This window comes from Bos taurus, chromosome 14 (assembly GCF_002263795.3).
Source record: "Bos taurus isolate L1 Dominette 01449 registration number 42190680 breed Hereford chromosome 14, ARS-UCD2.0, whole genome shotgun sequence".
Classification (NCBI taxonomy): domain Eukaryota; kingdom Metazoa; phylum Chordata; class Mammalia; order Artiodactyla; family Bovidae; genus Bos; species Bos taurus.
The window spans coordinates 16,202,069-16,305,709 of record NC_037341.1 but is presented as its reverse complement, the minus strand read 5'-3'; the positions used below and the strand labels follow the sequence as shown (position 1 = coordinate 16,305,709).

General features: G+C 45.2%; 1 protein-coding gene, 1 long non-coding RNA gene and 1 pseudogene across 3 annotated transcripts; 1 reads left to right on the top strand and 2 right to left on the bottom strand.

Moving 5' to 3' along the window:
• The first annotated feature begins 11,762 nt into the window (after nucleotides 1–11,762).
• On the top strand, nucleotides 11,763–44,946 carry LOC100848930 (uncharacterized). Of its 2 annotated transcripts, none has more exons than XR_009490466.1 (4): nucleotides 11,763–12,033; nucleotides 24,164–24,409; nucleotides 24,680–24,778; nucleotides 44,348–44,946. It is a non-coding gene; the product is annotated as an uncharacterized lncRNA (long non-coding RNA). The 2 variants fall into 2 exon arrangements; XR_009490465.1 differs by lacking the exon at nucleotides 44,348–44,946 and adding an exon at nucleotides 29,519–36,240 and having other exon boundaries at nucleotides 11,764–12,033.
• Nucleotides 44,947–49,373: 4,427 nt separating this feature from the next.
• On the bottom strand, nucleotides 49,374–52,471 carry LOC132342189 (ribonuclease H2 subunit C-like; annotated as a pseudogene).
• An 11,962-nt stretch (nucleotides 52,472–64,433) lies between these two features.
• Nucleotides 64,434–76,662, bottom strand: KLHL38 (kelch like family member 38). The gene is made up of 4 exons (XM_002692637.7): nucleotides 76,479–76,662; nucleotides 74,422–76,011; nucleotides 66,899–67,004; nucleotides 64,434–65,756 (listed from the first exon to the last, which is right to left on the bottom strand). Exons 2-4 carry the CDS (start codon nucleotides 75,847–75,849, stop codon nucleotides 65,458–65,460), a joined length of 1,833 nt encoding a protein of 610 aa, XP_002692683.2. The 5' UTR covers nucleotides 75,850–76,011; nucleotides 76,479–76,662; the 3' UTR covers nucleotides 64,434–65,457.
• Between the last annotated feature and the right edge of the window lie 26,979 nt (nucleotides 76,663–103,641).

Sequence of the window (103,641 nt, the reverse complement as noted above, 5' to 3'; positions counted from 1 at the left end):
TAGCCATTGGCCCCTCCCAGCTTCCATTGTCCTCTGAGTTGATTATCTGAGAAAAAAAAAAAAGAGCATCATTCCTCAAATTCCAGTCTAAGTACCAGCAATGACACGATTGACCTGGCTTGGGTCACCTGCCCATTTCCTGAAGCAACGCTCCACCTAGGAGCATTCTGATCAGCACTGTCTGAAGCTCAGAGGCTGGGAGCCAGCCCATGTGAACCACCCGGCTGCTCGTAGGGGAGGGGTATCCTTCAGAGATGCTGGGCAGACAAGAAGGCTTACCTCCTCCACAGTGGGCACCTCCCCTGCCATCAGCATCTTAGTGAGCACCCATGATCCAGTCTGGCCCCAAGGAACTCATCTTTACCCTGGCTCACTTCCCTCCGCCCCCCACTACCCCCCTCCTACCCACATGGAGGTAATAAGAATGCAAGTTTTAATTAGCATTGAAGAGCTTGTCTCTAGGTGTCTGTGTGTGACTTCAGGGAAAATCGTATGTACAGTAATTAACGTTTATTGAGCACTTACCATGGGACAGAAAGTTGATTACGTGCTTCATATTTAAACTGCATTGAATCCTCAGAACGACGCTGGTGGGTAGACACTGGTGCTCACTTTACAGGTAGGTAAAGGAACTGAAGCTGATCTGCCAGAGAAGTTTAAAAATTTGTCTGAGGCCACTCAGTGTATAAAGAAGGCTGTTGGATTTCAGAGCCCATGCTGTGATACATTAGGTGGCTGCCTCCCAGATCCAGCTATGCTGTATTCTGCATAGCACTTCACTGCAAATGTTTACATGATTGTGAGTAATGGCTCAGGGCCTCAGGCAGGGCTGCCATGTAAGGTTGTGTGGACTGTGCACTGCACAACTCAGGAGGGGCCATACATGTTGTCATCTATGTAACTGTGAACACTGGAGTTGTGCAGTGGACAGCCTGCACAAATATATGTGGCTACTCTGAGGCCTTGGGGCCTGCATAAACTGAGAGCCAGAGGTCACATGGAAATGCCAGGAGCTCAGTTGGGGAGCTATTAAAAACTGTGCTTGGGAGTTGGTGTTGAGATTAGGAATCAGGGAAACAAGCCAAGGTAATGGGAGAAGGAACGCGGAGGACTCTGGCTGGGGCAATCTGACAGAATCTGATGGATGGTTTCTTTCATACCCAGACCTGCACTAAGTGACTTTTTAAAAAGAGGGGAGGGACTAGTTTCATTGCATCATAGAAATATATATGCTAATTGATGAACATTTGGAAAATATAGAAAAGTTTAAGAATGAAAATAGTAGTCCCACATTATCCACGACCCAGAGAAAACCACTGCTAATAATTTATTGGATTTTTTCTAGGCTCTCCTCTCTCTGTTTCTTGATGGGTGATTTAGATAGATAAATAAATAGATATAGATGTCTGAAAGTGAAAGTGTTAGTTGCTCAGTCGTGTCCAACTCTTTTCGACCCCATGGACTATAGCCTGCCAGGCTCCTCTGTTCATGGAATTCTTCAGGCAAGAATACTGGAGTGAGTTGCCATTCACTTCTCCAGTGGATCTTCCTGACCCAGGGATTGAACCTGGGTCTTCTGCATTGCAGACAGATTCTTTACCATCTGAGCCACCAGGGAAACTCTGTATATAAACATATATATATTAGTTATCTATATATCTGTAATATATAGATATATCTGCATATGTAGGTAGATATAGATACAGAAATTGATTTGTACATGGTTGATCATGTTAAGGGCTTCCCTTGTGGCTCAGCTGGTAAAGAATCTGTTTGCAATGCGGGAGACCTGGGTTCGATCCCTGGGTTGGGACCATCCCTTGGAGAAGGGAAAGACTACCCATTCCAGTATAAAGTACTAGCTCATACTGTTTGCATAGTTTTCCCCAGCTCCTCTAGAAATGGTTCAGATGGGATAGAACTGACTCTCGCTGATCCTGGTGCTTCAGGGCCCCACCTGACTACTAACATAAGCTTCTGAGCAATTTCTTCAAGAACTAGTGGGCCATAGAATAGAGAGGCCGTTAATAGAACTGATCATTAAGCTGGTGGCTCAGATGGTAAAGAATCTGCCTGCAATGAAGGAGACCAGGGTTCAATCCCTGGGTTGGGAAGATCATCTGGAGAAGGAAATGGCAACCCACTCCAGTATTCTTGCCTGGGAAATCCCACGGACAGAGGAGCCTGGCAGGCTACAGTCCATGGGGTTGAAAAGAGTCGGATATGACAGTGACTTTCCCTATACCACACTAATAGAACTGAAGGCAATAGGAATGGTCATTGGAATGAAGAAGAATATGTCACAGTCCAAACCCAGGGGTGCTGAGTGTTGAGAGGTCTCTGGAACCTGTGGGCCAATACTCAGAGTCATGAGCCAGCTAGTACACCAGAGAGCTTGGTGACCCTGCATATCATGAACTGGTCCTGCTGAAAGGGACCTTTGAGGTGATGTGATCCAGCTTCCCCTCTCCTCCTCATCACCTTCCTGCCCCATCTTGAACACACAGACACATTTTCTGGATGAGGAATCTAAGATCTAGGGAGGTACCCTGCCCTGCTTGAGACCACAGAGTGAGTCAGTGGCAGAATTCAGGGCTCCTGACTGCTTTCCAAGAATCCAGAGTGTCTGAAAATGTTTGTCGGGAAAGGTCAGACTTACCCTGGAATAAAGAAGTGTTTCATGGTCAAAGCAGCGCTTTGGTCAAAGGCTGCATACTATAATCCTCAGCTTACTAAAGGCTCTGATAAAGCCTGCAGCTAAGAAACCTGTTGAACTTGGTTCAAGGCATTGTTTCCTGAACTTGTGAAGACAAAAAGCTCTTTTCTCGTGGATCATCTAGTCATGTCTTGAGGTACATACTGGGGGGAAGAGAGGCTATGTCATACTCACTATGCGGCCTGTCCACTTAGGCCAGCAGAAAGGATACCCGAGGATATAAGAAATGTCACACTGGGTCAGAGTCATAGTTCTTCCAGCCTGGGAATGTGCTCTGTGATAGGGCCACCACGAAGAGTGTCGCAAGAGCCCTTTGCTGAGGCCAAGTGTGGAGGCTGGACACTGGATATTCCTTAATGGCCTAATAGCTCAATAGGTTACTGTGGTCCCCAAATAGATTTAAACTTTATAAAATTTCAAATAGCTGACAGTAAATAAGTTCCATGGGAGCAAGTTCTTGTGTGTCTCGTTCTTTTCTGTGTCCTTGATACCTGTGCTCAATACATAGTCAGCATATTCAGCAAGCAAAGACTTGCAGAATAAATGGAATTAAATTTCCAATGTCCTTTTTTAAAGAAAGGGTTTGGTTTTTTTTTTGATGTAGACCACTTTTTAAAAAGCCTTTATTGCATTTGTTACAATATTGCTTATGTTTTATGTTTTGGCTTATTGGCCCTGAGGCATGTGGGATCTTAGGTCCCTGTACCCCCTGCACTGGAAGACGGAGTCTAAACCACTGGACCTCCAGGGAAATCCCTCCATTGGCTTTTGAGGGCTGCAGAATTCTGTAATCATTTTCCCCTGAGTGACATACAATCTTTAACTTTCCTCTTTCAGGCTTGGAGACTTACAACTTATGATTGAGATTTAACAAATACTTATTGAGTGCTTAATGTATGTGACTCCTGGGCTAGATCTGTTCCCATGTAAGTAAAATCTTAATATTGTCAACGACCCTGTAAAGTACTCTAATCCATTTTTCAGGTGAGGAGGCTGAGGCTTGGAGGTGTCAAGCGGTGTTTTTAATAAGTGGCAGAGCTGGAATTTCAACCCAGGTGTTCTTAATAAACGGCAAAGCTGAGATTCATGACCAGCACCAGGGGTAGCTTATTCATGGACTTCACGTGGGATGATCAAGATTGACATGAGATGAGTCAGCAAGAGGTAGGTCCCGGATGAAGGCTCCTCCGGATTATAAAGGAAGGCACTTCCTCTTCTGAAAAGTTGTTTGCGGCAAGGCCTGGTCTCCATGGGTTTCCTGGGGGCTATGTGGGGACCCGAGGCCACCTGTTATGTGTCTTTGTGGAAAGTAATTCTGCCTGAGGCAGGGTGGCTCTGAGAGTTGAGAAACATGAACAGGTCACAGCTGATGGGACAGCTGAAGCCCTAAGCCTCCCACCCCTGGTTACAGGAACACAAACTGTAACATGCCAGCCTACCTCCCATTGGCCTGTCCACTCAGCAGGTTGATATTTTCCATCCAACCCGCTGAATGCCCAGGCATTGATCTTATTAGCACTAGAGTAGCTTTTTTTTGTTTGTTTTCAGTTTAATTTAAAAATTGAAGAAAGACAAGTGTTGTTAACTCCTGGCCGCTCTCTGAAAATTGCCTGCTCCTCTGAGCTGGGGCACTGCTAAATCACTTCAGTCGTGTCCGACTCTGTGCAACCCCATAGACGGCAGCCCACCAGGCTCCCCCATCCCTGGGATTCTCCAAGCAAGAACACTGGAGTGGGTTGTCATTTCCTTCTCCAATGCATGAAAGTGAAAAGTGAAAAGTGAAAGAAGTCGCTCAGTCGTGTCCGACTCTTAGTGACCCCATGGACTGCAGCCCACCAGGCTCCACCGTCCATGGGATTTTCCAGGCAAGAGTACTGGAGTGGGGTGCCATTGCCTTCTCCGGAGCTGGGGCACAGGGTGGCTAATTAAACTGCCTTCAAGACAAAGTGTGTATGTGGATGGGAAGCCTTGGCGGATGGAGGGTTATGTCTCAGTAGATTCATGGGATGTCCGAGCTGGGTGCACCGAGGATGTCCCTGGGTTCTCATCTTACAGAGGAGAAAACCGAGACCCTGAGGTCGCCCGAAGGCACGTAGCTCTTGACTGGGAAAGCTGGATTTCAAACTCAAGTCTCTTGATTTTTGGTGCAGTTTTCTTTAATCTGCAACATGCTGCTATCGTGAATACGGTCTTGGCTTCATCATTACACAACTATTTAGCCTCTCTGATCTTTACCCATCTGTTAAGTACAGGCAATCATAGTTAGCTACCTCGTGGATTTATAGTAAAACATAAAAGGGATTTTAGCTGTAAAGTGCTTTCCCCATGGGCCTGGTACACGTAATTGCTTAGTAAATTAGAGCTTTAAAATTTTAACTATAGTATCAATATTGTTCTGTATTCTAGAATAGCATCATCTCCCTAGGTGGGGGAACTGGCTTGTGAGGAGGAAGGGGTACCTCTGTCTGCCTACTCTCTGCAGCCTGGGAATGAGGCAAGGACACTGCAAGATGTTGTATTTGTGGGGCATCTTGCATGCTAATTTCTGTGCTCTACCATACATGCAGTTCAGTTCAGTTCAGTCGCTCAGTCGTGTCCAACTCTTTGCGACCCCATGGACTGCAGCACGCCCAGCTTCCCTGTCTATCGCCAACTTCTGGAGCTTGTTCAAACTCATACATACAGGGTTCTTGTGAAACGGGGCTTTTCTCGCCACTGAGAAAAGCGATCTGATAAACCCACTCATATGAAGGGTCAATGATATTGTTTTACTCATCCTAGAATGGCTCGGAGCTGATACTCAATGCAGAGGAATTCATTTCTGAGGAGGGGATCACAGGCAGTGGTGCCAGGTGAATAGGAAAGAGAAGCGGCCTTTGGGGCTTGAGCTTCCTGGAGCCCCTCCGGTTAAACTAGAGAGGGTGGTGGTTTGCTTGGCCCATGCCTGGGGCTCAGCCTACAAGCATGTCCCTGTCATCCTGACTATGATATATCCTCACATGGTACTTTCTGTTGGGGAAGCTGGTTCTGGGTGGTGGGAGGGCAAGGGCTGACCTCTCATTGAGTCAAGGTGCCCGGAATGCGAGCTGCACTGCAGAGGCTTGAATGTGCAGCTTGTCCACGGTCATCTCCTAAACTCTGCCTGAGCTCTGGGTTCAAAATCAAAAGCTTCCCACAAGTGAGATTAGCTAAGTGCAAACCTGGTGCGCTTTCTAGAACTATTAAAAAACGCAAACAGAGAAAGTATTATGTTAGCACTATTAGGAACAACCCATTTATTTATTTATTTTGAAAGCTTTTTGTTTCATATTGGGGTACAGCTGATTAACAATGTTGTGATACTTTCAGGTGGACAGCAGAGGGACTCAATCATACATACACATGTACCCATTCTCCCCAAACTCCCCTCCCATCCAGGCTTCCATATGACTTTGAGCAGAGTTCTCTGCTATACAGTAGGACCTTGTTGGCTGCCCATTTTAAATACAGCAGCAGTGTACAAGTTGATCCCCAGCTCCCTAACTATCCCCTCCCCTCATCCTTTCCCCTGGCAACCATAAGTTCACTCTCAAAGTCTATGAGTATTTGTTTTGTAAATAATGAATACCTCATTTAAGTAATGTGAATAAGTTTCAGTTTTATGACACTGTGCTAATTTAATTCAACATTTGAATCAATATACATTTTTGTACAAGGTACAACTCTGTGCTAGACAGAAACCCAGAAGTGCTTCTGTGTCCTGCTCCATCCCAGTTTTAATCTGGCATTGATATACTTGTAAATATCTCTTGAATCCATCTTTATCCCTCCATTATTGCCATTGTCACCCCATCCTCACTCCATTCCATACTGAAGTGGCCTCCTCTATGTCCTTACTGGATCCTTCTTGTCTAGTCTTTATTGCAGAGTCTCCAAAACTTTGCGTACCATGTGATCCATTGGGGTGCAGGCAGAAAATACTAGAACTTTTCTTTTTATTAGTATTAGGAATAAAATTTTACTTATATTCAACAAGTGGCTTTACCCAGGCTCCTTGCCCCAATCCTTGTACCAGATAGTCTTGTGATTTTGGTTTGACAGGCATACTGGAGGCTCCAGAACATGGCAGGGCTCAAGGATGCCCTCATGGTTTTCTGCTTGTTGGGTTTTTTTCCCCAGATTTATTGATGATTACAAGTTGTACATATTTAATGTGTACAGTTTGATGATTTTATGTACATATACATTGTGAATATTCACAACAATCAGCTAATTAACATATCCATCATCTCGTTGGGCTACCCTTTTTTTGTGGTGAGAACCCTTAAAATGTACCCTCTTAGCAATTTCAAGTATACTGTATAATGTTTTATAGTCACATTGTTGTATAGATGGGATCTCTAGAACTGATTCATCTTGTGTCACTGAAACTTTGTATCCTTGACCAACCTCTCCCTGTTCTCTAGCTCCTGGTAAACACCATTCAACTGTTTCTATGACTGACTATTTAGATTCCATATATAAGTGAGATCATGCGATATTTGTCTTTCTGCATCTGGTTTATTTCACTTAACATAATTCTTCTAGGTCCATTAATGTTGTTGCAAATGGCAGGATTTCCTCCTTTTTAAGAAAAAGACTGAATGATATGCCACTGTAATAAGGGTGCCACACTTTCCGCATCCATTCATCCGTCAGTGGACGTTTGTCTCCATATCTCGGTTATAGGGAATACTGCTGCAGTGAGCATGGGGGTGCGGATACCTCTTTGAGATCCTGAATTCATTTCATTTGGATATACTTCTGGATATATTCCAGAGGTAGAATTGCTGGATCACATGGTAGTTTTTTAATTCATTGAGGAACCTCCATACTGTTTTTCATAGTGACTGTCCAAAGCATTCCCACAAGTGGTGTATGAGGGTTTCCTTTTCTCCGCATCCTCACCAACCCTTGTTACTTTCATTTTTCTGATCATAGCCATCCTAACAGGTGTGAGGTGACCTCTCCCTGTGGTTTTGACTTGCGTTTCCTCATTTGTGAAGCTGAGCATCTGTTCATGTCCCGGTTGGCATCTGTATGCCATCTTTGGCAAAGTCTATTCAAGTTCCCTTGCCCATTTGTCCTCAGTGTCTTAGAATGTGCTGCATCTTGTATCTTCTCCAGGAGAAGCCGTTTATGGATTCCATTAAGCTCATTTAATTAAATGAGCTTTCAGAAAATGGACAAGCAACTTAAAAGGCTTCCTGCTTCATAGCTGTAGATTGAATACTTAAAGCAAGCAAGAGGGAGTGAAAGGCTAGTGGCCGAGCCAGTACATCTTGAATCCGTAACGACAATGATCAAGTCTTTGGATCTAATCAAGTCAGACACCAAGTTGGCCCCCGAATTCAGAGTGGTCAAAAATATCACATGAAGGGACTTCCCTGGCAGCCCAGAGGTTAAGACTCTGTGCTTCCAATGCAAGGGGCAAAGTTTTGCTCCTTATTAGGGGAACTAAGATCTCACCTACCCAACAGCATGGCCCCAAAAATATATCACATGAAATACGGGCAACATCTATTGTTGTTGGTAACAAACCTCACCCTAAGTGTACATTGTGCTTTGAGATATTAATTAATGATAATATATAGTCATCATCATAATTTTCAAGAAAATCTTTTCTTCGTGCTCATTTTCAAGCATACACTGAAAAAAATATAGTAATGAAACTCCATGTACCTACTACTCCGCTTCAACAGTTACCAGCATTTTGCCAAGACTTTGAAAATTATTTCTTAGTTCCCTTTAAAAACTTCTATATCTGTATGTTTGATAATGTACACAAACTATACAATATATATGAATATACAAATAATACAACACACAAAATTACATAAAACATTTTTACTCTTAAGGATGTATAATCCAGTATTTAGAGAAGGCTGCTCCACCTAGCAGGTAGGAGACCTTTTTGATGTGCAAACCCTATGACACAGCATACACCTCAAGGGCTTCTCCTTGCCTTTAAGGGAAGTTCTGCAAAGATCCATCCAAGTCTCTCGCCTTGCTCCCTTCTAGCTCCTAGTCCTGTCTCTGCTGTGGTCCCAGTTTGTCGACCACGCAAACTTTGGCACGGTGCACGTGTTGACTTGCTGCTCCTCCCACCCAGGGCCTCCCTGCCTTCTGCCTCCGCTCTCCTTCTCAGCTCCAGTGCCACTTCCATAGGGAATCACTTCCCTTCCCTCCAGTCCAGATCATATTTCCTAAATGTGATCCATTATCATTGGGTTGAATTCTTTCCCTTCCTTTTGCTTGTTCAGTCTGTAATATCTAACTATAGATTCATTTGGGTGATGGCTAGAGTTTGTCTCTATCGACTAACATCTCCCAGAAGTCTACCCTCCCCAGTGTCTAATGCAGTGCCCAGCACATAGCAGGAATTTGACACATTGTGGACTACATGAAGGCTATATTATAGTGCAAGGTTAAAACAGCACAAGGGTGAGAGGTGCATGCTCAGTCGCTTCAGTCATGTCTGACTCTGCCACCCCATGGACTGTAGCCCGCCAGGCTCCTCTGCCCATGGGATTCTCCAGGCAGGAATATTGGGGTGCCCTTCTCCAGGGGATCTTCCTGACCCAGGAATTGAACTTGGGTCTGCCTGCGTCTCCTGCATTGCACTGAGCCACCTGGGAAGCCCCAAGGGTGAGAGGTGATCCCTATAAATCCCAGCTGGTAGATGAATCACCATTGCATGAGAAGTCCAACCCTGGAAGAGATTATGAACAATTTAAGACAGCTGTTCAAGTTCATGGACAGTGTGTGGTTAATTGCCAAACAAGCACAGTGGGTGTCAAATGCCCCACTGTATGGGGTGGGCTTGGCTACTTTCTGAAGGTATTATCTTTTGAAATATAAAAGTCACATGTGAACAAACACATATGGACATCCTGGAAGCTGAAGGCTTTCTGTGTGATACTGTAAGCGAATAATTTAATTTTGATATACAAGAGTCTCCAATTCGACCCTGAAGACATAACGATAATGTCATCTTCCCAGATCATTCCAGCGTGAATGAATCTGCCCTTTTCTCAGGCTTCACATCTATTCCTGCCTTGAAGATGAGGCTGTGGTTTATCAGCAGCTACATCTTTCCTTGGGTCTTGCAGCTGTCTTTCCCAGTTTGACTTTTGACCAGGGCTCTCATATGGTGTTTTCTGTGGTTTTGTAATAAGGGGACTTATTTTTATAGGATCTGGTAAATAGAGAACCAACTTGGTATTAATTTAGAAGATTGGAGGCTGATTTGTGAAACTCAGCCTGACATTCATATGATCTGAGCTTGTTTTTGTCCAAGAGAAGCTCTCTTTGCGTCTGTTTTTCTTTTGGCACGCACTTGTTTATTTTCTTGGTTTCTTACTTGTCCCTTGCCATTAGAATCTAATCTTCATGAGTTGTTGTTCAGTCAGTAAGTCATGTCAGACTCTTTGCAACACCATGGTTGCAGCACGCCAGGCTTCCCTGTTCTTCACTACCTCCCGGAGTTTGCTAAAACTCGTGTCCACTGAGTCAGTGATGCCATTCAACTATCTCATTCTCTGTTGCCTCCTCCCCTCTTCAATCTTTCCCAGCATCAGGGTCTTTTCTGACAAGTCGGGTCTTCTCATCAGGTGGCAAAAGTATTGGAGCTTCAGCTTCAGCATCAGTCCTTTCAATGAATCTTCAGGGTTGATTTCTTTTATGATTGACTGGCTTGATTTCTTTGCTCTCCAAGTGACTCTCAAGAGTCTTCTGAAGCACCACAGTTTGAAAGCATCAATTCTTTGCCACTAAGCCTTCTTTATGGTCCACCTCTCACATCCATATAGAGCAATGGCCTTAACTGTCCCCATTGTAACCTCAGCACCTAGGAAGGGCCTGGCACAGAGCAAGTACCCAATAAACATTTATTGAATGAGTGACTGTAGAGTGAAGTTCTGAAGGAGAGGTCGTGTTTGAAAGCACATTGGCCAGAAGGCTCTACATTATTTCAAAATCTCTCAGCCTTGTAACTTGAGGGAAGAGGACAATTCTCTATACCCTCATTTCTATATTTCCTATGACACTGTCTACTACCAGGTACTGGTTCATAGTAGATCTGAGGACATCAACTAAATAGAATCTATAGAAATTCTAAGTAGTCATTATAGTAATGGAGAAGGAGGAGAAGGTGGGAGCTCTTGAATGAGAAGAGCTGGAGTGAAGCCCCAATTTCCTTTCTCACTCACTGAACAAACTTGGGTGAATCACTGGATTGCTCAGCCTCAATTTATTAATCTGTACAATGGGTATATTAATAGCAGTAGTCTTTGTCACAGGGCCATGGGGAGGCTGTCTATCTGGGAAGGGCTCTGTAAACACTGAAATGTCCAGAGATATAAGTTGCAGTGGACTCTGGCCAAGGCAATTAGGAAATGCTGGAGATGCCCATAGGACTGTTGGCAGTGCCCTTGGCCTTCAGATGGACACTGGGCTCAGAAGCTGAACTTGCTGGGTCCAGATTTCCAGGTCTTCGCTTCTATAAGCTCCTCTTGTCATCACCTTCTTTACCCTGCTCTCCCCCATGGCTTTTTCCTCCCTCCTCCACCTCTGGTCTCTTTTTATGCTGGCTCATCCAGCCGGTCTGGACTGCCAGATGAAATGTAATTTGATAGATAGCCTGAGTTATCTAGAATTACATTCCAAAAACATCTCTGTGTTTCCTCGGCAGGGGGAGGGAGTGGAAGGAAAACAGGGACCAGGGCACAAGAGGGTAGAGAGGACACTCTGTAGCCATGGTCTGCCTTTTCTTCTATGAAATCTGGCTGTTGGTTTCCTAAAGCAATTTCCCCAAACAGTGCCAGCCCTGTAGGTAGAATAGAGAGTCTCCTATTGGCTATGATTTGAAAGGAATTAGAAGACCCTGCCCTGGTCTCTCTTAGTGGTCTGACATTCTCCCATTTCCTGCACTTTTGATTCTGAAGCTAATATTTTCCCAGTTGAAGATCATAATTTTTATGATCTCTTATTATCACCTGGGCTCCAGTTAGGGATATCTCAGACTGCAAGGGCCTGGAACACAGAAGATAGGAAAGACATGATTTTTTGATAGAAAAGACACAATCAGGAAAGTGCAACCTGGAGAGGACCAGAGGGAAGGAATTCAGAGTTGTGGGGCTTTAAGATCTGAACTGGGGGAAGGATGGAAAAATTGAGAGGGAGGAGCAGGGGAAAGGGCTGGAGGTACTTAGATACTGACCTGCACACAGTAACTCTGCGCTGCCTTGGAAATTTTAAGCCTCGACCAGCTGGTTCATTATTCATCATCATGAGTTAAGGTTAGTGAAGTATTATTATGTTTCATTCTGTTTTAAGGTGCTCTTTATTTGGTCAGGATGAACATAGTCCTTTTAGGCTTTCATGATAACTTTAACCTCTTCACCTCATATTTAAATTATAAAATCATGTGGAGAGGGACTTCCTTGGTGGTCTAGTGGTTAGGACTCTGAGTTTCTGAGTTTCCAAGGCAGGGAGTGAGAGTTTGATCCCTGGTTGGGGAGCTAAGATACCACATGCTGAGTGGCACAGCCAAAAAACAACAACAAAAAAATTAAGAACATTTCAATTAAAAGATAATAATAACGTGGAGAAGACTGTGAACTCCGGAGAACAGCATCTGATTTCGGTGCCTGAAGCTTCCTCCTCAGGCTCATGGTCCCACTCTTTCCCTTGTCTGCGCCACCTCTGCACTTTTCGGGCTCCCCCCCCACCCTCCCTGGAACTCCCTCACTCTCCCTTCACCTGTACCCTACTGGAATCCCTCGAAGACGAGCCCTGACTTTATCATCCTATGAAGTTTCTCATGATGCCTGTGTCACGTGCTGAGCCTCACTCACTTAGCTGCCCCGCACGCACACACGTCCCTCTCCCGTCACAGAGGTGAGGGTGTGCCTGCTTCTCCACTCCGCTCCTGGCCCCGCCCCTCTGGCTGGGTGCGATGCACAGAGTAGCCCTCAAAGGGTGCTTAATAATGTCTGTTGAATTGAATTGGATGCAGCTGGTGCACAATGCATTTCTGCAGTGATTTCAGGAGCCTCAGAGAGATGGTATCCAGAGCTGTGATTGATGACTGAAACCCCCTCTCTCCCTTACAGTCCATGTAAAGGTCTCATTTTCTCTTCAAAGGAATGCTTACCAAAAGGTACATTAGGTTTCTAGCTTTCCTGGGAATATATATATATATATATATATATATATATATTTTTTTTTTTTTTTTCTTTTAATTTGGCTGTGCTGGCAACATTAGTTGTGGCACATGGGACCCTTGATCTTCACTACAGCATGTGGGATATTTAATAGCAGCATGTGAACTCTTGGTTGTGGCATGTGGAATCCAGGTCCCTGACCAGGGATTGAACCCAGACCCCCAGCATTGGGAGCACAGAGTCTCAGCCACTGGACCACCAGAGAAGTCCCTCTCCTGGGAATATCTGTTCAAATATCCTAACCACAGAGCTCTAAGGGGTTCTGTATTGAAATATAGACAATTTCTCTAAAAAGATACACTGTATGGCATATAGTCAATATTTTATAATAACTTTAAATGGAGTATAATCTACAAAATATTGAGCCACTATGTTGTACACCTGAAACTAATATAATACTGTAAATAAACTATTCTTCAGTAAAAAAGTGTTCAGTTCAGTCACTCAGTCGTGTCCAGCTCTTTGCAATCCCATGGACTGCAGCACACCAGGCTTCCCTGACCATCACCAACTCCTGGAGTTTGCTCAAACTCTTGTTCATTGAGTTGGTGATGCCATCCAGCCATCTCATCCTCTGTCGTCCCCTTCTCCTCCTGCCCCCAATCCCTCCCAGCATCAAGGTCTTTTCCAGTGAATCAGTTCTTCGCATCAGGTGGCCAAAGTATTGGAGCTTCAGTTTCAGTATCAGTCCTTCCAATGAATATTCAAGGTAGATTTCTTTTAGGATTGACTGGTTTGATCTCCTTGCAGTCCAAGGGACTCTCAAGAATATTCTCTAACACCACAGTTCAAAAGCATCAATTCTTTGGTGCTCAGCTTTCTTTGTGGTCCAACTTTCATATCCATACATGACTACTGGAAAAACCATAGCTTTGACTAGATGAACCTTTGTTGGCAAAGTAACGTCTCTGCTTTTTAATATGCTGACTAGTTTTGTCATAGCTTTTCTTCCAAGCAGCAAGTATCTTTTAATTTCATGACTGCAGTCACCATCTGCAGTGATTTTGGAGCTCAAGAAAATGAAGTCTGTCCCTGTTTCCACTGTTTCCCTATCTATTTGCCATGAAATGATGGGACCAGATGCCATAATCTTAGGTTTTTGAATGTTGAGTTTTAAGCCAACTTTTTCAGTCTCCTCTTTCCCTTTCATCAGGAGGCTCTTTAGTTCCTCTTCTCTTTCTGCATTAAGGGTGGTGTCATCTGCATATCTGAGGTTATTAGTATTTCTCCTGTTCTAAAAAAGAGTAGAATGAATAAAAAGATTAAAATATACACTGTATTCCATATACTACCCAGAGAGGTAGTATAATAATCAGTTGAGCTTGGGCTTTGCTACCAGCCTGTTTGGGCTCAAACCAGTTGCTGATCTGTAGAGTTCCTACCACACAGGGATGTTGTGAGATGAAATATGTTAATATTCATAACGCAAGTGGAGCAGAACCAGACATGTGGTTGGTGCTCAGCAAGCAGTGTTGGTATTATTATGTTATTGTTATGTGCTACTACTGTTATTTTCCATCTGCTCTTAATGTGACTGGGCCCCTTTGCGCAGCCCCTTCTCTCACCCTATACCCACCTTGAGACCAAACTCAGCACCTTACTGGATCCTTCCTCAGATCAAATTGAATTCCAAAAGTTTTAGTGAAAAAAAAAATGCCGACTTTACTCAAGATTACTTGGGGGAAATCTGGAGGATGATAATGCATACTACAAAGCAAAACTTAAAAAGAATTCCCCTTTTAAGCATCTTTGTTCTTTTTCCAAAGTTCCACTGTCAACACGAGCAACCTCATCTCTCCTCCCTGCCCAAATATTCTCCATGACTTTTGGTAGCTTCTCCAGCCGTCCAGACACATCCTCTTTGGGATTCACGTTCCTGGGGAGGCAGGGAGGGTAGAGTACAAATGACCGCCCCCCACCCCCCACATGTAGAATGTTAATTCACAGATAGTGCTATTAATTATTATTAATATATATGGCAAAGATTAAGTGTGAATGTTAAGCACCTAGGGTTCCTGGATGCCCCAGACTGCAAAACCCACTCAGGTTACCTGGCTGGCCAGGGGTATGTTAGGGCTGGTTCAAGAGTGCAAGTTGTGAGCATTTCTTCCCAGCTCTGCTACTGGTAACTCGAAATCAGCCATGGTGGGAGTATTTACACTCCAGAAATGGGCACGCGCTAGCGACCAGGGCTTTCCCCCGAGAGTGGTTGTTAAGCGTTGGTCAGCACACCACTGCTGGATCCACTGGCGCACATCTTTCTCTGGCTTTCATGCAAGACTTTGGGGGTACCCTTGTTCGGCTTTCTGCCTCCTATGTTCCTGGTATTCTATGTCAGAATACATGGCCGAAGAGAATTGTTCTTAGTTCTACCCCCATCTAGCTGTCTTCACTCCTTCTCTTTCTTAGGCTTACCTCTATTTATTTCCCCTGATATTTGAACTCTTCTCTCTGTGTTAATGAATCTAGGTCATGCTTCAGACTGTTCAGGTCACTGTCCATTTTTTGGGGGTGGGGAGAGGTGTGAGTTTTCAGCACGCCTCATAACAGTGTGTGTGTGCTCAGTTGCTCAGTTGTGTCCGACTCTTTGTGACCTCATGGACTGTAGCCCACCAGGCTCCTCTGTCCACGGGATTTCCCAGGCAAGCATACTGGAGTAAGTTGCCATTTCCTACTCCAGGGGATCTTTCTGACCCAGGGATTGAATCTGGTTCTCCTGCATTGGAGGCAGATTCTTTACCTTCTGAGCTTAAGGAGTCATATAAACTAAGCATGTGTGCATGCTAAGTCGCTTCAGTCATTTCCAACTCTTTGAGACCCTGTGGATTATAGCCTGTCAGGGTCCCCTGTCCAAGGGATTCTCCAGGCAAGAATACTGGAGTGGGTTGCTATTTCCTTCTCCAGGGGATCTTCCTGACCCAGCAGACACCCCAAAAGGCGCACTATAGCCTATACATAGACTTGCCACAAAAAATAGAAGTTAATCTACAAATGGTGATAAGACTGGGAGAATGAGAGAGAGAGAAACTAGTGGGTCCAGGTAGCTAAATGAATGCAAGGAGTTCCCGCCAATCAATAGGGGAAACGGTGGTTAGCTTGTCTCCCTGGACCAGAGTTTTGTACTCTAATCCCAAGGGCCCGGAAAGGCCAAATATTCCCAAGGCTGATTTTCCTGGCTGCCTTTGGGCCTCTCATGCCAGTGCAGGGGAGAAAATCTGATGGACTGGTGCCCAGTCTGCAGCGAGGAGCTGGCTGGCTCCAGAGCGGGTTGGCATTATCCAGATCCCATCTGACTAACATGGAGTTGTTGACAATGAGGGAGGGTAGAGATTCCTAAAAGAGGGAGCAAGACAGCCATAAGAGGCCTGGGGCTCTCAGGGTGCGTGTGCTGTGGAATAGACATCCTGGGCTGTGAGTGTCCACACTGTGAGCCCTGAGAGGGCAGGGCTCTGCTCTTGTTCATGGTTCTGTAGATGACCACCGGTCAAGTGCATGTCGAGGCCAGGGGATATACCAGCAAATACCACATAGCCTGTGCCATCATGGAATGTAGTGTAACATAATGCAACAGAAACACAAGCAAGCCATTGCACGACAGTGTGGTTGGTGAGTGCTCTCAGAGGCGTCTGGTACCAGGGAGGCACATGGATGGGGGACCAACCATAAGTGTCAGAGAAGACCTCCTGGTTGCTTGTGGTTGTGTTAATTGCTCAGTCGTGTCTGACTCTTTGCGACCCCATGAACTGTAGCCTGCCAGGCTCCTCTGTCCATGGGGATTCTCCAGGCAAGAATACTGGAGTGGGTTGCCATTCCTTTTTCCCGGGGGTCTTCCCAACCTGGGAATTGAACCCAGGTCCCATTGTAGATGGATTCTTTATAGTCTGAGCTATCAGGGAAGCCTGAAGACTTCCTGGAGGAGGTGATATTTACGTTGTGACAAAATAAATAAGATTTAGCCAGGAAAATGAGGTTCATGTTGGGGAGAGACAGGAGGAATAGGATTTCAGGCAAAGGAAAGAGTATTTACAAAGTCTGCAGATGAAAAGTGCATGGTGTCATCCAGGAAGTATAAGTGGTTCAGAAGTCCAGAGCCCTGACCAGCAGGTCCTCTTGGGGTGGGCCTGTGTGTGTGGTGCTGTTGCCTCATGGTTTCATGGATGGGAACTTTGTGTTCCTCATCCATGGAAGGCGTACTCCAGTATCATGGGCTTTGACTTCATGAGAGCAGGGCATGGGGGATCACAACATCTGAGTTAACTTCCTTGGTCTGTGGTTGTCTCCTCTGTAAGCCATCTGGGTGGGACAAGAAAGCGGTTTTCAAATGGAAGGGGATGTCACTATTGCTCTTGCTTTCTGTAGTTCCGTGTTTTTGTTCTTTAATTTTTAAATTTTGGCTGCACCGGGTCTTCATTGTGGTGCCGGCTCATCGTTGCAGGGCACGGGCTTCTCTTGTTTTGATGCCTGGGCTTAGTTGCCCTGCTGCATGTGGGATCTTAGTTCCCCAACCAGGGTTCGAACCTGCCTTCTCTGTATTGGAAGGTGGATTCTTAACCACTGGACCACCATGGAAGTCCCTGCAGCTCTGTGTTTCAGGTGGTACCATTAATACTCTTTGGATGATTGAATTGTTCCTTTGACCAGATCTGTTTTCTACTGCTGGTCCCCACCGTCCTGCCCTGCTATGTACATGGCCTGCTCAACCAGTACCCTCAATGTTGATAATACCATAATGGTATTATCAACCATTATGATAAAGGTTGATAATGGTATCATGGTCTCACCATCCCCATGACCTGCCATAAGATTCTTCTCACAGTTCTGAAAACTAGGTGCCCTGGAGCTTCATTCTCTGGGTGTGGGGGATAGTTCACTGTGGCACCAGTGACCTCATGGATAACCAGGGTTGGTTGGCTGGGCAGGTGACCCCCCTATCCCTGCTGCTCTGTTCATGCCATCCCTTGAGCTACAGGACAGACACAGGGAGAGCCAAGGTGGAAAAAGACAACCTCCTTGACTGAGGGAGGCACAAGCTGGAGTCAAGTTTGAGAGAGGAGCTGTGATTCCCATTAGTGTCTTATCACCTCCCTGGGCCCCAGCTTCCTTATCTATAAAACAGATTAGGCGGATGCTGTCTGACTTGTTTGCCCACCTCCTGTCCAAGTGTCCAGACCAGATGGGACAGAGGCCTCCCAGGTATAGGAGGGGAGCTGCATGGGTAGGGTGAGCTGAGAGTCCTGCTGTGTGCAGACCAGAAGGATGAGTCACAGGGATGAGGGCAACTGAGGGAAGTGGAGTGTGCCCAGCTGCCCCTTCTGGATGGGGCTGAGCTCTGTAGTTAGTCCTGGTGCCCTTCACAGGCCTCCCCTGACTCCTTTGTTCCATCTGGCCTGCATGGCTGAGGATACACCGTCAACCCTTTGGCTTCAGTTTCCTCCCTGATGCCCTTGTCATTCCCTCACCCAGCTTCCTCATGCCCCGACTCGGGGAATTTCCCCAAGGCCTCTGAATCATAATGGTTGCCTCCGTCTGTTGAGTAACTTCCATTTGTTGTGTCTGGTGCTGCACTAAGATTTTCCACACTTTATCTCATTGAGTCCTTATGGAATGCCCTCTGAAAGCAGGTTCTGCCTGAACGTGCTTCTCCTCATCTTCACGTGGCTGGTTTGTTTCCATCCTTCACCCATCAGCCACCTGTTTGTTCTAATGTTTCACTACCCTCTTTCTCCCACCGATTTCTGTCACATCATCCTGTTTGGTTTTCTTTATAGCATTTGTTACAGAAATCATCCTCTGTTGTTCTGTGTTCTCATCACTCCTCCCTGGGATGTAAATTCCCCAAGAGCAGTGATCATGAACGGTTTACCCTCCATTGTCCCCTCCCCACTTCCCAGCATCGAGAAGGGTGCCTGATGTATACTAGGTATTCATTAACACTTGTTGAATGAAGCAATGCTTTTGCCCCCATTTCACATGTAAGGAATTAAAGCAGAGAGAGCCTAAGTCACTTGTAGTTAATACAGTGGCACAGCTGGTTCAAACCCAAGTTGCCCGTGTCCAAAACAGACATCCTTAATCCTCATGTGTTTCTGGCTCCATCCTGGTATGACCTTTTTTTTAAGACTTGTTTTTGATGTGGACCATTTTTTTAAAAAAGTCTTTGTTGAATTTATTACAATATTGCTTCTGTTTTATGTTTTGGCTTTTTGGCCAGGAGGCATGTGAGATCTTAGCTCTCTAGCCAAGGATCAAACCTGCACCCCTGGGAAATCTCAGTGTGGCCTTCTTTCGGTCTGATTTCTCCTTCTAGGCTGAAGTGGACTGGGTTGCTTTTCTGCTCTGACATACAGCCTAATTCATGCTGGTCTTTACTTTTCTTAACATGAAACCCCTTTTTGCAGAACTATGCTTCTCATTTCTCTCTGCCTCCAGCCTGTGTAAATAGTCCCTGGTGTGGCTTTTTTTTTTTCCATGGGCCTAGAAATTGCAGGAATCAATGCCTTGCTTATCTCTCCACCAAGCTAACTTTCAAGAGGGTTTCCAATTACTGACGAGAATACGAGGATGGATATTTGAGTCTTTGAAAAATATTCTGAAGGGAAGAAAAGGTGAAGATCCATAGCCCATTTCTCTTAGTCATTTTTCAGAGAAATTGTAAAAACAGAAAATCTTGTTCTACCAAGAAACAATTCATGATGAAAGTACATCAAAATCACATATAGAATTGGCAAGGGAGGCAACAGCAAGACATGAAACTCCATCCCAGTTCTGGGAAGAATCAGAGGAAACGGATGTGACTAGTTCTGTCCTTTCTCAGACTCTGTATTTATGGCATATAAATAAAGAAGGGATTGGATGAGGAGAGATGGGAACACGAAAACAAAAATGTAGGCTTCCAAATGATATTAAAGTGAGGTTGATGAAGTCATGACTGAAACCTCCAAAGTGTTTGTCTCAGAACATCTTAGACCTGTCCCAGACTGCAGGGTCCAACTCTGTGACCTGAGAACAGACGGAAGGAGCTCAGCATTTCCTGAGCAGCTCCCCTGCTGTGGTTTTTCTTCAACCATGAGTGCTCTATCCCCTGCAAAAGTCAGTCTTGACACATGCTTTAAATGAGCCATGATTGAAATATACTATATTTAACCTGCCCTCTGACCCTACATTAAAACACAAAATCCCTCAGATAAGAGAAAATAAAATTCCAAGGAAGTCTGGTTTAGAAATAGAGTCTCCCATGTACCAACCTCCCCACCCCAATTTCTTTCTTGCTAAGAGAAATTTCTACCAAAAAAACAAAACAAAACAAAACAAAACAAAAAACTCAAGAAGCAGTATTGCTTAAAATGAGTCACTTGGTTGTATTTTTTTTTAATTGGTTTATAACATTTTATATGTTTGATGTGTACAATATTATATTTTAACTTCTATATAGACTATAGCGTGCTCATCAAAGGTTTAGTTTCTGTCACCATACAATTGACCCTCTTTAACCATTTTTCTCTTCCCCCATCCCTGTTCCCCTCTGATAACCACTGCTCTGTTCTTCGTATCTATGTGTTCATTTTTGTATGGTTTGGTTTGTTCATTTAGCTTTTAAATGCTTTATTTAAAAAATTTTAAATGAGTGAATGAAATCATACAGCATTTGTCTTAACTAGAATTCTACTGGAGACAGAGAAAGCTTAGCACGTCATTTTCTTGTCTGTGTTGCTGTTGGAGCTCAGCTGCTGCAGAGGCTGTGAGCTACTCAGTACAGGTGACCGTGAAAGGGCTTTCCTTGGACCCGGGAGTGTAAACAGTACACTTGTGGAGGTCAGATAGATGCACAAGGTGCCCTCAAGAAAGAAGATTCCCCAAGCAACTTTGAACCTTTTTCAAGCTCATGGAAATATTCTCCTTGGATGAGATGAGGAAACAGCAGGAAGTTGTCTATACTTTATACCTTGGCAGGTGCCTGGGAAAGCATGAAGCCACAGGAGAAACTTGTGTAGTTTCCCAAAGTTTGTTGTTGTTGTTCGGTCACTATGTTGAGTGATTCTGCAACCCATGAACTGCAGCGTGCTAGGCTTCTCTGTCCTTCACTATCTCCCAGAGTTTGCTGAAGCTCATGTCCATTACATCGGTGATGCCATCCAACCGTCTCATCCTCTGATGCTCCCTTCTCCTCCTGCTCTCAATCTTTCCCAGCTTCAGGGTCTTTCCCAATGTCAGCTCTTTGTATCAAGTAGCCAAAGTATTGGAGCTTCAACATCAGTCCTTCCAGTAAATATTCAGGGTTGATTTCCTTTAGGATTGAGTGGTTTGATCTCCTTGCAGTCCAAGGGACTCTCAAGAGTCTTCTCCACTACCACAGTTTGAAAGCATCAATTCTTTTGTGTTCAGGCTTTTTTATGGTTCAACTCTCACATCTGTACACGACTACTGGAAAAACCGTAGTTTTGACTATATTGACCTTCGTCGGCAACATGATGTCCCAAAGTTTACTATTTAGGATTTGGGAAATGTATTTGCTTTTTGTTAAAATAAAAACATGCATATAAGGCAGAGCAGAAGGCAAAGTCACATAGAGTTTTTTTTTTTCAGATTCTTACCTAGATTTATGTTTTTAATTGTAGTTGCAAACTCACATAGTTTTAAGATGAAACAGTTTCAAAGCAAGGATGCGATTGTGGTGGAGCATTTGGAGCTCTGTTGCCCTCAGAGGTCACCTGCTTCTATGGGTTTACACACCTGTGTCATTCAAGGTCATGGGTCTGTTTAAGGAGTGTTCACACAATGGACCACATTGGTTCTCTGAGGGGATAAAAGTGCTGATCAAAGGGGAACCATTAGTTAGTGTGGGTCAGAGGGGAAAGAGCTTGCAGTGCCCAACCAAGGTCACTGTCCAGAGACAGAGATTCCTCTGGAGAGTGTGAGGCTGTCCTAGGTCAAAGTCATCAGATATTTAAATCATATTTTCTTATTTTTTTTTTTTAACTGCCTTTGTCCTGACTTCCTGCTCTCCTAGCGACCTTCCGTTGTAGTTCGGTTGCTCTTGTCATTTTCCTGCAGAGCAGCATCTGGCTTTCCTGGCAGTTACATTTCTCGCTGTAAATCAGTGGCTCTCAGCTGGGGACGATTCTGGCAACACCCCCACAGGGGACATTTGGCACCATCTAGAGACATTTTTGGTTGTCACAGTTGGGGGAGAGATGTGATACTGGCATCTGGAGTATAGAGGCCAGGAATGCTGCTACACGTGTCATGATGTCACCGCCACACACAACAGTCACCCAGCCCCCAAAGTCAACAGTGCGGAGGTTGAGACACCTCGCTGTAGGTGATAAGTCCATATTTCTCCATCAGTCACCACTAAGCTTAGCTACTTTGAATTTGCTGCTGGGAGGTTAAACCACTCAGGTCTGGTATGGCAAAGTCTGCTTAGCCTGTTGGGCTGAAGACAAATACCTGAACTGTGCTGAATTCACCACTTAGAGTTCTGGGCAGCCCACTGGTCTCCCCTGACTTAAAAATTCTTGGGACTTCCCCAGCAGTTCAGTGGTTAAGACTCCACACTCCCAATGCAGGGGGAACAATCCCTGGTCAGGGGAGATCCCATATGCCACATGGCACAGCAAAAGAGAGAGAAAAAAATTATTTCCACTTTCTCTTGTCACATTTTAAAATACTCTTTCTTTTGCTTTAAAAAATTCAATAAGTGAAATAGGAATTTTAAAATATTCTTATTTTTCTTTCACTATAAAAATTCAGTAAGTGAAATATGAATACATGTAATAAAATTTTAGACAACAAGGGACACTTTCTCTGACACTTGAATTCACACAAACACATCTATTTTTAAAAATACAGGTCAGATCACACCCTGTACCTCTATGACACTTGCATCCTTTGCTTGTCATCCTACCTGTGACAAGACAAGGAGATCTGCCTTATTGTTTTTAATTGTTGCACTTGGTATTCCCTAAGGTAGATATGTTGCCATCAATTTAACTGTATCTTCATTGATTGTCATTTCAGTGGTTTACAATGTTCTGCTATTACAAGCATCCACGTTAGCGTTTTGTCCATATATCTTTCTGCAAAGATGTCCTTGTGGGGTTGTCAGTTGTGGGTTTGCATGTGAACTTAATGGAGTTGCTTCCACCTGCCCTTCCAAGAGGTTAAGCCAGTTTCTACCCCAACCGGCAATGAGTGGGTGTGTCCTTTATCTTGCACCCTCAACAACATAAATTTGCCCAGTCTTTGAAAATTCTGCCAATCTGATGAGCAGACAATGGAAGCACCAGATTGTGCATCACTGGTTACTAGGGAGGGTTCCACAACTTCTCATAAGCAAGGGGTGGTCTGTATGCCTCTTGTTTTCAGAGGCCCTCAGTTCCTGGAAAAGAATAAGATTCACATGTCAGCCCAGAGTTCTGGGGATCTAGGCTCTAGGGAGACTCAGAAAGTCTTCTAGTTTCCTGTCTCCTAAGATAAACCGGCTGTAGAGTGGCAGAGGGAGGGAAAGGATTTCTTTGTGTCTGGATCCTGGCCTCTGCTTTGGCCTAGAGTTGGCTGGAACAGGATGACAAATGGGGAGAACTGAGGTGGGTGTCTTTCAGCTCCCAAACTTCAGGACAAGTGAAAGTAACTGCAAACTCTCTGCCTTCCAGACACTTCCCCTCTCCACCAAGGAAGAGCTCACACCTGTGATTGATGCTCTTTTTGCCATCATCTGGAGTTCTTGAGCTCTTTTCTTCAGTTTTACCACTTACTGTATTTGTATTATCATCATGGTTAGCCATTTGCACTTTTTACCCTCATCTTAATCAGAAACCCTTGGAGTTATTCATCCCTGCATCTCGACGCCTAGCACCTTGCCTTCTAGTAATCGTAGCTTCTCTGTGAATGTCAGTGGAAAGGGTGTTTTTATTTCTTTATCTAAATAGAAGGATCTTTGACTAAAAGTTTTGGTTCTCTCATTTTTTTTGGAAAGCATACAGAAGTTGATGAGGTGAAAATAGGTACCCACATGAGCTTTACAAACCACCCTAAGGAAAAAAGAATATTTGAGAAGATGTATGTGTATACATACATGTGCATATATTCATGGCAGGCATGTTTCCATGTATATATGCACATGTATACACATATATAGATAGATATATATTATATGTATATATACATTATTGTAATTTTTGACCATTTTATTTTTCTATTATAGCAACAACAAAAGACCCTGATGCTGGGAAAAATTGACGGCAAGAGAAGGGAGCAACAGAGGATGAGATGGTTGGACAGCATTATCAACTCAACAGACATGAGTCTGAGCAAACTCTGGGAGATAGGGAAGGACAGGGAAGACTGGCGTGCTGCAGTCCATGGGGTGGCAAAGAGTTGGACACAACTGAGCGACTGAAGAACAATAGCAATACCTATTCCTTGTTTAAGATTTCAGATAGTATAGAAGGTATATGTGAGATAAAAAAGCTTTTTGCTCTCTCCTGACCTCACCACCCCACTTCCTAGAGGTGCACATTCACCCATCTTCAAATGTTAATTTTTATAAATTAACATTATGGTTACAAGCATAAACCTAAATGTTGTCACATGTTTATTTTTTGACTTATGATATCTTATCAGTTGGACAATAGTTCTTGGCATCTTGCAATTGTAGTTGACATTTAGCAGTCACATGACCTACTACCTCTCTTTTCCTGTCTCATTCTTCTCTTTTCAGAGTCACTTCTTGATGGTTGCCACTTTTATCACAGCCAGACCTCGGAGGACAACCCTTTGAAAGCAGACAGGGTGAATTCCTGGCCGGTCAAATCATCAGGTAGAAATTTCCATGGGTTCCCATTTCCCGAGCCTGAAAAAGTGGCAAGAGCACTAGTTTCTGTTTTGATTTGTTTTGCTTTCCCTGGAAGATAACTCAGAAATATCTTCTTTAGTAGACTGCTGCCAACAAACCAAATTCCACCATGCATATTCTTGGCTTCATTAATTTTTTTCCCATTTATTAAAATAATATTTACTTGACCATGTACCCAGCTCCTAGAATGATTCTAGTCTGCTTCCTCTAGGTAGGCTTTTTAAAATGTAAAAATATGTTAAGAGAGGGGATTCAGCTCTTAGAAAACTTTCTAAAAATGCTAAAAACAATGCATAAGAATAACATTAGAAAATGAGATGGATACTTAAGTTGAAAAAATAAAAACACCGGAGACATGAAGGTGTGAGGTTTTAGAACAGTTAATTTTGAGTTGCAAAACAGAGAGAATCTTAGGATACCAAAAGCAGAAGTTCAAGAGTGCTGTTTGTTGGGGATAAGAACTATTTCTCTTTTGGAGACACAGTTGGGATGATGGGATAGAACCCGTGAAAGGGGAAGGGGGTACATAGGGTGCTCTGAGAAAGCCTGCCCAGCTCCACTGTTTTTAGTTGTGTGATGTGGGGCAAGGTATTCAGCCTCTCTGTGGCTCAGTTTCTGTATGGGTTCTTGTGAACATTAAAGGGTATTATGAGTCTGGTACGGTGCTTGGCACATAATGAGCCATTGCTATTATATTATAAATATTATTTTTACTGAGGCGATTAACACTAACAGTCTATTTTATGTACAATTTCAGAACAAGCTGGAGCAGACCTGATGAGTAGTTGATCTTGGCTGTATAATAGTTTAGTGACAAGGGTATTTAATTATATGGGCTTTGTTCTAACATTTATTGCAAGAAGAATATGTTGTTGCAAGAAGAATATGTTGTTGCAAGGAGAAACTGAGATTAATACAAAGGTTGTGATATTATACTGAGTAAAGAGCAACTGTGTATTTGATGAGGAAATATATTAATTCTGTGACAGGATGTGCATAACTGTTTCTCCACGTTAGATGGGCTAAGGTGCTGGACCTATGAGTGAATAAACCTGTAGCAACTCCTCAGAGTTCAGACAGAGGGTCTAGGAGGAACTGATGAGTCTTGCTAAATTATGGGTTGTCATCCCAAAGTTTTCAAGTGGTGGATGGTTGTGACACATGCCACACGTCCTAGTCACTGAAAATGGGTTATTTTGTCGCATCCTTGTAGAGACACACCTACCTGAGAGAGTAGCTCCTTAGAAGACGCGTCACCCATGGGCCAGGTTAATGAATCCAAACTAAAGATCTGAGAAGGTAGGGGTGAAGTTTCGGTGAGAGAAACAGGCTAGAATCATAAGGGGAAAGGAGGGGCCTATGTGCCAGGAGATGGCAGAAACTTCCCTTCAAACTTCACCTGAGAGGAAGGTGGCAGGTGGCAGGTAAGGGGATTGGGCAGAAGGTAGGGCTTCTTTAGCCTCAGAATCAACCCAAAAGCTCTGAATTAAATGCAAAATATGAGGACTTCCCTGGGGGATCCAGTGGTTGGGAATCCACCTGCCAACTCGGGGGACATGGGTTTGATCCTTGGTCCAGAAAGATCCCACATGCCACAGGGCAACTGAGCCCATGTACCACAACTGCTGAGCCTGTGTTCCAGAGCTTGTGCTCAGCAACAAGAGAAGCCATAGTGAGAAGCCCACGCACCACAACTAGAGAGGAGCTCCTGCTCGCTGCAACCAGAGAAAGCCCGTGCACAGCAACAGAGACCCAGGGCAGCCACACATACAATTAAAATAAAGAAATAAATAGATAAAATAATGAAAAACCTGAAAACAAAATATAGCATTGGTGATCTAATTTTCATTTTTAACTCCAGGATTTTACTGTATGTCCTTTTTCTTGATCAACAAATTAATATTGACCCATTATAGAGAACTATAGAAAGTTACATAATTCCATTATGTAGAGACAACCCCTGATAACATTTTGATCATTTCTTCTCAGTCTTTGTTCCCATGTAGGTATTTTTCTTTGTTTGTGACCATGCTCTATTCATTATTTTACATGCATCTTTTCTTTATTAAATTGTATTTTATTACTTTTGAAGTTGAGACATAATTGACATACAACATTATATTAGTTTCAGGTGTACAATGTGATGATTAGACATTTGTGTATATTGTGAAATGATGAACACAATTAGTCTAGTTAACATCCATCACCATACATGGTTACAATTTTTTTTAATACAATGAGAACTTTTAAGATCTGTATTCTTAGCAGCTTTCAAATATGCAACACAATATTACTATAGTCAGCATGCTGCACATTAATTTTATAACTAAAAGTTTGTACTTTTTGACAGCCTTCGTTCATTTTGCTCCCCACCCTCATCTCTGGTAACTACCAATCTCTTCCCTGTTGATGAGTTCAGTTTTTTTTTTTCTAATTTCACGTATAAGTAAGACCATATGGTATCAGTCTGTTTCTGTCTCACTTATTTCACTTAGCACAATGTCCTCAAGTTTCATCCACAGTGTTGCAAACGGCAAGATTTCCTTCTTTTTATGGCTGAATAATATTCCATTATAAACATATAGCACATTTTCTTTATCTATTCATCCAATGATAAACACTTTGGTGGCTTCCATGTCTTGGTGTTGTAAATAATGCTGCGGTGAATAGGGGGGTGCGTTTATCTTTTTGAGTTACTGTTTTTGTTTGCCTTGGATAAACACTCAGAAATGGAATTATTGGATCATATAGTAGTTCTGTTTTTAGTTTTTTTGAGGAATCTCCATAGTGTTTTCCACAGCGGCTTCACCAATTTACATTCCCACCAGCAGTGCACAAGTGATTTCTTTACTCCAAATCCTTGCCAACGCTTGTTATTTCTTGTCTTTTTGATAATGGCCATTCCGGTAGATGTGAAGTGATCTCAATGTTGTTTTGCCTTGCATTTCTCCAATAATTAGTGACATTGAGCACCTTTTCATGTGTCTATTGGCCATCTATATGTCTTTGTAAAATGTCTATTCTCTTCCCATTTTAAAATGGGATTGTTTGTTTTTGCTGTTGAGTTGTATGAGTTCTTTATATATTTTGAATCAGTTCAGTTCAGTCCAGTTGCTCAGTTGTGTTCGACTTTCTGCGACCACATGGACTGCAGCATGCCAGACTTTCCTGTCCATCACCACCTCCCAGAGCTTGCTCAAACTCATGTCCATTGAGTCAGTGACATCATCCAACCATCTCATCCTCTGTCGTCCCCTGCTCCTGCCTTCAATCTTTCCCAGCATCGGGGACTTTTCCAGTGAGTCAGTTCTTCACATCAGGTGACCTAAGTATTGGAGCTTCAGCTTCAGCATCAGTCCTTCCAATGAATATTCAGGACTTCCTTTAGGATGGACTGGTTGGATCTCCTTGCAGTCCAACGGACTCTCGAGAGTCTTCTACAGCACCACAGTTCAAAAGTATGAATTCTTCGGTGCTCAGCTTTCTTTATGGTCCAACTCTCACATCTATACATGACTACTGGAAAAACCATAGTTTTGACCAGATGGACCTTTGTCAGCAAAGAAATGTCTCTGGTTCTTAATATGCTGTCTAGATTGGTCATAACTTCTCTGCCAAGGAGTAGGCATCTTTTATTAACCCCTTATCAGATATATGACTTGCAAATATCTTCTCCCATTTGATAGCTTGCCTTTTCATTTTGTTAATGGCTTCTTTGCTGTGCAGAAGCTTGTACTTTAAGGAAGTGCTACTTGTTTATTTTTGCTTTTGTTGCCTGGGCTTTCAGTATCAAATCCAAAAAATCATCACCAAGATTGATATCAAGGAGATTGTCATTTATGTTTTCTTCTCTTAGTTTTATGATTTCAGGTATTACATTCAAGTCTTTAATCCATTTTAATTTTGTGTATGGTATGAGATGGTGGTCTAATTTTATTCTTTTGCACATGGATGTCTAGTTTTACTAACACCATTTACTGAAGAGATGCTCCTTTCCCATGTCTTTTCCATATAACATTATGTCACCACATTTTCTTGTAACTTTTAAGACCCCTTTGTGAACATTATTTTTAATGCCTGCCTAATGTTCCATTGTATCAAAGAGACATGTATTACTCAGCTATTTTCTTAATGTCGTTTTTCTAGTTATAAATAATATTAACGTGATGATTCTTATACATAAAATCTTCCCATATTTCTTTTTATTTTTTGGCCATGTGGCATGTGGGATCTTAGTTCTCAGACAGGAATTAAACTCATGCCCCCTGCGTTGAAAGCATGGAGTCTTAACCACTGGACCACCAGAGAATTCCCTGTTGTCCATATTTCGTTTTTATTTTATTTATTTATGGATGCTCTGGGCCATGGTGCTGCTCTTGGGCTTTCTCCAGTTGCTGCTGGAGGGGATTATTCCCTAGTTGCGGTGCACGGGCTCTCACTGCGGTGGCTTCTCTTGTTGCAGAAAGCACAGACTTCTGGTGCTTGGGCTTCAGTAGTTGTGATACACGTGTCCATATCTCTGATTGCTTCATTAAGATAGGTGCTTAGATGTGTAATTACTGTGTCCAAGGGAATGGCAGAATGGTTTTTGGAAAAGTTATTTATACTCTCAGCTGGTTTTCATAAAGCATGGGCATTTTACAAGCTCTATTTATGTGCCTTCCCAGAATCTCAGTTTCCTATTCTCTCTCCACAATCGCACAGGTTCTACTCCTTCCTCGCCTTGCTTTCCCGGCTCAGGGAGTCATACTGGAGTCACTGTTGTACTTGGCTGTCAACTTATTGCCTGATTGCTAGTGATTTCTCAGAATTTGGGATGGTACATTTTCTCACACTTCCTAAGGACTTCCAGATACAGCCAGTGAAGAGGGAGGAGAATTCTAGTGCTGAAAAACAAAACAAAACATAACCCAACAAAATAAAACCACAAAACAAACAAGCAGCATGCATCCCACTGAAGCTCATATACTTGGAGTGGTCCACAGTGTCCCAGCCTTTCTCTCCCTACTCCCAAGCTCACCTGAGAAGTTGCCAAAGGGCAAAAATGAATAAGAATGGTTGTCTTTCCTTCCTCTCTCTCCCCTCCTTCCCTTGCTTCCTTTCTTCCTCCTTTAATTCATCCCTAATCCATTATCTTTTCATATTGTACATCATGTACATCATGAGAAATGCTGGGCTGGAAGAAGCACAAGCTGGAATCAAGATTGCCGGGAGAAATATCAATAACCTCAGATATGCAGATGACACCACCCTTATGGCAGAAAGTGAAGAACTAAAGAGCCTCTTGATGAAAGTGAAAGAGCAGAGTGAAAAAGTTGGCTTAAAGCTCAACATTCAGAAAACTAAGATCATGGCATCCGGTCCCATCACTTCATGGCAAATAGATGGAGAAACAGTGGAAACAGTGTCAGACTTTATTTTTCTGGGCTCCAAAATCACTGCAGATGGTGATTGCAGCCATGAAATTAAAAGACACTTACTCCTTGGAAGGAAAGTTATAACCAACCTAGATAGCATATTCAAAAGCAGAGACGTTACTTTGCCAACAAAGGTCCGTCTAGTCAAGGCTATGGTTTTTCCAGTGGTCATGTATGGATGTGAGAGTTGGACTGTGAAGAAAGCTGAGCGCTGAAGAATTGATGCTTTTGAACTGTGGTGTTGGATAAGACTCTTGAGAGTCCCTTGGACTGCAAGGAGATCCAACCAGTCCATTCTAAAGGAGATCAGTCCTGGGTGTTCTTGGAAGGACTGATGCTGAGGCTGAAACTCCAATACTTTGGCCACCTCATGTGAAGAGTTGACTCATTGGAAAAGACTCTGATGCTGGGAGGGATTGGGGGCAGTAGGAGAAGAGGATGACAGAGGATGAGATAGCTGGATGGCATCACCAACTTGATGGACATGAGTTTGGGTAAACTCCGGGAGTTAGTGATGGACAGGGAGGCCTAGCATGCTGTGATTCATGGGGTCACAAAGAGTTGGACACGACTGAGCGACTGAACTAAACTGAACTGAACACATTACCTGTTAGCTGCCAGGCACTCTGGGCCTCCCTGGTGGCTTGGTGGTAAAGAATCCACCTTCCAATGAAGGAGACATGGGTCCCATCCCTGGGTAGGGAAGATCCCCTGGAGAAGGAAATAGCAACCCATTCCAGTATTCTTGCTTGGGAAATAGCATGGACAGAGGAGCCTGGTGGGATATAGTCCATGCGGTCACAAACAGTTGGACACGACTGAGCCACTAAACAACAGCAACAACAACCAAGCACTCTGTTAGATGCTGGAGTTTAGGACAGGCAACACGAGGTTTGGCCGTCAGAGTTCTTAGCTATAGCCCAGAAACTGATTCTAATAAACTTATGAATAAGAGGGATGTGTCAGAAGACTACTGCTCACTTCTCAGAGTGATGGAGAGCAGGAATTGGGCAGCAGGCAGGGCCAAGGGAGCCAGGCTGCAGAGAACACAGCCCAGGGCCTACCCCAGGGGCAGTCTGCTGGTTAGGACTCACTGCCAGCGCCACCCTGCTGGGACAGCCCCCACGAAGGCTGGAGCATGGAAAAGTTCTGAGTGAACCTCCCTCTTTGCTTTCCTCCCCCCAGATTTTTATTCCTGGGGAGGAGGCCTCTGTTTGGTTGGGGCCAAGTCATGTGATCATGACTGCAGGGAGAGTACGATGGCTCCCTTGACTTCTGTTGGGGAAGTCAGAGGCCTGGCTTTTCACTGTCTCTCACTTAGTGGAGGATTTTCTGCAAATAAGAAGGGAGTATTCGGATTCTGGGAACTACCTCCTCTACCACCACCCCGTCACGCATACAGATAAATGTCAGAACTTTAGGGCTTTGCTGTCACATGGCTGATTGCTAAAGCAGAAAGGTCAACAGATGACTATACTACAAAAGGAATGATGGTGCCTCCTTCCTCATTCTAGGTGAAGGAAGAGAAAACTGAACACCTAAGAAATATTAAGAAGATTAGAACTTGGAGACTCATTGAAATTGGGAGGTGATAAGAGAGCAAAGGAGATCAGGGTGATGCCCAGATGTCAGGTCTTAGCAAGAAAATGGGTGGTGGAGAGACGATCCCAGGTTTTGAGGGAAAATCAAGTGTTTGGTTTTATACACGCTCAGTCCAGGAGAGCCCAAGTGGAGATGTCTACACGTGGCTGTGTGCAGTTCATTCATCAATTCATAGATTAATAAACAGATTTATTAATCACTGATTATGGTCCAGAAGCTGTTCCAGGTGCTGGGGGCATAGCAGAGAACAGGAGGTGACCGTCTTTGCTCTCATGATGCTTGCATTCTCTGGGAGCTCTGCTCAGGAGCACAGCAGAACAGGAGGGGTGAAGTTTTGGGACAACATAGAAGGGTGTAGAATGGAAGAGAAGAGGGCCTTGGATGGAGCACAGGACACACAGGACTTGAGGAGGAAGAAGAGACTGCAGTGGAGCTTGAGAGTGAGCTGCCATCTCCCACCTGTGGCCTCTCCAGTTCTGAAAGCCGTGGCTGGGATCTGCCTGGAGTTGTTAAATAGCCTTGAAACAGTCCCAGAGCATCCAGATGACAGCTGGTGTGGGGCAGGTGCTTCTGATGCTGTGGTCTTCAGATGGGTTTCAGTATCAGTCTGCTCTCCCTCCCTCTTCCTTCCCCCAGTTCTGTCTCGCAGAGGCAGGCTCTTTGTCTACTCTGCAGCAGACACTGCTGTACAGCAACACCTCATCCATCACACACACACACACAAAAACACCAAAAAACCTTTCTTCCTGCCTCTGAGGTAACAGCGTCTTAATGCAATGAGTATCTGGGGAGGTCCTGACAGTGGATGGCAAACCCGGTGGGCTGCCTAACATCCTACCTTGGATTCCTCTTGGCTGGATTCATATCAATTTATCTCTGTCTGTACCCCACAGTACATAGTGTCCCAGTTCTGGAACTGCTGGCATTTATTGCTGTGCCGAGGAGGCCCATTGCATAAGTCCTCCTGAAAGAGGACATTGTCCTGATCATTTTGACATCCCTGCCCTGGGGAGCCACAGCCTGAGAAATAGGCCCCCACCTTCCCCTCTGCCACCAGTCAGACTCCAGCATCTTAGAACTAGAAAAGAGTTTGGGGGAGTGTATTAGTTACGATTCTCTAGAGAAACAACCAACAAACAACCACACATTCATACATATACATATTATATCTAACATAGACACACACATATATACATATATACTTAAAAAAAAAGGAATTGGCTCTTATAATTATGGGCTCAGAAAGAGTATAAAATAAATCTACAGGGTAAGCTGGCAGGCTGGAGACCTAGGAAGAGATGAGTTTGAGTCCAAAGGCCATTTGCTCGCAGAATTCCCTCTTGCTTGGGGAAGTGAATCTGCTTTACTCGAAGTCCATTGTGCCACCTGGGAAGCCCTATTTTATACATAACAGTATATATAGGTCACTCCCAATCTCTTCCCAATCCATTCCATACTCCCCTTCCCATCTTGGTATCCATACGTTTGTTTTTTTATCAAAGTCCACAGATTAAAGCTTAGTCTCACCCAAAACACCCTCACATAAACATCTAGAATAATGTTTGACCACATACCTGGGCACCATGGCCTAGCCACATTGACATGTGAAAATAACCATCACAGAAGTCATTGATTTCAGCCCCTTCACTTGGCACTTAGGGAGATGGGCGATGGCGGTCCAGGGAGGCTCTGTGATCCGCCTGTACTTGTGCAGCAACTCAGTGGTGGAGGTGGTGGGGTGGTTTGCCAATGGAGATGCAGGAGTCCTGGCTGTGGTCCTGCCCTCTTGCACTACTTCAGGCACTGTGGTGTTTCCCCACCGGGGCAGAGCAGAGACCAGAGCACAAGGAGGTTGCTTATTGCTTTGGCCCCAAATAAAGGGGAGTCCCACCACATCATCATTTAGTTGCCTTGGACTGGCTTGTTTATAGAGGTGCAGTGTATGTGTTAGAGGAGAGCACATTGGAAGCTTGCTGTGTATCTTTGGGGATCTTCCAGCTTAGTACCTCAGTTAGAATTCCGGGAAAGTGAATGGCCGAGACCTGAGGATGTTTTCCTGGAATGAATGCCTTTAATCAAGCCATAAACCCCCTCTGCAGGATATATCTCACTGTCTCCCTTGTTTTCTAGGGGAATTTTACAGTACAATTTTGAGCACTTGCCATGTACCTCAATAAATACTTGTTGGGTGATGAATAATGCAAAATTCATCTTGACTTTCAGCCCAGGTTGGGAAGATAGGGTGTGATTCTTCACCATGGCTCTGACTCATCTTCTGAATGGTCAGTCTAAGTCCCGCCTCTTTCTTCATGTAACCTATCAGGTACCTGCTCACTTACCAGCACCTGGGATTCCCCTCCTGCCCTGGGAACACACCACCTCAGAAGTCCTGATCTTTAAGTCACAGAGGGTGGGTGGACTTGGAAGGACAGGGCTTTCCTTCCTTTGTGGAGGAGCTGACTTTAGAATTGACATCCACTGTGTTATAGACTGGTAATGGTCATGACCGTGGTTATAACAGTGGCCTTTCATTGAGAGACCACTATGACCAGCCTTTGTGCTAAGTAAGCACTGTGTTAAGTTTCTGTGTGTTTGCTCACATGTTCACATCTCTCTGCCCTTGTGGGCAATTGTGGAACCTGGTTCTCAGAATTACAAGTTTTTCTATTGAAAAACTTTCTATTTTGAAAATATTATGAAAAATTTTCTATTTTCTTTTGAAGCAGACTAGAATACCCAGGAAATGACCCAGAATAGTGAGAAGAGTGTTAATATGATATGAGACACATGAAACTTGGGATTGGTCCAGGGGGACTGCAAATATGGTATCATAAGGAGGAATCTCTGAGAAGCATTTTTGAGTCATGCAGGGCTAAGAGCCCCTCATTTGCTGATCGTGTTGGTGAGAGAGTTCATCCTTAGGTAGGTTGATAAGGAGTCCGGGGCCCTTGAGAAAGAGACAGGGGTCTGGGGCTCTCAAGCAGAAGAAAAAGACAAACTTTTTTCTACATTGCTTTGTCTTTGTCAATATAACAATAGAATCTTCTGACTAATGTTGTTATCTTAAGATGTATGTTGTGGGAGTGGGTCTGGTAAAAGTATATAAGGCCTTGCTAAGACTAGCAACTGGGGCACCCTCCGTCCCCCTTCTGATGTCTATGTCAGAAGCTTTCTCTGTCCCTTTTATACTTTAATAAAACTCTGCTACTCAAAAGCTCTTGAGTGATCAAGCCTGGTCCCTGGTCCCGAAGCTAAATCTTCTTTGGAGATCACGAATCTGACATCATTTACTGGAGCCTTTGTAGAGGAGGACTTTATGGAAAATAATAGGGGAGCTCAACATTACTGTGGATGACCTGGTTTAAGTACTGCCTCTCATAATGCCCAGTTGGTGCTCAGAGATGTGACTCCCTGCCCCAAGTCAAAAAAGGAACAATGATGGGAGCTTGGAATAAATCCTAATAGACAATATTATTGAATCAATTAGGGATGCTTTAGGCTGTGAGTGACGATTGATTTTTTATTTTATTTAATTAATTAATTTAGTATTATTATTTTTTTTTTACTTTACAATATCGTATTGGTTTTGCCATACATTGACATGAATCCACCATGGGGGTACATGTGATTTTTTAATTCTTTAAAAATATTTATTTGGCTGTGCTGGGTCTTAGTTGCAGCACGCGAGATCTTTGATCTTTGTTGCTGCATTTGGTATCTTTAGTTGTGGCATGCGGATTCCTAGTTGCAGCATGCAAACTCTTAGTTACAGCATGTGGGATCTAGGTCCCTGACCAGGGATGGAACTTTCCCCCTGCATTGGGAGTTCAGAGTCTGAGCCATGGACCATCAGGGAAGTCCTGTGGCAATTAATTAATAGTGGCTTAAATACTCAAGCATTTATTATTTCACTTAAAAACTCTGAAGAGCATTCTGAGGTTGGTTCATCAGCTCTGGGTCTTATCAAGGATCTAGGGTCAATTCTTCATTTCAGCTTTTCTGTCTTTAGCTTTTGACTGTTGCCTTCATGTTTATCACAAAATAGCTACCACAACTCCAAGCATTTCATCTCAATTCAAGGAAGAAAGATGAAAGAAAGTGTGTGTGTGTGTGTGTGTGTGTGTGTGTGTGTGTGCATATGCAGGTTGGGGACTCTTATGTGTATTATATCATGTCTGCCTCCTTTATAGGAAACCAAAAAAAAAAAAATTCAGAAGCCTCTCAGATGACTTCTCTTAATCTCTCATAAGCCATAACAAGGTCATTTAGACATTCTTGGGCACAAGGGAGACTGGGAAAGTCAGTATCTAATAGAAGAATAGGATTATCTTTTACTGAATGTTTGGTATATACCAGGCACTTTGCTAGGCACTTTACATGGATTTTCTTACTTAATCCTTATTGCCATTCTAGGAGGTACATGCTACTGTTTCCTGATTACATGACTGAGAAGACTGGGGTGAAAAAGTGAAGGAACCTGGCTAGAGTCAGTCAGTGATGGAAAGTGGCTTGGAGGCCAGATCTGCCTCCCACCGCTACCTGAGTTGTTCATCAGCAGAGCACATGGTTTCTCAGAAACTGACCCTTATGTGGGTGAAGACTGCATGAGAAAGTTGTTCCCAGGCTTCCCTATGTCTTATCTGTACTCTGTAAAAATAAAAAAAAAAAAAAACAAAAAACCCGGGAGCCTATCATGACAGATTAAAAAAAATCCAGTTTTCCCAAGGTCTTTCATATCTTTATAGATATAAAAAATAAGTTTTAAAAGCAAATAAAATGCTATGTCTTGTAGTAAATTCTATTTCGTAGCTTTAAAACACAAGTGAAAGTAACAACTGCTCCAGCAGTCGAAGACGGCGGTGATGGTGAATGTGACGTGTGCTTATCTACACGTACTTTCCTGCTCAGCCTAGAATCCGTGATCGCTGTGTCAATCAGCCCTTGCCCTCTCTCCCTCTCTTCTTGACTTGTACACCAAGTGAGCTGAATAAGGCTGGAGAAGAGCACTCAGTAATGTTGAGTAACCTCACTTCAAATTGGGGACCATCGTTTTTAAGAGGGCTCTCAGACACACACAGCCTTTCAACTCTATTTCTCTGGTCAATTTTTGTCCCATTCTCCAAAAGGGTGATTTCACCACCTGTCTTCTCCAATCTCTCCCATCTCCGCCCTCATTCTCACTTTCATGGAGAAAACAGAAATAATTAGAGGAGAACTTCCTCTTCTTTCACTGCCAAGTCTACAAAGCTCCCAACAATTGTTCCCCTCTGCTCCAACCCTCTGTGGTCCTTGCTCCCTGGCAAGACCCAGACACACTGAGTCCAGCTCCCACCACTCTCTCTAGCACTTAGCCTTCCTAATTATTTCCTCTTCCTTCTGCACCGTCACATTTTCTTCTTCATTCTGGATGATTCCCTTCATAGCACATATTCGTTGTCATATATATCTATGTGCATGCTCAGTTGTGTCAGACTCTCTGTGACCCTATGGACTGTGGCCCACCAGGCTACTCTGTCCATGGAATTCTCCAGGCAAGAATACTGGAGTGGGTAGCCATGCCCTTCGCCAGGGGATCTTCCAGACCCAGGGATTGAGCCTGTGTCTCCTGCCTTGGCAGGCGGGTTCTTTACCACTGAGTCACCTGGGAAGCCCCCTTCCTATATGTACCATCTTAAAAAAACACAAGAGGAGGGACTTACTTGGTGGTCCAGTGGTTAAGAATCCAGTGCAGGGAGGCACTGGTACAATTGCTGTTTGGGCGAACTAAGATCTCACATGCTGTGGGACAACTAAACCCTTGCCACAACTAGAGAGAAGCTTGGAAAGAGCCCACATGTCTTCAAGATACATCCTGCACCTGGATTCTGAAGCCTGATACTTTTATGTGTTTGCCCAACAGGCCTCCTCTTCCCATCTTATAGATTCCCTTGTGGGAATGCCAGGCATTTGACACTCATAATAATCCCGTGAAATGGGTTTTATTACTCTTACAAATGACAAAACTAAGACTCACAGATTAGGTAACTGATTCAAACTTGAAGTGTCTGACATCAGAACCACATTCCTTCACAACCCCCTTCGTTTAGTCTACAAGATCAATGTCTCAACAATTATCCGAATTACCTGCCCCAGAATCACCTGGACTGTTGTTTGGAAGAACCACTGAGTCAGACCTCTGGAATCAGAGTCTCTGACAGTGGAACTCACCCCTTGTCTATGTAACAAGTTCTGCCGGTGATTCTGAGGTCATTCACACTTAACCTCCTCACCCCCACCTCCCCACCCCATGCCTTGTGGCTGATTAAGCATGCATGCATGCTTAATTGCTCAGTCTGACTCTTTGCAACCCCATGGACTGTAGCCCACCAGGCTCCTCTGTCCATGGAATTTTCCAGGCAAGAAAACTGGAGTGGGTTGCCATTTTCTTCTCCCAGGAATCTTCCCAACTCAGGAATTGAACCTACATCTCTTGGGTCTCCTGCATTGCAGGAGGATTCTTCACCTGCTGAGCCATCAGGGAAACCCAGCATCTATGAGACTGGTCCAATTTCTAGGATTAATCTCAAACATTTTTGCCACTTGCTCTGTACTCCCTTACAGGGGAAGAATGAAAGAGATGAGCCATGGATTGGCACTTCCTGGGTAGCTGTTTTAAACTGAAAATTGTCAGAGCCCAAGCTGCAGAGTCACCCAGAGAGGACACCGGCGCTAGGCATTGTACCATCTGGAGACCGTTTTTGCGGTTGTCCTTGTTTAGAGAAGACGCTACACACACTCAAGTTGGGCTTTAAGGATCATTTCAGAGCAAACTTTGGTCTGTAGATGTGACTACTGAAATCATTCATCGAAACATTCATTGAGTGTTTTCTATCTGCCAGACACTTTGGTGGCTCCAGTGGTAAAGAACCTGCCTGCTGATGCAAGAGATGTGGGTTTGATCCCTGGATCAGGAAGGTCCCCTGGAGAAAGAAACAGCAACCCACTCCAGTATTCTTGCTTGGAGAATCCCATGGACAGAGGAGCCTGGTGGATTATGGTCATGGGGTTGCAAAGAGTCAGACACGACTGAAGCAACTTAGCATGCATGTAATTGCAAAGTACTTTATTGTAGTATTATCTAACAATGCTATGATGTGGGTAGTAATACGTAACAGCAAAATCAGACTGTAACACAATTTATGAACTTTGCGTGATAATCATGTGTCAAAAATTAATTAATTATTATGAATGTACTACTTTGTTGGGAAACATTCATAATTGGGGAGTTTGTGGGGAGGAGAGAACTATCTATGTTTTTGGGAACTGTCCATGTTTTCTAATCAATTTTGCTGTGAGTCCAAAGCTACTCTAAAAAATTATTGTCATTTAGTTGCTAAGTCATGTCCAACTCTTTGTGACCCCATGGACTGTAGCCTACCAGGCTCCTCTATCCATGGGATTTCCCAGCCAAGAGTGGATTACCATTCTTGTTGTCATTTGGCTGCTACAGAAGCTGAGGCCTAGAGAACAGGTTGAGCTGAAGGCCACAGAGTTCATAAGCATTGGAGCCAAAACACAAACCCAGGCTAGGGTATGGAATATTCAGTAGCCGTGTGAGTCTACTTCAGGATACCAAGTCTGGGGCTCAAGGAGGTGAATTGTCCACTGATAGTTTTGGCTAAAGGGATCAGTGGACCCTTTGGACATTTAGCACTTAAAGTTCCTGGAGCCTGGGACTCTGCTAGATGCTGTGGGGACCCTCACAGGGTGAGAAGACACAGTTACTTCCGGAAGCTCACAGTGTAGTTAAGAGAACAACTCACATGCAAGAGCCTCTTATGACTCACATGGACTTGCTGAGAGGTTTGTTCTCTGGGTCCCTGTGTGTGAGAGTCTGTGTTACTGTGAGTGTTTATGAGTGTGCGTATATGCGTACATGTGTGTAACAGGAGCAGGAGTGTGAGAAGAGACAGCAGTGCTAAGGGGATGGCTGTAGGAGAAATGATGAGACTGCAGAGCCATTGAGGGGGCTGGGAGCCCAGGGTCCTGCCTGGATGGTGAGGCAAGAGGATTCCTTGTGGAGGTGACACTCAAAGTCAAGTGGCAGCACCCTAGACTATCTGGGGAGCTTTAAAAAATATCAGTGCTGAGAATTCCCTAGTGGTCCAGCAGTTGGGACTCCTCGCTCTCACTGCTGAGGGCTTGGGTTCGATCCCTAATTGGGGAACTAAAATCCCACAAACTGCCTGCAAGTTGCATAGTACAACCAAAAAAAAAAAAAAACAAAAACCAACCCTGAAATTCCCCAAATACCAGTGTCTGAGCCCTACCCACATGCTAAGTCACTTCAGTCGTGTCCAACTCTTTGCAAACCCTATGAACCTCCCAGGCTCCTCTGCCAATGGGATTGTCCAGGCAAGAATACTGGAGTGGGTTGCCATTTCCTTCTCCAAGGGAATCTTCCCGACCCAGGGATCGAACCCATGTCTCTTGTGTCTCCTGCATTGGCAGGGAGATTCTTTACCACTAGCGCCACGTAGGATAGCCTACCTATAGAGACTCATTTAATTGGACCAAGCCAGGGACAGGAGAGAGACAAGTCATTTTTAGAAGCCCTCTTCATAATTCTGCAAATATCTGGACTGAAAACTGTACAAGTACATACTTTCCCAGCATCTTCCAGACCCCTCTGTTTTGAATCCAAACTGCAGATCTTTTAACAGACTCCCTGGTGCTGGACCTTCTTGTTCTCTCTTTCCTGTGACTGAGAGGTCGGATGACCATGTAGACGCCTGCTAGGCAGGGCCACCACCTGCTGCTGTAAATCTGATGCACTTGCATCATCGCTCTGCCCCACGTACCATCAGTATCTTGTATCTACATCTGGACGGACTGTCTGTTGTTTTCTGCCTTGTGGCAGTTTGTGCAGTCACAAGGGGACGTGTGCTGTGTGCTGTTCCACCGCTGGGGGTTTTGTCCTGTAAATATATGCTGGGGTGAGTTTATTTATAGGAAATGATGATGGTTCCTTTTGATTGTTATTGACCAGAGCAGGTTTTCATGTGTCTCATCTTTCTTTAATTCATTGTTGTGGAAAGATTTTCAAAGAAAGGCCAAGTGAATTCTAACCACTTCAGGGAAGTTCCCCCTATGTGGGAGCTTCAGTGAGGCCTGAGGAAATGATCAGAAATCACCCCAGAGTAATCAGAAGGGTGGGAAGTCTGGGAGAGAAGAGCTTTGACAGTGCATTAAGGTAGTGGTTCTCAATCTTGGCTGAGACCTTAGAATCTTCTAGGGAACTTAAAAAATCAAAAGAAACACAACAAAAGCCCTAAACCTCAGACCTCATCTTGGAACAATTGAATAAGAATTTCTGGGACACAGTATCCCGCATCGGTATGTTTTAAAGCTCCTCAGATGATTCTACTGGTAGCAAAGTTTAGGAACCAGTGGGTGAAGGGATAAGAGTGCGGCCCTCTGGACTGTACCCACCAGGCTCCCCTGTCCATGGGATTCTCTAGGCAAGAATACTGGAGTGGGTTGCCATGCCCTCCTACAGGGGATCTTCCGGATCCAGGGATGGAACCCAGGTCTCCTGCATTGCAGGCAGATCCTTTTTACCATCTGAGCTACCAGGGAAACCCTAATAAAGAAGAGGGGGCCACAATATGTTGCATGAGAGAAGAAGAAGAAGGTAAGATGAGGAAACAGTCATCTACAGCAGCTTTGGAAGATAATAGTTAAGTTCAGCCAGTTCCAAGAACTCAGTTTAAGAAATTGATGGCCAATCTCCAAACATCCTTGCAATCCTTAGTTCACGAGCCATTTGCATCACGAGCCCCAGGGTCTGTGAGGGCTGACAATGAGAAGAGTATCTTGCTGCTTCTGTGCCCCATGGCCCAGGGAAGAAGGGACTCCAAGATCACTCTGGTTCTCCATGCAGCCAGTGATCCAAACAGATAAATGCCAGAGAGGGTTAGGAAAGTGTGGGTGTGGGGACGATGGGATTGCTCTTCAGGGGTGGGTTCGAGAGAGCCTCTGGCTTCTGCCTTTGTGGTTGTGTAAGGGGAGAACCACAGACAAGACATAAGTCCATCATCTATTGAACAGGTGTGGTCTGTCTGCTCAGTATAAGCAATTAGCTGGGGACACTTCAAAAAAAATTCTTTTATTTGGAGATAATTACAAACTTAGAAAAGAGTTGCAAGGAGATTACAAAGAAGTTTCTCGCCATTCATCCAGATTTACTAATCGTTAATTTGCAACCACATTTGCTTTATCACTCTCTCTCTATATATATGTATATGAATTTTCCTGAATCATTCAGAAAACCTTTTACTCCTAAACTCTTCATTGATATTTCCCATGAGTAAGGACATTCTCTCATGTAATTGCAGAACTGTGGAAATAAACCAAGACCCACCAAATGAAAAATATCAAAGGCTATTTATGCTGAGCTTACTATAGCAAGAGAGTTGGTTAACATCACTTGAATTTTGGCAGAGGTGCAAAGACAAGCAGAGGAGTGGGAAAGCTTTATAGTGGGGAAAAAGGAAGGCTTCAAGTATACCCTGATTGGAGGCTGTTGACAAGGGGATGCTGGAGGTGGGCTAACTAGAAGTGGGGGATCCACATGATTGGTTAGGGGTGCATGATTGAATTTCTCTAGTTGATCCTAAGTTGGGAGCAGGAACAAGCATTAGGAAGGTGTCCCTTATTAATCAAGTCCTGGCCATTTGGGACCAATTGTTACTGAATTATTGTTTGGCATCCTGCATTGTTACTAGAGAGAGCAATCTGGCTTTCTACAAGTCTGACTTATAACAGGCTGCTACCTGGGCTGTTTATTGTAGATAAAAGGTTGGTTTCCTGGGCAAGTGGCTACAAGTTGTGGGTCAAAAAAAATTTTTTAACAGTATCTGGCCTAATCAGATTTAGCTTTAGGGTAAAACACTGTTAGCTAACACACACTTCATATTCAAATATTGTCAGTTGGTCCAATTTTATCCTTTATGGTAATATCCATCCCTCCCCCTGCTCTGGTCCAAAATGCAATGGAGGATCATAGTCGTCATGCTTCTTTTATCTCCTCTAATCAAGAGCAGTTCCTCAACCTTTTTTCACCTTTCATGACACTGACTTTTCTGAAGCATACAGAAAACTCTTGAAGACACACGTAGCTCAGCTGACGGTGAACCTGTGTGGACAACCTGGCTCCAGGCCTTGTTCCTTGACTCCTGTCCTAGAGACTCTGAGAATTGTTTGGGTTGAGGCAGCTCAGGTAACCAGACAACCAGACCTTCAGTGAGGACACGGAAAGTCACGTCTCCATGCAGGGTGGAGGAGCTTTGTAAACAGAGTGTGGTACCCGCAGTTGTGGCCTTTAGCAGCTAATCCTTCGTCAGGCCGAGAGAGTGTGTGAAACGTGTTTGGGTTCCATTTGTGGAAATACGTTCTCTCATTCGTCCAGCTTCTCTCTGCGTTTTACAGATGTGGACACTAGTTTTTGTTTGTTTTTTTCCACTCCTCACCTCTCCTCCCTGCCTCCTTTTCATTCCAGTTTCCCATCTCAGAAAAGGGCCAGAAGCATTTTCCAGGGGAGGGTCAGGGTGCCGTTCCACAGGCTGGGGGATGGTGGCCACCATTTGTCCAGGATGGTTGAAATTGGTCTGCTGTGCTTTTTAAGAACATCAGGGACACAGAGAAGGTTTTCTTTGGGGGCCTGAAAAGCTCTGGGGACAGGACTGTCACTCCAAAAACATTCACCCCTCTGTCACTCCGAGCTGCTGTCAGAATGATCTCAGGATCTGTCAACAGCCTGGATCATAGCTCAAATCCCCTTTAGCTTTATCCATCTTAATACACTGAGCAGTAACACACTTTTATTTATGGGAGACTGGACTAAGATAAGTTTGCTTTGTACACTGGTTAAGATCTTGGTCTTTGGTGTCTGATTGTCTGGCTTCAATCTTTGCTATCTAACCATATGTCCTTGGGCACATTACTTAACCTTGGGTTCCACAGCAGTGAAACGGGCAAATATTAGCTGTTCTATAGGCTCCTCTGCCTGTGGAATTCTCCAAGCCAGAATACTGGAGTGGGTAGCTAATCCCTTCTTCAAGGGATCTTCCTGACCCAGGGATTGAACTGGGTCTCCTGCACTGTGGGTGGATTCTTTACCGTCTGAGCCACCAGGGAAATCTGTAAGGGGGAGTAGGCAATACACAATGAATGTGTCTGTCTTTTCAGAGAATTAATTCATATTTTAAACAGAGACCTTCAATCTTGGAATCCTAGATATTTTAAGGTGAAGAGAATTTCCAAGTTTTGGAGTCTTCATTTTTCTGTTAAGTTCAAAACCCCATAGTGAGCAGCAGAACCTGGGTTAGAAGTCAGCTCTGATTTCTTGTCTGGATTTTTTTTTTTTTTAATGTGAAAAGAGAGTCATGGAGGAAGTCTTGGGGTCTAAGGTAGACAAGTTAGAAAATTAGCTTTGGTCAGAGGAACTGATCAGTGTCCCCTTTCTTCCACGCAGGGCTGAGGGTGGTGATGTGTCTTGAGTGTAAACCACGCACAAAAACATGCCATGGAATCAGCCAGTAGAACCTTGGGAGGGTGAGTCTCAGGTTTCCATTTCTTGAAATTTAATTTTTTGAGTGGGTTTTATTTTCCAGCTTTAAAAAAGAAGTTTTTTAAATTTGCATAGGGAAGAATAAATAGATTCTAAGTTACAGGAAAGGTCATTTTTACTCCAAAAGTCTGGACATACTCAATTATACCCTCATTAAGAATGAACTCTCCTTTCTTCAGTACCCAGGACCCTGCAACTCCCTGAGCCTCTGAGCTGGCTTAGTACAGAGAAGGAATCATACATTGCCCTTTTTTCCCTTCAAAGTCTTTTTTTTTTTAAATTGACACATATATAGTTGTTGTAAATATTATATGTTATAGGCATATAATATAATTCAAAATTTTAAAGGTTATACTCCATTCATAGTTATTATAAAATACTGGCTATAGTCCCCGTGTTATACAATGTACCCTTGTAGCTTATTTGATACCTAATAATTTGTAGCTCTTATTCCCCTACTCCTATCTTTCCCCTTCTCCCTCCCTCTCCCTACTGGTAACCACTACTTTGTTCTCTGTATCTGTGAGTCTGCTTCTTTTTTGTTAGATTCACTAGTTTGTTGTATTTCCTAGATTTCACAGATAAGTGATGTCATACAAAGAGAAGTATTTGTCCTTCTCTGTCTGACTTATTTCACTCAGCATAATACCTTCCAAGTCCATCCATGGCGCTGCACATGGCAAAATTCCGTCCTTTTTAACTGCTGAGTGGTATTCCACTGTGTGTGTGTATATATTTTCTTTATATCTTCTATATTGTACCATATCTTCTTTTTGATTAGTTTTTATTGGAGTATGGTTGCTTTACAATGTTGTGCTGGTTTCTGCTGACAGCAAAGTGAATCAGCTATATGTTTACATACATTCCCTCTTTTTTTTGGATTTACTTCCCATTTAGGTCACCACAGAGCATTGAGTGGAGTTCCCTCTGCTATATAGTAGGTTCCCATTAGTTATCTGTTTTATGTATAGAATCAACAGTGTACAGTGTCTCCCTATCACCTCACTGCAGTGAGCCTGAAGCTTTAACTACTAGTTTACTCCCAAGGGATTGCTTCTGTGAGGTCCCTATAAATTGCAAAACCAAAATGTGAAGGATAGTAATAAAAATTCTCTTCTATTAGAGCTGCCAAAAGGATGAATCATCAGATTGGTGAGGCATGGGGAGGGTCCAGAGGGCATGGATATGAGAAAGTTATGTTTTGATGGAGGAGGTGGGCTGATGGAAGAACGGAGAGGAAGACACTGCTGGAGCTTCAGTTATTTCCTAAAGAAGTCACCTCTAGGTGGGGAAACTAAGTGTGGGGAACAGTGGAGGAACAGAAGGGCAATTTGAAGACAGAGGATAAAGCAAGGAGAGGTAATACCAAACACAGAGTTGGGAGAAGGTTGCTGAAGTAAATGTCACCTGCTTGCCAAGTTTGCTAACATTGACCCCCATATTTGAAAACTCCAGGCTTGTCACTTTGAGACTTATCAAATGTCCATTTACACAGTATTTGCCTCTTTGGACTGGCTGTGGGAAAAGAATAGTCCACGAATTTAACTTGCAGAGATTTTTTTTCTCTCTTTTTCTTGTTCTCAAATAAACCTTCAAATAGGAAAGAACGCACAGCCCTTGACCCGATTCATGTCTGACTAGAGCAGGGCTGTGGGAGTCCAGTGCCTGTAAATCATCTCTCCTATCTGAACTCCTCAAAGAAAATCTTTCCCCAAAGCAATTGCCTCAGCCAGAGTTCACGCACACTGACCAGCCCTTTGAAAATTCTGTCTGCAGATAATGGCTGTCACAGCCGGCCTGTCTTACTGAGAGGATCCTGTTGTCTGTGATATAATCCAGAAGAATCCCCAAGGTGGCTGCTGAGCTCTGCCTTTTGGAGAAAAAAAATATATATAGCATTTCACATTGCAGTTTAAAGAGGCCTTTAATCTCACAATCCTAGATATTTTAGGATTCTAAAATTAGGAAGATGATTAAGTCTTCAAATTCAATTTAGAGGGAACTGTGGGTTAATGAGCATTCAAGCACCACCATCTCCTCTACTGAGTTTTTTTTTTTTTTAATTGACATAGGCTTTTGTCAATACACATGACCTTGAGATCCAACCTGTTTTTAGGCCACAAATAACTAGCACTGATTGTCAGGGGCTTGAGTCGAGGCTAATCTGGGGACCCAGGGGGAGGGAAAGTCTAAGTGGGAATGTGTGTGTGCTGGTTCTCTAAGTTGTTTATCCAAATCATACTCTTAATCCATGATGTCAGAATCAGCTGGGATGCTTGCTTAAAATGTTTGCTGAAAATATTCCTAAGTTCTACCCAATCTGACTAGGTTAGAAATTTGGGAGAAGGGTGGTAGCCTAGAACTTTATACATGTCACACAGCTTTTCCATGTGATTCTAATGCACACCAAGGGTTGCTTTTAATGAGACTCAGCTCCTAAAACTTCCAATATCTGTTTAACCCCAATTGAAATTTCAAATTCCTGGGAGAGAGAGAGAGACTATGGTTAGCTTCACGTTTGAGTGATCTGTTGCTGAACAACAAATTATCCCAAAACGTAGTGACTTCAGACAATAATTTTGTTTCATCTCATGATTTACAGGTCAGGAATTTGGGCAGGGCTCAGATGTGTAGCTCATGCAGCAACAGCTGGTGCTGCTGAAAGATCTACTCCCAACATGGTGCATTCACATGGCTGGCAGGTGGTTCCTGGTTGTCAGCTGGGGGCTCAGTCAGCCCATCAATGGGGAGACCTCACTTTCTCCCCATGTGAGCCTCTTTATGGGGGCTGCTTGATATCCCTACTGTGTAGCAGTGGAGTTTCAAGAGCAAATGTTCCAAAGGACTAAGATTGAAGCTGCAAAGCTTCTTCTGACCTAGACTTTGATGTCAGATAGCATCACTTCTGCCATAATCTTTGGTTGAAAAATTCACTAAGATTAACCCAGATTCAAGCATAGGTGAAAATAGACTTATCTGGATGTAAGGAGTAGCAAATTCACAGGAAGAGGAAAGGAATAGATGGTGGCCATCTTTGAAGACTTTCTGCTGTACTCCACTTGGGTCAGTTGTCAACCCCTGGATCAATTAATCATGAACACAGGCATTGGAACACAGTATAGATTCAGCCCCTAAAAATAGTCTCATGTCAGTTTTTGTTGTCATGATTTGCTGCCAAATGAATTTGCTGCAAATGTACAAAACAAAGAAGCAACAAAACAAAACAGTTTAGGTTTTCAGAGATTTTTGGATTTTGGAATTGTGATAGAAGGTTGTTGATTTGTATGTTTTTTGTCATCCCAAGTTGACTTTTCCTCAATTGTTAGCTCCCTATCCTATCTACTTGGTCTCTGGTTATCTTTTTCTATTTATTTAGATTATAAGGATGGACCAACATGGTCTTCATCATTGCTTGGAGATTCAGGGAGTAGTAGGTTGAAGCACTGGAAAAACCAGAGTTCCAGCTAGTGGATCTTTCTCCTTATGACTTTAGTTCTCATTTCTGGGTCAGCACCTGATAGTCATGATCCCAGAGGAGACCAATGAATCACCCAGTCATGGGGTTTGGAGGTGATTCAGCAAGATCGAAGTGGTGTCAGGAGTGTTTTTGGCTTAAGTTCTTGAAGGTACTGATTACATATCCAATTATGCAACTGGCCACGGAGGATCACATTGTGGTACACACTGATTCTCACCCAAACTAAGCATATGAGACAGGGCCCTCACCCGGTAGGGCATGATCTCCTGGTAGATCTCAGGCCCTTGGAGCCCAGTAAAATTGCTCCTGCCAAGATGGTTTATGTACCTTTCTTGAGAGAATGGGAGACTCAGAGCTACCCTCATCTATATTTATCCTCCCAATATTATCCTCTTCCTCTGAACCAAGGACAGAGATGATCTGGGGAAAAACCAGAGGTGATTCCTGTGTCATAGTCTCTTGATGTGTTGTCAACCTTTATGGTACGAGAGAGGACTTCTCCAGGTTGAAGCAGTTCCTCATGTCCAGCATTCAATAATTAGAGACTCATTCAAATGCGATCAGATTTTGTCCCCTGTTTTTATAGGCAGAATAGTGTACTAGAACTTGAAATCATGAGTTTGGATTCAAACCCCATTTTTGCTGCTGATTTGGCCAATTCACTTTATCTTTCTGAGCTTCATTTTTGTCAGTCAAGTGGGATGATGGTGTGAGGCAAGACAGAAAAACATAGGAGAGACTCCATTAGCTTTAGTATTCTGTTATCCTTGAGAAGGCTATCTGAATTCCTTCCCTTTTATTCTCTATTCATCCAATAACTATTTATTGTATACCTACTGTGTACATTGTTCTAGTTGAAGATACACTGATTGTATCTGCCCTTAGTTTATATTCTTGTGTGATAAGGCCAAAATCTTAAAAGAGGAAATGGGAGGTAGTGATAAGTGCTGCGAGGAAAATGAAGCAAGATAAGGTCCAGGTGGCGCTAGTAGTAAAGAACTTGCCTCCCAATGCAGGAGACATAAGAATCGCAGGTTCAATCCCTGGGTAGGGAAGATACCCTGGAGGAGGGCATGGCAACCCATACCATTATTCTCACCTGGAAAATTGCATGGACAGAGGAGCCTGGAAGGCTATGGTCTATAGGGTCACAAAGAGTCGGACACGACTGAAGTGACTTAGCTATAAGGGTCTAGAGAGTGAACGTGGGGTGGTGGTTGTGGTGTGGAGTAATCTTGACTCACTTGATGGTGATCAGGGAAGGATATTTGGAGGGAGGTGACATTTGATAAGAAATCTGATAATCACTCCATAATATTTGTTGAATGTATGAATGAGCCAGGCAGAGTCATTCATGGTTTGATTTGAAAGAAAACATTCTAGACAGAAGAAACAGAATATATGAAGGACCTGAGCTGGGAATGACCATGGCATATCCAAAGACTAGAAAGAACCTGGTGGAGTGGAGGAATAGTGAGTAGAGGGAGAGGTCAATGAGAAAGTCAGAGGTAACCAAGGCCTTATAGGTCAAGCTGAAGAGTTAGGTTTTATTCTGCATGCAAAGCGAAACTATTGGTGGAGTAACATAACCCAGTTTACACCTTAAAAATATCATTCTGCAATATGATGCCACTTCCAACCCACCAAAATGGCTAAAATTAAAAAGACAGATAATATCAACTGTTGAGATATGGAGCAACTGGAACTCTCACACACTGGTTATGAGGGGAGAGATTGGTATGAATACAATAATTGGGAAACTAATTGGCTGTATCTCTAAAGCTGAACTTATATATATACCCCATGACCCAGTGATTTCATTCCTAGATATACACTCAACAGATAGGCACACATATATTTGCCAAAGGATACGCACACGAATGTCCATAATAGCCCCAAATGCTCATCAAGAGTAAAACAGATACATGAATGTGATATTGTTATGTAATTGAACTACAGGGAACAAGTGTAAGCAAATTATAACAACACATAACAATGAGAATGAATTTCACAAACAGTGTTGAGCAGAAGCCATAACAAAGGTTCAACTGTCTAGTTCCATGTACACGAACATCATAAACAGGTCCAAATAAAATGAGGTGTTGGAAATGAAGATAGTGGCTGCCCCCAGAGTCTAATGCCTGGAAAGAGGTATGTAGGGGCCTTCTGGGGTACTATCGTATCCTGTTTCTAAATCTGAATACTGCTTACATACATGTGTTCAATGACTTTCTCTAATTATCTCTTTACTCTTGCTTCCCCAAGCCAAATGGGCCTTGAGCCCAGAGAGATGAAGAAGGTGGAGAGTATTTATCCCTGGCCACTAGAGCATGGTCAACTTTTCTACTTACTATCACAGTTTTCTCAGGAGTGTTGAGCAGATGAGATTCACCCATTTTACAGGCCAGGACTTTGTTGTTAAGTGATCTGCCCAAAGTCCTGTGCCTCATGGAACCCAGCATTGTTTCCATTTCTCCATGTTGCCTGTCTGATTTGGAACAATTGGTTTCTCAGGCCCCCTTTTAGCTCCATGACTCCAAAATATTACATTTGCATTTGAGAATTTGAATTTTGAAACTAATTTAAGAAAATACAGTGCTTTGACCATTATCCTTATTTATCGAGTCTTGTATCTATTTATAGTTTTTAAAGCAATGTTGCTGATTAAGGCAATAAATATTATAAGCAAAAAAAAAAAAAGAAAGAAAGAGAGAGACTGGAGGCCCTTAAACTCTAGAGGAAGAAATGGTGGTTTTTTTCATTGTCAGATTTTCTCAGCCCCACTGCATGGACATATGGAACTGTGTGTGACATTTTTACTCTAACCACAAAATTTCATGAATTTTCAGTCAGTGAATAATAAAATAAATCAACATTCTAGGTGAAAAGATGGAAGCAATTTTGAGGGTAAAAATATTTCCTTAAAAATTTCTTGAGAATCTAAGACTTTGACCACATTCGCTGGGACTGAGGCCTTAGAGTGAAAAAGCAGGTCACTGTGTCCCCACAGGCCATAGGATGGGGAACCAGTGTCCAACAATCTGAGATTTAGTCAACTGCAGCTAATAGCTAAACACTGTTTGTTAATAGGCAAATAAGAGAGTTCTCTTTCTGCCCTGTTGAAGAGAATAGGAAGTGTGGGGGCATCAAGGAAATTAGTATTGGCTGAGTGCCTCTTGGGTGGGCCCTCTGCTATCATGTTATTTGTTACCTAAACAAGTAGAGGCTGTTTATTCTTCCACATACAAAGGACCTTTCAGTTCAGTTCAGTTCAGTTCAGTCGCTCAGTCGTGTCCGACTCTTTGCGGCCCCATGAATTGCAGCATGCCAGGCCTCCCTGTCCATCACCAACTCCCAGAGTTCACTCAAACTCACGTCCATCGAGTCAGTGATGCCATCCAGCCATCTCATCCTCTGTCGTTCCCTTCTCCTCCTGCCCCCAATCCCTCCCAGCATCAGAGTCTGGGTATGGAAGTGGAGTTTGACTTTCTTCCTAACCATGCAAGAGATTTAAGAAAGGGAGTGATCAGGTCAGATTGATTGATTGATTTTTCTGTGAAGAGCTCCTTTATTGCCTGAGGGACTCTGGCTCCACACTGAAGAAGGGGTTTATTGGGGTGAAGGGATCGGTGGCTTTCAATTTCAAGCTCTGGCTCTCAGTCTTCGGGTACCTGTACATGAATCGCTGCAGCTAGGGTGCACCAGGTTAGGCGCCCACGCACTTTGGCTTCGGGACCAGGGATAGATTCCAGGCCCCACAGGGTGAAGCTGCTGAAACTGGCTGTGGCTCCAAGCAAGCGGTCGAGGTCCCAATCAAGCCATCAAAGTCCCGCTCCAGTGCCTCCGGGGTTTCCACCAGTTCCTGCTCCTCTCGCTGTGGTCATCTTGCCTCCCCAACACCTCTGCCTTCTCTTCTGTCATCGCATATCCCACGAAGCCGGGCAGCACCACCACCTCCTCGGCACGTAGACTACGGCCCCGAAACGACACTTCCAGTGCATCAAGACCCTGGAGGATGGATGGCTGGGCTGAAGAAGCGCCCCACGGAGCGGGGGTGGGGGGTGGGGGTGGGGTGGTAACCCAGACCCCGCAGGGCAGAAGGTGCAGCGAGACGAGGGCGGGGTCGGCCAGGGCATCAGCGCGCAGGTGGACGCAGCGCTTGGCGATGCCTTCCTTGTCGCTGTTCTCCATGGTCCGTCGCGACTCCGTAGCTCGCAGGCCAGCTTTATTTTTTTGAAAAATAAATGAATCCATTGTTTCCCCCCTTCTGCTAGGAGTGTCGTTCCAATCCTGACTCCTGGTGGCAGGGCAAGAGTGACGAGAGGAGAGAATGGAGCCAGGGAGAGTCGTTAGGGGGAGCCCCTTTGCATAGTCTGGCGACAGATTCCCATCCAGTACACCCATGAAGCATCACCATCTCCTTCTTCTCATCCTTTCTGCTATCATCGTCATTTACAGAGTCACTGTATATTTATATTTCAAATGGCATTGACATTCTTAATGTCACTGCACATTTTTACTTCTCTATGTATTATTACCTCCACCATATTATTTTTGCCTTCGACATTTATATGGTCACCTTAAGTGCTTCCTCCTCATCAAGCCCTGAGAAGGAGGAGGATATTATCATTCCGAAAATATAATTTGGGCAGTCATGTCCTAGTGGGGTTGAGTAGCTTGCCCAGGGTCTTCTTTCAGACTGGAAGATCTGGAGGGTGACTGCTCAGGATTCTGTGATCTCATCATCACCTCCAGTTTGAAGATGGGGATAAAGGCAAGTGCTCACCATCCTCCGTGATGGATATAGAGATATGAAGACTGTTCACTGGGGACATTGTCCATCACGGATCTTTGAGATGATGGACAGAGGTAGAAAGAGAGAGAAAAGGAATTATTATAACATGGTCCCAACTTGCCATGTGAGGGAGCTGAAGGGTGAAGGAGCTGGCAGAAGGTAGCAAAAACTTGGACACCTTTATTGCATGTAAATTCTGATTTTACAGGTGGGGAGACAAAGGTCCAGGGAAGGGAGGTAAATTATAACAATGTTGTTGCTGTTTAGTCGCTAAGTCCTGTTCGACTCTTTTGCAACCCCATGGACTGTAGCCCGCCAGGCTCCTCTGTCTGATTCTCCAGGCAAGAATACTGCAATGGGTTACCATTTCCTTCTCCAGGGGATCTTCCTTACCCATTTCCTGCATTGGCAGGCAGATTCTTTACCCCTAGCACCACCAGGGCAGCCCTTATGGATGTTATCTCTTCTAATTCTTGCAGGAATCCTATGAAGGAGTTACTGCTTTTCTGTGGGTGCTATAACAATCCCATGGTCTGAAACAATAGAAATGCATTATCTCAAGTTCTGGAGTCCAGAAGCCCCAAATCAAGGTATTGGCAGGGTTGCTCCCCTCCTAGAGGCTTTAGATGAGGAAGGACTCTTCTTTGCCTCTTCGGGTTTCTGATGGCTTCAGGCGTTTCATGGCTTGTGGGCTGCGTAACTCCAGTCTCTGCCTTCATCTTTGCCTCTGTGCCTCAAATCTCCCTCACCCTTTCTCTTAAAGGACACTTGCCATTTGATTTATGATCTGCCTAGTTAATCCGGGATTATCTCATCCTGAGATCCTTTATATAACCGCATTTGCAAAGATCTCTTTTTTTTCCAAATAAGGTTTTATGTTTTGGGGCCATGATTCAAACCACTACAGTGAGATAGCATCCTCATCTCCACTTTACCACAGGGGATCCTGATGCTCAGAGAGGTTAAGAGATGTCCCCAAGGCCATATAGCTACAGATGGCTCTTTGTAATGCATTATGTTTAATAGCAGAAATGGTATTAACGGCCAACCCACAGATAGCACTTATGTATATTAATTCAGTTAATCCTCGCAAAAACTCTATGAGGAGGCACGTGTTATCATAATCCCTAATTTAGAGAGGAGGAAACTGAGAAACAGAGAGGTTGGTTAATTTTCTCGGGGTCACACAGCCAGGCACTTTGGCTCCCTCTATGCTGTTGTCCATTCAGAAACTGCCATATAGCCTCCTCTGCAGACTCGAAAGGTCACCACGCAAACCACTGTTAGAGGTGTTTTCAGTGGCGACTGCTGCTGCTGCGTCACTTTAGTCGTGTCCGACTCTGTACGACCCCATAGATGGCAGCCAACGAGGCTTCCCGTCCCTGGGATTCTCCAGGCAAGAACACTGGAGTGGGTTGCCATTTCCTTCTCCAATGCATGAAAGTGAAGCCACTCAGTCGTGTCCGACTCTAGTGACCCCGTGGGCTGCAGCCTACCAGGCTCCTCCATCCATGGGATTTTCCAGGCAAGAGTACTGGAGTGGGGACTGGAAAGTCTCAAAAGGGGGTTCTGAGATGGGTCCCTAAGACCTAGTGGGGGAGATAGGCTATGTGCTCAGTCACTTCAGTAGTGTCCGACTTTTTGTAATTCCCCTTGGACAGTAACCCACCAGGCTCCTCTGTCCATGGGATTCTCCAGGCAAGAATACTGGAATGGGTTGCCAATTCCTTCTACAGGGGATCTTCACAACCTGGGACCGAGCCTGCCTCTCTTTCATCTCCTGTATTGGCAGGCAGATTCTTCACTACTGGACCACCTGGGAAGCCCCAGACAGACTGTAGGCAAGATTACAGATCCACAGGGCTGTGCCAACTCCGGGGTGCAGGGGACACTGCTCTGGACATGGGAGACCTCAGTTCCTGTCTCTGGGTTCTCACCTCCTGGCTAGCAGCCCCAAGGCGAACCTCCCTTTGCCTTTGTCCTGCACTTCTCTGCTGATGGCACAGTCATCCTGAGAGTCAGTCAAGCTAGCAACTGCGTGCTCTCTCTCTTCTTTGCTCCCCACCTCCTCCCCTTTGTGCATCAGTTAGTGTCCAGCTCCCTGTGGATTCTGTTTCCTTGTTTCCTAAGTCCTTGCTGTTCTATTAACAGCTGTAGCTCATCGTGGGATGGGAATAGCAGCGCATCTAAACTCTCTGGATTCCTCCATCCTTCCCCTGGCTGCCCGCAGAGTGGTCTTCCTGCAGCCCTCCTCGGGAGGGGTTGAGTATTCATTTGTTGAGCAAACCTGTGTTGGTTACCTTCTCTGTGTCAGGAACCAAGGAGGCAGATGTGGCCAAGGCAACCCTGTTCTCCGTCCTCATGGGACTTCCATTTGGGTGAGGGCATCAGCTAAATAAAGTCAGGAAAGCAAATTAAATAATAAATAGTTATGATTAAAGGTATGAAATAAAGACAAAAGGGGTGAGAAAGAATAATGCAGTGAGTGGGGTGGAGGCTGTATTTTATTTTAGACAGTTGATTTTTTTTTCTTTTTTTGGCTTTGCAGCATGCAAGATCTTAGTTCCCTGCCCAGGGATTGAACCCTTATCCCCTGCATTGGAAGTACAGAGTCTTAACCACTGGACTGCCAGGGAAATTCCAGAAGGTATTTGATAAAGGGTTTCAGGAAGGTGCTGAGGAGAATCTGGAAGAGTCTTGTGATACCTGAGCCAGGTAATGTGGGTACAGTGCTTAGTAAGGGGGCAGGAAATGTTAGTCATTGTCATTCGTGGATTACTTCACTCAGCAAACATTTTCTGAAGGCTAATTGTTATACCAGCTTCCCTGATGGCTCAACAGGTAAAGAATCTGCCTGCTAATGGAGGAGATGTTGGTTCGATCCCTGGTCTGGGAAGATACCCTGGAGAAGGAAATGGTAACCCACTCCAGTATTCTTCCCTGGATAATCCCATGGATAGAGGAGCCTGGCAGGCTACAGTCGTGGGATCTCAAAAGAGTTGGATACAGCTTATCAAGTAAAAAGCAATTGTTACACCTGTGTGCACAGACCCTGGTGGTCTCAGTCTCAAGTGGAGAATTATCTGGGCCCTCTCAAACCACGAGCATTCTTAGTTTTGCCCTGCAGATAAGTTAAGTCAAACACATCTATAGCCAAAGTGGGGATTAATTCTGTTTTCTTCTCCAACACTTCACCAAAGATAAGTGTCTCAGAGGCTCTGCTAGTGAATTCTACTATTTTCTCCTCAGTCTTATCTTGAGAATAGATGTCTCCACATTGCCTCACTTCCAGGCTGTCTCCAAGGGTTTTGATTTTGCAGTTGCCCTGGGATGGCCTCTGGTCTCTGAACGTAAGGAGAGCCAGAGGGTTTTTGGGGGGAAATGCAGAAACAGCCTCCAATTTTGAATAGGACTAGGCTCTTGTGCTTGCATCCTCCTAACTTACAAACACTTGGGATTCTTGAATCTCTGTCCTCAAATCACCATTTTCTGGACCATCAACTTGTTCTGGGAGCATCACTGGGGATTTCTGGACCACAGGCCCTGGAATCCTAATTAAATCAAATAAGTAAAATGAAGAACAAAAGAGACTCATGGGTATCTTTAGGGAAAACAAAACCCAAACTCCCTGCAAGAAGAGAATGATATGGTGTTTGAATGGAAGACTAGAATTCCTATAAGATTGCATGAGAGCTGACATTTCAGAAACCAGATCCCTCCCTCCAGCCCCCTCGGCATTGGCTTCTGTGTTAACGTGCAGCCTCTCACGACGTCATCCCAAAGGTTTATGTTGGCTAGACGGAGAAGAGGACATGGTGGTGACATTGTGCTAACAGATGAGTTCTCTTAGATCATTTCTCGTGCCTGATTCTGGGCTTCTCTTCACGGACTCTAACTCCTCCTTGATAGGCATTTGGCAAACGTTGCTCACCTTGGGATTTTGGGAAGCTGCTCGAAAGCTATATCTTGTATACATTGACCGTGGAGTTCATTAAAGAGTTGCTAGTCCCTATGATGGCAACCCACTCCAATGTTCTTGCCTGGAGAATCCCAGGGACAGGGGAGCCTGGTGGGCTGCTGTCTATGGGGTCGAAAAGAGTCACACACAACTGAAGTGACTTAGCAGCAGCAGTCCCTATGAAGTGGTTTGGTGGTGGTTTAGTCGCTCAGTCGTGTCCAACTCTTTGACCCCATGGACTGTGGTCCACCAGGCTCCTCTGTCCATGGGATTCTCCAGGCAAGAATACTGGAGTGTGTTGCCATTTCCTTCTCCAGTGAAATGGTTTAGTTCAGTTCAATACACATTTACTGAGTACCTTCTCAGACATGGTCCCCACCCATGAGATGCCCCTGATGAAAAGGGAAGATGAGGAGGTGTCTGTCGTGGTGGCCCAGCCTGGGACCAAGGATGGTGCAGGTCAGCAAGATGCCTTCTGGGGAGAGATGTTGTCTACATGGGATAGATAATGCCTCCTCCCCAAATTCATGACAACTCAGAACCTCAGAATGTGACCTTGGTTGAAGTAGGGTCTTTGCAGACGTAATAAGGTAAGGATCAAGATGCGATCATACGAGTTAGGGTAAGCCCCAAGTCCAATAAGAGACAGAGGAGGACATGCAGAGAATGTTGTGTGATGATGGAGGCAGAGATTGGAGCAATTCAGCTACTGGCCAAGGAATGGCAGTGTTTTCCAGGAGCCCCTAGAAGCTGGAAGAGATGAGGCAAGATTCTTCTTAGAGCCTTCAGAGGGAGCCCAGCCCTGCCGATACCTTGATTTTGGATTTCTAGCCTCCAGAACGTGGGAGAACAAATTTCTGTTGTTAGAACCTGCTGAGTTGGTAGAGTTTGTTATGGCAGTCTTGGGAACCCCTGGGAGCCAACACAGTGTCTGAGCTGAGTCCTAAAGGAGGTATCAGAGCCTTGCCCTCATTCCCACACTCTTTTCCCAGGTTGGAGCACATGCAGTTGGGGAAACTCCATTGGTCAGTGACAGCAGGAGTTTATTCACCTCCTTACCACTGTGCCTGCATGTAGGGGTTTCTGCTCAGTACTTGTTGAATGCATAATAGCTTATAAGTGAATGAAGGAAGAAGAAAGCAGTGCTCTCAAAGGAGGATCAGTGAGCAGAGGCAGGAAATGGGTTCTCAGGTGTGAGAAACTGTGGCAGCCAGAAGGGAGGGGCTGCCAAGGGTTATCTGTGTCAACTGCTTCTCCTTGGTCCAAGTGGGTACTGAGTGAAGTTTTTCATGGGGGACGTGCAGACTGGCCAGTGAAGAAGACAGAGAGAAATACCTAATACAGAGGAAGAGAAGGGAACTTGACTGTGTCCATTGTCCACTCAATGTCAGACACTGTACTGTGTCTGTTAATGGCCATCATCTGTCTTGTCATTCTCCAAACAATCCCTCAGGTAGGTAAAAGTCCACCCATTTTCCAGATGTGGAAACTGAGGCTCAGAGAAGTGAAGTAACTTTTTAGACGTTGCACTGCCAGGGAGTGACAGACCCTGAATCCCGGCCCAGGTCTCTCCTGCTCCCACATTTCTGTGCCTGCTTCCTCAAACACTTGTTGGCAAGAGAAGGTCGTTGGGGTCCCTGAGGCTGGGGAAGGACTCAATGCCATCCAAGTCCAGATGACTGGATTAGGTGAGGGGAAGGGGAAGATTCTCTGAAAAATGATCCAGGTGGGCATGTGGAGTTCTGGGGACCTGGATGGCCTGATGGCCATCAGCTGTGCCATTTTGAATAGCATTCCCAGGGTTAAAAATCAATGTCATTTTCTTCCCCATCATATTTCATACTGCTCTAGTCTGTGTTTTTCATTGTTGTCAGGTCGGTCTGCAATAATAATTTTTAAAAATTAAGCACCATCGGGGTTCACTCCTGACTTAAAAGCACCAGTGCATAAGTTCTCACCCACAGCAGCATGAACACCCTGGTGGTGTTTAGGGTCTGTTCGTTTGTGCAGGCACCCATTCATTCCACAAGCACTTCAGCGTCATCTGAGTGCCAAGCAGTGATTGAACTTGGCCCAGGGGTTTATGGGGCACTGAGACTCTGTCTTCGCCTCCACGAAGAGCACCCCTTCTGGTTTCATTCCAGGTCTCTATGGTGCTATAATATGAAAAGAGCGGGAATAAAGGGAGGGAGGGAGAGGGGAAGGTAGGTAGAAAAGTTGGAAAGAGTTCCATGGAGGAGGTGAAGGCCAAGTAAGGGTTCAGTAGGTAGGGCTGGGGGAGGCACTGGAGCAAAAGTAGCCTGTGGAAAGGCATGGGGGTGTGTTGGAGCTGTGTGGAGAGGGTGGTGTCAGACGTACCGAGAACACGTTTGAGTAAAGCCAGTTATTGTCCTTGTCAGGGTGTTACAGAGTTTTATTATAGGCGGCAGGGGTACTTGGTTTTTAAAACGTGGATATCTGGGGCTTGTTCTTGTTCATCAGACAGAGCATGTGCTCATGCTCAGTCACACAGTCGTGTCTGACTCTTTGTGAGCCCGTGGACTGTAGCCCACCAGGCTCCTCTGTCCATGGAATTTTCCAGACAAGAATACTGGGGTGGATTACCATTTCCTCCTCCAAGGATCCCCCTCACCCAGGGATCAAACCCACATCTCTTGCGTCTCCTGCACAGGCGAGCAGATTCTTTACTACTGAGCCATCTGGGAAACCCTCATCAGACAGGATATAAAAGAGGATGAAGCAGGATTATAAGGGGGAGACCATCTGGAGGGGAGACTGGACCCTCCAGGAGGGGGTTCACCTTCTGAGTCACCACTGCTCATGGGGACGAGAGTCAGGAAGGGTCTGCATGGGGTGGGGCCAGGATGCCAGCAACTGTCTCTCACTGGGGCCATGTAGCTCTGCCAGGGGACCGCTGCTGTAGTATCTGCTGGTCATTTCCTGGTCAGCGTGGGGCCTGATGGTGGTCTCAGCACAGCAGACCTTCTTACAAGATGCCTGCTGGGAGTCAGGGCTGCAGGGGGCGTGTCTCAGTGCGGAAGCTGGCAGCCCCTCCTGCACCCCACTTACCGCTCCCCTGCTGCAGTTTCTTTCCTCCCATGCTGTTTTCTCTGCTAGTCCCCCTCCTGCTCCCTGGTGTGTTGGGACAGGGTGTTTGATGTTTTTGTGGATGTTTTCTTGCTTAGCCCTCACTCTGCTTCATTTCCCCCTCTTCCCTTGTTGCCTGTTGAGATGATTAGTCAGCCTAGTTGACATTTTTCCACTTAAAATGTTTCACTGCTCCTGGCTAAATATATTTTGACCTCAGCTCTGGACCGTGACTCTCTCCTCAAGCAGCAAGACTGAGGACACTTTGTGCCAAAACCTTCTCTCTCTTTCGTGTTGGTCTGAGTTTATGGTCAGCAGATTGGAAAGGATTCCTTGGATGTGGAGGGTCATTTTGCAGCCCAGTTCAGATGTGGGGCTTGACCTCGGGAGGCCCAGGTGTGTGGCATGCACCTGTCACAGAGGCATCTGATCTGACCCACGGAGCTGGCCTGTGATGTGCGCCCTAATGGGTTTGGCTCTGGGACATCTTTCTTTATAAATCCCAGCAGGCAATTTACATAGTTTTGTGCCCCAGGGAGACTTAGACGAGCTCTGAGTAGCCACAGACTCTGGCAGCTTATTAAATATTGGATGGAGACGAAGGGAAAAGAAAGTCAAAGCATTAGCAAGTCTCTGACAGAAGGATTGTTGGAGGCCGCAAAAGGAGTTATAGATGGCAAGACGCCTCCTTCTAATTCCAGGCAAATAGGGCCCTCTGGACAAAGCCTGCAGGCTTGACTGAGGTAGGCTGTGCCACCCAGAGTCACCAAACTTGATTTAGGAGGGGAAAGGAGAGGGAAAGTGGGAAGGACAGAGTGTTCCCTTAGCAGAGGGCCTGGGAGAGCTTAAAGTAGTGCCCATGCATACTTAGCTCTGAGTTTGAGATGGAGATCCCCGAGGTGGTGTTGATTCAGCCTCTGTGTCCACTTACCAATTCTTTCATCCACTCATCACATGTTTATCGAGGATCTGCAATCCCTGTGGCTGACGCTGAGCCCAGCCAGCCCTGGCTCTGGGAATGCAGAGGAAAATGGAACAAGTGTAAGACTATAGAAGGGAAGATGATAATCAAATTATCACAGATGGGGTGAGGGCTTCAAAGGGGTCATATCAGAGACAAGGGGGTCATTTAATAGGAGAGTTGACTCAGGCTGGGGTGGTGGGGGGCATGGAAGACTTCCTCGATGCAATGACTTTTAAATCTGGAGTGTCAAGTATAAATTGAAATTACATTAGGTGAAGAGGTGAGGGAGGTGGTGTGTATTAAGCAAGGCCAAGAACAAGTGTAAAGGCCCTGTGGCAAGAGAGAGGAGGGGGACTAAGAAAGGATGGCTAAGCAGAGATGACTGTAGGGAGCAGGGGAAGCAAAAGATGAAGTCAGAGAGAAAGGCAGGGGCTGGGTCAGAGAAAGTCAGAGAGAAAGGCAGGGGCTGGGTCAGAGAAAGTCAGAGAGAAAGGCAGGGGCTGGGTCAGAGAAGCCCTGGAGGGTAGATAAAGGCTAGATTCTTGCAAAGGTCTCTGGAAGACTTAACATCATTTTGAACAGGAAAGTAACATGATCATGTCACGCGAGTGTATGTTCCTTGGTTCTTTGTCTCGTCACAACAAAGATTTGGAGTGAAGGACATTAAAGCCCCCTCGGCATGTCACAGCTCTCAGGTCTTGGATAGACCGTGTTATAGCTCTCAGGTCTTGAATGGACCATGTTATAGCTCTTAGACAAATTAGTGTTACAGCTCAGTGTTACAGCTCTATTTTATTTAGAAGATAGCAGGAAAATCCATCTTCGAGGCGTGAGGGCACATCAATCCAAAGACACGAGGAGAAGAGCGACCCAGCACGCGGGAGAGAGAGAGCGAGCGAGCTAGCTTTGGCTCCTCTATTTATGTTTCTCTCTCCCTGGGCCTGTCCTGTGTAAATTGGGCTAGCCAGGAGTGTTGTTTGTTTTACCTGAGGTCCTCACTCCGGTCCTCAGACCTTCTTTTGTTCTATTTTCGCAGGCTTTTCCCTTCCTTGTCTTTTAGCCACCACCATTTTGGACTCCTACCTAACAATCAGAACTGAATTTTTAAAAGAATACTCTGCCTGTTATTTGAGGAACGATCAGAGGGACAGGAATGGAAGCAGTGAGTCTATTAGGAGACTGGTAGGAGGCGGGGGATGGCTGCACTCAGAGAAGGAGTGATGGAGACAGAGGGGCTGGAGGTATTGGGGGTCTATTTCAGGGTTGTCATCTGGTGACAGGACCAGATGTGGATGGATCAGATGGAGGCATCAGCAGAGACTCCAGGGAGCAAACCACATGGTTATGAATTGGGCAAGCATTTTCTGGAGGAGGGCACAGCAAGCTTGGAAACAGAAAGTGGAGAATTGCTGGAAATGTGTGAGCTGGAGGCTGAGGCCGAACAAGAAATGGAGGATGTATTGGGAGGCGAGATCAGGAGATGAGAGCAGAGAGGTGGCCGGAGCTGGTGGAGAAGCAAGCTTGCGGATCCCTGCAGGTGGCCTGAGACAGCTGGGAAGGCTCTGGAGGGAACAGGGGAATGATCGATTCTGTCTCACTTTTGTGTGTAACGAAGGTCACTCCAGGTACATGGCAGGCAGGAGAAGGGGACAACAGAGGATGAGATGGGTTGATGGCATCACCGACTCAATGGACATGAGTTTGAGTAAACTCCAGGAGTTGGCGACGGAGAGGGAAGCCTGGTGTGTTGCAGTCCATGAGGCCGCAAAGAGTCGGACACAACTGAGCGGCTGAACTGAACTGAAGGGCGCTCAGGCTGCTGTGTGGAGAAGAGGTTCGGGGCAAAGTGGAAGCAGAGAGGCCGGTGAGGAAATGATGGTGATGGTTTAGCTGGAATCAAGGTGACGGCCAGGACCAGAGGCAGAGCTGTGGGGGTGAGGCGCCGTGTGGCTCTGGATAGTCTTGGAACAGACAGAAGGAGGTGTGAGAGAAAGAGCCAAGACAAGTGTCTGAGGCTTTGGGCCCGAGAAACTGGGAGAGGGTATTGTTCTCTCCCAGAATGGAGAAGCCCATGGAGGGGTCATCTTGGAGAGAAAAGATTGATCTTGAACATGTTCAGTTTGAACTGTCTCCTTAACATCAGTGTGGAGATGCAGGGTAGGCAGTGGAACCCACTTTCCCTTCTGTCTAGAGACAGAGAAAGCTGCCAGTCAGCAGTAGTGGGGCAGTTGTGGATGGCCAGGCCCTGGGTGAGCTTTGCACCCAGGGAGTGATGTGCTAAGTTGCTTCAGTCGTGTCTGACTCTTTGTAATCCCATGGACTGTAGCCCGCCAGGCTCCTCTGTCCATGGGATTCTCCAGGCAAGAATACTGGAGTGAGTTGCCATTTCCTCCTCCAGGGGATCTTCCCGACCCAGGAATCAAGCCCACATCTCTTATATCTCCTGCATTGGCAGGTAGGCTCTTTATCCAGGGAGTGAGAGTAGATCTGAAAAAGTTCTCAGGGCTAAGCACTGAGGTTAGTAAAGCACCACATAGTCTCCAGGAAAACAAGGAGACAAGGATGAACTGCAGGGAGAAGGAAGAGAATGGTTGTTCCAGAGGCCGAGCGAGGAAGGTATTTCGAGATGGAGGGAGGGTCCGCTGTGTCATATGCTGCTGACCAGTCAAGTCAGGCATGAAGGGACAGTGGGCTCCCTGTGTGGGCTTATGGAGTCATTGGTCACCTTCATGAGTACAGGGTCAGAGGAGAGGTGAGACTGAGAGCCTACTCAGAGAGGGTCAAAGAGAAAAAGCTGGAGTAGGGCCAGCCAACAGCTCAGGTGCTGACCATCTGGGGAGGGTGTCTGGACAACAGCAAAGTGGTCTGGGGAGCAGGGCAGAGCAGGAGAAGGAGTGCAAAAACTACAAACTGGGAGGAAAAGAAAAGTCTGGACCATGGACCTGGAGAGCTGGGTGGGGAGGAAGGCTTCAGCTTGGGGGCACCGGGATGCAGGCTCAGGGCATCAAGACCCATTCTGGACACTTCCCTTGGTGGAGAGAGGACTTGGCCTCTGCCACTGGGCTGGGGCGGGGCTGGCAGGACAGGATGGGACTGGGACCAGCACATGAAGGTCTTCAGCGCCCACAACTGAGCAGGGTGGTGGTTCTGGACCTCAGTGCACGTACGTTACGGTCATCCGGGACGCTTTTCAAAAGTACAGAGTTCTGGGGACTTCCCTGGTGGTCTAGTGGTTAGGACTCCACACTTTCACTGCCAAGGTGGGCAAGTGAAGCAAGTTGCCCCAAGTGGGCAAGTTCCCCTTAGTTGGGGAACTAAGATCCTGCAAGCCACATAGTGTGGCCAAAGAAAACAACAACCAAAAAAAAAAAAAAAAAACCCCAAGCTCTGACCCTGCCTCTGAGAATCCCCATCTGTGCATCCTCAGTAAGGCTCGGCCCCATTTTCAGACTTCTTCCCAGGTGATTGTAATGTGCCAGCAGCTTCAGCTAATTCCCATGTGTGGGACTGAGCCAGCGTGGAGACACTTTGAGATAAAGAGGGCCATACAGAAATGGCCAGCCCTGGCATTGGAAGGGCCATGACTGCGGTAAACTCTGAAGGAATTTGTTGGCTTTCCTTAGGACAGCAATTCTTATAACATTTATCAAAATGAAAATCTTGATAAATTCTGCAGGTTTATAGCTCCCCAGAGGCTGGAGAAAAACATCACTTGGCAGCAGAAACACACTTTATTTTTTTTGTGTGGTGGTGCAGATAACTTAGCAAATACTAGATACCAGTTTCTGGCATTCCAATGCACTACATCCTAGAATGCAGAGAAATAGTGTGTGGATGTGCTTAGTCACTTCAGTTGTGTCTGACTCTTTGCGACCCCGTGGACTGTAGCCCACCAGGCTCCACCGTCCATGGGATTCTCCAGGCAAGAATACTGGAGTGGGTTGCCATTTTCTCCTCCAGGGGATCTTCCCCCCCACCGCCCAGGGATCGAACCCATGTGTCCGGCATTGGCAGGTGGATGCTCTACCTTTGAACCACCTGGGAAGCCCACAGAGAAACAGTCAGGGCCTGTTGTTCCTGATGCCCCCGGAAGAAGGACTTCCAGGGGCCCTGCTGGGTGTCTTTGCCCTCTCATTCTGAATTTCCAGGATGTTCTGGAAAGATGTGGTTTTGTGGGCTCAGCATTTCTTTCTTGCACTTGGAAACTACTTCTATCCATTATGTGTAGTTTAGATAGGTTGTCAGCAGCAACTGTTAACCCCACCTTGGCCTATAGAGACACAATCCAGGACAAGCCAACTAGAGTAACACAGTCACTGGAAATGGTGATTTCCTCAAGAGGGAGGCTTGGAATTCAAAAAGGGCCAATCACCATCGTTCTGGGGGAGCAGTTATTATATGGATAGTGGTAAAGTTCTCTTCTGAAGCTAGAGAGTGTGGGTCAGGATTTATCAGTCGCCATTGTTCCCACACTGTGTGGATAAAGAAGCCTACAGATGAGGTAGGTAAGGAGGGAGGCAGAGAGAGAGAGAGCGAGAAAAGACACAGAGAGACAGAGATCGAGCGAGAGACAGAGTTCTGTCAGCAGTGTGCGTGGTCCCAGGTCTCCAGGCGCTGCAACTTTCCCTCCTGTTAGCTCCCCCTGCACCCCTCTAGGGTTAAGCTTTTTGGAGCTGGGCTCTGTCTCTTGCAACCAGAGCATCTTGACTAGGACAGATGACTTCTCAGTTTCTCATGGAACCCAGGGGACGGTGGAGTGGTGGGGGATGCACTGGAGGGTGAGGCAGGCGTGGTCAAAGAGCTTGTGGGGCAGCTGCCCCTGGGACGTCCAGGTGTCCGTCTCGGGGTCGTAGCAGTCGAAGGAGGCCGAGTCCTCGATGCTACAGTCCGTGGTCAGCCGCCGCCCGCCCGTCACGTAGAGCTTGTTTCCCATCACCGTGGCTCCGTGATGCATCCTCCGGTCTTTCATGTCCGCGCATTTGACAAATTTGTTGGATTGAGGGTCATAAGCAAGGATCCTCCTCGTGTAACCTGAAAACCAAATGGCATATCGAGAAGGTCAGCGATGCTTAGTTGGGACTGGAGGCGGGTGGTCCGGGGACCTGTCTGATCTCTGCCATCGCCTAACCCTGAGGCTATACTTTGAACTAAAGCATGGAATGTTTCATTAAGCTGGGGTCTGGACCTGGATCTATCTGACCTGAGTCTCTGCATCTTTTTTTTTTAATTTTGTTTTTAGTCATGCTGCGTGGTATGTGAGATCTTAGTTCCCCAACCAGGGATTGAGCTTGTGCCCTCTGCAGTAGAAGTGTGGGGTCTTAACCACTGGATGCCAGGAGAGTCCCAAGTCTCTGCATCTTAACTCAAAGTGAAGGCAGTGCACATGTCATCCTTAAATTGAGAACAGAGATTCCAGGAGCCTCTCAGCTTCATTAGCTTTTCATCTTTTACATATGCTCATTCAAGAGCCTTAACAATTCCAAGAAGGAGCTTTGGGAACTCAGAAATGGGTCCCCACAACAGCCTTATCTAGTGGGTACTTTTAGGACCCCCATTTTACAGATCAGCAGACACAAGCACAAAGAGATTAAAAATGTGCCTAAGAGCATACAGACCATTAGTGACAGGCAGAGTCAGGGTTTGAACCCAGGTCTATCTGCCCCCCACCCCACCCCAACCAGCCCTCTTAACTGTAACATCCTGCAATTGCAGAGAAATTATCCCTTAGCAGCTAGTCTTATTTACAATAGCATTTTTTTTTTTTTGGTTTTTGCCCTGGGTCTGGGATAGTGCTAAGTGGTTTAGATAGGTGAGCACATTTTATGATCACAATTCTGTGAAATAGATATTACATGATTTCATTCCTTTTTTACAGATAAAGATGGAGAGACTTCTGGATGAGAAAATAGCTTTGTCAAGTCGTCCACACTCCCCTAGCTGGATGGATCTGCTTTTATTTTATTTCCTTATTTTTTTAATCTAATTTTTATTTTATATTCGGGGGTAGAGTTGACTTACAATGTTGTGTTACTTCCAGGTATACAGCAAAGTGGTTCAGTTATGTGCTTTTAAAAAGGCTGTCTTATAGGACAATACCTGTCTATCAGTTACCCTTTTACCCAGGAAAGATGCCAGGTTCATGTCTGGCCTCATGATCCTCCATTCAAACTTACCTCCCACGATGACAATCCTCTCCCCAAGCACCACGGCAGGGGCACACACATTCTTGATCATTCTCGTCTCCATTTTGAACCATGTGTTTCTGGAAATGTGATAAACCTGAGGGAGAAATAAAATCACGGCACTGCATTTTAAAGTGATATATGTTTTTAAGAAGTAGAAGTAGTTAAGAGCGTAGAAGAGCAGTGATTTCTCTTTCTTTGCATTTTTTCTCTGGTTCTGAAAATACAGGTATCTTACCATCAATAAACAAAATATAATTATATAACAGAATGAAGAAACTGTTATCAGAAATTGGTCTTTATGTGGCCCATGAGATCAGTGCCTGTGCTTCTGTGGAAAGGACTGAGAGTTATGCATTTGAGTTGATAGTATGTGTTTGCTTACCTTGCTTGGAACATTTCTTTATTTTCAATGAGAAATGGAGCAACTTGGACTTGCATAAAACCAATGATCTTTGAATCATTTTTATTTCTGGCTCATGTTTAGATTTCAGCATGTTCCAGTCTATCTGAGAGGGTCTTAGGGCCAAGAATAAATTTGGGTCTAAACGAGGAAGGCTTTTGAACAGGTCATGCCTGAAAGTCATTAGAATTATAGAAAGAGAAAAAAAAAAAAAGGAAGCATGAGAAAAGGAAGAAAGAGTAAACAGATGGGGGCAGGATTTCTTGGCCTTGGTCTGAAATAGAGCAGCAAATCATGATTCTCAGACGTGTGTGTGCATGCTCAGTCACTTCAGTCGTGTCCAATTCTTTGCGACCCGGTGGACTGTAGCTCGCCAGGCTCCTCTGTCCGTGGGATTATCTAGGCAAGAATACTGGAACGGGTTGCCATTTCCTCCTCCAGGGGATCTTCCTGACCCAGGGATCAAGCCCGCATCTCCTCGGTCTTTTGCATCACAGGTGGACTCTTTGCTGCTGAGCCACTGGGGAAGCCTTCCCAGACATGTGCTCCTATTAAATCCCTCAGTTTAAAGTTTAAATATCAAATGTAAGTTAGTTCATGAGAGATGTGGGATGGACTTCACATAAGAAAAGCAGGAACAAAAACTTTCCAATATTCTTCATGGAAAATTCTTTGTTTGAATTATAATTGCTGCCATATTCAGTTCAGTTCAGTTGCTCAGTCTTATCCGACTCTTAGCGATCCCCTGGACTGCAGCATGCCAGGCCTCCCTGTCCATCACCTACACCTGGAGTTTACTCAAACTCATATCCGTCGAGTCAGTGATGCCATCCAACCATCTCATCTTCTGGTGTCCCCTTCTCCTCCCACCTTCAATGTTTTCCAGCACCAGGGTCTGTTCACATGAGTCTGTTCTTGGCATCAGGTGGCCAAAATATTGGAGCTTCAGCTTCAACATTAGTCCTTCCAATGAATATTCATGACTGATTTCCTTTAGAATGGACTGGTTGGATCTCCTTGCAGTCCAAGGGACTCTCAAGAGTCTTCTCCAACACCACAGTTCAAAAGCATCAATTCTTCAGTGCTCAACTTTCTTTATGGTCCAACTCTCACATCCATATGACTACTGGAAAAACCATAGCCTTGACTAGATGGACCTTTGTTGGCAAAGTAATGTCTCTGCTTTTTAATATTAAAGGCCTTATATTTTCTAATTTTATCAAATTTGATCTTCACAACCATCCTATGACGTGGATACCACTACTTCCCTCCATTTTTCAGATTAGACCATTGAGGCTGAGAGAGGTTAAGTAACATGCCCAGGGTCACACAGCTAGACTGAGTGGAAGAGCCCAGAGTCCATGCTTTTGTTCACCACACTCATGGCTCTGCTTGGGGCCATGGAGGGATGGCTTTTCTTTTCTTTTTAAAAGATTTTAAAAAATTGTGTACTACTCTAATTGGCATTTATTACAGTATTAGTAGTGTTTAAAGATATCTGGTGCTTAGTCGAGCTTCCCTGGTAGCTCAGCTGGTAAAGAATCCGTAGTGTTTAAAGATATTTGGTAACTGTTTGTATTTTTGGCCACACCATGCAAAGCATACTGGATCTTAGTTCCTCAACCATGGCTTGAACCCATGCCCCCTGCAATGGAAGCTCAGAGTCACTGGACCACCAGAGAAGTCCTTTTTGTAGGTTTTTAAAAATCGAAGTATAGTTGATTTACAATATTGTGTTAGTTTCAGGTATTGTTGGTTATCTATTTTATATATAGTAGTGTATATATGTTAATCCCAATTTCCTAATTTATTTGCCTGCCACCCCAGCTTTCTCCTTTGGTAACCGTAAGTTTGTTTTCTATGTTTTTGTATTGTAAATATGTTCATTTGTATCTCTCTCTCTCTTTTTTTTTTTAAAGATTCCCCATGTAAGTGATATTATATGATTGTCTTTCTCTGTCTGACTTACTTCACTTAATATGATAACTTCTAGGTCCATCCATGTTGCACAAATGGCATTATTTCATTCTTTTTTATGGCTGAGTAATATTCCATTGTATATATGTACCACATGTTTATTCATTTGTTGATGAACATTTAGGTTGCTTCCATGTCTTAACTGTTGCAAATACTGCTGCAATGAATATTGGAGTCATGTATCTTTCTGAATTATGGTTTTCTCCAGATATATGTCCACAAGTGGGATTGCAGGATCATATGATAACACTATTTCTGTTTTTTAAGGAACTTCCATACTGTTCTCCATGGGTATCCTTGGTGGCGCATCGGTAAAGAATCTGCCTGCAGTGCAGAAGATATGCGTTTGATCTCTGGGTCAGAAAAATCCCATGGAGAAGGAAATGGCAACCCATTCTTGCCTAAGAAACCTGAAGGACAGAAAAGCCTGGCAGGCTACAGTCCACGGGGTCACAAGAGTCGGACTTGACTTGGCAACGAAACTCCCGCCGCCACCACCGCCATACCGTTCCAACAGTGAAGGAGGGTTCCTTTTTCTCCTGTGTGGCTCTTCTTGATGGAGGCTTTTGAGACTGAAGCTCTCTTGAAGTCTCTGTCAGTTCTCAAAGTTGGTGAAGCATAGAAGAGGCCACAGCTAGAGAGGTTCAATTACAATGGCTGGCAAGCCTTGTGTTTTAAACCACCTGCAGATATGCAGGTGACACTCTGAAAAATGAGATCCTTGGAGGAAAGCAAACACTGATTGCATTTTACTTGAGTAACTGCCTCCTGGCTCGCTCTTCTTTAGCAGTTTTGAGGATGGTTTCAAAAATAGATTAAACATTTGCTCATAATTCTCATGATACCCTCAGAGAGGCTGAGGCAAGGACAACAAAGGATGGTTTGTCACCCTGGAGGAAGTGATACTTTGTTACAGTAGAGGGTTTGACTAATGCCCTCCAGCCATAGAAGCGGAAAGAAGGCCAGGTAGAAAGGTACATCTACATACACAATTTGCACAGTAACCCCCCCATTCCCCCTCCAACCCCCCGCTCCAGCCCCTCCACAGCAGTTTAGTCCTTTAAAAGAATGCTTGCGTGCAGGTAAACCATCGGATGAAGAAATCTTTGTCCCTATATCTGAAAACCCAACCTTCCCCTTCAAGTAACCCAAGCATTCATCCCGAACTATGTATCTGAATGAGTACAACTTCCATGACAAAGCTAAATGCTAAGCAGATAAGAGGAGCTTCCAAACTGATACTTTTCCCATTTTCCCCTTCTCCGGACTGCAGGGTGAAAGGATCACTCACATGTTAGTGTTTTGGGTTTTGGTTTTCAGTTTTTTAAGATTCTTGTTTGATTGTCTTGTGCATTTCTGAATGAAGTAGCTTATAAACTCTTTTGAGCTTTGCATTTAGTCTTAATAATTCATAACAATTTTGTAATGTGAACATCATCAACGTATTTGTTGACTTAATTTTGAAAAACAGTTTTGTTTTTTTTTTAAACAGGAGGGTCTCTAGCTTTTCATAGAAGCACTTTATTATAAATCTGAGTGGTGTGGCCAGAGTTTGGAGGGGTACAGAATGTGTCTCTCTTGGCTCAAGTACACGAGTGAAATCTGGAACAGGCTTAGAGTCTGCCTAGATGGTCAGGGAGGAGTGGGAAATATGGGCTGGAGAAGTGATGGGAAGAGAAAAACAAGGAAAGGATTGAATAGAAATGATTACTTTTCTGTGTCATCTCTGGCACCAACTTAGTCCAAGCTGCCATCATCCTGGACCTTGCCTGGACCTCTAGAAAGATCTGCCAGTTCTCCTTCCTTTGTCTTCTCAGGCCTCCTCCAGTTCCTTCTCCATGAAGCATCCAAGTGAAGTGAAAGTCTCTCAGTCATGCCCAACTCTTTGCAACCCCATGGACTATACAGTCCATGGAATTCTCCAGGCCAGAATACTGGAGTTGGTAGCCTTTCCCTTCTCTAGGGGATCTTCCCAACCCAGGGATCAAACCCAGATCTCCCACATTGCAGGTAGATTCTTTACCAGGTGAGGCACCAGGGAAGCCCATGAAGCGTCCAAAGGAAGTTCTAAAAATGTGAATTCGACTACTTCACCTACCCTGCTACTCTCAGGATTGAACACCAATTCCTTGACAAGGCCTGAAAAGCCAGACCAGCCTCATCAACACAAATACTCATCCCCTAAGAATGTTCTAGAATTTCTGTAGAAAGGGCTCAGGGGCAGCAATCTGGGTAGAGGGAGTTGCTCAGTATGACCTGGGAAGGGGGCTGATGGAGATTACAGGGGGACTGACCACCCCCAGCTCCACCTTGGTGCACAACCTTTCTGCCCCTTCCTCTGTGTTACAACCATCTTGTCAAGCTTTTGGTTCCTCTTGGGATGGGCTTCATCCCCTTTCTGCTTAGGGTCTTCTGCCAGCTATCCCCTTACCCAGGAACACCATCCCTCCTCAGTAGAAGAGTCTGACTCCTCCTCCTGATGGCACTTATCTGCTCAGAGAAGCTGCCTGCCCATCTCAGTCCATGTCAGAGTCCTGTGTCCACCATGTGTCCCCTTCCTCTTTTACCCTCCATCCTCACCTCCTTCTCTCTTCTTTTGCCTCTCTGCTAAAGTCCACTTACACCAACCTCACAGAGTTCTTGCCAAAGGCCTCTGCATCCTCACACCCTCCTAGATTCCCTCCAGACTGGTTTAGGGGACCCCTCAAAAGCCTCTTGATGAAAGTGAAAGTGGAGAGTGAAAAAGTTGGCTTAAAGCTCAACATTCAGAAAATGAAGATCATGGCATCTGGTCCCACCACTTCATGGGATATAGATGGGGAAACAGTGGGAACAGTGTCAGACTTTATTTTTCTGGGCTCCAAAATCACTGCAGATGGTGACTGCAGCCATGAAATTAAAAGACGCTTACTCCTTGGAAGGATAGTTATGACCAACCTAGATAGCATATTCAAAAGCAGAGACATTACTTTGCCAACAAAGGTTTGTCTAGTCAAGGCTATGGTTTTTCCTGTGGTCATGTATGGATGTGAGGGTTGGACTGTGAAGAAGGCTGAGTGCCGAAGAATTGATGCTTTTGAACTGTGGTGTTGGAGAAGACTCTTGAGAGTCCCTTGGACTGCAAGGAGATCCAACCAGTCCATTCTAAAGGAGATCAGCCCTGGGATTTCTTTGGAAAGAGTGATGCTAAAGCTGAAACTCCGGTACTTTGGCCACCTCATGCGAAGAGTTGACTCATTGGAAAAGACTCTGATGCTGGGAGGGATTGGGGGCAGGAGGAGAAGGGGACGACAGAGGATGAGATGGCTGGATGGCATCACTGATTCGATGGACGTGAGTCTGAGTGAACTCCGGGAGTTGGTGATGGACAGGGAGGCCTGGTGTGCTGCGATTCATGGGGTCGCAAAGAGTCGGACACGACTGAGTGACTGATGTGATCTGATCTGATCTTAGAGCACCCCTCTATTCAGCATCTGAATCTCAGTTCTCTCCTAAGCTCCTGGAGAGTAAGTGGGATTTACAGCTCCTGTCCGTGTCCCCAGGGCACCCAGTGTAACTCCTCTAAATGAACAGAGCAGATCTCAGGGGCCTTCTTGATCATCTTTAGGAGAGGGACTTCCCTGGTGGTCCAGTGGTTGGGACTCTGTGCTTCCAATGCAGGGAGCTTGGATTCGATTCCCAGTTGGGGAACCAAGGTCCCACATGCCACATGCATGACCAAAAAGTAAAAAAAATAAAATAAAGAGAGGCTTTTTATTAAAGGTGAATTACAGAGATTAGAATGTGCATAAAGTTGGAAAACACCCAATATTATGACATTTTGATCTTTATTAATCACACTTCTCAGGGAACCTGTAAGTGAAATGAGCATCTGCCTATCATTTAAGGCAGGGGTTCCACAACCTGGCTGTGCCTTAGAATCTCCTGTAAACTTTAATAACAGTCAATGTCAGGATCCCACACATGGAGATTCAGATTTTGATTCAGCATATCTGAGGTCTGGCTCCTGGGCTTTTGGTAACAGACTATGGACCAGGGCTCGGGAATCTTCTTTTAAGGCCTTACTGATTTGGGTTAGGAGCATCTGCAATATTTCTATTCTGTTGTTCGGTCGCTCAGTCGTGTTCAACTCTTTGACCCCATGGACGGTAGCCCACCAGGCTTCTCAGTCCATGGAATTCTCCAGGCAAAAATACTGGAGTGGGTTGCCATTTCCTACTCCAGGGGATCTTTCTGACCCAGGGATTGAACTCGTGTCTCCTTCTTGGCAGGCAGATTCTTTATCACTAAGCCACCTGGGAAGACCTGTAGAACTTCACTATCTGACATTTGATGTAGTCTGGCTAGATTCTTTAGATGTATCTGATGTACCTTTGTATGTATTAACCTTACACAAAAGAATTCATAAATGGATAAAATCTTGCTTAAATTAAACTTTCTTCATTCCTTCCTCCCTCTCTTCCTCCTTTTTCCTTCCCCTGAAACTAACAAGCATGTATTATATGTATGTATGTGCATATGTATGTGTTTATATGTGTATCCATGTATTTGTGTATGTATACATGTGTTTGCACACATCCATATGCTGGGAGGGATTGGGGACAGGAGGAGAAGGGGACGACAGAGGATGAGATGGCTGGATGGCATCACTGACTCGATGGACGTGAGTCTCAGTGAACTCCAGGAGTTGCTGATGGACAGGGAGGCCTGGCGTGCTGCGATTCATGGGGTCGCAAAGAGTTGGACAGACTGAGCGACTGATCTGATCTGATATGTATACATGTGTGTGCATGCAGTGCACACACGTGTGTATGAGTATATGTGTCATGTATGCATTTGTACGTGTGTGTGTGTGTGTGTGCATGTGCTTGTGTGTAGACATAGTGGGAAGAACCATTTACCTGGATACATGCATGCATACATACATGTATACGTGTGTGTGTGTGTGTGCGCATGCGTCCAGGTATGGTGGGAAGGACCATTTACCTGGATACATACATGCGTACATGTATACGTGTGTGTGTGTGTGTAGGTGTGTGCAGGCATGGTGGGAAGGACCATTTACCTGGATACATGTATGCATACATGTGTGTGTGTGTGTGTGTGCACATGTATGGTAGCAAGTACTGTTTACCTGGATAAGGCGCACAGGGTTCTGCATGATGTCTTCTCCTCCGAAAAGGTAGAGTCTCTGGTCTTTCACAGCGACCGCAGGGTGGAGGACCCCCACTGGCATGCTGGCCATCCTCTCCCAGACGTTGCCGACGCTGTCATATCTCTCCACGGAGCCCATGACCTCATGCCCCTCGCCAATCCCCCCGATGGAGAAGATGAAGTTCTTGTGGGCAGCGCTTCTGTGGGAGTAGCGGGCCGCCAGCATGGGCTGCCCTGGCCTCCACTGATTGAGTTTCAGGGAGAAGACATAGACCTTGGCACTGGGCACACTCTTTCCCACAGCCATGCCCCCCAGCATGTAGATGCTGCGGTGCAAGGAGACGGCTGAGGCCTTGTACAGGCGGGCTGGGAGTTTGGCAAGGCTCTGCCACCGGCTGGTCTGTCCGTCGTACAGCAGGACATCCCTGGTGGTCTGCTGGTTGTCTTTCCTTCCACCCAAGAGGATGAGGAAGTCTTGGTAAGAGTTTCTTGGTGGGACATGCCACAGAGGTTGGAGGCCTGCGGAACTAGCGGTGCTGTACAGAGAAAACACCTGCCTCTTGGCAGTCTCCAGGATGGTCTGGCAGGGGGGCGAGGACTGGAGGAGGGCGTCGTTGGCGATGAAGTGGTGGAAGAAGGCCGGGTGGACGTACTGCAGCCTGACCTGCTTGAACAGGTCCTGCATGTATCGCTTCCGGGTCTGGAGGTCATGCTTGATCCAAACCATGAGGGCCTCGAACACCTTCTCCTCCTCCCCACACAGCCCATCGTCCCCCAGGTAGTCTCTCAGTTCCAGGGCACAGAGCTCCTTCAGGTCAGCCGACGCGGCCACCTCTGGAAAATATGTCAGGGCCACCTCCCTGGCTTTCTTCCGGAGGGTCTCACAGCTAAAGATTTCGGAGAGTCTGGTCATGCCCAGGCAGTTGCTGGGGGTCAGCTGGCTCTGGAGGAAGGAGGAGCAGGCCTCGAGCAGCTTGGGGTACTGCAGCATGGACGCGGCCTCCATCAGGGGCAGGACACTTTCCACAGTGATGTGCACCTCGCCCGTGTACACATACAGGACGATTCGCTCCAGAGTCGAGGCATCGACGCCTTTCAGCTGGACCTTGGCCTCTCGGCTCTCCCGGAAGTTGCTGCAGAACATGGCCCTGAAGTAGGGACTGCTGGAGGCCAGCACGTTGCGGTGGCAGGGGACCTCCCAGGACCCGGCGCAGATGCTCACATCAGTCAGGATCCGATTTTGCCTCAAGTCATTGAGCTGCCTCAGCAGGTCAGAGGAAAAGTCATGGTCTTTGAAGAGGAGCCCCTCTGATGACTCCGTGTCCATCCTGCAAAGACGGGGAGAAGTCCCAAGAGGGAGGTCGTCCTGGAGGGTTAAGCTGTGGCAGCTCCGAGATTTAGAGCACATCTATTTGTCCATTCACTAAGTTGTTTGTGGGTACTGCCAAGAATACTGCTTAGTGAAGACTGGAAAATGGGATCACCTAATGTATGGGCCTCACAGTGAAAATCTCTGTATTCGGTTATGATTATTCTCAAAGGTAACAGAGAAATAGCATCTGCAGACAATCTGAAAAAAGAAAAGAAAAGAAAAACAATTTAAAAAAGAGAGAGAAGATGGTTGGGTAAGTTGGGAGAGTTGAAGGTGGCAAGTGGTCGCAGGGGCTGAAACGTTAGCTTAAAGCAAGATGACAGTCTGTGCATTTGAAGCAGAAGTTTGTGGACCTTTCTCCAGATTCTTAGCATATCTCTTACTTAGTAAACTCATCCAAACATCTTTCTGGGTGTTAGTCATTAGCCACGGATGTCATGCTGGGGGCGTGGCCTCTGGTATCAAGACAGAAATGAGGGATGGAAATGGATCTTTGCAATGTTTTGTTCTTATTTTTAAACATGACCTCACAGAGCGTTGTGGGTTTTGCTTTTAAAATGAGATAAATAGAAAGCAGAGACCAGACGATACCCTGGGCAGGGTTTATTGGATGACATCTGGCCACCCGTCCACCTGCAGAAGAATTAAACATTAGAGCTATTTACCTCGTTTTCCTGCAGTGATAACCACCGATACCTGCCGCAGCTGGTCCCTCCGGAGACTTTCCACCTCTGGCTCCAAGTGAAACCATAAACCCAGGCCTTTCCTTAAGCTGGCAAATAATTTGTCCTGGGAGAATTCTGGATTTGTTTATGCTGAAGGCACTTTCACAGTTTTCTAGAGCTTTGTGAAAGAACTGCTGGGCAGAGAGACCGTGTATACATTCCAGGGCTAAGAATAGTTGCGTATGTACTTTCCACTGTTATGACATGTGACTTTCCATTTGCCTTTTGCAGCAACCCGAGGGCCTGTGGGGCCGGCGCATGCCCACATGCCTTGTTTCCTTGGCAAATGTTTACATGGGCAGAAATAGATTTGGAGGAACAGCTTCTCTTAGACAAGACTTTGCTGCCCACTTGGACACATCCCGAATCCCTTGTCCTAAAAGTGCCTGGGAATTCTAGATGTCTGTAAACAGGTTGCTGTGACCTGGGAAAAGTCACTGAAGATAGTTCTGGGTGAGTTTAAGGTGGCAGATGGTCACAGGGAAGCCAGAACATGGGGGCCCAAGGGCATTGCTCAGTTGGTCTCTCTTTCCTACCATCTGCGGGCAGGATTGCTGGAGGAGGGCTGTGAGTTCCTCCTCCAGGCTCCAAGGTTATGGTCTCTGTGATGAAAATTGCTTTAGATATTTGTGGAGCACCCCCAGGGTTTTCCAGACTTGGGGAAGACCAAAGCATCATGGATCCTCCTTATCGCAGGGGCTTCTGTTTTAAAGTGGCCAGGGCAGTACTCTTGTGGGTCACACCTGCTTCTCACCAGAGCCCTGATGACTGTTCTTCAGTTCATTATTTTTTTTTAATAGTTTAGGCTTGCTTTTCTGTTTTATTTTTCCAATTTTTCCCATCAGAGAGGCTTGAGGAGCAGAGTGTGGGCAGGAGAGAGAGAGAGAGGACGAAAGGAAGGAGAAGAAAGAGGAGGGGGAGGAAGAAGAGAAGGAGAATGCTGATGGTGATGGAGTAGGATGCAATCTCCAAATATAAGAATTAGAGCCATGCTGGAGGGCTGTAGAGCTGCCAGGGTGAGTTAAAGGGACCCTGAATCTGTCTTGCCTCTGTGTCCAGGGAGGTCCTGATTGAGGGTACCAGCACTGAATGATGGCAGGGAAGCCTGGCTTTCTCTCCTTCTCAAGTCTTGCCAGGATTATTGCAACAGTCGCTCCCAACCCTCGCTCCTTGTCTCTCCCTCCAGTACATCCACCCTGTCACCACCACAGTCACCCCCAAGAAGCCAAATCAGAATCTGCCCGTCCCTCAGCATCATGCCCTTCAATGGCCCCCACCGCCCCGTCTGCAGGATGAAGTCCAGACTCTTTAGCAGGAATCAGATTGGCCTCCTGCCCTCCTCCAGGACCATCTCCTGCCACTTCCCTGTCCCACTTAAGTTTTTCACTCTGGTTCCCTCAGACAACTTGCAGATCCTTGTAGGTGTCTGGTCCCTGTTGGGGAAGCTGGGCTGGGCTGCCTTTAAGGGCAACACAGAGCATGGTGGCGGGGGGTTGTCTCACATAGCTGCACATCACAGAGTAGAGAATGCCCAGAAGAGTCTAGAAAATCAAGATCAGGAAAGCATATCCATCACAGGTCACTGGGGCCAGGTGCTTAGAGGTCGGAATTTGGAGCAGAAGATCTGAGCCAAGGGTGGTCAGAGACCCTGGGAGGTAGAAGCAGGGGGCTGGAGAGAGCAGCTGTTAGAGCTGGTGGCTGTTTTGCACTTCTGCCAATGAAGAAACTGCTTGCCAATGCAGGAGATGCAACAGACACGGGTTCGATCCCTGGGTCAGTAAGATCCCCTGGAAGAGGAAATGGCAACTAGTTCTAGTACTCTTGCCTGAAAAATTCAGGCAAAAGGAGCCTACAGTCCATGGGGTTGCAAAGAGTCGAACACAACTGAGTCACTGAGCACACTTGCACTTCTGAGCTACGCTGGGGTTATATGAACGAGTAACCAAACTCCTTCAAGGGCCTGAGGTCCTTCTATTTGTGCTTCTGGGCCTTTGCACATGCTCTTCCCTTTGCCCTCCTTTCCATTTTCACTTCTGAACTCCTCCTATTCATCCTTCAAAACCTTGTTTGTACATCAGCATCTCTGAAAGTCTTCCTTGACCCTCTGAGTACTCAGTTCTCCTCTGTGCTGTTTCCATGCCCTTCACACACTTCCAACAGTACATGCCTCACACCCTCATTGCAATTAAGTTGGCCTGTCTGTGTCCCTTTTGTTAGAATGGAAGTGTCTGGACAGCAAGAACCTTATCTTAATTGTCTCTCTATCTACAGTGTCTAGCACAGTGCCTGGCACACTGTGGCTGAATTATATATAGTTCCTGAATTGAGCATAATAAAGGGGAGACTGGGGAGATGGAGCAAGTTCTGCTGGGTGTCCTTCATGCCCCCTGTTTGCCATATAGGTTTAGCCTGGCTGCCGTGTTCAAGGCTTTCCTGATGGCTCAATGAGTAAAGAATCCGCCTGCAATGCAGGAGACACAGGAGATGCAAGTTCAATCCCTGGGTTGGGAAGAGCCCCTGGAAGAGGAAATGGCAACTCACTCTAGTATTCTTGCCTGAAAAATCCCATGGACTGAGGAGCCTGGTGGGCTTTAGTCCAAAGGGTCTCAGAATCAACTGAGCAACTGAACACATGCATGCACAGCTTGGTACATGTCCATTAGAACACAGTGTAAACCATGCTCTGGAGCAGTCCTGGATGTCCTTCGTCTTAATCAAATCCAATAACATGGTGAAGTGAAAAGGAAAATGAATGCTTTATACTGCAGAGCAAGAGTTAAGTTCAAGTTTGGGACCTGAACTGTCAAGTCTTCCTAACTCCAAACCTAGTACTTTCTTCGTTGGCCTTGCAGTCAGCACAAGGAGAACAATAATCTCCTTATTGCTCTGAGGTTCCTGTATTATTTCTCTTCCAGACAGTGGGCAAGCTAAGATTTGGTGTGAGGGCAATAGGTAGGGATTTCTGGGCGTGAACTAACATGGCGCCACCCATTGGTAGGAATCCTGGAGTGTCCCCTACGTTCTCTAACTAATTAGACCTTCTGGGATCCAGCCCTGTCACATGTTCAGACAAGCCCTGGTGTGCAGCGCCAATGTCTGACCAACTTTAATAAATCTTTTGGATTCTAAAGTTTTAGAAAAAACAAGACCCCTTCTGTTGGCCTGCCTATGAGGAAAATTGTTTTTGCTTAGTCACTTTAGTTATGTCCAACTCTTTGGGACCCATTGGAATGTATAGCCCACCAGGCTCCTCTGGCCATGGAATTCTCTAGGCAAGAATACTGGAGTAGGTTGCCATGCCCTCCTCCAGGGGACCTCCCCACCCAGGTATCAAACCCACGTTTCCTGCATTGGAGGTGGATTCTTTTACTGCTGAGCCGCTGGGGAAGCCTACGAGGAGAATTCTACATTAAACATTCGGAAAAGACACAGTCTTGGTGTTTACCTCCTAACAGGCACACGCGTATAACACTAAACCCAACCCCAAATGTGTATCCACTACCCTCACCCCCATGTAACCCCAAGTGGCTAATTTCAATTCACAAATCTATTTGTGTCCAATAGTCTTATGCTCTTTGTCTTAACTTTATTTCCTGACCTTTTCTGGGAGATGTCTTAGTTTAGGGTCTGAACATATGGGAACTTAAGATAAATGAGCACATTCAGCTCTTTGCCTCTCCTTGTGATGAAAATCGGTGTCATAAGGAGTCAAGAGTCAGGCTTCAAAGGCATGAAGACTCAGGAGAATCTTCACATCTCCTCTCGGCATCTATGTGGTCTTGGGCAGGTAGCTTATTCTTAACTGAAGTATAATTAGTTTATGATATCATATTAATTTACTGCATAGTGGTTCAGTATTTTTACAGATTGTGCTCCATTTAAAGTTACTATAAGATGATTGCTATAATTCTGTGTGCGGTACAGTATGTCCTTGTTGCTCACCTATCTGATACAGAGCAGTTTGGATCTCTTTATCCCATACTACTAATTTGCCCCTCCCCTTCTTCTTTGGTAACTGCACTTCCAGCCTCAATTTCTCCATCTATTAAATGGGGATAACTTGATCACAGAGAAATAATGTACAGGAAGCATCTAGTAAAGTGCCTGACACAGTGTGGGTTCACAGGAAGTTGTGGTTAGTATTATTCTATTACTTTGAAAATAATCTCATGAGATCCCAATATTTCCTGTACTCAGTTTTCAGCATCTAATTTAGTCTCCTGCTCATTGTGGCTGTTTCCTTTGCCCTGAGCAAGTGCCACGTTCCCTATTATCTAGTCAGCTTTCAGGAGTCCTGGATTCCGATCCAGGCTCTGCCAGGATCAGACTGTATGTTTTTAGACCAGTCACGTAGCCTCTTTGGCTTTGTCTCTTGACCAAGAAGGTATGGGTGGGTAACTTTGGAATCCTGCCTCTCTCAGCTCACCCTGTGGTTTGTGCCCTGAAAAGACCAGTGAAGGGACTGCCAGGACCTGAGCCTCAGCAAAGGGGGCTTGTCAGAGCTTCTGCACATCTCTGGCCTGAAGCCGAGGCTCTGGCCTCCACACTGATCAAGTTGCCAGCTGGTACTCTCTATTATTTTGCCCGTTGAAGTAAGTTCAGAAAGCTTTCAGCTTCCCCATGGAGTTTTGCATCGCTATCACTTGGACTCAGGAGGTCTCTGTTTGTTTCCTGTCCAGAGCTGGGCCTGGATTCTCATGGAAGGTCAGTGCTGCTGGCTCAGGTCTGACAACTACAGGCAAGGAAGTCACAAAATATTCTCTGCCACACGTGGCCAGTCCTCCTAACACCCTTCGAGACAAGGAAGGTGTTACCCTGACACTAACCAGGGAACCGTGGCTGGGGCAGTTTCCAGGACCTGTGTTTCAAGAAGGGACATATGTACACTTGAAGGCCTAGGGACAGCTCCTTGATACTTGGAAGACTGTTCCCTGTTGACATCAGAGTATCTCCAGCTTCCTCACTCTGCAGGTGCTGGAGAAAAGTGAGGAACAGACAAATGAGGTTTCAGTGATCTGGATCATCCAAAACTGTAAGAAGGAACTTGCCTCTTGTGATGTGGTTTTTAAACTTCTCTGTGTCTGTGAGTGCCTGGCTGTCAGCCTCCGTACCTATCTGACTGGGTATGTTTTTTTGACCAGCTTGTGGAAAGCTGAACCAGGACTTTGTGCTGCAGACAGTGGCCAAAAGGCACCCTGCTTCTTGATTCTGCAGTTGCCATGACAACCATCCTCTGAGAGCTACAAGCCCAGCTACTTTTACTAGGCCAGTAGTGCAAATGACTGCATTCCCAACTCTTCCTCCATCCTGTCCCACTGCCAGGAAATATTTTATACTTTCTTTCCCCTGGGGAGGGCAAGGGGGAGAAAGGGCCGACAGAGATGACGTCAAGACTGCTAGGGGATTGTTGGTATATAACCCGGCTGTCTGGTCCCACTTCTCCCCACAAACTCAAGTCTGACCTCATATATCATTTATGCCACGGGTCAGCTTTCTGGGCTCTAAATCAAATCAGGAATAAAGAAACAGTATGATCAAGGATACATTCTTACTCTCCCATTTTAGCACTGTGAGTCACAAAAAATAATACACTGCCTTGGTGTTTCTGTTTTCTAGGGCGGGTGCTCCCTGATCGGGAAATAGGAATTTAGGCAGGAGCATCACTCTCTCTAGGCCACTGAGGCTTAGTTTGCCCACCCAAACCTTCTTGGCCAAGTGACAAAGCACAGAGAGGTTAGGTGACTGTTCTAAAACACAGAGGCTGTATTGGAATCCAAGACTCCTAAAGTTTGGCAATTTGCAGCTGTGGTACAGAAGGTGGATGACCTACAGAGGAAGGTCTGTTGGGAGGGTAAATTTTAATCCTTTAAAAGTAGGAGTAATTAGAATGCCCAGGGGAAATGTGAATTGAACAAAGTAGGAGAAGGCGACAACAGAGGACAAGGTGCTTGGAGGGCATCACTGACTCAACGGACGTGAGTGTGAGCAAGTTCCAGGAGATGGTGAAGGACAGGGAAGCCTGGTGTGCTGCAGCGCATGGGGTTGCAAAGAGTCGGACAAGACTGAGTGACTGAACAACAGCAAAGGGTCTAATTAACTAAGGGTCCATCCAGCTGTCTATCCTATCATCCATCCATTCATCCGTCCTCCATTCATCCCTGGACCACCAGGGAAGTTCCTTTTGATTCTATGCTTGATTACTGCTTCTACTGAAGTCTTGTTTCTTCATGAACAACATTGATATATTTTTTTAACTTGGCCTCCTCATTTACATTGTTATCTCTTGTAAAATATTTACTTGCTTGTCCTTGCATTCTAGAATACCAACCCGAATTTACCTTTTATACCATTGGTGTATTATTCCATATGATTAGTTTTCCTCTTTGATGCTTCTAGTGCAGAACTGAAATATGTTCCTGCATTTTTATTCCTCCAAAAATAATCCCATAGCTCTTCTAACTCTCCTTCTGTCTCAATCTGATCATTGTGGACTTCTGCCTATTTTACAGAAGGAAAGGCATTTTTCTTTCTATTGATGCTGAAGGTTTTGAAAAGGTTTCTTCTGGACATACTCTTGAGTCTTCAGAGTGGTGTTCTCTTTTCTTGTCCTGCAGTATGTTTTCAGTCTGTCTCTTTTCTTTATGTATTTGTCTTTGAATGAGAAGATTTATCCAGACCCAGTGATGGGGCAACTAACAGACTACATAGCTTGCCTTTGGAAATGTTAACTATCCCCTTGGGTGCTACTCAAATATCCTTCTTACTTCCACAGTTGGAAGGATGGCTGATTATTCTTCCCACTTCCTAGCTCCATTCCCAGAGTTTAGTGACATCCATGAAGTTTGGCCCTGCTGGGCTGAGGAGTGATTTTTTTTTATCTGCAATGTATTTGTGAGTCTATAACCCCAACTCTCTGACAAATGCCTCCAACAGACTTTTCTGGTCTCCCTCCATGTCTTTAAAACTTTATGCCAACTGCACTCCACTTTTGGGATACAAAGGGTCCCTGGCAGGGACTTTCCCCTCCACCTTCCACATCCTGTCCTACTGGTTGCTCGAGAGTGCAGTCTGTAAAAGGATAAGGAAAGCTTTTGTGGGATGCGTGTGTTGTGAATAAAATTGAAGTCTGGCTGCCTCAAAAGATACCACTTGTGTAATAGTGGATAACTGGTCAGTTTTATTTATTTATTTATTCATTTTATTTTTGGCCACATGGAGTCCTTGTTGCTGCATGTGGGCTTTCTCTAGCTGCGGTGCATGGGCTTCGCATTGCTGCCGTTTCTCTTATTGAGGAGCAAGGGCTCTAGGGCGCTAGGACTCAGTAGTCGCGGCTTAGTGGCCCCACTGCCCGTGGAATCCTCCCAGACCAGGGTTTGAACCTGTGTCACCTGCACTGGCAGTGGATTCTTCACCACTGGACCGCTAGGGAAGTCCCTAGTGGTCAGTTTTAAGATAAGTCTGGTCTCTGGGTCTCTGAGTCAAGGAGCAGGAGTGTCCCAGAAATGAACTCTCTCTTTATTGACTTTCAAAGAATTGAATCTCCTCTCTTTCATGAGGTAAAGCATAAATAGGTCACTCACTCTTTCTCACAAGTCAACCGTATCTGCTTCTGATATTGAGTTGATTCTGATATTGGGTTGTAATCAGTCCCACCTTTCTAAGGTTGTGGTGGGTGTGCCCCATTCCTTGTAAATAATTTTTGGTGGGAAATAGATACTACCAGAGGGACACTTGTATATTAGCTTTACACAATGTTTTTGAGATTCAGTTCTCAGAACCTATGAGGCATTCAGGAGCCCTCTGGGTAAAGTCTTTCCTTGTCAGCTCTTTACTTTATCCTACACGTGAATAATCAGAAGGTTGGGGGGGGGGGTGGGAAAGTGAGCAAAGACAGCTGCAGTTGATTTGGTGGCTCATACAGTAAAGCATCCACCTGCAGCACAGGAGACCCGGGTTCAATCCCTGGATCAGGAAGATCCCCTGGAGAAGGGAATGGCTATGTGCTCCAGAATTCTTGCCTGGAGAGTCCCATGGACAGAGGAACCTGGCGGGCTACACAGTCCGTAGGGTCACACGGTGTCAGACACAACTGAGCGACTGAGCACAGGGTTACACAGGATTGCTAGGAATGCTTGTCCAAGTTTCCAGGGCTTTGGGTAAGGAAGAAGGAAGTATCTTCTTGTGTTTTCCATTCCCATGGGCAGGCCAGTACAGGCTGTGGAGTTTCAGACATGAGCTAGAGGTCAGGGAGTCTGCTATTTAAACTTTTCATAACATTTGGTGTGTTGTCGGTTTCCCAAAGGCATTACACAATATTGGTAGTAATCATAGCAGTCAGAAACCTGCCATTCTGCCTGGGAGACATGTGCATTTTCCTCTTGTCATCTCCAGAATTTTCTTCAGCACAAGTACCCGAAAGAATACTTTCTCAGTGGCTCCTGGAGAAGAACATTAGACAGTGGATGTGGGGGTGGAGGTGGGCAACCAATGACATGACCAAGATTCCCAGTTGTTAGTGGGTGTTCCTCCAGAAAAGATTGTGTAAGAACAGTAATGAGGGGATCTCTTCTGAAATTAGGAGACACACCAGGGCACGCTAGCTGATTAAATCGTCCCAACACAAAATGACGGAACGCCTACTGCACAGCTACTGTCTTCACTGAAGACACGTGAAGATCTCATTTTCACCAGGCCGCACGGTAACCCAATCTTCTCCCTGAAAAGCATTACTTACCCCAGTTAGAGCAGGTCATGAATTAGACAACAATGGGGAGAACAGTGCAGGGGAGAAGGGGAAAAGATTGTTCCAGAAGATGTTTGTTGCTGTTGTTTAGTTGCCTCTGACTCTTTGTGACCCTATGGACTGCAGCCCACCAGGCTCCTTTGTCCTTCACTATCTCCTGGAGTTTGCTCAAACTCATGTCTACATTAAGTTGGTGATGCCATCCAACCATCTCATCCTCTGCCACCTCCTCCTCCTGCCCTCAATCTTTCCCAACATCAGGGTCTTTTCCAATGATCCGGCTCATCACATAAGTTGGTCAAAGTATTGGAGCTTCAGCTTCAGCATCAGTCCTTTCAGTGAATCTTCAGGGTTGATTTCCTTTAGGACTGACTAGTTTGTGTGAATGATCCCTAGAAAGTATGTCCCAGCCCCATGGCTAGTTTGTCACATAGGATTGAGGGTCTGAGAAGGAGCCCTTTGGACAAGTAAACAGAGCAATGCCAAACCAGGGAGGAGGGGTTGGGGGTGAAGGGGTGCTTTTCTTAGAACTACTAGGGGATTGCTGGGTAGAGGGGTGGCCAGACTTGGCATTACTGCTGAAAAGGCAGAGGAAAGAGTGGTGAAGACAGATTTGTTCTTCCCAGCTGTGCCTGAGGTTGTCTGTGAATCTTTGAGAATCATTCCCTGGGCTTCATGCAAGGTGCCCAGATGTTCTGATTTAGGCACAATGGGCCTTCCCCATTGACATTTTCCCATCCGTTTTCTTCATGGGTCTTCCCAGGTCCTGTTTCTCTCCTTTCCCCCTACTCTTCACTATCTCCCCATCTCATTTTCTCCTCTTGCTCAGCCAAGTTATTTCTATCTGCAAGACTTCTCTCCTGTTATCTCTTCTATTATCATTTCTCATGAGGCACTTTTCTGGAGTTGACTGGTTTGGCCACTGGATTCTACCCTTTGCCCCTGCTTTCCTTGGGGGCAAAGAGAGAGCAAGAGAACCTCACCTACCGAAAGGAGCAGTGTTTTCTCCTGGTGAATTTGCTTATTAAACTGTGAGTCAGTAATCCATGGTGGCCATTTTTCTGTTTTGCATGAGGGTCCAGGGCAGAGTTTGTCTGCCAACTCTGTTATATAAAGGACAAAAGGCAGTCTTCGAACAGAGTCAGGTATCTTCAAGAACTTTACACCCTGTGTGTCCTTTACTTCTTGTGATAAACCTGGCAGGCAGGTCTTCTTAAGCTAGGGTTTTCAGCATAAGTATGTCCCAAATATTGCACAAGACATACTTATGCTAAAATACTTTAAATTTAAAGTATTTAAATTTAAGTGCGCGTCCTGTCTTTTCATTTGCTAACTCTGGCAACAGTTCATTAAGTCCAAACTGCAGAGCAGGTAATGTGACTTGCTCGGGTGCTTGATCATGTTAGCTTCTTACTCCTGTTCTTCCCCATCTCCACTATTCGAGCAGTCCAAAGAGAGAAAAAAAGAAAAGAAATGTTATGCAAAATGAATGAATATTCTCCAGCCCTTTGCCCATGGACCATTTCATGAAACATTTTCATCTATTATCAACAGCAACCCAGCAGCATGGAAACTCACTGGAGGGCGCAGTGATGATCTGATACTTTGGCTGAATCCCGAACCGGAGTTTTGACCTTTCTGAAAGGGACATGGCAAAGCAGAAGCCCAGAGACCTTGGCATCCACAGCCGTGAATAATTGCCCTTTGGCACCTACTGAATCTATGAACCAGGCTACCTCTGTTAATTCTTTCATGAGTTTTGTTTTCTTTGTTGAAAAGTTGAGAATGGGACTATTGACTTGCATTCTTCGCAGGACCCGGTGATGCAGTGTAATTCAGCAGCTGGTACTGGAAGGACCTGGGTTCAAATCTCAGCCCTGCCACTTACCAGCTGTGTGACCTGGGGCAAGTTACTAAATCTCTCTGTGCCTTGGCTTTCTCACCTGTAAACTGGAGATAACGGAGTGCAAAATAGACTGAAGACTGTGAGGTCTGGAGACAAGGTTTACTAGTGAACTCTTGCATTCGAACAAGCACTGAATTGCTAACAAACTAATCCAATCCTCCATTAAGAGCATTGGTCACAGGGTATGAATGAATGCTTAGCTCTGTGCGAGGAATGACTAGGGATACAGGGGAACAGAAAACCTGGTTTACGCCCGGAGATACCAACAATCCCATGAGAGGAGACCAGTTGTACCTAGGTGAAACAAGACAACAAAATCAAGGGTGTGATGATTCAATGCAAATTCAGGCAGAAGGCTCAGGAGGTGTGAGTAGTGATAATCGTGTCTTATGCTTCTACCCTCATTGCAGTTCACCCAGGCCATTTATAGACATATCGGGCGAAGTAACGGGCGGTCAGAATGGGGGAGGGTCTGGCCCTGGGAAGCTACTTAGAGGAGGCAGTTCTTTCAGTAGTCATAGATTTGGATCGGAAGATGGCATTTCTGATAGGACGAATCCAAAATGTGAAGGTGGGGAAGCTGGTGGCCCCCAGTGGACAGCAGAGGCGTTGAAGTGGACCTACAGGAGACTGAGGCTGGGCCCTGGCATGTACATCACCCTCAGGGAGTCACACGGCTGGCTTCTCAGTGTTCAGGGCTTGGCTCATATTATCCCATCACATGTATCTTCCCTGGCCACCTGAAGTGGCTTGCAGTCCCTCACCTGTTGATGTCATATCACCCTGTTTCATTTTTTGTCATACTTTATGTTTTATGGAATTATTCTATTTATTACATTTGATTGTTTTTTCTGCCTCCCCTAGCAGCATGAAAGCCTCATGAGAGTAAGAATATAGAACCCGTAGTGATGCTCAATGAATATTTGTTGGACGAATGTATAAGCAGGTAGAAAGATGGCTCAGAATTCTAGCTTAAGGAATTGGGATTTTATAGGAAGTTATGAGGACTTCAAATAAAGCCTGTATTGAGGTATATTCTATGTCCCCAGAAGGCCCTTTTGTAACAGGAATCAGTGAGTAGTCCTTCCCTTTCCTCTTTGCTTAAAATGAGTCTGGAGAATGATGTGAGTTTCTGGGAGTGTTCATGGGTGAACACAGGGTGAATTGTGGAGCCATCAATCTGCAGCTGTGTTAGGGCAGTGGTTCTCCCTCGAGTTTCCCATTAAAGCCCTGGGGAAATTAAAAAATTCCCAGTTCCCAGGCTGCACCCCTAAAATCCAGATCTCTCGGAGTGGAGCCCAGGCTCTGCATTCTATGAGCTTCCCTGGCAATTGCACTGTGCAGCCAAAGGTGGAAAACACTGTAGATCCCACTCACGTCACTTACAAACTCAGGCAGGATCAACTAGCCTGTCTTACTCATATTAAGATGTCAAGTAGAAACCATAACTCTTCTTTTGATCTTCCTTACAGACACCCTGCCCAGAGGTGAAGTGCGGCCAGCTAGCTTCTTGGGTACATTTGTGTATTTGATAACCTGTTTGGAATTAGCCATACATTTCCGTCCGCTGGGGCAGGCCAGTCCTAGCCAGGACTCATATGTCCTCCGATGAAACATTATTTTGGGGACTGGTGGCTGGCAACCCCTGACCTGGCTTCTGTTCTGCTGGCCCCATTGGCTGGCTCATTTCCAGCCTCCGCTTTCTCTGCCCTTGTGGTGGCCACATGGTCCAACTTCTCCTTGTCACGTCTTCAGCAATGCTGGGGGCCTGGGGTGACTTAACAGGGTTAATATTCATTTCATGTCACTTGGAAGATGCCAAGCCAACATCGCAGCAAATCTCATGTCCCTACCCTCTCCAGCTGGCCCAGGTTGAAGGTCCTGGAGAAGGCCAGGTGACCTGAGGTCTCCCTCTGGGAAAGGGACTGTTGAAATGCCTTTAAACCGTCTTGGCCTTTGAGACCTGTTTGGCTGACTGTCATCCCTTCCACCATCCTCTGTGTGCCAAGATCTATGTTAATCTTCCTGGGCCGCATAGGCCATGTGACCTCTGATGAAATCAAACATCTGGGCAGTTAATCTACAGACCTGCTTCTAATTGGACTAATTGGCACGGAATTGGTAGAGCTGGAGAGAGACCTGCTGTTCCTCTCTGGGCTCTCAGTGCCAAACAAAAAAGCAACTGGTCAGTCCTTCAGGCTGTGGATGCCCTGGAACAGTTGAAGACCCAGTTTGCTCAATAGACAACTATCTACTTGCCTCTTTTCCCCTCCCCTTCCCCCTCTGTGCACCAACATGTGCTTCAGAATGTGATTTTCATGAATCATGTTCCTGTATCTTGTTTTGGAAACCATCAGTGACTGCTGTAAACATAGCATCAAATGCCCCTGCTCTTTGGGTATCCTGAGATATATAGTGGCCACAGTGGCTAATTGATGGACAGTCCTTCATTTATCAAATGTATTGAATAAGCCCGTTGTGAACAGATCTTTATTGAGCACCTACTATGTGTTAGAGGGCATCACAGGGCAGACACACTGAAACCATGCTCACAAAAAACTAGTCAATCTAATCACACTAGGACCACAGCCTTGTCTAACTCAATGAAACTAAGCCATGCCCGTGGGGCAACCCAAGATGAGTGGGTCATGGTGGAGAGATCTGACAGAATGTGGTCCACTGGAGAAGGGAATGGCAAACCACTTCAGTATTCTTGCCTTGAGAACCCCACGAACAGTATGAAAAGGCAAAATGATAGGATAATGAAAGAGAAACTCCCCAGGTCAGTAGGTGCCCAATATGCTACTGGAGATCAGTGGAGAAATAACTCCAGAAAGAATGAAGGGATGGAGCCAAAGCAAAAACAATACCCAGCTGTGGATGTGACTGGTGATAGAAGCAAGGTCCAATGCTGTAAAGAGCAATATTGCATAGAATCTGGAATGTCAGGTCCATGAATCAAGGCAAATTGGAAGTGGTCAAACAAGAGATGGCAAGAGTGAATGTCAACATTATAGGAATCAGCGAACTAAAATGGACTGGAATGGGTGAATTTAACTCAGATGACCATTATATCTACTACTGTGGGCAGGAATCCCTCAGAAGAAATGGAGTAGCCATCATGGTCAACAAAAGAGTCCGAAATGCAGTACTCGGATGCAATCTCAAAGACGACAGAATGATCTCTTTTCATTTCCAAGGCAAACCATTCAATATCACAGTAATCCAAGTCTATGCCCCAACCAGTAATGCTGAAGAAGCTGAAGTTGAACGGTTCCATGAAGACCTACAAGACCTTTTAGAACTAACAACCAAAAAAGATGTCCTTTTCATTATAGGGGACTGGAATGCAAAAGTAGGAAGTCAAGAAACACCTGGAGTAACAGGCAAATTTGGCCTTGGAATACGGAATGAAGCAGGGCAAAGACTAATAGAGTTTTGCCAAGAAAATGCACTGGTCATAACAAACACCCTCCTCCAACAACACAAGAGAAGACTCTATACATGGACCTCACCAGATGGTCAACACCGAAATCAGATTGATTATATACTTTGCAGCCAAAGATGGAGAAGCTCTATACAGTCAGCAAAAACAAGACCAGGAGCTGACTGTGGCTCTGATCATGAACTCCTTATTGCCAAATTAAGACTGAAAATGAAGAAAGTAGGGAAAATCACTAGACCATTCAGGTATGACCTAAATCAAATCCCTTATGATTATACAGTGGAAGTGTGAAATAGATTTAAGGGCCTAGATCTGATAGAGTGCCTGATGAACTATGGAATGAGGTTCGTGACATTGTACAGGAGATAGGGATCAAGACCATCCCCATGGAAAAGAAATGCAAAAAAGCAAAATGGCTGTCTGGGGAGGCCTTACAAATAGCTGTGAAAAGAAGAGAAGCAAAAAGCAAAGGAGAAAAGGAAAGATATAAGTGTCTGAGTGCAGAGTTCCAAAGAATAGCAAGAAGAGATAAGAAAGCCTTCTTCAGCGATCAATGCAAAGAAATAGAGGAAAACAACAGAATGGGAAAGACTAGAGATCTTTTCAAGAAAATTAGAGATACCAAGGGAACATTTCATGCAAAGATGGGCTCAATAAAGGACAGAAATGGTATGGACCTAACAGAAGCAGAAGATATTAAGAAGAGATGGCAAGAATACACAGAAGAACTGTACAAAAAAGATCTTCACGACCCAGATAATCATGATGGTGTGATCACTCACCTAGAGCCAGACATCCTGGAATGTGAAGTCAAGTGGGCCTTAGAAAGCATCACTACGAACCAAGCTGGTGGAGGTGATGGAATTCCAGTTTAGCTATTCCAAATCCTGAAAGACGATGCTGTGTAAGTGCTGCACTCAATATGCCAGCAAACTTGGAAAACTCAGCAGCGGCCTCAGGATTTGAAAAGGTCAGTTTTCATTCCAATCCCAAAGAAAGGCAATGCCAAAGAATGCTCAAACTACCACACAATTGCACTCATCTCACATGCTAGTAAAGTAATGCTCAAAATCTCCAAGGCAGGCTTCAGCAATATGTGAACCATGAACTTCCAGATGTTCAAGCTGGTTTTAGAAAAGGCAGAGGAACCAGAGATCGAATGCCAACACCCCTGGATCATGGAAAAAGCAAGAGAGTTCCAGAAAAACATCTATTTCTGCTTTATTGACTATTCTAAAGCCTTTGACTGTGTGGATCACAATAAACTGTGGAAAATTCTGAAAGAGATGGGAATACCAGACCACCTGATCTGCTCTTGAGAAATTTGTACGCAGGTCAGGAAGTAACAGTTAGAACTGGACATGGAACAACAGACTGGTTCCAAATAGGAAAAGGAGTACATCAAGGCTGTATATTGTCACCCTGCTTATTTAACTTATATGCAGAGTACATCATGAGAAACACTGGACTGGAAGAAGCACAAGCTGAATTAAGATTGCTGGGAGAAATATCAATAACCTCAGATATGCAGATGACACCACCCTTATGGCAGAAAGTGAAGAGGAACTCAAAAGCCTCTTGATGAAAGTGAAAGTGGAGAGTGAAAAAGTTGGCTTAAAGCTCAACATTCAGAAAATGAAGATCATGGCATCCAGTCCCATCACTTCATGGCAAATAGATGGGAAAACAGTGGAAACAGTGTCAGACTTTATTTTTGGGGGCTCCAAAATCGCTGCAGATGGTGACTGCAGCCATGAAATTAAAAGACGCTTACTCCTTGGAAGGAAAGTTATGACCAACCTAGATAGCATATTCAAAAGCAGAGACATTACTTTGCCAACAAAGGTTCGTCTAGTCAAGGCTATGGTTTTTCCTGTGGTCATATATGGATGTGAGAGTTGGACTGTGAAGAAGGCTGAGCGCCAAAGAATTGATGCTTTTGAACTGTGGTGTTGGAGAAGACTCTTGAGAGTCCCTTGGGCTGCAAGGAGATCCAACCAGTCCATTCTGAAGGAGATCAGCCCTGGCATTTCTTTGGAAGGAATGATGCTGAAGCTGAGACTCCAGTACTTTGGTCACCTCATGTGAAGAGTTAACTCATTGGAAAAGACTCTGATGCTGGGAGGGATTGGGGGCAGAGGAGAAGGGGACGACAGAGGATGAGATGGCTGGATGGCATCACTGATTCGATGGACATGAGTCTGAGTGAACTCTGGGAGTTGGTGATGGACAGGGAGGCCTGGCGTGCTGCGATTCATGGGGTCGCAAAGAGTCAGACACGACTGAGCGACTGAACTGAACTGAACTGATGTGTAAGTCACTGTTCTAGTCACCAGAGATCCTGTGTGGGAGGCACATAATGTTAATAGATAAGCAGAACAAATAACTGAGTAACTAGAGATGATTTGGGATGATGATAAGTTCTACAGAGGTGTCACTGCATAGAGAAGAGGGTGGAGGAAATGACTAGATATGAAATAATCTGATCAGGGCTTCCGAAGTAGCTCAGTGGTAAAGAATTTGCTTGCAGAGCAGGAGCCACAGGAGACATGGGTTTGATCCCTGAGTTGGAAAGATCCCCTGGAGGAGGGCATGGCAACCCACTCCAGTATTCTTGCCTAAAGAATCCCATGGACAGAGAAGCCTGGTAAGCTAAGAGTCAGACACGACTGAAGCGGCTTAGCGTGCAAGCCCGTGTCATCAGGGCTGGCAGGGTGGTGAGAGATGTAGAGAACTGCTGTGTGGGTTGGGCCTGGAAGGCTGAGGAAGATGTGGTCCTTCATCTTATGGATCTCCTGGTCTAGTTGGGGGTGTGGACAAAGAGAATGATGAAGAATAATACTTTAAGGGCTCTGATGGAATTGTGTAAAAGGGAGAGCTTAGAAGGGGGGAACTGGCTACATGAAGGTGGGGCAGGCAAGGCAAGAGTGTGATGCTACAACAGAAAGGAAAAGTGGAAGTCAAAGGATAAAGTTGGGGGTTTTTCCTGGCGATCCAATGGTTAAGATTTAACCTTCCAAGGCAGGGGATGCAAGTTCAGTACCTGGTTGGGGAGCGAAGATCCCACATGCCTCAGAGCCAAAAAACCAGGACATAAAAAAACACAACAGAAACAATATTGTAACAGATTTAATAAAGACTTAAAAAATGGTCCACATAAAAAAAATTCTTAAAACACACACGTACACACAAAGGATAAAGTTGGCTGGAAAAGGGGAAGAAGGAAATTGTGCTAGGTGTTCATTTCTTTCTGGTAGTCATGTACGGATGTGAGAGTTGGACCATAAAGAAGGCTGAGCACTGAAGAATTGATGCTTTTGAACTGTGGTGCTGGAGAAGACTCTTGAGAGTTCCTTGGACTGTGAGGAGATCAAACTGGTCAATCCTAAAGGAAATCAACCCTGAATATTCATTGGAAGGACTGATGGTAAAGCTGAAACTCCAATAGTGTGGCCACCTGATGTGAAGAACTGACTCCTTGGAAAAAACCCTGATGCTGGGAAAGATTGAAGGCAGGAGGAGAAGGGGCCAACAGAGGATGAGATGGTTGGATGGCATTACTGACTCAGTGGACATAGTTAGAGCAAACTCCAGGAGATGGTGAGGGACAGAGAAGCCTAATGGGCTGCAGTCCATGGGCCTGTGAGTTGGACGTGACTTAGCAACTGAGCAACAACAACGAAGTCCCAGGCATTGTTCTAGGTGCTGGGGTCACAGGGGTGAACAACAGAGAAAAAGTCCCAGCCCCCACCGGAACTTATATTCTAATGGGGGAGGGTAGGCATGAATATATAAACAAGTAAGATAACTTTGGATGGTGACAACTGTTATGAAGACAAAATGCGATAAAGTTGAAGGAAGAATTTGGGTGTGTTTGGAGAGCAGTGATGGGAAGGAGACTTGACAGGGTAGCTGGTGTAGGCCTCTGGAGGAGGAGACGTATGCTGAGATTGGATCACAGGATGGTCTGGGAGAAGGGGAGTTCTAGGTGGAGGCAACTACAAGTACAGAAGTCTTGAGGCAGGAGCAAGCCTGGCAAGTTTGAGGAACAGAAAAAAGGCCAATGTGACTGGTGCCTGGTGAATAAGGGGAGAGTGGGTCAGTTCTATAAGGAGTCAGAGATGAAGCAACAAGGGAAGCAGAAAACACAGATATGAAGCCATTGTAGTGATTCAGATTAGAGAGGGTGGAGGCCTGACCTGGAGTGAGAGCTTTGGAGGTGGGGAAACATGGAAAAGCGACGATATTTTGAGTAATAGAACTATCACAATAGGACTTCTGATTCCTGGCCCTTGAGGACTGAGAGATGGATTGAATCAAAGATGACATTGGCTTGAACAACTGGGTAGTTGGGCGTGGTTACCAAGATAGGAAAGACCAGGAAGGGAACTGGTTTTGTGGGAGAAATCAAGATTTTTCTTTGGATGCCTTTAGTATGAGATATTAGTTGGACATCCACCCCTGGAGAGGAAGCATAAAGGCTTGAGGTATAAGAGTAGCAGACCCTTCTGGGAACCTGGGATCATTGTGGGGGAGAGCTGTGGTCAGGAGCACTGCAGTGCTGGCTGTGGGATGAGACAGCCGGGAGGAGGGAGGTGACTGGAGGTGGAGAGACCACCGCCGTCTGTCTTGTTAGTCCAGGTGGGGAAAGGTGGGAGTCCTAAATCCATCTGGTATTAGTAACCTAGATTCATTTCCTCGCGCAATAGACTCCTTTGTGATTCCATTTCAGAAATCATGGCCATTTAGTGCAGAGGATGGCGTGACTTGGCTAGACAAAAACTCAGCAAGCATATAGGGAGCTCGTGTGATGGGTCCATCTCTCTGCTAAGGCTTTCTGATACTTTATCTCATTTAACCCTCACCGAGATCCTACCGGGTAGGTTTAGCTCCTCCTCATATGCATGAATGAAGTTGTTGCTGATGTTTTTGGTAGACTCAAAATGACACTGAATCAGTGACCTCTGAAGACATGTCTTGTTTGTCCTTGTTTGTCCTGGAGGTGGGTTGTTCTCGCCTATGGAGGCTCTTCTACTTCTGGTCCTTAAATAGGGAAGCTTCTGAACTGTCATCACCCCCATTTCATAGAAGAGGAAACCGAGTCTCAGGAGGGCAAGTGGCTTCCCAAAGCAGCACAGCCTGAGAATGGAGCCTCCATGGTCTTTCTCTCTCCTCAGCCCCTCCTTGCTCTTAATCACTGCACACGGGGTTAGGTATCCAGAGAAAGAGAAGGCAGTGTTGATGCCTTGGAAGTCTCTGACCAGAAGGAAAGCCTGTGTGATCATCATGGACAGATCAGTGCTTCAGAAGGAAGAAAAAGTACGTACTGTGTGGAAACCCTCTTGTCTGACACACGGGATAAAGGGAATAGGCCATTTTATTTAAGCAGAAAGCAAAGAATCATTACAATGAAACATACATAATTTTATTGTTCATAAAAAGCATTCAAATATACATTGATTTATTGAGAACTTTTTCTTCACAGATGAGCCACTGATGGGCATCAGTGCTGCTCAGTCTTTTTATTTTAAATGCAACGCACCTTGATCTTTCCAAAGTATTTGATTTAACTTTCACAGAAACAAGAAAAAATTTTTTTGAACTTATGGTTAATTGACTTCTTTGATAATGAATTACATTATGTAGTTATAGTAGGGAGTACAAGAGGTAAAGACAGGTTAGGGAGCAAATACAGAGCACTCTTGCAAAAGGCATGATCCACCGGAAAGGAGGGCTTCCTACCCAGTGCCCTACCAGCCTTCAGAGCATCCAGGACCTCCACCAATAGACTCTATAGAGAGGATGGGGCATGTTACTTAATGTGGCAAATTAGTTAAGTGAGATTCAATTAAAAGATCTCCTACTGATAGAAATACATGTACAGTACATATTTGTATGCACCAGACACTTGAAGTGAATGAAGTACTTGTATGGAAATGATTTTGCTTTCTGTTTCTTCTGGGTCTACCATTTCCAAAGACTGGTTCTAATTTGAACTGGTTCAGTAGGATTTTAAAAACAACAACTTAGATTTTGTTTTCAGTGCAGTTAAAAAAAAATTAATATGTGGGTTGGGCTCAGAGTTCAGCCAATTAGTGTGTCCATTTTGGTTTGTGAGTCAGATTATCTTGGTCCACATTACTCACAGTGAGGAATGATTCAAAACCAGTGCTTTTTTCCTTCTAGCCCAGAGTCTAAAAATGCTTCAGGCCTCTTTTGTCCTGAGACATCCTTGTTCTAAGGAAGCCTGAAGTTACATTTATCAGGGAACAAAAGTCATTTACAGGAAGAGACTGGCATGAAAACCCACTGTCTTATGATTCCGACACTAAAGTTGGTCTTTGTTTCTCTTTCCTTTGAGTTGTATCAGTATTGGCTGAACACATTTTTTTTTTTTTTTTGGCTACACTACATGGTCTGTGGGATCTTAGTTCCTCAACCAGGGATTGAACCCAGGTCCCCTGCATTTGAAGCATGGAGTCTTAACCACTGGACCATTGGGGAAGTCCCAGCTGAACACAGTTTGAATTCATTGAAAGCTGGTTACCTTAGGAACAGAAGACTTCTGGTTTAGTGCTTCTGGTTTAGTCACAAAGGAGCCTTGGAGCATTGTCTTCAGAACCTAAGGACAATTCCTTGGGTACCTGGTAGGGGAGGTCCAAGGACCACTCTGCCATGGCCTACCCTTTCTCCTGAGATCTGGGCACAAAGTCTGCCATTCAAAATGGAGATCCACTCAAACAGTGGCACACGCAGGCTACCGTGTGGTTTTCTTTGCTTCTTCCCATGGCTTCTTTTTCTAGGAACTTCCCTCCCAAAGAAAGGAAAGTTTGATAAAAGAAGAGTGAGTCCAGTGCTGGCTTCCTGGGTGTGCAACCAGTGATTCTGAAAAATGCTAATTATGTGTCATTGTCTGACAATGTTCTCAAGATGTCAAAAATCAGACATCCCTGGTGGTCCGGTGGTTAAGACTCTGCCGTTCCACTGTGGGGGGAACAGGTTTGACCCCTGGTGGGGGAAGTTCTGCATGCAGCGTGGTATGGCCAAAAAAAGAAAAAAACTCAATGCCATTTCTATATGTTAACAACATACTTGTGGAAAGCAAAAATGTTAAAAACACAATACTGTTTATTATTTTTAGAAAATGTCAAATGTCCTCCTAGCATGAGCAATGTGGTACTGAATGAAAGCTGAAGATATGGTATGAACTCATGTTTAGCTTAATGTGGTTGCAGGTGGATTTACGTCTATGTCTATATCTACATCTATACCTATGCAGCTATATTATCTATCTACATGTATGTATATATAGAGATATGGTGCATACCTGGGTTAGTATATGCAATTATATTTCCAAACTCTGTCTACTGAGTGGGCCTGGAAGCAATGAGCACAGCCTGTGCCCAGACTTTGGTTTCTAATATCATTCTCCCATAAAAGGAAGAGGATTTCTTGGAGAAATGGCAGGTTGTAGGGCTGGGAAGGGAATATGCAAAATGAACATGGAGCATCATATAGTGCCAGAGATAAAAGAAATATTCAAGAGGCAAAGCAAGAGGGTATGTTCAAGGGACATAGGAGCAAACTGCAAGAGCTCCCAATAGACAAAGCTGGAACAATTTGAGCAACAAAATGAATAGTGTAGTCTCGAATTATAACCCAAAGTTGTTGTTGTTCAGTCACTACATTGTGTCCGACTCTGCCACCCCATGGACTGTATCCCACCAGTCTCCTCTGTCCCTGGAATTCTCCAGGCAAGAATACTGGAGTGGGTTGTCATTCTCTTCTCCAGGGCATCTTCCTGACCCAGGGATCAAACCCTGGTCTCCCACACTGCAGGCAAATTCTTTACCATCCAAGCCACCAGGGAAGCCCATCTTAGTTCACAAGTTGTGACAAATGTACCATATAAATGATATATTTTGAAAACTGGGAGGATGATATATGGGAACTAATATAATTTTACGTTTCTGTAAGCCTAAAACTTATAAAATAAAAAGTTTGCTCTGAAACCCTCCTATCCCCCAGCCACTTTCCTCTCTCTTGACCCTCTCTCTCTTTAAACATCCCGGTCATCACCGTGAGTCCTGGTCATGTAAGAAATTGTAGTGACACAGACAGGCAGCCTTGACTCTGTCTGAGCTCAGTGAGGCAGTTCTTGCCATTGGTATGGAGAGGCGAATACCATTTCCCAGCACTGTCGTTTCTTGGCTTATCTAGCTTCTGGGGGCTTATCTGAGGCATTTTTATTGGCTGTAGTGTGATCTGAGAAATAGTTCGCTGCCTGGAGGAGTCCTGGGCATCGCTCTTTTGCTGCTGAAGGAGCCAGACTCTGCACCACTGACACAGGAACACAGTGTCCTGATTGGGCTGATGCCCTCCTGAGGGCAGCCTGGGTATCCCTTTCTGCTTTAGCATCTCTCTCCATGTATGTGATAAAAGCTCTGTCTCATCTTCTGGATCATTATTCTCATCTTTTTCTTCTTAATCTTTACTTTTAAACACCCTCCTTAGATTTACAGGAATTGATTATATGACTATGTGGTGTGCCAAGAGGGGCAGAGCATAAATTTTCTTTTTAAGAATAAGAAGCTGGTAGAAGCATTTTGTCCAGGGAGGAGTCTCTTGATGGCCTCTCATCAAGGCCTCTCAACAAATGGCCTTTCATAGGTAAAATAGATTACTTACAGTTCCAGGACCGGTCCATATGGCACCTTGGTGAATATTAGTGGAAGGTGCCCTCTCTAGGCAGCTGCAGTCCTAGGGCTGGATTTCAGGTCCCAAACATTCCCTCTGTCAGGCAGCCTTGTGCAGTAGACAACATACACAACCATTCACTGAGTCCCTAAAATGTATGGTAGGCAGCAACCCATTGCCATGAGGGAAGAGGATAATTACTGTTCAGGATAATCCCTTCTTATGCAGGTACCTGGGGACAGGGTATGAATTGTCTCAGGAGTCTTCTGGAAGAAATGGGATGGAAACTCACAACAAATGGAGTGCTAGTGTTGGCTCCTATTGGTTCACGGGAGCCAATTGTTAATTTTTCACAAATTTGATGAGCTGGTTGTTAATCACAGTCACTGTTAAAAATTATATCATGTAAATCTACAGTTAAATTGGGGCTTCCCTGGTGGCTCAATGGTAAAGAATTTGCCTGCCAATGCAGGAGACATGGGTCCAATCCCTGATCCAGGAAGGTCTCCTGGAGAAGGAAATGGCAACCTACTCCAGGATTCTTGCCTGGGAAATCCCATGGACAGAGGAGCCTGACAGGGCTACAGTCTATAGACTTGCAAAGAGTCAGACACCACTTAGTGGCTGAGCAACAACAAAAATTATGTTGATAACAAGTGTAATAGATACACTTGTCACATCGTTCTAAGTCACTTTGTGGGAAGGGACACCAAATCCTCTAAGAGAAACTCAACACTGAGAAGAGGGAGGGCGGGCTGTTCTGGGACTGTGCTTGGATGCTATCACCCCCCAACCTGACCTGGTCCCAGTCATATTGGGAACCCAGATGGTTCCACCTCTTAACCAGTGTGGATAAGAGGTGGAACCTCAGAGTTTGAATGTGGGGCTCTCCCACAAGAAAGACACTTGGAATCAGACCCAGACACCTTACCATGGCCTATGGGTTCCTGTTCCTGCCTTGCTGACCACCCCTCACTCTGCCCTCACTCACAGAGCATCAACCATACTGGCCAGCCAAGGCTTTCCAGGTCACCCCTGCTCTTTCCCATGTTGTCTCAGGTTGCCCTCATCTGTCCTGGGTGCTGAATCTCCTTCACCTGAGATATGGGTTGTTGTTGTTCAGTTGCTCAGTCATGTCCAACTCTTTACAACCCCATGAACTGCAGCACACCAGGCTTCCCTGTCCTTCACTATCTCCAGGAATTTGCTCAAACTCATGTCCGTTGAGTCAGTGATGCCATCCAAGCATCTCATCCTCTGTCACTCCTTTCTCCTCCTGCCCTCAATCTTTCCCAGTATCAGGGTCTTCTTTTCTAATGAGTCGGCTCTTTGCATCAGGTAACCAAAGTATTGGAGCTTCAGAGTCAGCATCAGTCCTTCCAATGAATATTCAAAGTTGATTTACTTTAGGAGTGACTGGTTTGATCTCCTTGCAGTCCAAGGGACTCTCAAGAGTCTTCTCCAATACCACATGATATCAAAAACATCAATATAGGTGATTCTTTGTTATTACTTATGTCTTAATGTTCAATCCTTTCTCCTCTGAGAAGTAGGTCCCAGCTGCTACATTTAAAGTGGTTCCTTTCTCTGTCCCTCAAACCCAACCATCACTTCATTCCTTTAATTGTTGGTATCATAATCTGTGATTATTTTCTCTCTAGGTTTGTTTACTTGGGCTTTCTGGTGGCTCAGATGGCAAAGAATCTGTCTGCAATGTGGGAGACCTGGGTTTGATCCCTGGGTCAGTAAGATCCCCTGCAGAAGGGAATGGCAACCCACTCCAGTATTCTTGCTTGGAGAATTCCATGGGCAGAGAAGCCTAGCGGGTTACAGTCCATGGGGTCACAAAGAGCCGGTCATGACTGAGCGACTAACACTTTCACTTTGTTTACTTGGTAAATATGTGTCTCCCCCTGGACAGGAAGCTCTCTGAGGGCAGAACCAGGTGTGACTGACTCACCTTTGCATCCTCACTGCCCAACACTGCACCCGGCTAGCGGGAGGTTCTTTGTTCCTACTCGTGTTACATGATTAGAATAGGAATGAGTCAGTTGCCCTCCAGCCCCTTTGATGATTCTGAGTCCGGGTGAGGGAAGAGCCAAAATAAAGAAGAGGAAAAATGACAAAGGGTGGTCTGCCTCGAGGCTGAGCCAGACCCCAGAGGTCTGGTTAGCTGGAGTCGCCAGGGCAGCAGATGGCAGTCTGTGGGTGTTGATGGAGGCGGGTAGTTTGCTCATTTGCTGTGATTAAGGCTCATGCAGGGTTCCAGCAGCCTGAACTGGCTCTGGTCTTCCTGAAAGGAGAAGAGATGGGAGGCCGGAGGAAGGTAAGAAGGCAAGTGGCCATTGCCGCTCAGAATAGTTCATGGAAAGGACTCCCTCCTCTGGGCCCCTCTCTCAGGGAAGATACCCTGTCCTCCCCTCCCTGTAGTTCTCCTGTGGGGTGAGGGGTGCATGGGGCTGAGGAGACACACTGACCTGCAGCTTGAAGCCCCTTCTCTAGACCTTGTCTTTGTTGGGGCCCTGAGATGGCTTCTAGGGAGGCACCAACCTCTCCCCAAGGTTCACGGCAGGGCCATGGACAGCACTTGGGTGTGTGGACTGCACTGTTCCCACGGAAAGGGAAAATCGAGAAGGGAGGCTGGGACCCGCAAAAATTGAGAGTGGGCCTGCATGAGGGACTCTAGAGCCCCTGGGAGGAGCAGCCAGGGGGCTGGAGCACATGCGGTGGGTTGTGGGACTCCCTTTGCTCCTCAGGGGGAACCTCAGCTTCTCCCCAGCTTCCCACAGGCAAGCGTCCCAAAGTCCGCATCACCAACCAGCCGTGGCCAGGTGAGTCTCTGGGGGTGAACCTGTCAGGGCTTAGAAGGGAATTTCCTGGGGAAATGGGTGGCGAGTTACCCCATGCACCCATGGGACCTGCCTGCTCTTCCTGCAGCCCCAGAGGAGGGATTAGCACCCACTCCCCACCTCCTCAACCCCCCTGGGTGGCAAGAACTAGGATGTCCCCAGTGAGCGGCCCTGGAGGAAGGGAGTGGGGTGGGGGCAGGGTAGGTGACAAGGCAGGGTTGCCTGCCCCCCTCTTCCTTCTACCTCTGTCCTTTCCTTCTTCCCCATCCCCACTGGCCACCCTGCCCTTGGAGAGTGGGGGCTTGGGGAGCGGAGAGGGGGAGCCTGGACAGGGCAGGGGTGTAGCAAGGGAAAAGGAGGGATTCCTGACCAGAGGACTGGAGGGTGGGGCACTCAGGCGACAGACTGGATGGGAGTTCTCTCTGAAGCAGGCCCCAGGTCAGGCACAAAAAACTGGCTTCTGCTTGTGAGCATGAGCGCTGAGCAGCGTCAGGGATGTGCCTTGCGCCTTGTGCTGCAAGCTTTGGGGGAAACCCGCTGTGGATGTGAGCTCGTGTGGCAAAGAGCTCAGACATCAGGGTCAGAAGAACTTGAGTTTGAATTCTGGCCCTGATTCATTCTTCTTATGTGTGACTTTTTCTTTATTGCAATGTCTTTTTTTTTTTTTAATGCCATACAGTATATATAATTATATGTATATTTATAAATTCACATATAAATTTATAAATATAAATTTATATAATGTAAATACATATAAATTTATAAGTAAGTGTATTATATAAATTTTATAAATAGATAAAATTTATATATAGACATTTGTTTATGTAATATATTTATATGATATATATTTCTATTTGTATATATATTTAATTTTATGAGCAGCTCATACAGCTCAGTATTAGGAAAACAAGCAACCCAATCAAAAAATAGGCAGAAGACCTAAACAGACATTTCTCCAAAGAAGACATACAGATCGCCAATAAACACCTGAAAGATGCTATGTGTGACTTTGAACAAATGACTTTGCTTCTCCATCTTCCTCAGCCTTCCCTGTGGAACCCCTTTCCTCTCTTCTTTACATCAATCGCGTCCTTCAACACTCTCCAAGGATGGCTGTTTTCAGTAGTGTTTCATAGATCTCTTTGTTGCCCTTTGGTTTTTCTGTCCTTACTATTAGCTCAGATCCCAAGAACTGGATGCTTTTGTTACTGTCTTTTTAAAAAGCAAAGGCCAGCTTTGACAACAAGTAAATATGAGTATGTTTTGTCACTGAACCATTTTACCTGTTAGAGCGCATAGTGACAGCAGTGGCTGGTAGGTAGATACACGGCTATGTTGAGGATGGGGATGTTAATGTAAGGTCTTCATTTGTTGATCACCCTTTACAACCACTGGGAGGATACGGCTCAGTATGTTTGGGCTATATACTCTGGTGATTACACCACCAAAGTGATTTCCCAGGC

Bases quoted from the DNA above. Each gene is read 5' to 3' on its own strand.
- KLHL38 (XM_002692637.7), bottom strand. From the start codon at position 75,849: ATGTGCTCTAAATCTCGGAGCTGCCACAGCTTAACCCTCCAGGACGAC. The intron at 67,005-74,421 runs GTAAACAGTACT...TTTCTCCCTCAG, and splicing joins ACCCTGTGCGCCTTATCCAG to GTTTATCACATTTCCAGAAA. The intron at 65,757-66,898 runs GTAAGTTTGAAT...TTTGGTTTTCAG, and splicing joins GAGGATTGTCATCGTGGGAG to GTTACACGAGGAGGATCCTT.